Source organism: Echeneis naucrates, chromosome 16 (assembly GCF_900963305.1).
Source record: "Echeneis naucrates chromosome 16, fEcheNa1.1, whole genome shotgun sequence".
NCBI lineage: Eukaryota > Metazoa > Chordata > Actinopteri > Carangiformes > Echeneidae > Echeneis > Echeneis naucrates.
The window spans coordinates 20829912-20950864 of NC_042526.1; the positions used below are offsets into that span (position 1 = coordinate 20829912).

The 120953-nt window shown below is 40.9% G+C and overlaps 3 protein-coding genes across 5 annotated transcripts; 2 read left to right on the top strand and 1 right to left on the bottom strand.

Annotated features, from left to right (window-relative positions):
• The first annotated feature begins 16799 nt into the window (after positions 1-16799).
• On the top strand, positions 16800-30843 carry LOC115056269 (carbohydrate sulfotransferase 1-like). The gene is made up of 5 exons (XM_029522582.1): positions 16800-17147; positions 24234-24447; positions 24560-24786; positions 28939-29156; positions 30498-30843. The coding sequence occupies exons 1-5, from the start codon at positions 16800-16802 to the stop codon at positions 30841-30843; spliced, it is 1353 nt and encodes a 450-aa protein (XP_029378442.1).
• A 4727-nt stretch (positions 30844-35570) lies between these two features.
• LOC115056672 (transmembrane protein 263-like) lies at positions 35571-41805 on the bottom strand. The gene is made up of 3 exons (XM_029523316.1): positions 41733-41805; positions 40197-40323; positions 35571-37467 (listed from the first exon to the last, which is right to left on the bottom strand). Exons 1-3 carry the CDS (start codon positions 41736-41738, stop codon positions 37187-37189), a joined length of 414 nt encoding a protein of 137 aa, XP_029379176.1. The 5' UTR covers positions 41739-41805; the 3' UTR covers positions 35571-37186.
• An 8208-nt stretch (positions 41806-50013) lies between these two features.
• On the top strand, positions 50014-110760 carry LOC115056663 (anoctamin-1-like). Of its 3 annotated transcripts, XM_029523290.1 has the most exons (25): positions 50014-50160; positions 54314-54706; positions 58821-58919; positions 61843-61994; positions 63104-63158; positions 63409-63457; positions 68720-68775; positions 69233-69271; positions 71495-71559; positions 77098-77232; positions 78426-78586; positions 80674-80756; positions 83958-83969; positions 86042-86116; positions 90268-90336; positions 90452-90653; positions 96525-96636; positions 96712-96769; positions 96937-97037; positions 97593-97735; positions 102400-102552; positions 104664-104716; positions 105749-105933; positions 108252-108357; positions 108829-110760. In XM_029523290.1, exons 1-25 carry the CDS (start codon positions 50056-50058, stop codon positions 109081-109083), a joined length of 2916 nt encoding a protein of 971 aa, XP_029379150.1. In that variant the 5' UTR covers positions 50014-50055; the 3' UTR covers positions 109084-110760. The 3 variants fall into 3 exon arrangements, with proteins under 3 accessions (XP_029379150.1, XP_029379151.1, XP_029379152.1); XM_029523291.1 differs by lacking the exon at positions 83958-83969; XM_029523292.1 differs by lacking the exon at positions 77098-77232.
• Positions 110761-120953: the final 10193 nt, after the last annotated feature.

Consider the following 120953-nt stretch of genomic DNA (forward strand, 5'->3'; position numbering starts at 1 on the left):
AACTTGGTCCTTTGAGCCGGATCCCAACACACCCGAAGATTCTGATCGGCTTGGCGGACCCCAGGAGAAAACCGTGCACGGCGAGCTCTATAAAATAAGGAGCTCGGAAAAGACCCTTTCCAGGACTGGGGCGTCGGCTCGCCTGTCAGAATCCTGAGGCTTGACGGGATACCGAGAGGAGGAAGACAACAGCGGTGAGTAGGATCTCACTTAAAAAGTGGATGAATGGCCACAACGAATGACTAAGGGGTCATTGTGAAAAGTAAACCCTGAATATCCTAGGCACTGGCAGGTAAATAACCTCGTGGACGGCGGAGTCCGGAAATTCCGTGGTAAATAGGCAGCGAGCGCCTGAATTTGAGACCAAGGGAGTCTCTGCAGAGGACGGCGGAGTCCTGTAGCGCACTTAAATTCCGTGGTATGAATGTGGTGTGAATGTGTGTGTAAAAGGAGACTAACATTCCACTAGGAGTGTTACCTCATATAATCCAGTGAGAGCGTAAGTGGTCGGCTGTCGCGGATGCAAAGGCAAGAATTCTCCACTCGAAAGAGTTGAAATGAGAATTACCTCAACAGAAGTTTAAGAGACCACCTCACTGTAACATCAACCATTAGGACACCCTAGGTGCAAAAAGGTTGATCCAAAATAAATAAAAAATTTTTTTCTTTCAAAATGGGATCTGGGAAAAGTAAAACATTGCCGAGGGAAGGTTTACGAAGTCAAGACTGGAAATTTGTTGAGCAACAGGACAAAAGTAAAAATAAAAAATTGGATAGGTGGATAGTTAAGCATAATTTTGAGGGAAAACTTAACCCACAGAGAAGAATTGCAGAAATCTATAAAAGAGAAAAAAGGGAGAGAGAAAAGACTAAGTGCATTCTATCAAGATGAAGAAGGATAGAAAGAAGAGGTGTTCTATCAAGATAATAGCAGAGGTCAGGGACGCGGAGGATATAGAGGTAGAGGAGGTTTCAGAGGCAGAGGCCGGGGAGGAAAGTTCGGAGGAGGATACCAGCAAAATTCTAGAGAATGCTGGAATTGTGGAAAAGAAGGGCATATCGCTAGGAATTGTCCACAAAAGCCAGAAAATCCAAAGTGACTAGGCCAACCAAGAGAGGAAGAGAGTGAAGAGCCTTTAGAATCAGGGGAGATCTTAAATCTCCAAGACTTGTTGGCATTAAACACAGTAAAACCAGAAGTGACTTTATATGCAAATGGCAAAAGCATTGTTTTCCTATGTGACACAGGAGCGTGTAGGACGACATGCAAAGAAATAATACCAAATGCCAAACTAAGCGATCAGAGTGTGACAGTGAGATCTGCTAGTGGAAAATTAACTGAAGTAGTCGAGTCAGAACCAATCTGGTTAAGAGATCCCAAGGGACAGGCATGTCAGCTGTCAATCCTAATGTTCCCCGAGTGCCCAGTAAATCTCTTAGGGCGAGATGGGTTGTTATTATTAGGGTTAGCACTAATACCCAGTCCTCGTGGACACATTGTAGTAAAGAGGCGAGAAGAAATAGAAAAAGGGGATCTCTATGTAATTCAAGGATCAGGCCAGCCACACTACTACTATTCACTTGACATTCCAAACAAATCCCCACAGGAAACAGCTACAGCATTAATGAAGGAAGGGAAAGGAATTCTATCAAGGCCACAAGATAAAATGACTGAAGACAGTCTACACATAACTCTCTGGTACAAGCAGACACCAGGACCAGATAAAGAATATGAGGGAAAGTTAGCAAAAGCGACACCAGTAAGAATTACAGGAAACTACATATACTCAGACGGAGAGAGCACTGCAGTTCTAAGTGTAACACTAACACAAAATTTAAAGGGACTGATAAGAATGTGGTCACCACCTCATGTTTCTCTGTACAAAAGTAAACATCAGCAGTGGAAAAATTTGGGAGAAATAGTGTACAGAGGTGAGAGAGCATCAGACTGGAGGGAAACCACAACAGGCATATGGACTAGTGCATCAACTGGTCTAACCAGAAAAAACTTGTTCTGGTCATTCTCAGTACAAGAAGGAATACATCTACACTCAGACAATACATGAAACATAATGGTGATCACTGAGGATGAGGAGAAACTATTAAAGAGTGTACCAGAAAGTCTATGGTCTAAAGGGCCCACTGACGTAGGGTTAGTTAAAGGAGTCTTACCTGTACAAATCAGACCAAAAACAGAATACAGACCGTGTGTGAGACAATATCCGTTAAAACAGGACGCACATGAAGGCATAAAGCCCGTCATTAATGATTTAATAACGGCAGGTGTAATTGTCAAATGTGAAGACTCTCCATGTAATACTCCAATATTTCCTGTAAAGAAACAGGCACCGTCAGTAGGATGGCGCATGGTACAAGACTTTCAAGCTGTAAATAAAGCTGTAATACAAAGAGCACCATGTGTTCCTGATCCATATACCCTATTAAACACATTAAGGCCAGATGCTAAAGTATTTACCGTAGTTGACATAAGCAATGCATTCTTCTCAGTGCCAATAGACAAGAATAGCCAATTTTGGTTTGCATTTACCTATAATGGTCAAAGGTATACATATACTAGATTGCCTCAAGGTTACTGTGAAAGTCCCACTATTTATTCTCAGGTAATGAGTGCCAGTATGGCTAGGTTCCAACCCCCATTAGGCAGTCAAATCTTAATTTATGTAGATGATGTTTTGTTAGCATCCCCTAATATGGAAACATGTAAAGCAGACACAGTAGCCTTATTGAAACATTTAGCGGAAGAGGGCCATAAAGTAAGCAAAAATAAGCTGCAGATATGTAAAAAGCAAGTAAAATACTTAGGACACAATTTGAGTGCTGGTGGAAGAACAATAGTAGAGGATAGGAAAACAGCCATCCTCCAGGCTCCTAAGCCATTAACAAAAAGGCAAATGATGTCATTTTTTAGGCTTAACAAGCTATTGCAGGAGCTGGGTGCCGAATTATGCAGACATAACTGCACCCTTAAATAAGCTGATGTATGAAGAAGATTTAAAAATGACCTCACCTTTGCACTGGACCGAAGAAGCGGAAGAAGCATTTTGTAAACTAAAACAAACGTTAGTGTCCAGTACAACGTTGGCTTTACCGGACTATAGTAAGCCGTTTATTCAAATGGTGGACTGTAAAGGTCATTTCATGACCTCCGTACTGGTGCAACAGCATGGCGCTAAGATGAAGCCAATAGCATATTTCTCCTCAAAACTAGACAGTGTGGCTTGTGCGTTACCACATTGTGTTAGAGCAGTAATAGCAGCATCAATGGCAGTGGAAACAAGTGCAGCTATAGTTTTGTTCCATCCTCTTGTATTGAAAGTCCCACATGCAGTCTCAGCATTACTGTTACAAACCAACATGACTTTTCTGTCACCGGCCAGACATTTATCATATATATCTATTCTTTTATCTCAACCTCATCTGACGATAGAGAGATGCACGGCTTTAAACCCTGCAACGTTGTTACCAATACCTGATGATGGAATAAAACATGATTGCCAAGAATTAGCAGAACAAACGGCCAAAAGTAGAGCTGACCTTAAAGACCAACCACTCACAAAAGGGGAGGTGCTCTTTGTAGATGGTTCCTCAAAGAAAAATGAACTGGGAAAAACCCAGACAGGATATGCTGTGGTCACTAGAACAGAAGTGTTAAAAGCTGAACAGTTGCCGCCACATTACTCTGCACAAGCAGCCAAACTTGTGGCGTTAACTGTAGCTTGCAAATTAATGAGGTACAAAGAAGTAACCATTTATACTGACAGTCAATACGCCTTTGCGACTGTACACACTTTTGCACAGTACTGGAAAAATAGACGCATGATCACATCAACAGGAAAGCCAGTGACGCATGCAGAACTATTGAAAGACCTAGTGAAAGCGGTGCAGTTACCAAAAGAAGTCGCAATATGTAAATGTGCGGCTCACACGACTAACACAGATGACGTTTCTCTAGGAAACGCCTAGGCAGACAAGATTGCTAAAGCAGCTGCAGCAGGACACTTTAATATTTTAAACATGGAGACAAGCAGTGTCCTAGATAACGAAATACTTCAAACAATGCAGCAAGAAAGCTTAGATACAGAAAAATCTGGATAAAGAACGGGGCCACATTACAGGCTGGCATATATGTATGACCAAACAACAAACCAATCCTACCAAAGAACTTATACAAATGGGCGGCTATCTTGAGCCATGGTGTATCACATGTCTCAACAGGAGGGATGGTAGGACAGATACACCAATATTACACCACTTATGGATTTAATTCCTATTCAAAAAATTTTTGTAGGTCATGTTTGACATGTGCAAGACACAATCCTCAAGGGAATGTAAGGCCACGTAGAGGGCGGTTCCCCACACCTCAGTATCCGTTCCAGATTATCCATATGGACTTTATAGAGCTAAATCAAAGTGAGGGAAAGAAATACTGCTTAGTAATAATAGATGCCTTTTCAAAATGGATAGAACTTTTTCCAACAAAACATCCAGATGCGATAACAGTAGCTAAAGCATTATGTAAAGACATAATACCAAGATATGGAATTCCTGAAAGAATATATAGTGACAATGGCACACATTTTGTAAACCAAATAGTAAAAAAGATCGGAGCAATGTTCCACATAGATTTAAAGAACCACTGTGCTTATCATCCTCAAAGTGCAGGATGAATGGCACTATAAAAAATAGACTAAAGAAATGCATGGAAGAAACAGGAAGGCCATGGACTCAATGTCTAGACCTAGTAAAATTGTATATTAACATCACAAGTACATCAGGGTTAACATCTTATGAAATGTTGTTTGGAAGACCCTATCGGTTACCACAGTTCAAAAATCAATGGGAAACAGATGAGGAAACAAATTTGGCTGATTATATGAGACAGATGCTGGAAAAACAGAAAACTGGTCCTGATAACGATGACTCTGTATCTCCACAGGAGGTCACCCTGGTGCAGCCAGGATAGTGGGTATTGATTCACAGTGTTAAAAAAAAACACTGGCATTCACCCAGGTGGGAATCAGGTACTACTAACCACACCCACAGCTGTAAAAATAGTGGAAAAATCAACGTGGATACATCTAACACACTGTAAAAAGGTCATCTCAGTTGAAAGCTCTGATAGGGGAGGTGAGCCAAAGACTGATAATAGGGTGGATCCAGACGTTTAGAGACTGGATAGACCTGAAGGTCAGTGAAGTCATTACAAGACACCAAACCAAGTAGAGGAGACAATTTCAACTGAAATGACCCCAAAGTGGCTATCCAGAGCCATCGGTAGATGGTTAGTATATTCCTCATAATAACTTTTCTGTTAGTGTGGTACCTGTGGGAGCCACCCTGAGGGAAAGGGATAGACAAAATAACAAATCAAACAGCCCCACACACTCGGGTCAAACGAAGCACCACCGGGGCAACTGAACAGTGTAGTTCTGCAACCAAAACTACAAATACTCAACTAGTGTTTTGCACCCCTATAAGCACTAAAACCGTTATAATAATACCATATACAGCCTTGAAGAATGAATTTAATCAGAACGGTGGTGACTGGGGAAGCTCACACACCTGGTACGCAACGATTGGTCACAATGGATGGGGAGGTGTAATTGGTGAAACCGATGGAAATGACTGGTCTGATTGGTCTGTGGAAACTGCTATCACATTACGTCAGAAGTTTTCTATCAGAAAAATAGATGATTAACTTATGATAAGTTATAAAACAACAAAAAGAGAATGCCAGACCGTATATATCTGGGCGTATTCCAATGGAAAAGACCCTTGCTGGCAAGTTGTCCTGTGTTTTGGTAACTGGACAAAACCGACAATGCCCACACGCACTGCACAGACTGGGGTAAAAGTCGTTCAACTCAATAGAGAAACCACTGTTGACTCCTGGTTCGCAGTAACAACAGGGGTGTCTGGCCAGAGCAACAACTGGTTGCTTATGGCGGAACAAGCTGCAAACACAACTAAAAGAGATTGTGTAGTCTGTATGGGCCCCAGGCCAGTTCTACAAATAATACCTGCGACAATTGATAGAGAATGTGCTGTGGAAGTGATGAATAAAACAAATCCTAGGCAAAGTTGTAGTAAATGGGATGACGTGTACCCAGTCACCTCACCAGAAAAAAGGAAGCCCATATTCTCAAGAAAAGTGGCCTTTGGTAACTTCACCTGTATACACAAACATGATAAGGGAACATTTTTGGGCAACCTCTCTGAGGAGTGGTGCTCTGTCAAGTTCAGTGTGTCAGAAAATTTCAGATCGATACCAAGGGGAGACATCTGGTGGTGGTGTGGGGGTGACAAACTCTTTGATTCATTTCCTGTGGGGGGAAAGGGAGTCTGCGCTTTAGTCACGCTGTTGCTGCCAGTCACAGTATACCCTATTTCCTCCAAAGATCTCACGACCAGCTTATCCGTCGTTTTACAAGAACAGTGGCATCGTAAGAAAAGATCTGCCGCTTGGCTAGCAGACAGTGATTCTACATACATAGACGCCATTGGGGTACCACGAGGCGTTCCAGACGAATACAAACTAGCAGACCAAGTAGCAGCAGGTTTTGAATCATTCTTATGTTGGTGGTGTACAATTAACAAGAACACAGACAGAATCAACTACATCCACTACAACGTTCAAAAATTAGGTAACTGGACACAGAGCGGTTTCAAGGCAGTACACGGACAGTTATCTGCAACTTCTCTTATGGCGTTCCAGAATAGAATAGCTCTGGACATGCTGTTGGCCGAAAGAGGAGGAGTGTGTGCTATGTTTGGAGTGTTGCACATTCATTCTTAACAATACAGCTGCTGACGGCAGCCTCACCAAGGCCATAGAAGGACTCCGAGCTCTCAATGGGAAAATGAAGGAGCATTCAGGGGTTGACACCTCGATGTGGGATTCCTGGATGGACGTGTTTGGCAAGTACAAAGCTCTGGTGTCCTCTGTTTTGGTCTCCATAGCAGTGTTTACTGCAATCTTAACCTTGTGTGGATGTTGTTGTGTGCCTTGTTTGCGTTCTCTGCTTAACCGTCTCATTACTACAGCAATGTCTCCCATGGAAGATAAAGCTCAAATGTACCCCCTGCTGGAAGGAGATTCCCACTCTGGTGAGGACGACCTCGAAGAAGAACTCTATGCACCAGACCTGTTCCCCGATCCAGGGGATTATGAGTAACAACTGACAAATCTCGGAGTGTAACCGTGTTTAGACTTATGAAAATGATCTCACAACTGAAAATCGCTAACGAAGAGGCTGCTGAGTGATATGAGAATGTAAGTAAACATGTGATAAACAGGAGGGAAATGTCAGAATAATGTATATAAGTTATCCCACGTTTGCTTAAAGTTACATGTATTAAAGTGTGGAAAATTACTGGCGTGCTGTAGTGTGAAGAAGAAGAAGATACACAACTCATTCTGCACAGATAAGATTAACCAGGTCACGCAGACCTTGAGACAGAATGTGTCGCCCTCTGTGTATTCAAAATAAGAGGTAACCACTCCTATGTAACAAGGATAACCTAAAGAAATAAAAAGAGAGGAAACGGAAGGACGAACTCAGAGCGTGTTGGAGATTGTAACTGAGTACTTCTCTGACCGTTCTCCTCGCGAATAAAATAACATAAGTTCCAGTTGTCTTTCTTTCCTAATGCAATTGAGAACGTTCTAGGTTGTTTGAACCTGACACATACATTACTGGGGAACTCAACAAAACTGGCGCCCAAAGCATTGTGCATCACATACATCCTGTTGGCGCCTCTATTAACATGATGATGTTGGAACAGTATGTGCAGTCTTACAATAAACATCAATTATGATTCAGCCTACTGGCGTGATCAGGGTTAGGGTTAGGGTTACATCACTTCTTTTTTTCTTTTTTTTTTTTTTACATGAGCTTAAATTAGCTGTTACTTTCACTTCTGGTTACTTTGAATAATCAATAACATTCTCTTGGTCTGTAAGCAATACTAAACACTGGGATACATGAAAACACATTCCTTACTGAAAAAGTGCTTAATTTTTCAAATGCATTTTCAAGTAAAGAACATAGATTTGCATTCATAGACATTCTCAAACTCTGAACAGATAAAACTTGTCTGAAAAATAAAGTCTAATTTTTTCACTGAACTTTTCCACTTGTCACACAGTCCATGGTCACACACATTACACTCTCAATGTTAAAAATAATGGCCTTAAAAGATTTTACTTGTTAAAAATGTGGCAATTGAAATCACCTTGCGGAGACTCAGCTGTCCAGCAGTGATCTGGTCCTTCTGTACTCTCCTCTCTTTTTTTCTGCTCCATTAGACTTGATAATTTAGTTTATACTAATCGGATGCAAATATATCTTTTGATTAATGTAATTATTTTTCATTGCATTTACTAACTTTTTCTTCTAGCCAGCATCCATAGTCCCTACTTCATCCAGGACCAGAAGAAATATTGGCAGCTGGATCAGTATGAATACATTTGTTTGTTGGGTGTGTGTTTTGTGTGGTTTTTTTTTTTTTTTTTTTTTTTTTTTTTTTTTACATATTATCCAATTTACTACCACCCACAAAAAAATACAGTTTTTGCTGACAGCTGTTGTCCATTTCATGCTCGTATTCATTCGTTAATTTTCTGTTTTTTGTCAGCCTTTTGGAAAACAATGTTCAACTGTAAATTTAGTACATGTGTTTGGGACTGTTAGTCAGTTTATTAAGCACACAAAGCTGCACAGTAACACTCCAAATTATCATTATCAGTGTGGCGTGCCTGACTGTACTTGGATGTACCGCAAAGCCACTGTTCTGCATGTGTACAGAGACCACAAAGGACTAGGATCTTGTCCACAGCATTGCAAGCCTCGGAGTGTGTGGCTCAGTCTTGTGCATTCAAGTATTACACTTTAACCTTTCTTATAAAGCATTTGAAGTCTCACTTGAAAGACATATTGAAAATCAAATGTCCTTTCAGATATTGAGACTGCCGCTTTATAATTGAATCCACTTCTGCCTCACATGTTTCCAGGAGACATACAAGTAGTCGAGTAGAGAATCTAGACGACTCAGTTTTGTGTGCTCCCACAGAGCCTTTGAGTCAGTTTGAGTCTAATCCCTCATGTTCATATATTACTGATGAACAGCATGAACCAGAAGGGCCATGTGCTGTAGATGAAACCCTCATGTTACAAAACCTTACACTTCTCTACTTGAAATTACAAGAGAAGCTATTGTTACCAGCAAGTACCATACAAACAATCATTGTGGACTTTCAAAATGCTCATGAAATGGGCCTTTCCCATTCCCTTAACATTCTGAGTGAGAAATTTAAGGTACTTGGAATTCCTGAGGTCACATTAAGCAACATTGTAGATGAACTAAACATAGGGAATCCACTCAAGATCTATAACACAGGAGTTCTGAACACAGATGTGAAGAGGAAGGATGCTTTTAAAAAGAGAACTATGTAGAGCCTGTGCCTTTGTTCTTGGGAAAGTATGAAAATGGCAAAGAGCACTTTGCCCAATATGTATCTGTACAGGAGACATTGACCGCATTGTTCAAAAATGAGACAAGTTTGCAACCCTCCACAGCTGACGTCCATCAAGATGTTAGAAAAAGTAATCTGCTGTTAAAGCTGAGCTTTCATCAGTTGGTTTGATGATGTAAGAAGACACATTTGAGGTTGTTAATCCACTAGCTTCAGGAAAAAAAAACAAAAAACACAAAGTGCTGGCTGTGTACTCAACTTTGATTGACATTTTGCCACACAACAGATCTACTACAAATGCAACTTGTCCTCCTATGTAGGGATCAAGACTTTAAGTAGTTTGGGATGAACAAAGTTTTTGAACCACTTATCAAGGACCTTAAAGTCCTAGAGGAGAAAGGTATTGCAATAAGTGATGTTAGTGTTGTAAAAGGCACATTGGTTGCCATTTCAAGAGATAGGTAGGGGTTCCATTCTGTTGGGGGCTTTTTCGAAAGCTCCAGTTGGGCTGAGCATTTCTGTCGCTACTGTGAGATAGACAGAGATACATTTATGAAAGAACCACAGTTGTGTGTTACCACCAGAACAGCATGATCTTACCAAAGTCATTTGAAAGATCTAAAAACCAGCGATGCTGACTGTATGTAGCATTAAGTGTGACTCTTCTTTTAACTGGCTTGCACATTTCCATGTCTGTCAGCCTGGCCTCCCACCATGCTTCGACCATGTGAGGGTATTGTCTCTTATGACCTTGCATTGCCATTTAGTCAAAGAGAAGCATTACCTGCAATTACCAGCAGATCTCATCATTGGAAGTGAGAGATTAAGTGGGCATGCAGTTCAAAAATGGTGCCTGCTTAGATTGCTACCTCTCTAGGTTTAGGATTAGAATTAAAAATCCTTGTAACAATGAGGTTTGGCAATTTACTGTAGCATTAGGACACGAGGACCAAGCAGAGGCTGGAAACAGGAACTGGAGGAGAGGTTGATTGGCATCAGATGTGACTGCAGCAGTCACTCATAAAATCCTTTGTGTGTCCACTACGACTGCGTGATTCCCTATGGCTCGGGTAGGATGTTGTTTTTTTGTTTTGCTTTTACATTGTTTTGTAATCATGTTAGCTTTTTAATTGTCAGGGTATTGTAGGAGTGCATGCACCCCAAGGTATCTGTATTTTAATGATTTTAATTGTGTGTCTTCCAAACTTGTTTTTAGGTCCGAATACATAACTGTTATACAAGCGGAGGTATATAAAACATACAGAATTATTTAAACCTCTTAATGTGTCCTATAAAGTAAGCTAAAGGCACTTTGTTTGTTTTTAGGCATAGTGCTGACTGCCGTTTATTTTAGTTTAGTAGTTTACATTTTAGCCTCCTTGCTTTGTTGTTTTTAAATTTTCGAGTTTTGACGCTCTTCTTGTCTCTAGTGCTGCGGCTGGCGGGGTCCTTCTAGTGAATACTAGTGTGGTTGGGATACTGGGAGTCACTTTAGCTGGTGGCATGGTTTGTGGTTGCACATTGTTATTGTGTTTTCTTTGAAGTATGTCAGGTTTATTGTTATTTTGAATATTAGTGTACTCCCAGTGCCCTAGCAGTGAGTGGTTGGCTTTCCAGCCGTGGTATGACTGTCTGTCCTCTTGTCTTTTCTCGCTGTGTGTTCTTAAAGTTTTAGTTCCTTTATAAAATACACAAGACAGAAAGATTTGCTGATGGCGGAAGAAAAGGAGACATTGTTTGAGATGGCAGTTACTCTCTTCAACAAATTAAAACGAGTAGAATAAAAAAATATAAATAATACTCTTGCACAGTGATGCAAAGAGAAGCTCTCGTACTGCAGTGGCAGAGAGGGACAGAGTAATGGCAAGAGGCCCTGTGGATCAGTATGGATGTATAAGGTGGAGTCCTGCAGAACTTCCAGCTGGAGAAACTGAGGAAACCTTGGATGAAATCAAAAGACAACTGCAAAAAATCTACTCCCAGGAAACTCTAATGGAGAGGACATATATCCCTCCAACGCCAGTACCTAAACGGTGTGTGCCTCCACCAGCCACTGAAGAGATTAAGGAGGAGTGGCCTTTCCTGTCGTTGCTCCTACAGATTTATGTGAGAGTTAATTTCTTATTTTACAGCCATGTGATGCTGATGCTGATGTTGGAAGGACAGTGGAGCTGCTAAGCGCCCCTTGCTTGATTGTCCAAGGTACTGTTAATATGTGGATTTTATTTTCTAGTTGTAAGAAATATAATGTGGATATGTATAAGTGAACAAAAAAGTTATCTAATTTAACATTCTGTAACTTGCCGATTGCTGTTTTGAGCATTTTTTTTTTCCTTTCTTTTTTTCAATTTCGTAGCTCGTCACCATCATTTCTGGTTCTGATCTTGCTTTGTGAGCATTCTATGTTGCTGAACATTGAAATAAAAAAATTCAGCATTCCATGTCCCACATGATGGGTTTCCGTTCATTGCAGGTGATATGATGAAGCCAAGGTTCTGGATGCTGTCCAGTGAGGAACAAGTTGTGGTGGGTCCTAGCAGCAACTTCGTCAGCGGGATAGCTGTGTTTGTTGCCAGCTTCTATAATTTTAATCTATAGTACCCTCTGGAGTGTACTCTGTGCACTCTGGAGTTCATACAAAGGTATTGTAATTTCAAATTAGCATTTTACTGGATTTTTTGCTTGACTTTCTTGTTTCAAGTGATATTTCACCCAAAAATTAAAATTCTGAAGATCTTCCTTTTGCAAATAACTGAAGTGGATGGTGTATCTCAATTTGTACACAGATGTGCTGCTTTCTTGTATCACTCTCGATTTTCAGTTGTAATTAAGGTTTACTTAAACAATGCAATACACAAATTCATGTCAAACTAAAATTTGTTGTGTTGGCTTGTTGTTTACAGGTGCTTCAACCCAGAGTATGGATCTAAATCTAAACGTAAGCGTGAAGGTATCAACCTACATGTCAGCATGCTGATGAAGAAACTGGTGGACTTTGAGTGGAAGTCAATGTAGATGGAATGTTGACAGTTTTTACGGGATAGTACATTTTTTGGAAGTGAGGAGGTTGCTGCTGCTCTTGCACATTATATACTAAATAAAAAAAATGTTTAAAACATAAATGCCAAAGCAAACTGTTAATGTTAAAAGTAATTGCAGTGGCACTAAAAATTTAAAAAATGTATTTGCTCTCGGTTTGTATTTTTTACAAAGCAAATCAAAGCATGTTTGTATGGGTGTAGTAAAATGGCAATTAACCAGTTAACGTTACAGTATTTTACAGGATCATTTAAATTGTAAATTTATATCAAATTTCTGGCTAATAAATTGAATTACTTTTACATTAAAAAAGTGAAATTACAGTTCAAAGCTGTAACTTATACACAGCAAGGTGCTGTAGTTCCACAGCTATATACTGATATATCACAATAATTCCATGGGCATGGCAACTGTGGTCTTACAGTAAACTGTGAAATATTTACAGTAAACTGTGAAATTACATACTTTAAATTGCTGTGAAAGTAATGCAATTATTAGCCAGTAATTTACTGTAAATGTACATTAAAATATTTTACAGTGCATTGTTGAACATTTTTGTTATGTCTGTACTGAAATTATGGCACTCTTAGGTTAATATTGACCAGCAGCCCAAATGCACATTACATTTTAACTGTTCAGAAAGGGGTAATACATGTTGTTGCCTGACTAATACTACAGTGTTATGTCCTGCATACACATGAAATCGTACCTGTTGTTCCTGTGACACTGCTGTCAATCCTCATTAGAACATGGCGTCTCTTCTCCAATTATCTATCGTATTACAACCACAAAGTAGGGTTCTTCCGTAGGGTTTTTGTCAAAGAGCACACTTATAATGTTTTAAGTGGTCTTTTCAATGTAAGGTTTTTTAGCCACATCCTTCTGGGCTCCTCATCTGTGGGTAGGAGGAGGAAAAAGTACAGATTCTCACACCAGTCAGGGGTGCATGTTCAAAACATTGCTCTTGTTAGCCACAGATTCAACTTTGTCTGGTTGTTCGTACAACCGTGAACAGTGTAACATGTTCCCAAGCTGCGCAAGGTCATTTTTAAATGCTACAGAGCTGATCATAGAAAAGAGAACAGTAAACTTTATAATGAACTGCTAGCAAACAAATGGCTCACTTCTACCTCTGGTGTCTTTTACAGGAATTTGCACCCATAATTGTTTCTACATCAGTGCCCCCAGGAATAAGGTGGATAGGAAGCACGACATTTCAGTTCAGAACAGAAAAACCAAGGTGCACAAATCAACAAGCAGCATGCTATCTACATTGGATAAGACTGGACTACTTACAGGTGACACAGTGGAATGGTGGATAGTGCTGTTCCGACAAGAAGGTTGATGGTTTGATTCCTTATGTTTTTATATTTTGTATGTTTTTGTTCTTCTCAGTCTGTTTTGGTAGGCTAAAGCACCACACCTGAGGGGCAGCTCAGCAACCCAATGCAAAACTAGATTGGGTACCATGAAAGTTATTGGTGTGTACTGGACAAAATAACCTTTAAAGAACATTCACTAAATTCCTCTTATCTTCAGTTTTTCATCAGCTTACGACAGAAACTCAAAATACCTACATTTTAGAACAGAGACTGTAAAGACGCTATACTAGATATATTACTCTTTGCACAGAGGACACAGAAATAGCTCTTACCTCAACTACAATGTCAATGAGCACAATGGAAATGTGCGTGTGTTTAGGGGTGGGGGTGGGGCAGAGAGAGGGAGGGAGACAGACAGCATCGCAAAGACTGGTGATGTGAATGTGACTGTCGCTATAGTCGCTAAAAAATCTATCTGGATCAGAATCGTCTCCCAACCGCAGCACCATGCCCCCCCCCCCCCCCCCCCTCCTTTGTGGACGACAGTCAATCGCAGGTTGGTGTTTGCAGTCGCAGTAGAGACATCACAGCATCATCATTTTCATCATCATCATTATCATCATGTCTCCGACACAGCCCGCCCACTAAGTCCTGCTGAGGGCGACAACACAGAGGAGAAGTAATTGTGTCTGATCTGGGTGGAGCGTTCAGTATCTGCGATGTTTGCACAGCGAGCAGGGGGATGTGGAACGGGCTGAGGATGAAGGCTCAATGAGAGGCAAAGTCAGCGGGATGAATATCAGACTGAGTATCAGACTGTTACACGCGACATTGTTGTTCTGATATGTAGATGTAACTGGATTATCAGGCAGACAGGTAGGTAGGTAGATTGATTGATGGCTTGATTGATGCCTAGATACTTAGATAGATAAAATGTATTAATATGTCATATGACCAGTGACAGACGTTGTTTCGTTTCAGCGAAGTGACGATGGTGGTGATGTGCTTGTGTGCATTTGTGTGTTTGTTTGTGTGTGGGAGGGGGGTGGGTTGCAGGGGTTCATGGGAGGACGAGTAATTTCAGTGGCAACTAATGGAAACTTGGCACATTCATTTTACTGACATACAGTTTTAGGTCCCTGTATACTGCTGTACTGTAAGACCTAAACAGGAAAATTCCCAAATCAGAAATTCAGTTGAATCTGAAAAGCCGTACTGATAAAATACAGCTTTCTTGGTAGCAAGTGCTAAAATGCTGTGACCATCGGATGTGCATTAATTCTCTTGCTAGGAATTCAGAGATATGGAGATCATGAGCACAAAAACATTACAAAAGCAAACCACTGTGATCCAGCTTTGCACATCTGCCCCTTTCTGTCCACACAGCAGGCCCTCTTCTTTACTGCATCAAATGGACAGGCAGTAAGCAGTGTTTGATGGTTGCCCATAGCTAATGCTAAAAGGAGGGGTATTCTTGACTGTAAGCTATATGGTTGATTATTTCATGTTTTTGGCCACGGTAATGGTGCGGTTTTGACATCTTAATACTTAACTACTCACGAGAAAAGGCAATATATTGCACGCAAAAATAATTAAAACCAAGCACAGATATAGTCAAACCACTTTATTATAAAAATGTAATACCCTTCCATAAAAAACAGAGCAGTATCCAATGAAAAATAAACACCAAACATTATTGTAGCCACCATAATTAGAAACTACTCAACTGTTACAAATAGAATATCAGAGAATAGCACAGATGTAGTCAAACCACAAAATGTATCATAACAGGTGAAACAACAGGGACTTACTAGCTCTTCATCAAAAATATCAATATCAATAGTAAGTGTAGTATAATAAAAATAAACATTTTAACCCACTCATAGAGACTACTTAACTGCTACAAATACAGTCAACAGAAGTGCAGCATCAATTCAAAATACTGCAAAGCAATGCTGGGCAAGCAATGCACACTGTGCTTTGTTTGTTGACCACCATTTTTCCGTTGCCATCGTGGTCGACGCTAAATCCAAAATTATCCCACTCCATGGACTTGTAAGAGGACAGCTACTCTTCCAATATTCTTTTTTCTGAGTCCTGTTCACTCGCCATGTATGCTGAAGGTTTTCTCTCCACTCTCTTTTCTCTGATTGGCTCCTGGGAAATTCAGGGACTTCTGATGGCTCTGGCTCTGAAGGCAGCATGAACAGAGCATGGCACTTGGCCTGAACAGTGCAGTACAGCTCTCTCTACTGTTTCTCTAAGTTTATCTAATTACACAGAATCCGCTGTACCAAGTTTTGATGAAGTTTTGTGATGGGCCGAAACGTACTGAAATACCTTTTTTTGCCTCTGTGTATTGAACCAAAGAGGACGTATTGAACAGTTAAAATAAAATACTGAATATTGTTGCAGCCACACTATTCATAAGAGTGGTCTCTAAATGTGTATGTCTGCTCTTGGTGCTTTGCAGGTAGTGTACAATGGGCTTAGAGTAACCATCTAACATTTGCTAGAAACAAGAGTGATGAGAGCACAAAGACTGAAACTCAAGCAGGAGCAACTGACAGCAGTATATAATTTTTCTGTCAGTATTACTCTCCCAACCAAAACAGTAACTAAAGAGTTTAGTGATGCTTTGAAGCAAAGTTCACATCACACGTGGCCTCGTCTCTGAAACAAATTAATTACAAACAACAAACTGAAACAAGTAAAAACAGAAAGCTGCTGCTAAGATTTGTTCAATTTGTTTGTCTGATAACTTTACATCCAGACAATAACGTTCAACTCAAAAAATATACTCGATAGGTCATATTGAGGCATTTTAATGTCAAAAAAGTACATAAAACTTTACTATGTTTGTTTTCTTTTCTGTCTTCCTATCTTTGTCCAGTTATCTGGCAGACTGTGTTGTGGCTCACTGATCCTTCTGTTTAGCCACCATGCAGTGTTCGTGGAAATCCATGGTCCTTCTAGCATTAGCCTCCATAGCCATCCAGTATACAGCCATCCGTACTTTCTCCTCCAAACCCTTAAGCCTGCTGTGCCCTGTGGGCTTGGCAACCACAGGCCATGCTGTCAACTGCAGCCTCAGAGATCTGACACGTTTGGGACAGGTGAGACCAGAGGAATCAGTCAGAGGATGTGATGAGGTCTTCTCCCACATCCCAACGCCCCCCTCCATCTCTCTCCATTCAAACAATGCCACCAAGAGAACCCACATCCTCATTCTGGCCACCACACGCAGCGGATCCTCCTTTGTGGGCCAGCTATTCAACCAGCATCCTGAGGTTAGAAAGCAAAGAGGCTACTATGACATATTTTGTACTTAATTATTATCAACGATAAAAAAAGGCTTTTGCAACTAAACATTTAACATTAAACATTTAACTTTTTTTTTTTTTTGTATCTTAACCTTGCTTTTCTAATCTAACTCATCATGCTTCATTTGATCATCTCTGGGAGGCATCTTAAATTTGATTGTATCATTGCTGACTCAACATTATTAAGGTCACCAAAAATGCTTCCAGAAAACTGCTAAGGTTTGGTTTGGCCCCTGATTGCAGGAGAACCGAGACTCAATCGAGGTGGGCGCAAGCAAATGGTTAGCAGGACCGTTAACCTGGATTGGGGTCCTGAAGCTGTGCATCTCGTATGATTTTCTCAATCCCCAGGTCATGGCAGCCACAATGCAAGGATTACCTCAGGGGCATGGTTGGACTCATGGACAGAATACTGACGAGAGAGGGCATCAGGCATAGTATTTCTGGAGCAAGGACTATAAGTAAGGGTGAAATTTAAACAAATTAAAAAAAAAAAAAAAAAGAAAAGTGCCCATCAAGCCCGTCTGCATGAACCTCAGGTAGAAATTAATTCTAGAAATAATTAGGAATGGCTGACGCTCAGTCCGATTCTAGGGTGTAGGTCACTCCCTCACTGCCCTGAGCTTTTCTGGATCAGCATTGACACTCCCCTCCTGGATGACATACTCAAGGAATGAGACAGTTGAAGCATGAAATCTGCACTTCTCCACCTTTAAACAGTCTGGACAGAACCTGGCATAAATGTGAGACATGCTCTTTGAGGGTACATGAAAAAAATCACGATCATCTAAATAGACCAAAACAAACCTAAAGGAAATCTCAGTACACCATTGATGAGACCCTCAAGAATAGCAAGAGATAGGTCGAAAGGCATGCCCAATATTCAAGTTGTCCTATTGTGGTGTTGAAAGCGATTTTCTATTCCTCCCCTTCAATATGCACAAATGGTAAGTATTTCTAAGGTCCAGTTTTATGAAAATGGTGGCATCCTGCAGAGGTTCAAAGGATGAGCTGATCAGGGGTAGAGGGTATTTATTTCTAAACAATTATTTCCAAACAGCAGTTCGGAGTATCCAGAGTTCTTGGAGACCCTGAATCGGGTGTGGGGTGTTATATGGGGTTCCGGTAGCAGACACCATATGTCACGGTGACATCCACTTGATCACTCTGTCTCGCTCTCTCTCTCCTGTCTTTGCAGTTCCTGACACAACCACCTGCCTGGCAATCACCTTCATTACCTGCACCTGTTTTGCTCCAGCCATCCACCTGAGGCCCATTCCCCCATCAGTCTCCTATTCTTATAACACTCCACTTTCACCTGCTGTCTGCCAGATTGTCTAGTGTGTTTTCCTGCCTAGCATTCCAGCATTCTTCACCTACTTGCCTGTCTGATCCCTGAACTCTGCCTGTCTACCTGGTTTTAGAGTTTTTGCCTAGCCCCTGGATTATTCTGCCTGGTCTGCCTGCCTGGTTTCCTGACTCCTGCCTGTCTCTCTGGTTGAAGCCGCTGCCTAGCCCTCAGGATTCTGTCTGCCTGGTTTTTGACCCCCTGCCTGTTTGATTCTGATTAAAGCCTGTCGGACTTACTTCTATCTGTTCGTGCTTTTCTGCACCTTAGCCACAGAGAGTAAATGGAACTCTGCCTCTCTTTACAATGCCTTTTACCATGGCCTCTCAGACAGGCTTAAGGATGAGTTGGTCGCTCGAGACACCCCCAAGGACCTGGACGAGCTGATTGTGCTGGCCATTCAAGTGGACGGACGGCTCAGAGAACGGAGGAAGGAGAGATTCCGGTTGGCACTTCTCTGGGGGTCGCCGCGTGCATCTACAGTGGATCCGCTCACAGCCCCGCCCTCTACTTTGAGCACCTTTGGCAAGTCTGCTGAGCCAATGCAGCTGGGAAGGACCCGGCTCTACCTGGCTGAGCACATGCACCGAATGCGGGAGAATAGATGCATGTACTGTGGCCAGGTTGGCCATTTTGTGGCATCATGTCCAGTAAAAGAACAGGCTCACCAGTAGTTCAGGGGCCACTGGTTAGCCGAACTATCCAAGCAGAAATGCCCTCTTGACCCCTTTTTCATGGACAGTTCTTCTCGGCTGGCCAAGTCCACACCCTGGCTGTGTTTATTGGCTCTGGAGCTGATGCCAGTTTCATGGACAATGCCTTGGCAGCCCAGCTAAGGGTTGGTCGGGTTCCCCTAGCCAAGCCCACTCCGGTCAGTGCCCTGGATGGCCGTCTGATCTGCTCCGTCACTCATCACACTGTTCCTGTTCAGATGGGCATGTCAGGTACCCACCTTGAGACCGTCTCATTCCATTTGATTAATGCACCCAGTTTGCCTGTAGTTTTGGGATATTCTTGGCTCAAACTTCACAACCCTCACATAGACTGGTCTTCTGGTGTCATCTCTCAGTGGAGCGCTTTTTGTCAAATCTGTCACTCCCTTTAACCCCTCCTGATCTGAGTTCCCAGACCTGTCAGGGGTTCCTCCTGAATACACGGACCATAAGGTCAACAAGGCTCGTGGCAACACCTTACCACCTCATTGCCCTTACAACTGTGCGATAGATCTCCTGCTCGGCACATCTCCACCCAGGGGTCGTGTCTTTTCCTTGTCCGTCACTGAAAACAAGGCTATGGCGAAGTAGGTCAATGAATCTCTGGCTGCCGGTCTGATCCGTCCCTCTGCAAGCTTAATAGCTTGTTTACCTTGGCTCCTATACTCACCTTCAATGACCCCTCGCTTCAGTTTCTTGTAGAGGTTGACATCCGTTCGGCTAAGAGGCTCAACTCCCGACAGGCCAGATGGGCCCCGTTCTTCAAGCGCTTCAACCTCCTTGCCCCACGTTATACCCCTGGTCAGAAGGTTTGGCTGTCCACCAGAGACCTGCCACTAAGAGTGGAATCCAGAAAACTGGCACCCCAGTTCGTGGGCCCTTCCCTGTGTCCAGGATCATCAACCCTGCAGCAGTCTGCCTCCGCCTGCCCGCTTCCATGAGGGTCCACCCCACGTTTCATGTTTCTCGCCTCAAACAGTCCAATTTCACCTGCTCTCTGCCAGATTGTCTGCCTGGTTTTTGACCCCTGCCTGTTTGATTCTGAGTAAAGCCTGTCGGACTTAGTACTGTCTCTGTGTTCGTGCTTTTGGGTTCCTCTGTTCTGAGTCCTGTTACCACAGTCCAATTGGGGACTTCAACATGCACGTGGGCAATGATGGAGACACCTGGAGGGGCGTGACTAGGAGGAACGGCCCTCCTGATCTGAACCTAAGCGGTGGTTTGTTGTTGGACTTCTGTGCTAGCCATGGACTGTCTTTAATGAACACCATGTTCAAGCATAAGCATGCTCATAAGTGTACTTGGTACCAGAGCAACCAAGGCTGAAGGTCAATTATTGATTTTGTGATTGGGTCATCTAATCTGAGGCCCCATATTTTGGACACTCAGGTGAAGGGAGGGGTGGAGCTGTCAAATGATCACCACCTGGTGGTGAGTTTGGTTAGGTGGCGGGGGAAGACTCAGGACAGACCTGGTAAGGCCAAACATGTAGTGCGGGTGAACTGGGAAAGTCTAGAGGAGGCCTCTGTCCAATAACTTTCAAGGTGGGTCACTGTTGACCTTGAATTAGGAGGTAGTCAGACGGTGGAAAGAGCATTTTGAGGAACTCCTGAACCCAACTTGCACTTTGGTGGGGTGGAAGCAGAGCTGGAGGATGATGGAGGATCAGTGTCAATCTCCTGGGAGGAAGTCACTGAGGTAGTTGAACAACTCCATAGTGGCAAAGCCCCGGGGATTGATGAGATCCATCCAGAAATGCTGAAGGCTCTAGGTGTTGAAGGGCTGTCATGGTTGACACGCCTCTTCAACATTGCGTGGAAGTCTGGAACAGTGCCAAAGGAGTGGCAGGAGTAGTGGTTGTTCCCTTGTTTAAAAACGGGGACCAGAGAATGTGTGCCAATAAGCAAGAGCTGTGTCCGAGTCCTTGGAAATAAGTTGGACTTGTTTCTGGTGGGGGTTGGCCTTCGCCAGGGCTGCGCTTTGTCACCAATCCTGTTTGTGATTTTCATGAATAGGATATCAAGGCATAGTCGGCGAGGAGGAGGGCTGCAGTTCAGGGAGCTGAGGGTTACATCCCTGCTTTTTACAGATGATGTGGTCCTATTGGCTCTATCAGCACCTTCAGTGATCACTGGATTAGTTCGAAGCTGATTGTGAAGTGGCTGGGATGAGGATCAGCACCTCTAAATCGGAGGCCATGGTTCTTAGCAGGAAACTGGTAGACTGCGTACTAAGGGTAGGGTCTTATGAGGGTAAAATTGACATGAGATTGCCCCGAGAATTGGAGCAGCAGGGCCGGTGTTGCGTTGCGTTGTTCTACTGCACTGTTGTGAGGAAGAGGGGGCGCTGAGCCAGAAGGCAAAGCTCTCTATCGTTAGTCTTTGTTCCTACCCTCACCTATGGCCATGAGCGGTGGGCCATGACTGAAAGAACGGGATCGCTGGTACAAGCGGCTGAAATGGGTTTCCTCAGGAGGGTGGCTGGCTTCACCCTTAGAGATAGGGTGAGAAGCTGAGTAGAGCCGCTGCTCCTTCGTGTGGAAAGGTGCCAGTTGAGATGATTCAGGCATCTGATAAGGATGCCACTGGGATGCCTCCCAAAGGAGGTGTTCCTGGCATGTCCATCTGGGAAGAGGCCATGGGGCAGGCCGATGACCAGATTATATCTCCACACTGGCCTGGGAGCGCCTTGGGATCCTCCAGTCAGAACTGGCTGATGTGGCTGGGGAAAAGGAAGTTTGGGGTCATCTGTTGGAGCTGCTGCCTCCGTGACCCGGCGGCGGATAAGCAGATGAAGATGAAGTTGAAGCATCCATCCAGGGCATGAGCCTTTATGGGAGTCTCCAAGGGCACCAACTCAAAGCTGATCTGCACCACCAGCTTCTTGTCAATTAGGTTGTCTTCAGAACCAGTATTGATAAGGGCTATAAGAGGAACCCCAACACTGTCCTCAAACAGATTGGATGCACAGCTGACTCTTTTAAGGTTTTGCCACAGTCTCAGAGGTTTGGCACATCAGCAGCCCCAAACTTACTGGTGAGCGTGCCCTTTTGGTCACACTGGGAAGTGAGAAATATAGTGACCAAGCTTCCCATAATATATGCCCTCACCCACCCAGATCTTGTGAAGCCTTCTTGTGGAAAGTTGACCAATGTTGGAATTTTTCTCAGTGGTTGGAACTATGTTTCGGGGCTGGTAACTGTCTGGGGATGATGAAAGGAGGAAGTGTGCAGCCCATTCCTGAAAGCGTTCACAGAGACAGTTATCAATGGCGATGGCAAAGGAAACCTGGACATTCAAATCAGAAGGCTCATCTCGGGAAACAAGTTCATCCTTTAGCTGTTTCTTTAACCCATTCCTAAATACTACCTGAAGACACTAGTCATTCCACTTAGTCAGTTGCCAGCTTCTGAAACTGCCCTAGGTACTCTGTTACTGACCAGTTCCCTTGGCAGACGTTCGGGAGACAGATGGATGCATCGCCACTGTAGTCAAAGACTGCTTGGATTCTAGACTCGAACTCCTGATAACTTAATGAACTCATGGGAGAACTGGAGTTAGCTGCCTTCACGTAGGCTAGCACTTTGCTATGCAACAGTCCAATCACATAATGAATTTTGGCTGAATCTACAGGAAAGGCTCAGAGCCAATGTTGGAAAATCCATTGGAAGGAAACCTCAGCATTTATATAACTCACCTGAAAAGCTCAGAAACTTGGCAGGTTTTTTGGCTATACATACAGGCTGATTAGCTGATAACCAAGCTGATCTTGGCAAGCCGAAGGTCAATTAACCTTGTTTGCAAACTCCATGTAATGACCAGACCATTCTGTTATGTTGAGAACAGAGTGGACTCAAAGATAGACAGTTAGCAGATCACTTCAAAGGTTTATTCCACACTATTGAACAGACTAAGACTGAGTTGGATTTGAACCTGAGTCCTAGTTGTGGTGGAGTGGGGAAGGCCACTTGAGATTTAACCAAGGCAGAGATGAGGTAAGCAGGTAAGGCAAGAGAGCAGCAGCTAGACTGGAAATAATCGACTGGAGGCAAAATGAGACTGGAGACAACAGATAAATACAATAAACTCTTTTCCAAGCTAAGAGCCAAGAGGTTTACCACATTGATAAAGTTGGCCTAACTCCAGCTGGGGGAAATTGATGATGGACTGCAGGTGTGTCGAATTGAATGCTGTGCTCTGCTGCACCTGCTCACTCTCACAGATATATCCACATTCACATAAGAAAAAAAAAAAAAAAAAAAAAAAAAACTGGTGGAGTCTTAACACAGTGGGGAGCAACAGGAAGGCACACGTAAGGGCTCATAAGCTGCTTTCAAAGACATGACTTGGCAGTCATGGGATATTTGTCTTAGACCATTGGGAAAATGACAATCATTGACTGAAATCCATGTACAGTGAAACAATCGATTGTCACTGACTTTGTTTGTCATACTGAGTATGGAAAGGGTGAGTTTTTGGTGCTTTTGCTGATCAAGTCACAGTTGAGAACCAACAGGAGGTCACAGAAGAGTGAGATGGGGAGTGACTTGGATTCGGTCCATGAACCTGGTGGCTCATTGTCAACAACTTTGACCTCCAGGGCACTTCTATAAGTGCTTTGTTTGAGATGAAGGAGATGAGGAAGCTATCTTTGACTATACATCACAGGTTGGTTACTAACAAATGAGTTCAGTTTTCATGTATTTTAGATCTAAATCACTCCCATCTTAAAAGTTCTTCATTAATATTCGGCTGGGAAGATCTAGATTAAGGGGCTTTAATGGTTGAAGCATTCCCAGGATTAACATAGAGCTGGAGCCGCATCGCATCTTTAGCCACTCCATGAACCATTGACGCATTCTGGCATTAATCAGTGAGACATAGACAATATCCATTATGTGATAGTTCTATATCAAGAGAAGCATAACAAGTTAATTGACATTCAGTTTGGAATATGGAAGTGCAGAGTAACTGTCATATCTTGTCTATCCAGGTCTTCTACCTGTTTGAACCCCTGTATCATGTCCAGTTGGCGCTGCTTCCTCGGTTGGCACAGAGTCGAAACCTGGCTGAGAGGAGGGTAATGCTGGGAGCAGCCAGAGACCTGCTGAGGTCTTTGTTCCATTGTCACCTCAGTAGTCTTGAGAGTTACATACGACCCCGTCCATCAAACCACTCCACTGACAAGCTGTTCAGGCGAGGAGCAAGTAAGTGATTGTATTTGTGTGCATATGTGTGTGTGTGTGTGTGTATGTCTTTGCAACCTACTAGGAGAACATTTTCTCCTAGTAGGTTATATTGTATGTGTTTTGTCTTTAGGTCGGTCTCTGTGTTCTCCTCCTGTCTGTGAGGTTCCTCTTGGCCTGGAAGAACAAAGCTTGGTGCTGTCTGATGAGGGGGAGTGTGTGAAAAGATGTGGGCCCCTCAATGTGTCATTGGCTGCTGATGCCTGCAGAGCAAAGCACCATGCAGCCATCAAGACGGTCCGGATTCCCCAAATCAGTGACCTTAGAGCACTGATTGAGGACCCAAGACTCAACTTGAAGGTAGCAGAAGAATTACAACTACTTAATTTTAGTTTTTACCAGATTTCTTTCAGTTTTGCAGGTCACAACTTCAGAGGTGAGACTTGACAGTTCAAAAAACTTCACTGTTGCAAATTTGAGTATCTGTCACTAGTCTCATGTAAGCACAAAATCCACACAGAGCTTTCAGAATCTCAAACTCCAATTTAAATCATTTGCCTTTTGATGTCATTGTTGCCCCTTATTCTACTTCTCCATTTTGTACGAAAAGAACACAGACTGCAGGAGTGTAGTTGTTCAGTCTTTATGCCAATATAAATGTAAAATGTACAAAAGTAGGGGTCATACATAAGGCAGCAATATTGATTATAGTGAACAAGCAAAAGTAAAGAAACAGACTGATGTTTCAGATACGAAGACAAATTGAGTTTTTTGGTAGGTTTGTTGGCGTTGCAACAGTTTGACACAAAGGCAGGCTTAGTGGTTAGTGCTGTCGCCCCACAGCAAGAAGGTTACAGGTTCGGTTCCCGGCCTGGGGCGTTTCTGTGCAGAGTTTACATGTTCTCCCCGTACTCACTTGGGTTTCCTCCAGGTTCTCTGGTTTCCTTCCACCCTCCAAAGATATGCATGTTTAGGTTAATAGTGACTCTACAGGTTGGAGGTAGGTAGGTTGAAGTGTGGTTGTGAAAGGTTGATCATCTCTGTCTGTCTCTATGTGTTGGCCTTGCAATGGGCTTCCAATCATTTTGTGTATTTTTTGCAAATAGATCACTCTAAATTCTGACTTAATCTGTAATGTAGATAATGGGTTTTCCCATGTAAAAGTTACGATCAAGGCCCACAATCAATGGCAAAGGGAGCTACTCTTTCAGAGAAAACACTGAAGAGCCTTGGGTGTTTTGTCAGGCATCTTTTCTCTAACTTACCTACATCATCATATTCTCATAATGCATCCTCATACAGCCCACCTACTGGCTTTCTTGGCACAGTATTAATCCATGTTAGTTCGAGCAGTGGCATTGGATTTTCACAGGCAAAGACACACTCCTCCAACACCGGTGAACATCCAGGGACATTGAGATGGTGACATCTTACAAGTACCTAGGTGTTCCCCTGAACAATAACCTGGACTGGACAAACAACACTGCTGCACTTTATAAGAAGGGCCAGAGCAGACTACCTGGTCAGGAGACTGAGGTCTTTTGGAGTGCAGGGGTCACTCCTGAAGACCTTCTATGACACTGTGGTGACATCAGCCACATCCCACTCTGTCCTGGGATGCCCCCTTGACCCGGTGGAGCTGGTGGGAGAGAGGAGAATGATGGCCAAGCTGTCTTCTCTGATGATCGACGCCTCCCACCCCATGAAGGACACCCTGACTGTACTCGAGAGCTCCTTCAGTGACAGACTCTTTCAACAAGTGTGTGAAGGAGTGATATATAACCAGCACTTTAACATCCAACACTACCTTGTGTTTTTATATTGTGCATATTCTTCTTTTTATTCTGCTTTTCTATTCACTTGCTTGTCCATTTGTCCACTTGCTGCTAGAACAATGCAAATTTCCCCCATTGTGGGACAAATAAAGGAATATCTTATCTTCCTGTTGTATACAGAAGTTAAGTGTGCGGTCCTTTGTCCTTGGTCACTTAATATAGACTAATTATTATAGATTATTCATAGATCATTTTTGATTTATCATATAGTACACTTCCTGGACTGAATACAAATTTCGTTTTATGTGCAAACATGTATGTGAAAATGAATCAACCCTGAAATTTACACCTTTAACTCCACCAATGAAAGTTTATTTGTTTAGTATTTGGAACAGCTGACAAATACAACCATAAAATGAAGATGTAGTGATCAGCTGAGCGCTTCAGCGTGTTTACTATTGAGTCAGAGGGTTACCTTTAAAGCTCTCCAGCATCTGGGATCATGGATTAGATGATGTAAGATTACATGATTAATCAATGCTGCTCTGAACTGGTATTGAACAAACATTTGGTGACGACAACTGCACTCCCTTGGACTCACACGTACAATCCGGACTTATAAATCAGTGTTTCTTTTTTCACACCTGCTCTGGTGTGGTAGACAGCATTATGTAATAGGTTTAATTTTATTGGCCTGGCCTGCTGAGCATCACACACATGCTGTTATGAATGCAGGGGTAGCAGTCACTCCAAAGTTGGAATAACAGTAGAACTTATTTTCTTTTCTAGAATGGGGATGAGATTGGATAAGAAAATGAGCATCACCTAAGGTTGTGGACAAGGTGGAAAAAAGATTCAGAATGACGGACAAGTTCCACAGTGAATGCAAAGTGTAGCGAGCCTGGACTTAAAAGAGGGAAATTGAAATTGAATAGATTCTCTGAGGCTGAGGAGAAAGGACAAATTTATTGGTTAGGGTTACTTTTTTTTCTCTCCATTTGTGGTACTATTTGTCCACAAATAAAGTAAAGAAAATCATGTGAACATACCTGTGTGAGTAATAACTGGTTTGTCAATTGAACATTTAATATTCCTTAGTATAATCTCCCAATTATCAAATCATTAGTTATTTACCAAAAAATTTTACATCTGAAACAGATGAATAAACAATAGCTCTAGTTTGAGTTATATGTAAAATGTGGCAACTATTACATTATCAGAAGGCCAAATAGCAGTAAAACACAGGGCACAGAGAGGAATGTAGGAGCACAGAAGGTTTACTGAAGGATTAGGCAGAGCAAGGTACAATCCGTTCCTGAGACAAAAACTCAAAATTCCAAAACAACCAGGCAGAGGCACAAAAATGTTTGGCACAGCTCAATAATCTAGAGAGCCATATAAGCAAGACTGGTGGAATACGTGCATGCAGGAGCAGTAACGACCTGGCATTGTACAAAGGCAGCATGGCAGGTATAAATACCAGGGAGAATGAGGAAAGCAGCAACAGTTGTGTTGCAGAATAAGTCAGCTGGAAACAATCTGTTTCATTCATCTTCTACTGCTTATCTGTTTCTGGGTCGCAGGGCGTACTGGAGCCAATCCCAGCTCACATTGGATGAGGGCGGGGTCACCTTTGACAGGTGGCCAGTCTATCACTGGGCCATCATGCACAGACAGATAGAAACAAACAACCACGCATATTCACACTCAGACCTATAGACAATTTAGAGTCACCTATTAACCTGAACATGGTTGTTTTAGGACTGTGGTAGGAAGCCCATGCGTTATGGTCTCTAGGGTGAGAGTTCTTTTCTTTCTTTTTTTTGTTTGTTTTATTGTGGTGCAATCACTTATTTGTGCAGTTCTGTCAATTAAGGCTGATTGACCTGTAATCCACCCCTCTGGGGGTAGTCTCCTCCCTGGGACACACCTCTGGAATGCCCACCTGTGTTGGTGCTCAGTGATTCCCGTCTGTGGCTGACCTTCCCCTTCTGTTGCCAGAGGTCCCACCTGTCAATCACAAGCCTGCCAGGTCCTTCTCCCCAGCTGATAAAAAGCCTCCCTGTGAAAGTGTCAGGGGCAGCTGTGACTTAACCTGAGAAGTCTGCCTTGGTGTGTGTCTTTTACTTAGTTTCGGTACGTAAGCAAATTGATTTATGTTGTTTGAATTTGTATGAGGCACTAGTTCTGGGGTTTCAGGGGATGTGGGCATTAGGTTTAGTTTATGGTTGATTTTCAAACTCCCATCTTCTCACCACACGCAGATAACTTGCCTGACTAGATCACAATAGGATTCATGGGTGTCTGTGCTTGCCTGAACTCACTGGCTTTATGTTGCTTCCCTTTTCCCTAGACATCTACGGGTTGTAACACCATGCAACATGCAAACTCTGTACAGAAAGGGCACTAACTGGAGGTAGAGCAGAGGGGTGTGTGTGTGTAAGTGCAGCATAAAGCAGGGTTTAAGACCAGCGAGCCCCAGCAATGTCCATGGCAGCAGCCTATATTTTAGACTTACATATGATCCATCTTCATTGTGTTTGTTGGCTTTCTTGAACCAGCTAAGCTGCAAATAGCAAATATATCAAAAGTTCACTGCTCTTGTTGTCACGAACCGTAAAGTACTGTTGCTATTGAGCAACTTCAGAGATCTTTGAATACAAGCTGGTTCTCAGACACATTCAGAGACATTAACACTGTTGCTGGCAAGTGTTTGATTATTATTCATCATCATCAGGTGGTACAGCTTGTTCGAGATCCACGTGGCATCCTGGCTTCTCGTATTGAGACATTTAGAGACACTTATCGGCTGTGGCGTCTTTGGCGAGCTACTGGACATCGACCCCACAACCTGGATCTGGGACAGATCAACACAGTGTGTGAGGACTTTCTCAGGTCTGTGTCGCTGGGCCTGGCCAGACCCCCCTGGCTAAGAGGGAGGTACATGCTCCTCAGGTGAGAAGGATGTGGATGAATGCTTTTTTGAGTAGCCTGTGCTGATCAAGTTGTATCCACCAATAGGTTATTTTTTTCCCAAGTTTACAAAGTTAAACGTGGTCAGAAGTTTTTGGTACACCTCTTTCTCTCTCCACAAATCTTGTTACTATTTTCTGAACCACACCTCCTATTTTCATCCAATCATCCATCAAGCTGATACAGTAGATTATCGGTTTTATTTTTGGGATCCAACATTTAGTTTAGTTTAGTATATTTGACATAGGCTTCTGCAATCAGTAAGCAGTAAGCAATTTTTCAGGGTCATTTAACATGTCTTTGAAATAATATTCAGAAAAAATTACAGTGACCTTGGAATATTAGTTCATGGCTTTCCACAGTAACAGTGCAGTAAGTTATTTGAAATGCTGTAAATTTTGTAAAGAAGCAGATAGCGCAGATATTCTCCAAGCTGTCCAAGCTCTCACTATTGATCATTCCCGATAAGAAATATGCATTCAAAGACTGCAATATAATATATAATATATTATATAATATATTTATAATAATATATAAGTAGACCCAAATCTGTGCTATATTTCCTAATACATGGTGAGTAACAACATATATTTAAGTTTACTTATACAATACAAATATCACAACAACCGATCACCCTTTAACTTAGCCCTACAGGCAGTTTAGAACCACCCATTCCCTAAACATGATGTCTTTGGGTTGAATCCCACGCAAGCATGGGGAGAACATGCAAACTCCACAAAGAAAGGCCTCAGCCCCAGGAATCAAACCCACAATGTTCTTGCTGTGAGGCAGTAGCTTTAACCTAAACATATCTATATAAAGAAATTCACTCTCTGATTCATTTTAAAATTGGTACCCCTGACTTAGAATGGCATTAACATCCCTTCCCAATTAACATGAACCTTTGTGTCCTTACTTGTGTCCTTAGTTTTTTTTTAAGTGTGTATGTATGTATATATATATATATATATATATATATATATATATATATATATATATATATATATATATATATATATATATATATAAAGTGGACATACCACTTCTTGTTCAAATGTAAATAAAAGTAGAAAATTTTTTGCGAATATTTTCCAGTCATTACCAATAAAAAAAAAATAAAAAAAATAACTTGTTGGCTGAATTAACTGTAGGTCAAAATTTGCCAGGGGCTTAGCTGATATAACAGTATATATATCTCTCCGTGCTTACGTAGGTTTCCTTCCCATGCTAGTTTCCTCCCCAGTTGGAGAGTGCTGACTAAAAAGCATCTTTTGTGTTACCTCTGACTGAATGGTCCTGCATCTCTTCCTGATCCTTGGTCAGGTATGAAGACTTGGCCAGGTTTCCTCTTCAGAAGACAAGAGAGCTCTACAGTTTCCTTGGTCTGCCTCTGGATCGTAGTGTGGAGGACTGGATAATCAACAACACTCGCGGCAGCAGCGATTTGTCATCTCGACAAAAGTTTACCACAGTTCGCGACTCTGCTGCTAATGCAGAAAACTGGAGGGTGAAGCTCTCCTTCGACATGGTGGTTTACACTCAGACTGCCTGCCAACCTCTTCTGGAGCTCCTGGGATACAAGACAGTCTTCCAAGCAAGAGAATTGAGGAATCTTTCATACTCTTTGGTGGAGGACAGGACAGCCCCCCCCTTTTTTTTGAACAACTGATAACAACACAGATCCTACGCTGGCTTCTAATTTGACGGAACTCCGTGATGGTGGCGTGTTCTCTGAGGTAACGGCGTAACAATCCCTCCTAATAAAGCAGGGATAGTGAGTTATTGGCTGATCTAGATTTCCTCACTACATGTTTATTCATTCATTTGCCCCTTGAGTACCCAACTACCTCAGTTTTTATCCTTAACATATTCAAGCCACTTCATAGTAAATCGAACATTTATGATGAATTATATTTGAACTGCTGTATGAAGATTTGCTGAACAGCCAAACTATAATCACTCAAAGACTGATATAGTCAGTCATGTCCATTAACTTGTATAAATGGCAGATGTCAAGGTCTGGGATAAATTAGTTTGTACGTTTTCTTAGGCAGTGATTGGATGTGGGAGGCAGGGGCTGGTGTAAAGACCTGAGCTACAGTGACAAATATTTGCACCTAAAAATCCAAACACATTGAGAAAGCATGTATCAGTTTGACAACATACGTATTGCAAATATTCACAACGCAAAAGATATGTTTTCACTGGACACAAAACGGGAACAAAAAGCTTTTCACTGCAGGTCATCCACTTCCTCTGTCTGACTTTCCCACTGTCAGAATAAGTGACTCTCAAAAAAAGAGATGAACCCCTTGTGTCTCCTGGAAGCTCTTTGTTGTGTTGTGAATATTTGTTGCACGTGCATTGACTGTTTTGCTGATTGTATGTGTTTTTCTGAAGTTACATTGCGTGGACCTCTCAAAGCCACTGAAGCATTTCTCTCCACTGTATATCCATGATGGTCATGATGTTTTGACCTAGTTTGAGCATTTATGTTATAAGCAACATTCTTAATATAAAAAAAAGCATAGCAACAAAATATTTCTCTAATGATTACCACATGACATATGATTATTATAACAAGCAGCATTTGTCAAACAACAACATATCATTTTTCAAATTTTATCAAGTGGCTTTCTCTTTATGGAATTTATTAAAATGAAATAATTTTTGTTGTAATCTCAATTACATAGTGCAAATTTGATATCTTACTCTTCCTGTCACTTGTCTTACTGTCACCACTGACTACAACACTTTTTCGCTATTCTGCATTATAGATTAATAAATTGTTTAATTCAATTTTGAATTTATTTAACATGCCATGAATTGTTGTGTGGCTTTACAACAATATTCCTTTGTTCTTAGTTTTCAGCCCCTGCTTTTATTTTTCATTAAAAGCATGTCAACCTTATGAATAGACATTAACATAGAATATAACATTGGCTGTTCATATTTTGTGAAACTACATGTGGGTTGTCAAGGGTATCTAACATCCTTAGTATTGGCATCTTATATGACTTTGTTGAGATACTTAAAATTTAGACATCTCATAAGCAGGAAATAAAATTTTAAATCCAGTGAAACCATTTAAACAGGTCATTGTTTTCTCTTTAGGTGTTGGCTGCATACTTGGGTGCTAGGTGAGGAGCAACATGTTGTCGATTAAGTATAGTTGGTTTTTAACAACAAAACAAATGAATATGGTATAAGGAGACTAGGATAAGATTTTGTGAACAAGCTCAAGTGTTTCTTTAGAAAGCAAAATTTTTTTATGAAAAATGTATAATTATTGAGTAAAACCATAACCCACCAGTATACAATTATAAAAATATTTTATTATAATGTGGAACACTTCCATTGTAAAATAATAAGATAAAAATAATAAGTATATAGTTTATGATATATTATAAAAATATATAACTGTTAATAACCTAATTTTAGCTGGTGAGGTAGGTTTTACACAGACAGTTTTCAGTCTGTGTGATTCACAGGAAAAATAGGGTCTATAAATAAAATATAACATGAAATAATGTTGGTTGAATTAAACTGTGGGCCTGGTACCTTTCCGTGTGGAGCATGTTCTCCCCGTGTCTGAGTAGGTTTCCTCCCCTCATCCAAAGACATGTAAATTGTCCGTAGGTCTGAATGCGAGTGTGAGTGGTTGTTTGTCTTTGTCTGTCTCAGTGTATTGGCCCTGTGATAGACTGTCAACCTGTCCAGGGTGTACCCCTGCCCTCCAGCAACCCCGCCTTCCACCAGACCTGGAAATGGATAAGCAGTAGAAGATGAATGAATGAATGAAAGAAATTAATTTTCTTATTTCATAAATCTTCAATTAAAAGCTACAAATTTCAGCCAGATTGCAACAGTTGCCTCTCTGTCCATGTTAAGGTCAGACTCTAAATGTTCACACTTCTTTATAGCCATCTGATTTCCTTCATCCTTTCATTCCATCCCATGCTTATCTCCCTCAAGATCCAGGACTCCTTTCTAGACTATTATTCTTCTAACAGGTTAGTCTGAATTTGTCAAATATCTGTTCTCAGCAGGCCAGATGTTGACTGACAAACTACCCAAAAACCAGTGAAACTTAAAAAGCTCAGTGTATTTCTCCTTTTTTCCCTCTTTTCTTTCCCTCTCTGAACTGGACCATTGGTTATCCTCAGACCTTTGTCTAGCCTCTGTCAAGCTTTTATTGATAGAAATGTGTAATTTGTAATAATGGTCAAAATAATATAAATGAGTTTGACATTACTTTAGAGATTTTTTTGTTTATTTTATAGTTTCAAATTTCCATTCTGTCTGTAAAAATAATTATATAACAATAAATTAGCCTATTTTTAAAAAGTGGCAATCACAAAGTTCTGACAGAAACAGAATTCTGACTTCATAGTGCCCTTAACAACATAATCTTCCTCATGTTCCAAATTGTTCTGTAGCTCTTTAATGTCTTTTTCACATCGGCTTTACTGATATTGGGTCGTTAATGTTTGCTTTTTGACCACAGACTCCCAGACATAGTTATGACATTGTGTCACCAAATAGACCACAAAAAGCAACACTCAAATTTGTTAACTGATAAGTGACAAATACTAGTTCCATTTTCACTCATCTTTTACTTGAATCTTTATTTCTTTTTACAGATCTGTCATTTCCAAGTAAGAACCACTCCAAACAAAAATAATCATTATTTACAATACAAATTCTTTCTCTTCATTCATATAGAACTGCCTATTACATATTTTCATTTTGTGTGTTCAAATGGGATACATTAAACTTAACTGGAAACGATTGGAGATGAATGAAATGAATGCTTTCCCTGTCGGGAATCACATAGCTCTTTACAGGAAATTATTCGAGACAACTATGAGCTGATTATCAAAGTTATACTGTTAAGTCAGAGAGTCAAGGTCTCAGTCTGAGTCCAACACTGACCTGTTCCCAAAGCAGAGTATAAAAATCACTGGCGCCAATTGTTTTTCGGCAACAAACACAAACAGGTTACAAGTGTAATGTGGAACAACAATAAAGACTCCAGGTTCACAGTTACAGAAAACTACTTAATGTGTAAACAAACCAAATACATTCACTATGTTAATTGCAGCATTTATGAAATGTGATTCTACAGAAATGTATACTCTATTTGAGTACAGGAAATATCATACACATACAGCAGCAGAAATTATTATATGTAAAGGTTCATAGTCTTAAACCTAAATATAACCTTCAAATTTAAAGGCAGGTATATAGAAATTGATATGAGCATTGGCTGCTGCAAATAATGTAGGTTGGGTTCACTCTCCTGAAACTAGTGGCTGATATCTAGTTTTAAATTTGGTAAGCAGATTTTTATTTGACTTTGTGTTTGCAAACGTCCTCACATGCGCATACATATTTAAGCTTTATTTCAGCAAACAAACATTTGCCTATATAACTTGTCCAAAAAAGGATTTGTACAGGGGAGATTTTTTTCATTTAAAACGATGCATCACATTTCTCATCATTTGGTTGTAAGACTATTACCAACCCATGTGATAAGACTGGCTGCCCAGCATGTTTTAGGTGTTTACTGCTCCAACACACCTGATTCAAAGGAGTGGCTCCTTATCAGACTTCAGCAGAGCTTGATGATGAGCTGATCATTTGAATCAGGTGTGTCGGAGCAGGAAACATCTAAAGCATCCAGGACAGTGGCCCTCCAGGACCAGAGGTGGTGCCCCCAACTGACCCTAACACACTCCCACAGGAAGACTACCTTATCTGCTCCTACTATCCACTACATTATTGCAGCTCATCACTTATTATTGCTTACGGCCTTTCCCTATGACATTTTTATATTTAAACATGTGCTTTCCTTGTCATCTTTAAACTTTTGTAGGTTTTTACTTACTGACCTGTTTCACTGATGAAAAGCTATTCAAAATGTCAGTTGTTGAAGTTTGTTGTTGAAGTTTGGATGCAATTTCTCAAGTTTAAGTTACCGGGCTGTCATAACAGGCTACATTCACACTGATACATTTTCTTTTTAAAACATTTCAAACAATTTACATCAAACATGACCATAGTGTAAACAGAAAATCCAGTCTGCCAGTGCTTTGATGCTGCACAAATATGAATGAGCAACAGCAGAGACAATAGTAGCAAAGACTCCAAAACTTCAGCATAGTTCATTTAGCGAAAGCAATTTGACCTAAGAAATATTATTATGAACGGTGCCCAAATTGTCCACTCTCAACTTTAGTTGTATGTATCTGGGAAAAGTTTATTTGCAACAGTGAAGGAAGTGTGCTTTTGACTTTGTGAGATTTGGGACACTGAGAGCAAAAGTGAAAACAAAGTTATTAGACTACTTAGATATTTCCAGTGGGAATCAAGAATAAGTGATAAACCTCTACATGTATGTTTCTGAGTTTTTTTTTTTTTTTTTGTTTTTTTTGTTTGCCTAACTTGGCTAATCTTAACTGATCACTGTTGAGAAATATATTTTCTTTGAACTGGGGAAGTTGATTTCAGAGAAAATGGTGCTGTGACAGAGATCAACTGTCTGGGGCCTCTCATTCACTAAGCTTTTCAAAATGCTTGCCTAATTCATACCTGATTACAAAACTGTGTTTTGTCTGTATAATTGAATACTTCGCTAGGTAGAATCAGATGCTGCACCAGCAGATATATGCATTACTTCTGCAGTCACCCACCTATTGAAAAGCAATATAACTACATGAGTGAATACACAGCTGAATTTATACAGAAGATATACAGAAAAAGTAGCTCCAACCACTTGGATTAATTTTATGTACAAATGTCTTGAAATATGGTCAGATCTTCATAAAAGTGAAACATGAACGAGTAATCAATTTTAACTAATAACAGGAAAAATTGTATTGTTCTTGTCCACATTGAAAAACATTAACCAACATTTACAATGTAGCTAGAAATGTTTGTGATGCCAGCAGAAGCTGACTGGACTGTGGTCAGTGCAAACAATTTTTGTAGGAGTTTGTTATGAAAAGTGGCTTATAGCATGGTTTGTGAAAAGCAGAAGATACCGGGTTTGTGATTCACAAGAAACATCAGTTCACATGAATCAGATGAAAAGAGTTTGAAATGAGCTCAGGAAATTTTTAATTCCAGAACCACAATCTGTCCATAAAATTGGAATGAAATGTAAACCTAAACCTGACTACTGGTTTCAAAAAGAAGTCAGATTATATTGAAGTCTATGGGAAAAAGTCCTTACTTCTCATTCATTAATTAGCTCAGAAAAAGTATTCCTAAAGATTTTTATAGCAATGGCCAGTCTCTAGTTTCAAGTCTTCAATATAATATGATGTTCACTTTCAAATTTTGGTCCTGTTTGGGGGAAAGTAGTCCAAAGTCTGAACGGTGAACTCATTCCACTCACTCATCCAGAAACAGTTTCTTAAAAAAACAAAACAAACAAACAAACAAAAAAAAAACAAGATTGCTTACAAATTACAAAGTGGAGGCTTTAAAACATTGGATCATAAACCAATTGACATTTGGTCTAAGCTGAAGCTGAAGCAGCTTTGCAGTGATAGTGGCTCAAATGTCCTTCTGTACCAAATGCAGGTCTGATGAGCAGCTATAGTTAGCTATAGCTATAGCAATACTTGGTTTCAGGTTATTGCTATCAAAATCAAGCAAAATCAAGCATCAAATATATATATATATATATATATAGTTAATTTACTTTTGAATCCAGTAATACAAATAAAGTGGCAAATTGCTTGTGTTATCACACAGTTAGTTTCACAACACTGTGTTAGCTTTATGGCACATTGTTTGCCTACAGTGATGAGACAGATGAAGGTCAGGTCAGGTTTAATGATAAGTTAGCATGGAGAATCTGATGATTGAGTCCACTGCCCATTTCTTAACTACTGTATGATGAAAATCCATTGAGTGCTTTTGAGGTATTCTGCTCATGATTCATTACTGGCTTACTCGCGGGCGCGCGCACACACACACACACACACACAGTTCGCAGTCCATCAGTCAGCTTTATCCTTCTTCCTTGGCGTGACTTTACTTGCCACTACTGATCCCACAGCTCCAACACCTCCTGTAACCATGGAGATACTCCCTTTGACCAGACCAACACTGGCTGCAGGCACACTGGTCACAGCTGTCTTGGTCAGTTCAAAACTTTTAGTTCCTACCCATGCAACACTGCCTAGGGTTGCACCAACAACATTTCGTGTTATGCTGAACAGGCCCCCGCCCATTCTCCACATGACTCCACCTTCTGGGTGGGAATGATCCTTATCTGTTTCTGGAACAGAGATACGGATACAAGAAATTGTTAAAAACAGATATAGATAGATAATTTGAAAGATCTCTTTTATTCTCTCACAAGCTACAGTTATCAAAGCAGCTTTATTTATACATATTTATTTATACACATTTCACACCCAAAACCACTCACTGTACTTTACATAAAAACACACATTTGACAGTTAGAATTGGAGAAGCTGGGCAGCACAACAGCATAGCCCACAAGAAGAAGGTTGTGGGTTTGGTTTCTTGGCCTGGGGTCTTTCTGTGTGGAGTTTGCATGTTCTCCCAGTGCCTGCGCGGGTTTCCTACCACCATCCAAAGACATATTTTTGGGTTAACTGGTGACTCTAAATTGTCCATAGGTCTGAGTCTGAGTATGAGTGGTTGTTTGTCTTTGTGTGTTAGCCCTGCAATGGACTGGCAACCTGTCCAGGGTGTACCCTGCCCTCCAGCACACCCCACGACTCGGAAACGGATAAGCGGTGTACCCTGCCCTCACCTAGTGTGAGCTGGGATTGGCTACAACTTGTAAGTTTATCAGCACACCAAGGTTTCAGACTCTGTTTTTAGAGACAGCGGCTGGACAGCAGCGGTGGTTCCCTGGCCTCCTTAAGATTGCTGATGCTTCTATACCAGTATAGAATCAAAAAAAAAAAACAAAAACAAAACAACAAAAAAAAAACAACAATTACTTCTCCAGTCTGACTACTAAACATGGTCACAATTCCAAAAATCTTTTTAAAACCATAAATTCAGTCATACTTCTTTCTCCGAGTGAGGTCTGATTCCTCCATAGAAAGTTGTGAAGGATTCCAAAATAATTTTTCCAGTTTAATAGTGGAAATCTGGCAGCCCTTTGACAATGTAGCCAAAAAATTTATCGGGATGCTGGCTCATATCCACATCCCGATAAATTTTACGTATTGTAATACAGATAAGATCAACCACCTGCCCTTTACATTGCTTGCCTACTTGAATTTATAAGAGTTTTTCAGTTGGCCCTGATATTTTAACTATTACAAACTGCTCCCTTTCTACTGGTATTTTCCCATCCTCTTTGAAATATCTCCCTGTGTATCCTCTTTTAAAAAAGTCATTGCTGAAACACTGTGATTTTGATTTTAGTTTTTGAGGAAGTTTGTTTTTAAGCAAAAATGTTAAGTTAAAAATGACCTTCTGCTGGCAGCTGATTCTGGCATGTACTCCACCCAGTGTGTGGCATAGTGGAAACACACCATGCTGTTAAACCGGGTGAAAAACATAATTGATGTTAGTGATGCCCCGGACAGGTTTAACTCATATTTTAAAAGGCATATGATTTGTATCGCATTAAATCCTGGTTCCTCAAATGCTTTATGCATCTTGTCTTGCCTGGATGAAATTAAAACTTGGATGTCCTGGATTTCTTAAATATGAGTGACTTCAAGACAAAGGTCATTAATTACTCCTCTTGGCCAAAACCCTTACAACACCAGTGACCTCATCTCCAGTTTGGTCATGCTATCCAATCACACCAAGAAAGAACGTTGAAACTTTGATGTTATTCTTGACTCTGAGCTGTCATTTGATTTTCAGGTGACTGGTTTGCACAACTGATAGAGACCTCTGGGATTAAATCTTTTTTTCCATTGGTTTGATTGCTGTAATGCACTCTATTCTGGTATCAGACAGCACAACTGATACAACAAGATTCTAAGTGATATAAAATGCAGTTGCCAGGATTTAAACAGGTTCCAAAAAGATGAGTCTGTAACACTAGTCTTTGTAGCCCTTCACTGGCTACCAATGAGTTTTAGAAAGGCTTTCACATTTTACGACTTAAAAAAAAAAAAGAAAAAAAAAAAAAGCTTTAAATAGTCAGGTTCCAGGGGGTATTTAAGAACTTTAAGATTCTTTTTATAAACCTGATCACTACCTGAGAAGGAAGACCCTTGTGATGTGATGTGAGATTTAATCTCAACATCACATCTTGTCTCAAAAAGTGATTAAACCTTTGCTGTCCATGCTCCCCAGCTGTGGGTCTCAGGCCACCACCGCTCTGTCAGACCATTTAAACAGAATGTTACAACACCATCAATTCATTTTAACAAAATTACCATGATCACCAGGTTTGCTCATGAAGTCAAAATAAAGTTGCCTTTAACCCTAATTTGGTGAAAATGCTGAATGCATAACACACAAACTGAAAGGAGATATCTTCACAACAGAGGAAGCTATCATATACTTTGAACTGCGCTCCACGGGCAATACTAGCTTAATCTCTCACTGATGAAGAATAAACTACTCCACCAAAAAAACATCAGTTTCAGTCAGTGGTCAAAAAGGAGTTAAAGGTGTTCTATTACTTTATGGTAGTGACCACATTAGCAATCTCATTTACTGAGGCATCGCATAGGAGCCAGCAGAGCCAATTCAACTAACCTTTGCCTTCATAAAACATCACTTTTGTGAGTACATAATTTTTACTTTAAAATGTGTCACTTTTGCTGCTTCACTACTCCAAGTTTCTGAAGCTCTGAAAACAGAAGAGGTTTGGAAACTGAACCCTAATTTGAAAAGACTGACAACTAATCAACTACATATCAGACAGTCTGTTTCCTGTTTGAAGCAGTTCACACATGCTCAATGTATAAGAATGATCATATGGCATATTGTCACACTAACTGTACTTTCAATGACAGGAACCATGAGTGTTCATAGACACATAAACATGTGATTCCTCACCATATGTTTCTTCCTCTTGCAGGTAGAGAATGTCCTCCTGCTCTCTGTCCTCACAGCAGTGATGGTTGTAGGTATCAACGGCTAATGAGCAGATTTCCTCCTCCACCTCCTGCTGTGAAGTCAGTACCTGAAATACAGCATGAAGTGTTGATATTGCAAATCCTTTAGAGAGAAGCAGCTGTTGGAATTTAATTATTGCCTCATTATTTTCCTTTTATCAATTAAAAGGGTTACCCCACTCTCAGCCCAACCCTTTCATTCACTTCTTTTATTTTGGCATGTTATAATGTCAACACACTTTGATGTGGAAACTAAATTCAGTCTGTCAAATGTTCAGCAGAGGCAGCACGGCAGCATATTGGTTCCCATCGGTTCCCAGGCTGGGTCCCTTCTGTGCAGCGTTGACATGTTCTCCCTGTGTCTGCGTGGATTTCCTCTCACCATCCAAAGACATGCATGTTTAGCTTAACTGGTGACTCTAAATTGACCTGGTCTGAATGCGAGCGTGAGTGGTTGTTTGTCTTTGTGTGTTGGCCCTGTGATGGACTGGCAACCTGTCCAGGGTGGACCCTGCCCCTGTCCCTGTTAGCTGGAATTGGCTGCAGCAACTTCATGACCCAGAAACAGAAAAAAGTGGTAGAAGATGGATGGATGGAAATGTTCAGCAGGCAGAACTCACACAGTGTGATCTGGGATTGGCTCCAGCACCCCCTGTGACCCGGAAATGGATAACGGTTGAAGAAGAATGAATGAAAATGTTCAGCAATCAGTACTTTCAATCAAAACTTCCTTATAAAATCAATGAGACAGCTCACAAATATATTCTCAGTTTTTATTTCCAATTCCATTCAGACCTTAAAACCCAGAGGGTATGTCAACACAAAGGGAGGGGTTAAAAAGGAGCCTCAAGATAGGACCTTAAACCCTTCCATTCCCAACTCACAACCTCCACATTTCATCAAACAAGTAAAGCTAAAAGTCGTCAAGGTTGTCCTCTTGAGACCTAAGTAGCTATAAATGCACGCAAATGTGTGTGATGAGCCTCAAACCATCCTTGAGGAAAGAGCTTAGCTCTGCCTCTACACCAAAAGACACCTATCAAAAACACTGAGGTAAAATCGGCCACGGCTCGCTGCATGTCAAAATGTGTGAAATTGTGATCAGTTTCTGCATTCCGCTAAATTTCTTATTCGGCACAAAACGTAGTTATGATTTTTAAGTCAGAGGAAAATAATGAATATTGATACATATCAGTTATCTTACTGTTAGGGTTCAAGCAAATAAACAGTTGACATGACAGTGTTTCCCGCGGGGATTGGGAATTTGGTACATTGTGTTAAAATGAGCAGAAATCAGGGAGTCTGGGACCGAGGTTCCATATGTCTAAACACAAATACATTTAGACTCATTTGCAACTAAAACAAAAAACGATACAACAGGCATCCGTGACTTTGTTATTGTGACACTGTAGCGCTGGTGAATATCAGCGGATCATTGACATAGCGTCTTTCCTTCAGAAATGCAGCTCCCTCTTACCTTCATCTCGTTGCGGTGGCTGTTTTGGAGAAATCTTGCTTGCTGTGTTGCTTTTCGCTCTTTCTTCTGTTGGTTTGCTGTCAACATAAAATCGGAAATGACATCAGCTTGTTTAATGTGCGATGGCAAGTGTAATGACTGCGTTCGGCCGCAGATTGTCAGCAGAGCCATAGTCAGAGAGAGAAACCGAGCCAGTGAGAGAGACACAGTGAGAGCAGCCGGGGGGGAGAGAGAACAGGATGGACAGCACATATACTCCAGGAAGAAACAAAGTTAGAGACATGTAAGGCTGTAATGTACATGCATGGGGGGGGCACAGAGAGACAGAGGGAGGGGGAGAGAGGGAGGTGCTCAGTGCAATTCCCAGCAGTCTAGGTCTATAGAGGCACAACTAAAAGAAAAAGAGTAATTATATCTTAAGGCCAATTTTCCCGTACAGGGATTAAGCCTAGTTCTAGATTAATTCACATTTTAATCCAGGATTTATTGATATAGCTCTCTTAGATATGGATTAAAATAGTCTCAGACTAGTCCTAGTCTTGAGTCAAATAATCGCCTGTCTTGAAGAAAGACTAGAGCTAATCCAGGTCTAAATTAAGATTTAAATTGGCCAGGGGCAGGTTTAATTTCAGAGTAAAAGCTGAATGCTTCACTGTGCAGGGTGGAATTGGTTTACCTTGACTACATGTATGTACAAAGATGCATTACACATACAATGCAGCTGAAATCATTTGTAAGGGGAACTCCTATACCTCCTCCCTTACAAGTACATATCACCTTGAGGTTTTTGGCATGTGGAAATGTCCACTGTGAAACAGCAGATTTGTGTGATGTGGGTGAATCAACTGTCTGCAAAATTGTGCACAAAATCTGCAAAGTAATATGTGAACTGAGGAAGGATTACATCAAGTTCCTAGATGCTGTTGATTAGACCACCTACAAGATACAGTTCTATGAATATGGGAATTTCCCTGGAGTAACTGGCTGTATTGATAGATGTCATGTTCCTGTTAAGTGTCCTTCAACAGAAGTTGCTGAACTGTGCAGGAATCTAAAAACTGGTTTTCTGTAAATGTACAAGGTGTCTTTACTCCTGATATGCAGTTCTTCAACATCGTTGCACGTTGGAGTAGTTCAACACACGACTCAAAGATTTTCCAAAACTCCTCTTTGTGTGCTCAGTTGAAAGCAAGAGAACACAGTGGTTATGGACAGACACACTTCTTGTTTACTCTTCATCTGCATCCAGTCAGACCTGACCAGCAACGCTACAACAAAGCCCATATCCGCAGCAGAGGGCTAGTGGAGTGCATGTTTGGCATCTGGAAGAATCGTTTCCAGTGCCTCAGGAATACGTTATGTTTTGAACCAAGAAGATGCTGTATTGTCATTGTGGCAACAGCAGTGCTTTATAATTACCTCAGACAGCATGATTGCATAGACCCACCAAATGAATATTACAATCACCCACATGTTCCCATGGCAGAGGTAGCCAATGGCAGAACTGGACACGCTTACAGAAACAGCTTTGCTTTGCAGCACTTTTCATAGAAAAAGAAACAGCAAAATGCATGTTGAGTGATCCACAAGTGATCCGTTTTTCATTTTTCGTTACGCATTACATTTTTTGTTTTCTACATGTGTATCTATGCATCATATTTTGAAAATAGTGAAAATGAAGGAAATAGATGAAGATGGTTAATTTCTGAATAAATTTTGGTTGAATGTGATTGCATTGTAACATTTTTAATTACAAAAGGCACAAGGTCAACAAGGGCATTGTTGCACAAAACACTGTCTTGTTGCTGTTGCTGCTTCATGGCCTTCTCCATCTTGAGCTCATGTTCTTCTTTTAAATATTTAGCTTACACTCACAGAACTCTAGTGCAAGTTTCTCATGCATAGTCAGTCTTTTCACTCTCGGTCTGCTGTCTTGAATGGAGTTACTGGCTGCAGCTGCCACAGATGCAGAGGGCTGATTTTCTCCACTCTGTTCGAGCTCCTCCGACACCTGATTAAAACTTGTCTGATCTTTTTCGAGAAAAATATTCAAATATTAGACATAAGATTTCAATAGTAGAGGCAATGACAGTATTTTTTTTTATCAGATTGTACTAGTACTATTAGTACTATTAAGATTACCTGCTTAAGAAAATTATATACATTATATCAAATGAACATTCAAGTGTTTCCCCACCTGAACTGTCCAAATGATCATCATCTGGGATACCTCCCAAGGGTTGTTGGCTTTTCAATATTCATTCGCAGTCCATGCATTTCGTTTTTCATTTCTGCTGCTGAATCATGATGTTTAGCTTCAATTGCAGGGTACTTTGAAAGAATTTCCTTCAAAAGCATCTTCTCACTTTCACTAAAGTTTTTGAAACACTTACTTTTCCCTTTCTCAATGCTTGATCATTGGTCAAACTCCTGTTCCACACACACACAGCTAAAATTTACAATAGAAATATTCCACCCCAGGTTTTGAGAGCACTCTCAACTTTGTACCATGTCCACATAGTTAATCTGTTTCGGCTTCCAACACATGACTGGTCCTTGATTACCTTAGTCTAAGACTGTAGCCTGGAACGAGTAAAACTGATGTTAAATAGCATCTAAGAAAGCATTTTGATTAGGTTGGATTAAGTTAAACCAGATTAGTCTAGTCCTAAATATTAGTCTAGTTTTATTTAAGCCCTGTATGGGAAACTGGGCATAAAAGTTTAACTGTATGCTTGATAGCCTGATAGCTCAAAGATCTACCTCCCAATTTACTCTTGGAGACTTTAGGAACCATAAGTAAACCTCCATCCAGAGAGTGACGTCCTGGGACAGTAAGGAACTATGAGCTGAGATATGATGGAGTGGATCATTAAGAGCTTTTGCTTGTTAAGTGAAGGATTTTAAATCAATTATGAATTTTACTGGGAGCCAATGAAGAGAAGCTAGCACAGGAGAAATATAATTTTTTTGTTTCTGTTAAAATTCATGCAGCAGCATTCTGAATCAACTGAAGGCCTTTCAGAAATTTGTTTGGACATCCAGATAGTAATGAGTTACAGTGGTCCAGCCTATGCACGAATGCATAGACTAGTTTTGATGCTCTTGATGAGGAGAGGTAGACAGGCAGGTCGAGCAGGGTGGGTGAGGAGAAAACCAGGAGCAGATTATGACATTGTGGAAACAACACAGCAGCCTGTAGACAAGTAATTTTCTGCTTAAGAATTGTAAAGCCAGTACTCTAGTAATTAAACTCGGAAAAAAAAATAGACTGAGCAACTTTTACGTGCACCAGAGTGACATTTATCCAAAACAATCTGTTCTTTGACTCAAGTAGTAGCGTAAAGTACTTTGTCTAATACTATGAAGAAAAGAATGAAAAAAAAAAAAGAATGATCACATAAATCACACTGCCTCACCTGTTTCTGAAAAGGACTAGGTTTTCATTTTAATTGGAGATACATACCATATGACCTGTGAAGAACTGGCCACCTCGAACATTGGCTGGGATTGGCTCCAGTACCCCCTGTGACCCCGATAAGGGTTATAAAATAAGAAAGATACATCACACATGGATGCTGATTAATTTGGAAATGTGATCAGGTGAAGATTACTGATTCAGCTTTTTGGCAGCCTTTTGTGGTTACTGGTTGATAATTCATTAAAAGTCATGTTTAAAACAGACAATAACAGTCCTTCAGAAGAGGAAAATGATGACCATTCTCTTTGCACCTCGTCTTACTATACAATATCATCATCAATTAAGTCAAAAACATGGACTTGTTGGTTATACTGTTATAATTTTTTATTCTAGGCACCAGATTGCAGGATAATTTATAGTTGCTTGTACAGTTCTGCATCGGTAGAAATATATACTTAAATGGAGACAGAAGTCTGTGTTTCCCCCCGATTCCGTTGTTAGCTAAAGTTACAGTCCAGTGTTTATATTAAATTCATAAATATATAGACTTCATTTGTCATTCAAATGCACACCAAAAATTCACATAAGAATGAAAATTCCATGAGAATATCTCTTGATTACAGGAAATATACGGTTAATCCTGCATGGACAGACTCCCGGTTCAAGGGTCTGGAAGTCATCCAAAAAACAGGATGTCACATCTGCAATTATATTAGTACCCTCCCTCTGGCCAGAGTACAGCCCAAAAAGTCACCACCTCCATCATGCACTCTGTTCTCTTGCAGCTCATCATTATTGGCTGTACACCTCAAATCAGTATCCATGGAGTCCTTTAACACCCCTCTGACACTGAAGAGGTGTCAAAAGGTTGTGCTTTGTCAAAACATTATTTGATTGATGAACACAAAGTCTGGGCCTGAGCAGTGAAGAGCTGAGTTACAGCACAGTATGTGAATTCAAACATCACTTCCTTCTGTTTCCTGTGAGAACTGACGATTGACCCCAACATCTTGCTCCCAACATCTTGCTCCCAGCATCGAGTCAGACACATGATATTCCCTGGGAGACTGTGCTCTACAAGGTCCCTGCTTTCCTTTGCTTGATTCTCTGTATATTTTTTGACTCTTAAAATCTAAAAATACACTTGAGTGCGGATGTTGCTGCTGTGTTACATAAGCTTGTGGGATTGAAGTGTCAGGAATGAGGGGTTGTGCAGAAAGTTTCTGGATCTTAGTTCACACAAAGTAAACAACCATGGAAGAAAGAACAGTTTCCTGGAAGATCTTCACAGAAGAAGTCTACACACAATTAACTTCAAGCTTCATGTCACTTTTTAGTATGCTTGAGTAAAATGTCACAGGTTTCCTGTGCTCCACTTTAAAAGCCAAAACTAACTAGTCAATTACTCAAACTGTATTTAGTCTATTTCCCAGAGTTTTATGCAGCAAAGTAGTCAACATTCCAGCCCCTCATCCATGGAAATAAATCCTGATAATGTTGTTGTTGTTTTATCCTTTTTTCATGCAGCTCCTGAGTGAAGGAAATTTGTTCATATTATGTTGTGTGATCAAGTTTGTAGAGATTCATTATACCAGATTATTTGTCTGGTAATAGGTTGTTGATTAATTCAACATCATAGTAGATTACATTTAAGATAAACATTATCCATATAGTGACAGAAATACACGTTCTATACACGTTCCATAAACCTATACACAGTGCACACATGGACAAGATTCAGATCAGATTTATCAGATTTATTTGTATAGCACCAAATCCTAACAAAGTTACATCAAGGCACTTTAGAGCATGTCTAGACCAAACTCTTTATAAAATAATTTTAAAGAGACCCAACGGATTCCCCCCATGAGCAAGCACTTGGCGACAGTGGCAAGGAAAAACTTCCTTTAAGAGGCAGAAACGTCAGACAGAACCAGGCTCACAGGGCGCAGCCATCTCCCTCAACTGGCTGGGTTGACCCATGGGTTGAGTTGACTAGCCCCATATTCTTCCCACTCCACTCCCACATTTGGCCAATTTAACCCTTTTATGTTCTCCTCAACCGTTTAGTCGAGGCCTATATCTTAAAAACTTTTTTAAAAAATTATTTTGTTATTATTGCCCCAAGGAAATAAAAAAATGCATAGCATTTTTCTTAGTGAGGACATTAAAGGGTTAAAGCCATCCATGATTTTTTTTACATATATTGGTCCTGGGGGAAAATGACACTGTTATATATTATTGCAAAAAAAGAGTTTGATCTAGGCCTGCTCTGTTTGTAGAAGAAACTTTGTTATTATTTGATTTGATAAACAAAGGGAGACATGACAAGGTGCAGTGGCTTGATAAGACAACCCATAGGAAGCTGCTGGACCAGATAATGTATTTGCCTTCTGGAGGACATTTTAATTGACATTTTTGACATCTGTGCAATTGATTCGTCAACCTGGTAGACAAGCTGAATCAAGCTAACCAATTTGGGGATGAACAATGTGTCACGGTGTTGTTGAAGGTGGTGGTGATTATAGGACCCAAATGCAGAAGCCAGACTGGGTGTAGAGGTGAAGAAAGTACTTTAATAGCAAAAGAACCAAAAACTACAAAATAACGGAGAGGCAGGCAGGCAGACCAAACAGAACTACATATGCTGAGGGACCATGAACATAGCCAGGAGACAAAATGTGAACTAGGGGCACAGAGAGACACTGGCCAAAGGACAGGCAGAGAGGCAGGCAGCAAGACAGAAAGACAGCCTCACCAGCGACAAGAGACAAGGATCTAACATGGACTAACCAGGAGACAGGACTTAAATACAGTGACCTGACAAGCCACAGGTGGACCACATTAGGGCAGGGAACACAATCAACAGGAGAGAACAACCAGGAAGTAATGGGCGACACAACAGAACCCAGACTTCAAAATAAAACAGGAAGTGAGACCGAACACACTATATAGAACTCAAAACATGACAAAAGCATGAAACTCAAACCTTAAACAGTGAAACTAAAACCAGACCGAAACTCAAACCCCGACAGTCAAACACAAACCAGACCAAACTCAAAACCTGACCACAAAGAAACTCAAAACATGACAATTTGCTTTGTGACTGGATCCCGAATAGACCCCAGTCTGTCAATATAGGAAAAAAAAAGATCTCCTTGGTCCTTAGATGGGCTTTGTATCATGCACTCATGGCCAAAGAAATTGGCACCCATACCCTCTGATAATGCACCACTTCTCAAGGAAAATTGTTGCAATGGCAAATATTTTGTTATTCTCAACTTTATTTCTTTGGTTTGCTGTAGAAGCAGATAAAAAAAAAGACGCCACTGCTGACAAAGAGACATAAAAAAGCCAGACTGAAGTTTACCAAGACTTCCATGAAGAAACCAAAATCCTTCTGGGAGAATGTCTTGGGGACAGATGAAATGTATATAGAACTTTTTTGTAAGTCATGGCAATGTTTTCCGGAAAACTAAATGAGGCCTTCGAAGAAATTAATATGGTTCCTATGTTATAATTGGGAAGTTCTAACAGTGGTGATTGTAAATAGTACCTTTTCAATGGTTGACGCTCAAGGTGACATTATCAGGCAGCACCTGTTTAGTTCAGTTGAGTGGCACATATGCTTTTGGATGGGTGTATCTTTGCTAGTACCTGCTAACTTTGTCTCTCAACTCAAGAGTAACAATTTTGGACACATGACTTCTGTTCATAAGGTTGATCTGCAGTTCGAAAAATAAGCATTGTGAAATCCCAGCACTCATGTAGTTTTAGTCTATTTGACCTCATTTTAATCACCAAACTAATCAACACAGAAACATAGAACAAAATAGTTTCAGGGTTCAGAAATATTTGAGACTGTGTTGCTACTTCTGGCACTGGATGCTTTGACTCTTTGAACGGCATCATGAAATCCGAATCAAGGAATTTTCGGATGCAGTGTTGTCCCCAGAGTTATAAAGCGAGTTTCCCTCAGAGGTTATGAGTATTCCAGGTAGACAATGACCCCAAATATACTTCAGAAAGCTAGCAGTGGTTTTGCTTGCAGCCATGTCATTTTGTCCTGGAGAGATCCAAAAGAGATGTTTCTTTTTTTTTCTTTTTTTCTTTTTTTTTTGTTGTTGTTGTGGTTGTTTTGATGTTATTTCTATCAAGTAAGAAGAAGAAAATTTTACCATCTCTTTTGTTTTCAAGCATGGCTTTGAGTCAGGTGACTGTCCAGTAGACTCATTGTTTCTTACTTTGTTTTAGTTTTTTAGTGGTACAGTGGTTCTGATGACCCTCTCAGCTGCCTTCACAACCCACTGGAAGTCCTTCAAGTGTTCTGAAATACAGCTGTATTACCAGTGCTGCTGAGTCCTCACAGCTGACCATTAATTCAGTTTGTACTTTTTAGTGTATGTACACACCCCAAAGGTTTTTGTTGACTTATGAGCGTTGTTTGTTTGTGAGCCATGTTGTTATTTCTAATGTATGGAATGCATGGAGTGGCAGAGTTTGGATGAGAGCAAGAGAGAGAGAGATGTTTGGTGTGTGTTGGAGTGGTTGATCTTGTAGTGACTATAGTTGAACAGAGACAGGGAGTAAGGGAGGGCACCTTGTGTTCATTAGAGTTTTATCGTTGTCTAAGTTTAGATCTTGGCTCTGAAACAGCTTCTCAAGTAACACGGCAGCAGGCTCATTTCAGCCACTCCACACAGAGACAGAAACAGAGCCCTCCTCAGAACTTTAAAGGGAGTGACAGAAGAGGGGACAGTTAAAGGAAAATGGGTGGAGAGGGAGGGGAGGAGTCCTTAATACCACACACTGTAATATAAGGAGGCAGAAGACGCACACATAAAATCGAAGCGACACAAACTGGACTATTTCAAACAGCTCCTCATCGCATCAGGCTGGGCAATGACAGAGGAAGCAGAAGTGGAAGTGAACCTGTGTCCGGCCTGGGAGTCTGAAAAACGAACCCCACATTTTCTACAAGATGTTATCTTCCATGGCAAGTTACAGGTGAGAGCCTCCATCTCCATCTGCACTGAAACAAGGGTGCTCAGGCAGAGATGTCCTGGTGTGGATGGTTCAGAGAAATTAATGTATGTTGTGATTTGGGAGAGCTTTGCTGTAAAAAAACAAGCCAAACTATGCAATTTTTAAGTTTCTTTACCCTTATGACCTTTTCTTGTGTAAGTGAAAACTACGTACTTCATGGCAACACAAAACACACAACACACAACTTGAATTGAACATAACAAATGAGATCAAGATGACACACAAGATATGAATGTATTTTTTCATTTAGATTTAGCAACCGATAAAAGAACAATAAAAAACAAAAGAGCCATGATGTTATGTACCTAATATAACAGAGTACAATAAAATCAACCAGAACAATGAACATCAGCAAGAATGAAAAGCACCATAAACAGAGATGTAGAAAGAAATATTTCTCAAGGCAGCAGCTGATTTTTATAGCATGATGATGACCCCACAGTGCAGCAGCATCACTTCAGAGCTCATTCTGCTAGTTGACAGGACAACTGACACTGCACCCCCAACTCGTTAATGGAGTCTCTGGATTCCTTCTGGATTAAAGGAGGAGACATGTGGGCTCCTTCATGAAACATCCAGATTTTGTGCACAGTGTGACTCAAAGTTAAATCTTGAATTCAAAAACTGTGCTGCAGCTTCATAAACATGTTTAAAGGCGTTCAGAATCATCCATCTTGTAGTCAGTGTGATGTTCTCATTATATTTCCATTTCCATTTGTTGCTCTGATACAAAAACTTTCTCACTGACTTACTTGACATTAGATGAGGGTGCTCTGCATAAAATAAGTCTATTTTTGGCATGCTTGAATATCAGTAGAGTTGCAAAATATCTTACTGTGGTGCTTGGTGTCTACTAAACAACATTCTCCAGTACTGTAGATGTCTCCATGATCATTGCCCTGTACTTGAGACCTTAGAGCTGACAGATGTGTAGTTTGTTGTATAAAAAAACAAAACAAAACCTGCAACGATAATGTCCAAACACTTTATCTACCTGTGGGATGGATTCAACTACAAATGGGCCAGTAGCGCACTGGTTGGCAACAGCTGGTGCCCGTTGCCTTAGGTTAGGTAACTGAATAAGTTATCTAACCAGAGTCATTGTTGTCCAAAAACCTGGCAATTAATATTTCTTTTAGAACCATGATTCAACAACAATCACTGCAGACTTTTTTGTCCAGACTCTCACAACATTCACCTGAGTTGCAAGAAAATATTTTCCCATTAAACAGTATGAAAACAGAAAAATTCAGTAACTTTCAATCCCACTTCTGGTGACCAAGGCATTGCAGCTACTCTCTTATTCTAATTTTATCTTTGGAGAAAAAGTGTCATATGCACTACCATGAATAATTATCATAATATCATAAATATTTCATCATGTGCTGAGCTGTAGTAGCAGGACTGTTGTCCATTTGGTGATAAACCTAATTAGATGCTCAGTATACTTTTTCTTTTGCTTGATGCTTCTTGCTGTAATCATTGTGAAATCATGACTCACAGGCTGTGAACTCACTTTGTAATGTTTTTAACATGATTAAATATAGGCTTCCTTCCCTTCTCACCTCTCCTTTCACCTACTCTCATTTGTCCCCTTTCCTCTCTCCATGTAAAAATTAAAAACAAATTCAACATCAGCTGATGTCACCTTATCTTTAGTCCTCCTCTTCAACATAAATACCCAAATTAACATCAGGCTTATTCATCTCCACCATCTGTAGAAGAATGTATGCAATCAAAAGCCTGTAACATTGCTTAACTCGATACTGTATTTAATGAACATAATGCACATACTAGGTGTAGGTATTTTCTGGTGCAGTATAAATGCATGCAAGCAGAAGAGGAAGATATTAATACGCATGTGAGAGGGACTTAATGATTTTTACTTCGACCTGCAGTCAAATATTTAACAGGCACGCCAGAAGAAGAAGAAACGTAATGTGCTGAGGTCATGGCACAGCTCATAATTCACACACTATTTATGTCTCTAAAGAATTTACGAAGAAGCACTGCAGTGGGCATAACAGCTGCCACCCCTGTCCACACCCCATTCCCAACTGCTCCTGATACTCTTATTTTCAGTCACCACATCACCATGCATATCTAAATGAATAAATATTTAGAAAATTCTGAGGTCATATCGAAATCCACCAGGACCCTCAAAATAGGGCATTGTGCCAAACATGAATTGGCTTCCATAATACAAAACAAGGCAGCCAACAACTGATGGCCTGCCACACAGCTACATCTGGAGCTCCAGATGTAAGTCAGAGCTCTATTTGTTTGAAATTGAACCTAAACAAATCAGTGATCAATGTAATTTACTTGTATGCTTAACTGGATTACAGAGTGATACTATAGTTACTAAAGTAACATAAAAGATACAAGAACAGTCTGCCCACAGAGTCAAGTTAAGGATGTTATTTAAAATACTGATGACAAAATAAAAGTGAAATAAAAGCACAAAGAGCTACAGCAGTACTACTGCACTTGTGACAGCAGGCAACAATGTTAACAGCAAAATGGAGTCCAGTTGAGATGTGAACTTTTCAATACATTATAGCTGTAACACCCAAATTATTATTATTACTATGCCATATATATAATTTAAAAAGCATAGAGTATAATCAACATCTCAAATATAATTACAACACAATCAAAGACAGGGGCTAAAACATGAGCCAAAGGAAGTCCACTTACTCTTACTTTCTGTTTTTTCTGTTTTATGACCTGCCCACCACTGCTGTTTGCGCCCCTTTGACAGGTGAAAAATATTATCAGGATGATAAGATTAAACTTTTGAGAGACAGACGTTTTAGAAGTTATTTGTGACCAGATTGACAACTAGATGATGCACTGCATTAATGAAAACTTTTGCTCTCTGTGCTGACAAGGTTTTATTATCAAAATGGTTAAGGTTGGAGGAAACATGAGAGACTCTGCAAAATATTTGCACCTCAGTCATACTCTGGGGATGAGTCTGTTGAGACTAAAATGATGGACGAGCATTATCAGTACAATGTGTGCATCTTTAAAATTTTGTGGGGTTTTTTCCTTGTTGGGCAGAGTGGTTATCGCTATTGCCCCATGACAAGAAGGTCGTGGGTTCGGTTCACGCTTCTGGGGCCTTTCTGTGCAGAGTTTGCTTGTTCTCCCTGCATGCATGGTTTTCCTCTGGGTACTTAAGTTTCCTTCCACCGTCCAAAGACATGCATGTTTGTGTTAATTGGTGACTACAAATTGTCTGTAGGTCTGAGTGTGAGTGTGAATGGTTGTTTGTCTCTGTCTCTGTGCGTTGGCCCTGTGATGGACTGGCAACCTGTCCAGGGTGTACTCCACCCTCGTCCATTGTGAGTTGGGACTAGCTCCAGCACCCTCCACGACCCTGAAACGGATAAGCGGTAGAAGATGAGTGAGTGAGTCATGTCGCTTGTTTGTGTGTAAATGGCAGTGCCTGACACAATGGTAATCGGTGTGCTTATACAAACTCTGCCCTGACATGTTTTCAGGTTCATTTTCCCCTTGACCCCATAAACTGGCCAGTCAGACTGTTCATCTGTTTTTGTGAGACTGCAATTGGTACACTGCAGTTTAAGGTGAAAATGCTCAGTCATGGCAATTGCAGTTTATTGGGCTCATGATAAGCCTCGTATTGTACAAAACAACACATGTACAAGATTTTACATTTAGAAACAGCTCTTACTTGAGCAAATGTATTGTTGGTGTGTCTGGCAGCAATGGATGCACGAGAAAATAACTGTCCAGTTGGAGCACAGTTTGTAAATTATACACTCAGCACAACACAGAGGGCAGACAGACAGACAGGACTAGTGCTGCCATTTACTATGTACTTGTATGAGTGAGTGTCCCATTTGTCCAACTGAACCCTATTATGTTACCAGCATGATAGGGTTCAGGTAGCCATCTAATCATCAAGTAGAAAGCTTTAGTTTTAAAGCATAAATTATTTTTATTATTATTTTTTTTTTTCATAAAACAGGAGAGAAACATAACTGGTCAAATAAACAAATACCTATAACTCTACATGCTATGAACTGTGTCCTAAATCCTCATCCCTCAACCCTCCTATCTTCTCCTATGTGCACACTGCCAGCTGTTGAAGGCTCTAACTCCAGGGGAGAATACCCGTTGCCACCACGGCCTCTATTTCCAGGATGGTCAGCGCCGGGTAGACTACATCCTCACCTACCCTGTGAAGAAGCCTGGTGGGGGCCGCTCCTGTCGACAGCCAGCACATCTGCTGACTGAAAATGCTTTTGCCCGCAGCCTTCGCCGTGGCCCCAACAGCCGTCACCAACATATTCAACATCACCAATCACAAGGGACAAGAGCTTCATCGGCCATGCCGTCATCATCGGTGGTTGACATGGAGCTGGGTTGTCCCGGAGAAATGCTTAATGGCCATGAGCATCACAAAGCATTAAGGAGGGAGGAGTTTGAGGGAAAACTGAGAGAAATGGGACTGGAGATAGAGAAGGAGGAAGATGTAAGTTTAAATCTCTTTACATTTATTTTTTATGAAAACATCCAGCACTGCCCACATTCTATTTCTGCAATTGTCTACTTTAACCTCATACTTAATGATTTAATGCAGTTGGCAAGGTTAGGTCTCCCATCATTTATACCATTTCACACATTTCTGTCCATCATTCCTACTTCAGGAGGTCCCTTTTTTCCAATGTAGTCTTTACCGCTGATGTTGACCCGCGTTCAGTGTGTCAGTGATCATAACTGGTTAAAGCAAAGGAATGACCACAACAAATCAGTAAGATAGAAAATGATGGGCCACAGGCCCGAAGTCAGCCAGAAACTACTGATCAAATTATGTCTTCTAGAAAATTAATATGGGATCAATGTTGGAACAATATCTTGCCTGCATATTCTATTTCAAGCCAATTCAATAGATCTTGTCTTCCATGGATTTGCTTTAGTGTTTAGCAGTGAAGCCAGACTAGGTCTAGTTTTAAGATTGTGTTTTTTAAAGCTCAATTAGTTCATATTTGGGTGCTTGTAATTTAATGAATAACATGCTATGTGATTATTCCATTAAAATTAAACCACACTTATCATATTTGCAGTGAAAGAAAAGATAAATAGTTCTATAAATAATAGATTTACAAACATTAGCATCAGCTATGCAGTACTACACTTCCCATGAGTGCATCTGTTCCCACATAGCCTTGGCCTCTTTCTGTGGTGGCTCTGATGGGTCAACCCACTGCCACCTCAGAAAGCACATGCAAACAGAAAAGCTTTTTTGACTGTGGGTACATTTGCTTCCTCTAGTGTTTTGTTTTGTTTTCCAGTTAGCACACAATTTCCCTGTATAGGGACATTGTATACGGTAAGGTGTACATTGGGTGTATAGGGACAATGTCCCTGTATAGGGACTGCTGGGGGATGCACTGAGAACCGCTCTCTTTCTCTCCTCCCCCAATGTAGGTATATCACACCATTACATCAAACTAGCTTTGTTTTTTCCTTTACTTTGTGTTTCTAGTTCCTGTCCTTTCTCTCTCTGTTCTAATCCTACAGATGGTGAATCATACATAAACACATTTGATTTGTCCCTGTATAGGGACATTGTGTGTAAATATATACAATATGTAAATACAACTTTGCTACTGATTTCTACTTCTGCTTCAGTTCATTCAGCATCTTACATCTGGAAAATATAATTTGTATCAAATCAAATGTGTTTATGTACTGATACTTACCAAAACGGATTTACTTCGAGGACTTTCCACAGAAAGTATGCCCAGGCCAGACTTTCTATAGAATTGTTTAAAAAGGCCCAAAAACATCTCAACGTAGGAAAAAAATTTTGGTCACAGTGGAGCAGCACCAGGTGCTGAGCAAACATGATTCACCATCTGCAGGATTAGAACAGAGAGAGAAAGGATAGGAACTAGAAACACAAAGTGAAGGAAAAAACAAAGCTAGTTTGATGTAATGGTGTGATATACCTACATTGGGGGAGGAGAGAAAGAGAGAGGTACTCAGTGCATCCCCCAGCAGTCCCTATACAGGGACATTGTCCCTATACACCCAATGTACACCTTACCGTATACAATGAACTAGCATAGCATAGCTGAAGAGTAATTAAACTTTAATATTCAGCTACGGGTTTCTCTCAAAGAAAGACTTTAAGCTTTAGGTTGAGAGAATAGAGAGAGTGTTTCCATCCAAACTGACAGTTGGCTTCATGGTAGAGGAACCTTATAGCTGAAAGATTTGCCTCGTGATTTACTCTTGGAGACTTGAGGAAGAACAAGTAAACCAACCTCCAGAGAGCAAAGTGACCTACTGGGTCAGTAAGCAACTATGAGTAACTATGAGCTCTCATAGATATGATGGAGCTTGGTCCTTAAGACCTTTGTATGTTAGAAGAAGGATATTAAATTCTAATCTGAATTTCACCATGAGCCAATGAAGAGAAGCTAACACAGGAGAAATGTAGTCTTTTTTTCAGGTTCCTGTTAATATTTGTGCAGCAGTACCCTCTGAACCCTAACCCTGACCTTCTGAATGAACTGAATGGTTTTGAGCAGAGGAACGGCAGTCAGATGGGCAGTGGCAGGAACCCGAGAAGGGGTGTCTGGAGATCACTGGAGTGGAGAGGGGTGACAAGGAAGGAAGCAAGGGGCAAATCCAGGAAAAGCAGTCGGGCTGAAGCAGGAAGCATAGCCAACGCAGGGAATTAGATGAGCACAATATTCCCATGTCAGCGTTGAAAATGCGGGAGCCAGAACTCTACTGTACCACATAGTTAACTGAACAGTCTGATGATTTGTGATTGGAGCGAATGGGCAGAAATACTGCAGCTGATGAGATGAGGTTCAGGTGTGTCCCCTGTACACTGAATCCGCCCCAGGATAGAGAAGGAGATACATATATGGAGAGACCGCAGACGGGTGGAAAAAAAAAAAAAAAGCCGAGGATGGGGGTCCATCATAACAATTAGCTACAATATTTCTAATTCTTAAGGTTGAAAAAATGGCAGGTGCTGCAGTTTTTACTATTATTATTTAAATGTGAATCCCTGGTTTATATACTCAAATTAAGAGTATTTGATCCTTCTAAAAGATCATAATCAACAGTCCGTAATCTGAATCCCCTGAATTCCTGCACTGGGAATGAATGCCATGGCTGTCCTGACTCTGAATGTTTGTCTGGTACTGCTATTCTTCACCCACAATGCTGTGTACTTTTTATAACTCAACCAATGAGACATTTATTTTAGTTTATATGGTGCTGTCATTAGACAACACGGTTAATGATTTATATATGCATTTTAAACTTCAGTACAGCAAGCCTTGAGGTAGGGTCTTCTGCAGTGCATAGGAAATAAATTTTAAATGAATTATTCACCCCTTGAATGCTCTCTAATCCTCTGTCTCATTCAGCTTCTACTACTTATCCGTTTTTGGATCATGGGGGCTGCTGGGGTCTATCCTAGCCAATGCTCTGGGTGAGGATCGGGTACACCCTGGCCAGGTCATCAGTCCATCCCAGGGCAAACACACAGAGACAGACAGAGACAAACAACCACTCACACTCAGACCTACGGGCAATTTTGAGCCACCAATTAACCCAAACATGTACATCTTTGGATGGAGGGAGGAAACCCACGGAGACACGGGTTAAACATGCAAACTCCACACAGAAAGGCCCCAGGCCAGGAACCCAACCTTCTTGTGAGCCAGCAGCGTAAACAACTATGCCCCTGTTCTGCCCAATGCAATGTATATTTGCATATACTTTGGTGCTATCAATAAGCCAATTTCTTCAGAGTTCATGTCTCCCTGTCTGTAGGCAGGTGTCTGGTCCAGTAGGCAGACTCTTCCCAGCTGCAAATAAGATAAATTCAGAAAGATACACTGAGATAAAATAGGACTTTGTCGGTTAAAAAACGAAATTTGGAGAAAAACACAAAAAAACTACATTAAATTCTTGCACACACACACACACAAAGGAAATTACACAAAATGACAAAATGCAAATGACACCTCCAATAACTGCACAAAACACATCAGTCAGCAACAATACGCACACAGCAGCATATTTTCCTTTGGATTATGATCTCAGTTAGCAGTGCGCTGATTTTGGTTTAGCAAATGGATGGTCTAATGTGCGAAAGAGTTCTTTTGCTTGTTGCATCAGAATTGAGGGACTCAATAATCCAGCCGTTTAGCAGTTAACATGGTATATAAATGCTATCTAAACTCTCCATCCAAACAGCACCTTTTAATAAAACTATATATTTAATTCAATACAATTTGAAAAGTAGATCATACCAAAATGAACAAAGTGTGATTTTGATCATGTATTCATTTACTAGTTACTGGGACTGGTCACTATGTCCCATAGTGCTATAAGAAACAGGTTACATTGATATTCATAAGTCCATTTAAATATGTTTTTCTACAATAGGCATTGATTCACAATCTGTTTCAAAATATTTCCCTAATATGCTGCACCTCTTTCTTTTGTAAAGATTATTGTGTACTCAATGACACCTATTTTAAAGAGTTCTGTTTCATGTGTATATATCAAAATATATTCTACATCTGTGTCTGTTTGTATGTTGTGGCTCTTAGACGAAGATTCAAGGGGTGGGCTTTGTGAAAATTCATGCTCCCTGGAATGTCCTCTGTCGAGAGGCCGAGTTCATGAAGCTGAAGATGCCCACAAGGAAGGTGAGACTTCATGTCCCTGTCTGTCCATCTGAGTTAGTACTATGAGTAGTTATGCAGTTTGATTATCAAATTGAAATCTCTGTGTATGTGTGCTATGTTGTCCCAAAAACAATGTGTTAATTTCCATAAAGTTTTTAGGATGTGCATTATTCAGCAACACTACTATTTTCCTATAGTTTTATAATACACAAATCTCAAACAAAAACACTGAATTCAGCCCAAACTGAAAAACCTCAGCAGAGAGAAGCAAACTTGCCCATGCACTGGAATTTCCTGGTTTTGAATTCTGCCAGTTCTTTCTTGTCTCTGTTCTCCCGCTTTCTAAGCCAAAACCGTGAAACAAAAATTTGTGGCAGGGTAACAATAACAAAAACCACATAAAGAAGAAAAGATATTACAAAAACAAACACATTAAAAACTAATCATGATTGTAAGAATTGCAGTTTTAGTGCCGGTACAATATTTCAAGGTTCAGATATTGTATTGCTTTCAGCGTGAGATACATCAATTAAAGATTTGCCAAAATTTCCTATCACTTTTTAAGCCTAATTCTGATCTCTGAACAAACAACAAAACAAGGCATTTTACAAACACATTACACATTACAAACGATTACCTGACTAATCAGAAATGGCGAGCTTTACTGGCTGCACCCTCAATTTTCCTTGGTCATCAAAAAAGTACTAACCCCCCGAGCAGGGACTTTGTTGTGGGTAAGTCAAAGGCCCAGGAACCTCTATTTTATCCCAGTTCCTTGGGCTGAAACACACCGTCTATTAATTGAATTAACTTAAATCAGAATGAATGACAACTGTGCTAGTATAACTATGAGAGACAGTATCACAGCACATCTTGCCAGTGCAAAAGACAAAAGTTATTCAGCTTTTGAATCTCTGGCTTGAGGATTAACAAGAATTTTAGAGAGATAAACATGATAAACAGGTGGTGGACTTTCCAGCTGCAGTTAGGATTAAGTGTTGAACAATCACAATCCTACAGATAATCTTGCGATTGCGATTATTAATGCTATTTCAAGCAAACTTTCTTATATTTTCCATGGCTTGCAATTTTTTTAAATTCTTGACATTTTTCGCAAAACGTTCAAATGCACCTTAGGAATGCAAAAACAGGGTGTGTTGGAAATTGAATCAAGTCACCTTGGGCATTCTTCTTCTTCTTTTTTTAATTGCAATTTTCCAAACAAGGAATTGATGTGTGACTGCAACAAGCGGTGGAGTACTGATCAGAATCTCCAATACAAAATCTCCAATACATAGTCTTTAGTCTTGTGTATAGTACCTGTTTATACTTCTGACAGCATAAAATAACATACTGTATTGTTTTTCTTTCCCACACTATTGTGTTTATTTATTCTGAAAACTGAGTGGTGAGCCAGCAGCACAGCGGCATAGTGGTTTGTGCTGTTGACTCACAAGGTTCGGTTCGGTTCCCAGGCCTGGGATCTTTTTGCGCGGAGTTAGCATGTTCTCCCAGTGTTTGTATGGGTTTCCTCTGGGCATGTTGAGGTTGATTGGTAACGTTGAATTGCTCATAGTTCTGAGTGTGAGTGTGAGTGGTTGTTCATCTTTGTCTCTTTATGTTAGCCTGTGACGGACTGGCAACCTATCCAGGGTATACCCCCCGTAAGTGGTAGAAGATGAATGAATGAATGAATGGGTGGTGAGCCAAATTGTGATATCAAGTTCTCATTTCCTCTGATCCTTCTTGCACATGTAATTTCTTCCACTTTCCCTTGAATTCTATAGAACCATGGTCCTTTGTGTTTCTCCTGAAACTGCTTCTGGCATTGTTCCTTTTTTGGCAAAAAATGTTCTTGGTTTCTGTTTTGCTAATGGTAAGTGCTTGCCTATCACATGCAGATGAAAACAGGACAATGAAGAAAGTAACCATTTCTAATTTACCAACAAAAATAAGTGTCAAACTAAATGATAGCTGTATTTGACACAGAATCTCTGACCTATTTGGCTAGACTGTTTTGCAAAGCTATAGTCTTGCATGCAACACAGGCATACAGGGACATACGCTGACCTGTTATTACCATGTTATTACTTTTCCGGGATGGATTAGACGCACTTCAGGTATTTATGCTCATTCTTATGAACTACAACATGTAAAACAATGACAAACATTCAAAGCTAATGAATGCAGTAACATAGAAGTCCTAGTAAATTTAACGACATGGTAGTATTCGTAACAGGATTTACGACTGTGGTATAGGCTTCAAAGCCATGTCCAGATTGACACTTGGCAAAGATCTAAATTGATGTCCATCAGATTCAACTCCTGGAATTCATCAGGTCAGGCCACTTATTTCAAATCTGACCTGTCCTGATTTGTTGCCTCTGTCCGCTGCAGCCTCAGTTTTCCGTTCCTGGCTGACAGGAGTGGTAGCTCATCCATCTCAAGGTTGGACATGTTGTGCATTCTTAGATGTTTTTGCTCTAACTGCAAAAAGTGGTTATCTGCGTGACCCTAGTCTTTGCCAGCTCAAACCTGCTTTTCCATTCTCCTTTGACCTCCTCTGTTCAACAGGGCATTTATCCCATAGAGCTGCTCCTCTCTGGGTGTCTTTTTTGTGTTTGTGTGTTTTTAGCTCCATTCTGATTGAAAACTGTTGTGATTGTTGCGAGTAAACGTCCAGGAGATCCGAAACACCTTCAGTAAATCAAACAATACCAACAATCATGTAACAGCCAAAGTCACTGAATCACATTTTTCTTCCTCCTGAAGCTGGAACTGCATGGTTTTATACACTGCACTGCTGCCACATGTTTGGCTGATTGAATAGTTGCATGAGTTGGCAGGTGTACAGGCGCTCTATAAAAAAAAAGCGCTCTATGCATATGTGACATAACCTTGATTTAAGCATTTGTGTGTGTGTGTGTTTTGTTGGGCTCTCTAGATGTATGAAGTCAAGAAGTCAAGTGGTGTTGTGGGGAAGATCAACACTCTGGTCAATAAAGTTCTGGAGCCACTCCACCCGCATGTTGAGGAACATCAACCAAAGAACATCAAACATCTGTCTCATACTTTCTCCAGGGAAAAGCAGCACCTGTGAGCACATGATTTCCCCTTTATATTGATGGGGAGTGGTTGAAGAAAGTATTTAAAACATAATTACGAGGAGTCTAAATTAAATCTTATTCATACCTTGTGTTCTGGCACTTCAGCATTGTGAACAGTACTCTCTGTTTAGTTATCCTTGAGTTTATAGTCTACACCCTGACTGGAGTGATACTTTAGAAAATTTAATTGATACTGGCTCAGACCATTAAAAATTTTGATTCCTCTATTATCTCTGTAAATGGAAGATAGGAATTTTGAATATGCAAGGGAAAACAGTTGGCATAATCCCACTGTTTTGGTCACCGTTTGTCCTTTGTGTTTCGATTGGATGCAAAAGTGTGTTCTCTACCAAATAATGGTGAGAAAACTGATTAAATATGGAGGGCATTTGATTCAAGATTTGGAGTTAAAATTAAGTGTGACAGGAATCATGACACAATTTAGCTTCAATTTACCATTCCACCAACTGCATCACCAGTATCACTGTCTCTACTATTAATGCACGCATAGCTCCGTTTCCACGGGGTAAGTTCATTTTTATAAATCACAATTTTGGTGTGGGAAGTGACATATGCCACTTTTAGACCATTGCGCATACACAATTATTATTGGATAATAATAATAATAATAATAATAATAATAATTACTATTACATTAGAATTAATTGTCATTGTGCAGAGTGCAGGTACAAAGCCAATACAATGCAATGAACATTTAAGAATTTCAAAATTATCGATATCATTATTGTTATAAAAAATTTAGACCCCTGCTCTGCACTCTTCCTTGATTGTCAAGCCGGTTGCTGTCTGTGGTTTAACAGTTACACAGAAGGTATACCCTAATGCATGCTCTGCTATATGGCCTAAATAGAAGTTTATTTTAAATAAAATGAACATTGTGTTACATTGAAGAACACTTTAAACAAGAGACTCAGGCCATAAACTTTAATTGAGCTAATGAATTAAGTAAATGATCACTAGACAGAATGCAGAATTCCCCTTTTGCTTCAGCCTTGGTGTCATTTTGCAGGTTAGGGATCTGAACAGTGACAGAAAATAGTAACAATTGTGCTTTTGTGTGTGTATGTTAATTCACAGGTTCGACCTCTCAGACAAACATTGCTTCTTTGACAGCAAAACCAGGAGTTCAATAGTAAGTTCACTGACGCTTAAACCTCAACATACCAAATAGGGGAAAGGAGTTTTGCCCATTCTATACTAACATCCCTCTGCGATGTAAAGCACTGCTGCCATTCATTACAGCCACAAATGCTGAAACACACTCTAACATTAGACAGTGAAGTATCTGGGACTTTGGTTGCTTTCTCACAGTAATATAAATTTTGAAATGTAAAAATGTATGCTTTTCTGAAATCAAATCAAAGTTTTTCATTTCCATTCAGGTGTTCGAAGTGCTTAAAAGAACGAAGTGCAAAGCTAAGTACAGCATGGGTGAGTCTGGTCTGAGCTTGTGATTTAAACAATATACTGAGATTTAGGTCTGGGAAGTGTTATTTAAATTTTAGATTTTTCAGGACTGTTCCAAAAAGGTTTTATAATCATTCTGCAGTTGTGCAGGACTTGGTGCCAATGTTCTTTTAGTCTTACAGTGTTAATAGCACTGTTGCCCCACAACAAGAAGGTTGCGGGTTCAATTCCTGGCCTGGGGAGTTTGCAGGTTCTCCTCATGCCTGCATGGGTTTCTCTGGGTACTCTGGTTTCCCACCATCCAAAAACATGCATATTTGGGTTAATTGGTGAATCTAAATTGTCTGTAGGTCTGAGTGTGAGTGTGAGTGGTTGTCTCTCTCTGTCTCTGTATGTTGGCCCTGTGATGGACTGGCGACCTGGGGTGTACTCCATGCTTGCCAAATGTGAGCTGAGGTTGGCGCCAGTGCCCCCTGCAACCTTAAAGTGTTGTTGAAATTATTGAGCGACTATCCGAAGGGTCCAAAAAAAATATAGTCGCAGAGAGGCTAAGAAAGGGAAAGGCGATTACCTGCCAGACACGCTGGTGGTGAGGAATCACGGCCTTACCTTTTGCACATTTATTGCTGCTCAAACACAAACATTGGGACGATCACTTCCAAAGCATCTTGTATGAGCACCAAAATGTCGAAGCAAGTAAAAGGCGATATGAAGCAAAGAAAAGTGATGTGATGGCGCTGTGACAGCGGTCAGCAAAAGTAGAACTTCCCCCCTCACCCTCTCATTCCAAAAAACCCGCCAGGAGAAGACCAGCTGATAATAGTATTGCTGACGTAACATCTACACGATGTGACAAATCCCCGTATGTGACAAGTCATTCAGAAACCCATGCATCCTCAATAAACACCACAAGCCCGTGACATTGCTGGCACCTACAGAAATATTTTACAAATATTTGGCAAATGATGGTATATGTGTAAGAATTCTGTTTGTGGTGTGTTTATCTGGTGACCATTGAAGGGGCGATAATGTGTTTTTCTTCTATATGTGAGGGATTGCTTGTTCAATGAGATGAGCTGTGCAATTGCGGATCTCAGGTAAAATAGCTATTTCTCCAGTAACAGGGAGCTTACTTAAGAAAGAGGAAAGAAAGCTGGCTCAAGCTGCTGGCTTTTTATGGTTTTGGTGCTTTTGTGGTTTAGCTATTTGCATTGAAAGGCATTTTATGTTAGGTTTTTGTACTCTAATGATTTCCAGATTGATGATTTTTATTTGGATGTTGTGGTTTTAAAGATGTCTGTAATGTGATTCAGCCGTATTCAATTATGATTACCATCCTTGTGTATTTAAATTTCTGTCTTCTCTTTCACACTTTAACATTTCTTTCCTTTTTGCCCCCTTCTTTTGGTTCAACAATCTTTTGGATTTTCAGATTTATTTTATTCCAGACTCTCTGAATTTCGCATGTAAATTTGTAATTCACGTAAGTTATTTTTGAAAGTCTTACTTTGGTATTAATTGTTCTTTTCCAACAACTCATTTTTGTTCTCTGCCCTTGGGTTCTCTTAACGCATCATGAATGAATGAATCATGAATCAGAATGAACTGACCATAAGATGGACCCAGGTGAGGATCTTAATGAGGTCCTCTGCCATTCCCAAGGACTTAATATGTACTCCTTCCAAGCTTTATATACCTGGCACCTGGAATAATCATTTCCTTTGACCGTCCAGTTGTCTCTCCTGCTCCTTACACAGTAAGCAAGTAAGCAAGCCAGGGCAGGACATGAAGGACCTGGAACGAGACAAGAGGTGAGTCTCAAAATAAAACAGGAAGTACAAAACAAGGAACACTCGGAGAAACAAATAGATAACTCAGCTTTCCAGCCGGGGCATGACAGTAACCCCCCCCCCCCCCCACGGCCAGCTCCAGATGGCCCAGGTTCACCAGGGTGGGCCCGATGGAAGTACTGGATGAGGGATGGGTCCACAATGTTGCGAGCTGAGACCCAGAAATGCTCCTCCAGGCCATACCCCTCCCAGTCGACCAGGTACTGGAACCCCCGGCTCCTACACCGGGCTGCCAGGAGCTTGCAGACAGTGGAAACAGGTCCACCATCGATGAACCGGCGGGGAGAAGGTTGCCTGGAGGCAGGGACCAGAGGACTCTCTACGCTTGTTTTGATCCGACTTAGAGTGACTACCACAGTGAGAATGGTGGTGTTACCTTCGGAAGGAGGAAGACCAGTCACAAAAGTCCACGAAGATGTCTGACCAGGGTCGATGTACCACCAGGAGTGGGAGGAGCTGACCAGAAGCTGGGCGTCGGGAGACCTTACAGCGACCACACACAGGACAGGCTGGCATATACTTGGTCACCTCCTTTTTCATGACCAGCCACCAGAACCGCTGTCGGATGACAAACAGGGTACTGGGTACTGCATACTCCAGGGTGGCAGGACAACCGGGAAGAGTGGGCCCAGTGGATGACTTTTGAATGCAGGATAGGAAGCAAAAACAGCCGGTTCGGCAGGCAGGCGGGCAGGCTGGAGGTTGACAGTTCCAATTGACCTTGATAACCCTGCTCTCAATATCCCAAGTGACAGAGCCCGTAACACACAAGGGGGGAAGAATGGGAGTACTATCTTTACCAGAGTTTTCAGAGGTAAACAAACGAGAGAGAGAGAGATAGAGAGCATCAGGCTTGCCATTCTTAGAGCGCAGGAAATAGGACAGGGAGAATTGGAACCGGTTGAAAAAGAGAGCCCACCTTGCCTGTCGAGAGTTGAGCCTCTTAGCTGTCCTCAAGCACTCGAGGTTCTTATGATCCATCCAGATGAGAAAAGGCTGTTCAGCCCCTTCTAGCCACTGTCTCCACTCCTCCAATGCCACCTTAATGGCATTGGTTGCCAAAATCATAGTTCCTCTCAGAGGCTGACAGCTTGCTGGAAAGAAAGGCACAGGGGTGTAACTTATTGTCCTTAGTCATCCTCTGAGAAAGAACCTACCCCTACATCGGAGGCATCCACCTCCACCACAAACTGCAGGTTGGGATCAGGCAATGTGAGGACAGGGGCTGAGGTGAAGCCGGTCTTCAGCTTCTGGAAAGTGAGCTCAGTCTGGAGGTTCCACTGGAAGTTAGACTTTGAAGATGTCAGAGCATGAAGGTGGGAAGCAACAGAACTAAAATTTCTGATGAACTTTCTGTAAAAATTTGTACCCTAGGAACCCTAGGAATTGTTTAACCTCGTGGTAGTGGGCCAATCAACAACTGCACTGATCTTTATGGGGTCCATCCTGATCTCCCCCTCAGACACAATGAACCCCAGGGAAGACACAGAGGGCACATGAAACTCACACTTCTAAGCTTTGACAAAGAATTGGTGGTGGAGGAGGCACTGGAGGAACCACCTAACGTGCTGAATATGAGTTTGCTCATAGGGGGAAAAGATTAAGATGTCATCCAGGTAGACAAAAACAAACTCATTGAGCATGTCCCAGAGGATGTCGTTCACCAGGGCCTGGAAAACAGCTGGGGCATTGGTAAGTCCAAAAGTCATGACCAGGTACTCGTAATGACCGCTGGGAGTGTTGAATGCTGTCTTCCATTCATCCTTCTCCCTTATTCTAACTAGGTGATAGGCATTTCTTAAGTCCATTTTAGTGGAAACCTTAGCACCCTTAAGTTGCTCAAAAGCAGTGGAGATTAAAGGGAGGGGGCACCTGTTGTGAATGGTGATCCCTTTGAGTCCTCAGTAGTCAGTGCTGGGCCGCAAGGTTTTATCCTTCTTGTCCAAAAAGAAGAAACCAGTGCCAGCGGGAGAGGAAGGCCAAATAATCCCCACAGCCAGGGATTCCTCAATGTACTTTTTCACAGCCTGGGTTTCAGGAGCTGACAGGGAATACAGCCAACCCTTGGGTGGAAAAGTACCGGGGAGTAGGTCAATGGCGCAGTCATAGGCCTGGCAAAGAGGCAAGGACGTGGCCCTGGCCTTGCTGAAAACTTTCTTAAGGTCATGGTAGCAGATGGGAACCCAGGAAAGGTCAGGAAATTCCAGCTCCAGGATGTGAGAGGTTGAGAGGGTGAGAAACAGTTCTTTTCACAAGTCTTCCCCCATGAAATTATCTGACCACTCTTCCAGTCAATATGGGGGCTGTGGAGTGTTAGCCCAGGGTATCCCAGGATGAGTGGATGCTGAGGAGCTCTGAAGACATGAAAACTAATTCTTTCGGTATGAGAGTCAGGAAAGGGAAGGAGCAGTGGCTGAGTGCGATCGTGACCTTGCATAATAGCCTGCTAACCAGGGCACTGGCATCCAAAGGGTGGTTGAGGCAGAGGGTTTTGAGACCCAGCTTCCCCACGAGACTAAAATCCATAAGAGTAGCATCTGAGCCAGAATCAACTATTGTCGTATTGTCAAAAACTGAACACGGCTTGGACTCAAAATGCAGATTTACACAGTAAGCAAGATTCAAAAATAGTCCTTTAGTTGCAGCAGAGTCGTTAGACAGGTGATCAGTCAGTACAACAATATAATCCAAAGCCGAATGCAAAAGGCGAGGTCAAAACACGAAACAGGTCAGGAACTATAAGGCTTACTAGAGGAAAAAAGGCTAGAACACTGACACTAAGGAACAAGACATACTGAGACTATATACACTGGGGGAGGGAAGACAATGAGACACAGGTGCAACACATTAGGGCAGGACAGGTAATCACATGGGAGGGAGACACATGAGGGCAGGATGTGAAGGACCTGGAACAAGACAAGAGGTGACTATCAAAATAAAACAGGAAGTACAAGACAAGGAGCACTGTGAGAAACAAAAAGATCACCAAGCTTTCCAGCTGGGGCATGACAGAGTTGTCCACTCTAGTTAACAGATGAGCTTTTCAGCCACCCCAGCTATGCGTCAGGGATCAATGTTGCACCTCACATTCTCTTGGTGGTCTCGGTTGACAGTCTGGCCAAAATCTGTTACAAAGAAGTCCAGTCTCCACCTTCAGAGTCCTGCTCGACCTCAAAGCCCTGATGCGGCCCATTCTGTCTGTCAGGTTTTTGGGCCATTCTGCCTTTTTCCTGGGGTGTAACTCAGTGTAATAGTTTTTTCTTTATATCCGCATTGGAATTTATGAGTAGCTGTTGTTACAGCTATTGTTTAGTGACTTCTGTTTCATCTGTAATTTTTATGAGAAAAACATTGCTCCCATACAAAACAACACTGACCCTAACTCTAACCCTATGGAAACCATATTGACATCTGCAGCTCCATTTCCTCTTGGCAGGTATCACCAGTCTCCTTGGTAGTGGTGTCTACTCAGCAGCCTACCCTCTTCATGATGTGAGTAAAACAATTACAATAGGTGATACTGAGTCCTCCTCTTCATATTAGAGTGATGGGACATATATATATATATAATAAACATCTGTCTTTATAACAAGTCAATTTCTTTGGTAGATATAGGATGGCTCGATTGATGAAACTTCAATCTTTTTTGGGGCCTCATTAGGAATGTAAGGCAGTCATCATCAATGGATCTTGATTGGAATCAAAGAAAGTGACTTTATGAACTTGCCTTTTCGATTTATTTTGAATCAAGTGTAATTGGCCTGAGAGATTATAAAGTCTACTTCAGAAATATAGATTGCCTTAAATATGAAATATTTTTTTTTTTATCTTCATTGCATTCTTAGATGGGATGATGAGATGCCAGCAATAAATTAACTGGGCTGCAAATCTTACAGTGAGTAAGCTCTCAGTCTCCAGTCAGTGTGATTGTTTCATTTTCCTCTTCCAGGGGGATATTAATGAAAGAGCAGAGCCCAATGACAGAAAGGTAAGACAGTCATTTTGTAACCTATGCAAACTGGTGTCAAAATCCAAACAGGGTGGCATTCAGGGTTCTAAATTAACACCCGCCAACCCGCCAAATATGGGTTAAAATTCATTTTGGCGGGTGTTGATAAAAACTTACTAGCCCAGGGGTCTGGAACCTTTAGCACTAAAAGAGCCATTTGGCCCCATTCCCACCAAATTAAAACCTATTTGACTACTAAATTTAAGCTATTACATATAGTTTCTTTTAATTTGTGCTTTATAAGAGTGTGTTACCTTTATGAAATAAAGTATGAACAGAAAATGACTGACTTATTTTCCATTTATTAACACCAACATCAAATTATTTTGAATTCTGAAAGAAACAAAAGACAAGGGCCTGTTTGATTCATTGTAAAACCATAATATAATATTAATAAGGGCAAACAAAAAAGCCAGTTTAAGTCATATGCCCTAATTCTTTCCTCAGGTGATGTGCAGAAGCCAACCGCCAACCTGAATATGAAACACAAATACAGTACATCAGTTCAGGGTACAATATAGAAATGTAAATTTTCAAAATAATAGCTCATTAAATTATTTCTCTCACCTGATTAATGAGATTTGTGTCCCTGCACTTCACTGGACAGTGTATCAATATCTGGGTTGTAAGATATCACTTTTAGCTTCATGCAGGATTGCAGGCTCTCATCTGTGAGCTGTGAGCGATGTTTGCTTTTTATAAAGTTCATTGTGATAAAAATCTGCTGGCACAGGTATGTGGATCCAATGGTCGACAGGACTCCAAATGCATACTTTTTCATGTTTTTCATGTAAGTGTCGTCTATGGCGTTCCATGTGTCGAAGAGAAGTTTTTCACATTTGGGGAGGCTTTCAATGTCGCTCCATTTGTGCTTCTGAGCAAGCTATTAGCTATTAAAACTACATTTATTTTAAAATCACAAGAGCATTTGAATCTCCAAAGAAATAACTATACAACGAAAAAAAAAAAAATAAATAAATAAGATAAAATAAGCAAATTGGCCATTATTTGTTCATTTATTATTATGATTATTATTATATATTATATAGCCACAGCAGGGGGCTGAAAGAGCCGCATGTGACTCCAAAGCCGCGGGTTGCCAACCCCTGTGCTAGCCAGTTTGGCTGGTGATGCATGAGGCAATCGTGTCGGTCAGATCTACTCTACACTATGTTTTGTTCTCAGTCATTTGTACTGGCAGTACAGCACTGATTCCTTTCCGATAAATACTGTGCCGTAATGCTACGTGATGACATTTAATACGCCCATTGGCTGCACAAATGCCGGTATTTCACGCTACAGTCTTGAGTGCAACGAACACAGTGTGAGAAACGAACACATAGTGTGAGGGGGGTAGATCAAAACAGCGGCGCCTAAGTTTAACATCTAAAGTAAAACTAAACTAAACACGAAAGAATGGAGAGGATACGGATATTGGCAACAGAGTGTGCAAAACTAAAAAAAGAAAGTTTCACGTCAAATGGCTAGCGGAAATTCTAATTGGCTGGTAACTTTACTGAGTCAGTAGCCATATTGGCTGGTGATCAAAAAAGATCATTTAGAACCCTGGTGGGATTCATGTTTTGCATTTGCACAGCTTTATTGTTATGTTCAAAGAGACCCCACACTCGGACCACCAATTCAATTTTAATCTTGGGACAGAAAGAAATTGAGCCTTCTTGAATATGACAATCATGTCAGATCATTTCTATGTTTGTTTAGCTGTGCAGATAATAAGTTTACAATTTTGGTGCAGTGTTATGACTTTCATAATATAATTTTCATCTGAAGCAGGCAGCTATACATTACCATTCCATCACTCAATGCCATAGCTAGCAATTATCCGAACCTGAAACATTCGGCAGGAAAAGAGCAGCGGGAACTGGTGGAGAAAAAAAACTGGGGTAAAAGGAGGGTGACTTTTCGAGTTCTGGTAGTGAAGAGACCAGGATTGATTCAAACTAGCAAATGCTGTTGTTGAATTTTCCTAACCCTAACCCTAACCCATGTTAGGGTAAATGTTAAGTTCAAAACCATTTCCCCATTTCCACCCCATTTTGCCCCAAAGTGGCCTAAAATATTAGTCATGAAAGATTTAAGTCACAGTTCACTGTCAATAAAACAAAGAATGGAGTGCCAATAGGCAAAGGAGATGATAAAAGTGGACAAGTGAAGCAACTAAATGTCTGATGTCTTCTCTAGCTTTTGTATGAAGAATGGGCAAACTATAGCGTCTTCTACAAGTACCAGCCCATTGGACTTGTGCGGTAAGTACATACTTTTGGTATACATTATTTATTGCCAATCATTCTTGTCTGGTTCTAACGAGACAGCACTCCTAATAATAATATAATATAATATAATGCTAATAGTGGAATATTTTTCCCCACTAGGTTTTTGTTTTAAAAACTAAAATGGACAAAGTTATTTATATAATATATATATATATATATATATATATATATATATATATATATAAACTAAACTCACATATTAAAACTGTGCTTTTAAAAGGTACTGTGGCATACATTAAAATTTCAGATGTTTCTGAGCTGTTTGGTAATTTGTTCGTCATAATTTGAATATCTAAACAGTGCTCTTTATCTTGTGTTGTTAGAATCGCACAGCATATTCACTAAAGACAGGATGGGATGATATCAAATCAGCTTTATTTATATAGTGCCAAATTATAACAAAGTTACATCAAGGCACTTACAGAGCACATACACATACAGTACAGGCCAAAAGTTTGGACTCACTTTCCTATTAATTTGAAGGAGAAGGTGTGTCCAAACTTTTGGCCTGTACTCTACATACAGAGCAGGTCAAGGTCTAGACCAAACTCTTTATAAAATGATTTAAAGAGAGACCCAACTTATCCCCCGATGAGCAAGCACTTGGCGACAGTGGCAACTTCCTTTAAGAGGCAGAAACCCCAGAAGAACCAGGGTCAGGGAGTGCAGCCATCTGCCTAGACTGGTTGGGTTGAGAGTGGGAGAGAGAGAGAGAGTGAGAGGCACGAGAGCACACTAGACTAGATACTGGGAGCTGAAGTATGCCTTTCCCATATAGTGCCACAGTACTTAAACATCTCAGAATACCTCGCCACTTCCTAATGTAAAAGCTTTCTAGTCTTTCCATTTTCTCTGCAGCAGATATTGGAATCTCATATACCAACAGTGGCCATATCAACCTGGGAAAAAAACCTGAAAACTGAAAATACCACAGCTTCAACTTTCCTAGAAGCCCTGATTTGTCTCTATTCTATCCAGTCCCTCAGCAAAATCCCTCCGAAACTGCACTACCTGTTCTCTGTCATGCAAATCTGCCTTGTACCACCTACCTAGACTCTTTACTGGGCTTTCCCTAATTAGGGTTAGGGTTAGGCTTCTTCATCTATTACAAACTTTCCATCACTTAATCTCCCTCTACTTATTGAGATACTTCTAGACTTACTAGGTTTGGTTTTCATAGTAGCCCGCTTTAAATTTAAAGTCTCTCAAGCACTCCATTTATACATGACACCATTGTAGTTACCAACGTCATATCATCCATGTATGCCCAAATTGGTGTAAGGCGCGTCCCATCCTGCCACCTCCCTCCACCTACAACCCACCTAGAAGCTCTAATAATTACCTCCATTGCCATTGTGAAAGCTAATGGAGAAATTGTACACCCTGTCATAATAACTATTTCTAGCCTCTGCCAACCTGTTGTAAAGCCTGCTGTACTTAGTCTGATATCCTGGAAATATGCTCTTACGAAATTTACAACTACTCCAGACACTCTAAAATAATCAAACGCCTCCAAAATAAAGCTATGTGGCAATGATCCAAATGCATTTGCTAAGTTCAAGAAGATCACATGCAAGTCTCTTTTCTCACTCTTGGTTGCCTGAATCTGTGGCCAAATAATGCTTGTGTGCTTTAAACACCCTGCAAAACCTGGTATTCCTGCCTTCTGTCCTGAAGTATCTAGTAAGCCATTCCTTTCTAAATAACTATTAAGTCTCCGTGTGACTACACTAAAGAAAATCTTCCCCTCTACATTCAGGAGAGAGATCATACAGAATTGATTCAGTTCTGAAGACGCCTTCTCCTTTGGAATAAGAACACCTTCTGCCCTACGCCATGCTCTGGCAATAGACTGTTTCTCCCAAACTAGTCTTAATTGCCTCAACAAAAACCTTAGGATATCAGGTGCGCTTTTATAAACCCCGTAGGGAACTCCATTTGGCCCTGGGGCCAAAGAAACCTTTGCATGCCTGACTACTTCCTCAGCCTCCTTCCACCTAGGTGGTCTAACATCCATTTCCTGATTTATCTCCCCTAATGGTGGCATGTCAGGTGGAAGCCCTACTACTCTATCCTGCTCAGAATCTGAATATGTATTTCTCAGGTACTCTTATACTTTTATCTTTGTTGCTTTAAGCTGCTCTCCCTTTTCCTGACCTATAGTCAGATTTTGGTCTCGGGTTGATTAATAAGCTTGATTGAAATATTGCAGCCACTCCCCCTCCTCAACCTGTGGTACCAGGGATATGAAAATTAACATAAGTGGGGGGCGTAGCTTCATTAAGACTAACATACACATCCTGCTGCAGCCAGGTTTCCGCTATGCAAAATAAATCAATATGATGATCAGCAATGAGATCATTAACTAGTAGGGATTTGGATGATAGTGATCGGATAGTCAACAGTCCACATTTAATTTCAGTGTTATTTGAGACTGACTTTGTGGCTGTTTTGATTTCAGTCAAGTTTTTGTTTTTGTTTTTAGCTCCTCTTCTGTTTAATTTGGCTTTAGTAACTTTTCTAAATGTAGGTAGTTGGGAGACAGACACAGTTTCTATAGACCTAAACACAGACAGAGACTCTATTCTGTTCTCGGCAGGTAACCACTCTGATTGAGGCGCAGAGGAGTGTGTTAAACTACGCTCTGCCTCCTGGTCTCGACTGTCAGGTTTTTTGTTTTCTAATAAAATAAACCACGTTCCTAGATATGAGAACAACACCACCCACGGTCAGAGGGACACCATCACTCCTAATCAGACCAGGTCTCCCCCAGCAAGTATTCCAGTTATCTATGTAACCCACTGATAGATACTGTGTGTAGATTACACATTGAATTTAAATGGAATGTAAAAAAATAAGTTTACCTTTAGAGATGTTTTATTTGGGCCCGCATCCACAGTAAAGCTTGGTTATGTTACAATATAATCAGAGGTTATATTTGGCCTGAGCCCACTGGAGCCTCATCACATCCATATAACATTCAGCAAGAGCTGAGTTCACCTTTGCTCAAAATCATGTTAACCAGTCTTAAGTGTACTGTGATTAATGATCAAATGTGCATCGCAAAAAGTCTATGATGCTGCCAACAGCACCATCTGACATTGTTTTTGAAGGGATTAAGATTAGAAGCACATCAGCACATTGCTTTTGCCTCACAGCAAATGGAATCACAGATTCAATTCATGGGTCTGGGGCCTTTCTGTGTGGATATAGCATGTTCTCCCCCTGCCTGTACTGTTTTCCTCCGGGTACTCTGGTGTCCTCCCACAATCCAAAGACATGCGTGTCTAGGTTGAATTTAACTCTAAATTGCCCATGAGTCTGACTGTGAGTGGTTGTTTGTCTCTGTATGTCTTTATGTTTTGGCCCAGTAATAGGCTGCCAACCTGTCCAGGATGTATCCTGCTCTCACATTGGCTGGGAGTGTCTCCAGTACCCCCTGTGAGCCTTTTGTATAAGAGGGAGAAAATGAGTGAGCGAGTGAGAGTTAGAGGTTGGAAGGTGCAAGGGGAACTTTGTCGGGGTAGGCTGCAGGACAGAGGTGTGCTGCAGTCCTCTGACTTCCCCCCACCTTCCCCTCCTTTCCCCCAATCTTAATGCACCACACCATTTTCAGGTGAACAGGATCACAGTGCAGGGCAATGCTACCTCAAGGGGGATTGAAGAAGCACAGCAAAAGGGGACATCATGGCATGACTTGGGGGGCCTGCTTGTGTGGTGCTTGTGTTTGGTGACCTGGTGACCCTCAGGCGGCCAGTTTGGTCGGGTGCTTCCGCGTCCTCAGGCTCTACCTCCTGGCGCGGTGTGGGGCTGGGTCCATGGCAGCTCCTTGATGGCCCCTTGTCAGTCCGGCACTGGCCAGTATGTGGTGACTCGCCCCTTCCTCTCTCCCATGTGTGGGGTATTGGGGGCTCCTCCCAGTGCTTGTGGGGTTTCCTCCTCCTGAGGTCTCCTTGGTCCGTATGCTTCGGGGGCGTTGGTGTGGCACCATGGCTCTCCACCCCTGCAGCCCTTCCCCCTTCAGATGCTTCGCCCGGGTCTGCCTGTAGGGGCTGCTCGGTGGGTCTCTTCAGTCGGTGGGGTGCCTCTGGCTTGTCTGGGGGGTGGGGTTCACGGTGTGTGAGGTCAGTGGCAGATGCAGACAGCGGGCTGGTGTGTGGGGGGGGTGCTGGGGGGACCTCTGATGTGACTCTGGGCCCTGATGATGGTCTCACTCATATTTAGGGAATGTCCATCTGCCTGTGTGGTGTCACTTGCTAGCTTGTGTTGGGTCACATCATAAAGAATTAATTACCGGAAATTACCGACCCGGAAACAGGAAAAAAGCGTTTGATCATCAGCTGATCCTTACCGGTGGTTTTCCTCCACTCCTTACACTCACTCATTCATTCACTTACTCCCTCTCAAGGATGATGTGTCACTGGGCTTCAGGCAGGTGAGCAGTTAACCCTGAAAATCCCTCCTACCATTCACAAACAAATATATATATATATATATATATATATATATATATATATATATATATATATATATATATTATATATATAAGAAATATAAGTGTGGAAAAAAAGGAAAAAATGGTGTTGGTTGATTCGCTTGTATTTAAGGCTGTATATTTGTGTATATTTGCGCATCCTTTGCGTTTTCCTGGAGTTGACTAACTGTAAAATTTTCAAGTTACTCCTGACTGGCACCCCAGAAAAAAGAACAGAATAAGAAAAGAATTATAAAAATTAAATTACTTGCTCCACAAACCGTCACAACACACTTCGGCAAGAAATTAACTCTACCTGAACGTGTTTTAGACCCAAGCAGAAACATACGATCATACAATACGAACATATAATTTTTGCCATCCCTTCTACTCAAATTTATACCTGATATGAAATCAACTATATGTAATCTTGGCATCATTCCATTCAATTTCTCAAAGATGTTACACATGCAGTTGGAATATTTTATGGTTTTTTTACTAGTTTATTGCCAGATTTTTATGAAATTCTTAACATATTGTAGTCCAGCCTCAAACAATAGCCCCTCTATTTTTGAATTTGAAAAAAGAAAGTGGAAATTAAGGAGGAAGCAAACAATTCCTAAAATCACAGCACGGGCCAGATTTTTGGCTTCATAGACAAATATTTTTATATAAGCTTCAGACATTTCTCAGCAGGCACAGTAAAAACTTCAATAGCATCCCACTACAATTTCTCCTGACATGTCATCATCGTAATATATTTTATCATTGTAGCTAATGCTTCAAGGTATCCATTGTTTATCTAAAAGTACAAAACTTAATTTAAAGAGTACAGTGAATTCAATGGACTTTAATTGCATTCATGTAAAATTATTTAAAACACCAATTTTCCTTTAGTTATTTTATTTCAGTCAGTTCTGAAATTATTTAATTTGTCCTCAAAACCTGGACAAGCATATCAGTAAAAGTCAAAATTCCTGATATCACGGCATTTGAAAATTGTTCACACTTTTTTTGATTTGTGGTGTGATGTTTAGGAAGTATTTTGGTGAGAAGATTGGACTGTACTTTGCCTGGTTGGGCCTTTACACCCAGATGTTAATTCCTGCCTCACTAGTCGGGGTCTTTGTCTTTTTGTATGGATGCGCAACAGTGGACGACAACATACCAAGGTAAAGAAGCATGTGGATGCACATTTGATGTCAGCATGCTACATTATCACAGCAGACTGAACCTGTGAATTGCTTTTCTGTGCATCAGTCTTATTGGTTATTGGAATATTGCATACAACAATCCCAGAGATCTGAGGGTCTGCAGAGGAATGTGACGTAAATATAAAATGTTTGGAAAGGACGGCATGAGGGAAGGTGGGAGCGTGAGATTGGTGAGAGTTAAATCCAGGAAGCCATGCCTAACCGAAGACATACAAACACACAAAGACAAGCACAAAGAACAAACTCACGGCTGAATACACAAGAAGGAGGAAAAAAGCAAGAGCAAGGAGAAACTAAATAATTGCGATCAGAGTGTGTATGATTTAATGAAATAGGTGCATATTTAATTTATCACTGATTATTTTAAAATTGATGCTACTTTTCTGTACATTTAAAATACTTAAGTATTATGTTTTATGTATTAAGTGGTTACTCAGGAGACATTGTGTTACAATTAACTTGATTTATATTGTGATTAATTTACAGCTTAAAGTACAATAACACTACTTGTTTTGTTGACAATTTCCCCTCATACAACAAGAATAAATGGACAGAATGTTTAAACACTGAAATGGCTGACATCACACTGCATGGGAGAAGCGGTTAAACTGACAAAGGAAAAGGTTTGATGAATGAGTTGAGAAACTAGGGCCTCCACTTCTTCCTCTACCTGCTTTTCATCTTCCACAGGATATTATGACACATGCTGCCGGCGTATATTTGTGTAAAGACTTACAAAGAGGTTAATACTAAAATATCACCATGGCAAACAACCATACAGTAAGACAAACCAGACAATCTGCCCGTCAGCACAATGGCTGATATAAATCCTTCAATATGTTGCGATCAAGGAAACGGCAATGTAAAAATAGGAGTGTGAGAGACAAGCCAGTTTTGGGGGAAAAAAAGGCTATGAGTTGTATGCATTCAGCCCTAATGGTCCATGGTCCTCATTGTGAGAATTTCATAGCTCTTGCTACAAAGAAATTCCTAAGGATGGCATTCTTAGTTATATTATTACTTAAGCTGAATCCAACACCATATGTAGAACAGTGTGTTGCCGTTCAGATTTAATTTCTGAATCAAATATTCGGCTGCGTGTGTGTGTGTGTGTGTGTGTGTCTGTGTGTGTGTGTGCATTGTTTTTACAGCATGGAGATCTGCCACCCAAAGAACAACATCACCATGTGTCCTCTGTGTGACAGAGTGTGCAGCTACTGGAAACTTAGTACAGCCTGTGCGACTGCTCGGGCCAGTCACTTGTTTGACAATCCTGCCACAGTGTTCTTCTCCATATTTATGGCTCTGTGGGGTGAGTTTTTCCATTATATTTGACTGGTTAAGTGGTAAAATTTATATTCTTTGCTTCATTCTTTTCTGATATCCTTGTGTATGAAGATGTACTTTTTATCAGTTTGTAGCTATTTTCTAATTGTGTAAATGGAATGAACAAAAAAAAAATACTTCTTATGTCTCATGCTAAATAGAAGTGTAAGCATAAAAACATTTTCAAAAATATCTGCCCATTAGTCTGTTTGTCAAACCGTCCATCTGCCTTTTTTACAAATATGAGATGATGGTGATCTATGAGAAACAGTAATTGGCTAAGTTAACTTTGGTATTGAGCCTAACTACAGTATCAAGGTGGATTTCTTCCACTTGATACCTCCAATCCACTTGTCTGTCATCTCTGGATGAGTTGTCATCAATTCATGAAAATATAAGTTCATTTAATTAAAAAAAAAAAAAAATATATATATCTAATTATTTAATGGTCCTGTGTTGCAACGCTTCATGAATTAATTTTATCTGTCCAACTTACCAATCAAAGTCAGTGGGTGGGGCTAACGCGAATCGAGTCTAATTGATTGCTTTGGTGAAGCCAGGAAGTCTTTCAAAACATTGAGATTACGTAGGATGTGGTCTCATTAAGATTTTACACGTAGTCGAACGTTACTCGTTGTCAAGGTTTTTCTTTTTATTTGCAAGAGGTGTGCGTGTTCCAGGTAAGAATATGACAATAATGTTGGACAACGCGTAGTATCTGGACGAGAACAGAAATTCATAAACTGAAAACAGTGTTGCTGTGTCTGAGCCCTGCTGCCAGTGAAGCGGTGGAGTACTTCTAAATTTGCAGTCATTATCTTGGTCGGAAAGTGCAGAAATAACGCCAACAACTTTAATAAATTCCTCTGCTTTAGATGCTACATGCTCTGGGTCAGCAGGTCCTGCTTCCGCATACCCTGCAAGGTCTAAAATGTCTTTCACCAACTCCAGGGAAAGTTAAGACATGTTTTGAAAGACTTACAGCCTTCACCAAAGAAATCGATTAGACTCGATTTGCGTTAGCCCCGCCCACTGACTTTGATGGGTGAGTTTGTCAGATAAAATATATTCATGAAGCGCTGCAACAGGACCATGAAATAATTAATTAAATAGTGAAATATTCTATATATATTTTGCATTAAATGAACCGGTATTTTAATGAATTGATGAAACATTTGAGTCTTTATTTAAAGATTTATTTATATTTAAAGGTTTATTTAAAACACCCTTCAATCGACACACCCACAAGTTGCAATATTACTTTGTCAAAATATTAGAACTATCGCTTTTATTGAATGAAAACCTGTAATGGAAATACAACTCTTGTTTATCTGAAGAGATTTCATAAACACCAAACCCTGAGTCATAGTAGAAGCTTCAATACCAGCATGAATTTCATGATCAACATCTGTGCTTTTCTGACTGTAGCATGTCACAATGTCTTCTGTGTAAAATAATAAATATCTAATTCTGTGTCCCCTCTTTTTTCCTCTGTAGCTGCTGATGTGCTATCTGGTGGATCAGATTACAAAATTAGCTTATGCAACCCCTACTGAGCAGTAGCTAAAATATTTTCATTACTTTAAATGTATAGTTATTACTCAATTCTAGTTTTAAAACAGTTTTGGCTATTTCCCAAAGGCTGACCACAATAAATATGCCTGGCCAAAGACATATTTCAAGCACTGCTACTCTTGAATTCTGTTGTCTTTCAAAAGCACAAAAAACATAACTAGTTTGTACTAGTGTACTGCTAACACACTAGTCATGTCACTTTGCAATCTGCATTTTCGATCAGTTTTCCCAGTTTAGATAGCAGCAGATAGCTAGCACCAAGGTGCCTCTGTATTTCATTAGTCAGTATGTCCTTATTCAAACCTTAGTCATTGTGTTACCAAACATCGTATTGTCACTTATCTAACCACCCATATTACCCGCTCATGCACTTATTGTAGTTACTGCTATCAGTCTTCAATGCTCCAGACCACGTCTTTATTCCTAGTTGAATCATAAATTTATATTTCAGCATCTGAGTACCTCTACAGTTGACTAATTTTTCTGTTTGTTTCAAAGCGGCCATGTTCATGGAGAATTGGAAGAGAAGGCAGATGAGACTGAACTATGAATGGGACCTGACAGGGTTTGAAGATGAGGAGGTGAGTGGAGCTGCTGAAACTACGGAAAACAATTAAGTGAAAATGTAAGAAAAAGAAGTTAACTACAATTTAACGATCAGCTCTCGTGAACACAATTTAAGTAGGTATTTTTTTTTCAGAGACAGAGATGTAAAGTTCAATCACATGACAATCAATGTGTACTAAATGATATATTATTCCTTATAAATTTGTGCAGAGTTTAAATAAAAATTTAAGTAAAGTTGGTGGTAATTATCCTAGACTAGAGGGATGCATTTAAGCTTCAAGTGAACTACAGTAGGGAGGCCCCTGCGGCCAAAACACAAAAGTTCTTCAAATCTCAATATGCTATAATTTGTAAATATGGAGATAAGCAAGAGAAATGTAAAAATTACCTTGTGCAAACAGAGTTGTGCTGTGTTTTCACCTGGCAGTGGCATCAACAAAATATTCTGTTTCATTGGTGGATTACACCATGAAGGTTTATTTTGTTGATCAACTATAAATGCTGGCTGCTTTACACATTTGATATTTTGGTACCAGCTTGAGATGTGTGGCAATCATCTTTCAAATATATTTTCAAGCAATCATTTGAGAGGGTTCATTTTAGATGCAACGTCATTCAACTTTTAGTCACTTTATGTAGGTCTTATCCTATATTCAGTCTGTTAGTACCTGTATATGAACATATGAGTCACAACTTTTCCCATTTGGGTTAGGCTTAGGAAAATAAAAAAGCTGTTATCTCATTATCCTACAATTATGGTAAGATTAAAAAGGTTTCTGGAAAATTTCATTAATAGCTAATTTCCTGGCCACAATATAAGTTCCAATTATAAAATACTATTTGTTTTGTGTAATACTCCATTTTGGTTCTGGTTAAAATAGAAACATTTAGCACTTTATCCAAGTAAAACTGCTGGAATTAAAACCACTGAATAAATCAATTACAGTAGTCCTCCAAAAAATAGAAATACCTTGCTGAAGAAGTCTATAATATGTATGATGTGTGTATTTTAGCAATTTTTATGCTAAATACACAAAGGCTAAAATTAACACTACAACTGAGGGTTAGGGTTAGGGTTAGGGTCAGCCCAGCTGATGGACACAAGTCTTTTGCAGCTGAATGCCAGAACACTTCACTGGACACAAAGTATTATACTCCAGCTGACATACACAATCCTTCTCTGCTGCACAATTTTTACACATCTTCACCTGAATTTTGGAGAAATTGCTTCACTACAGATTGTGATTAAACCCATAAAGAGTGGTTATTGGTGTGAAGGCAGATGGCTCTTCCCACCCTGAGCCTTGCTCTGGTTGAGGTTGCCCGACAATAAGAAGGTCGTGGGTTTGGTTTCCAGGCTGGGGGTCTTTCTGTGTGGAGTTTAGATGTTTAGGTTAATTGGTAATTCTAAATTTCCTGTAGGTCTCAGTGTGTGCATTGGAGTGTGAGTGGTTATTCATCTCTGTCGTTTCTATTTGTTCACCCTGGGATGGATTGGCAACCTGTCCAAAGAGTACTCCGTCCTTGCCCAGAAACGGAAAAGCAGTAGAAGATCAATTCATCATCTACTGCTTATCCAGAATTTAACCCAAAACCTTCTTGCTGTGAGGAAACAGTGCTAACTACTATGCCGTAGTGCTGCACCAAGCGTAGTCAGAGTCCCCTTAACCTTAGCAAAGGATCAAACCAGGGATAGCTACAAAAACTATGCACACTCAGAATTGTGGAATTGTGTTGGGCCCAATGCAGAAGGAGCGCACTAGAAACAGAATCCTGGACTGCTGACAATAACTAGAAGATGAGGAAGCACAGGAGGGGCGAGGAGCAAAGATTATATACAAGGAAGAGAATAATACAAGTGGGGCACATTAGGGCAAGGATACAATTGCACAGGCAGGAACATAGAAAACAAGTAAAACATGAAGTGACAAACTGAAGAAAAACAGATAGCACCTCTGACAGTGACTCTGACCGACTCTGTACTGCACAGAGAGACAGTACTGCACCAGCACAATAAAACTTAATATGCTGTTAGTTTTTCTGCCAATAGCTAGTACTTCAGTGCCTCAGATAAAAATTCATCAAGAGTTGCAGTGCAGTTGAGACAACTTCTAATTTTCAATGTGGGTTACTGTATGACACAGCTGTGTCTTAAGTCATGTCATGTCTTCAGTTAATGGTAAAGTGGTGATTTTTTTACTACGTCCATCAAACTCTGGTCATCTGAAACAAGGAAGGTGAGGCAGCCATCTTTCCTTCCCCTTAGATTTCAAGGGATGAAAGTTTTCCACTGAAAGGCTGTGTTCCATCTGGGTGCCACCTATAGACACGTCGCACACGGATTATCACGGAAGTGTATAGCCCTCTTAAGTACTGCCACTATAAAGTGTAAAATGGACAGCCTGGTGGACGCTTGTCAGAGGGATGTGTTGCTCCTCTTTCTTGTTGCATAGTGGCAGAAAAAACAGCGTTATCTACAAAGGAGCTAACTGTACGTTTGATACTGCTAGATAACCAATGTTAGCATTAAAAGTAATTAATATTGTTCACAATCCAAAAGAAATTCCACATTAACCATGAAACTTCATTTTTCAAAAGGTGACTTGCAACCAAGTAACTAGCCCCTTCTTGGTTGGACTAACACTACTGGTATATGAACACGCATCAATGCTAATGATGGCTACATAGCAAAATATCTTACAAAAGCACTCCTTTGAATGTAAAATTACTTACTACTTACAGAGGTTACACTGCTTGAAGCAGTGCTTCTCAAATAGTGGGGCGTGTGTGACCCCGCATAACATGCTTTTTTTTGCCGTAAGGTGTAATTCCACTACACCACTACAGTAGATGGCAGCTCTCATTGTCAGAGCATACACAGGGAGTATTAGTAGGGTTTTTATAACAATTTTATAGACAAATGATACTATTTATAGTCATGGCAGAGAGTGGGGGGGTGCGCAAAATATTTTTTTCTTCCTGGGGGATCGTAAGAGAAAATTATTGAGAAGCACTGGCTTAAAGTAAGCAGTGTAATCTGTAATTTGCACCTCAGCAGTCGTGAAAAATAAAAATAAAAGTAAAAATGTTAGATTGCCCTTCATAACATTAAAATATGAGAAAATAATGCAATAGTCTGACTAAAGATCATGCTTGTTTACTAACACTGACCCCCCCCCCTCCCCTTTTTCTGTCTCTGGATTTATTTTTCACAGGAAGCCCTGAAGGTTTGGACACATTCCTATTCCTTTGTAACCTGTCACCTCCTGCTGCCAACCTTGCCGACCTCTTATCTTAACACCAAATGCAGACACACAACAACCAAGACCAGGGATCATTTGTAGCTGGTTACAGAAGGTCAAAGCTATCAAAGTCTGAATATGAAAAACCTGAATCACAATCTGCCCAACTAATGGCTGGGATAGTCAAGCTAAAAACCTAAACCTAAATTTTTTTTAAATCAACGTCACAAGGCTGGAATTGATGCCAGAAAACACCAAGGACAGAAATAAATTGCTTTCCTAAATGGTAGAAAAAAATTACCTTTATAAATATGATGGCATTGCATATTTGCATATTAACATTAACATTACATTTGTTTAAACCTTAAGCAATAAATGAATGGCTATCATCTCAAGTTTCATAAACCTACAAAATAGAACAAACAAACAGAATGCGTAAAATTTGCTGCCTTTTCATCTGGAATTTCCTGTTAAAAGGACTGAACGACTGAACGACTGTCATTGGAAAAGTGTTGCCATACCTTACAAATGAGATTTTGAGTCTTGACATTACAGACACCCCCAACACAATTGTCAATACTCGATACTTCTAGGTAATGACATACAAAACTATTTACTTTGATTTAATTTTAAAAGTCTCAAAAATATTTTTTTTCACAAAGTGGTCACAAAGCTTTTGGTACTCTGTTGTAGATTGAACTTGGCAGGTCAAATAAAATGTGTGTATTTGTCCAATCAGAAATGTTCAGCACTTCAGGCTGTTGCCCCAAAGTTCCTGAGTCATAAGAAAATGCTATAACCTGAGTACAGACTTTTTGGGGGGTAAATCAATGCAACTTAATTTTTATTCAAAACACAAATCAGTGCTGAAAGGTTCCTGTTCTCTGAGAAAAAGTTTCTGTGGTCGGAAACTAAAACATAACTAACTTTATGTTGAACCAGTGCTACTCAGCAGTATTAAAGACAAATATTTTTTTTACCTCTTAATGTCAAAACTAAGTTTTATTACATCCAAGGCCCAGTCCGCATAAACTGCAATCACTGTAACTATTATCAGCCTCTACTGTATAATACGATCACGTGACCACTCTTGTGCTGCGATGATTTCCTGACTTATCACCTCGGGCATTTTTTTCCTCTCTTTACTTGACTCCAGCTCAGTGTTCCCTTCATTTTCTGACATAGTATTTCCTCAATAGACCTATTTCATATTTAAAAAATTGCAGTGGCTCATGTGGTGAGTATAACTAGACTCTCCTGTGGTTATCTGTTTGTGTGAACCTGTTTTGCATCCCAGAAGCAGATAGGTGGGTGGATGTGAGTTGCCAGACTGTGGAGGTAGGTGAGTTCAGAGCTTCAGTCTTTAGGTTCAGCAGTCTCCACTCCTATACACTAAATTTTATTAGTGTATAGGAGAATATTATAGGAGAAAATTTACTAAATTTTATCCTCACTGTGACTAACCTTATTCTGCAGGTATACCCAGCTTTTACCAGGGATGACCACCAGCTCCTTGCTCTCTTTTTTCCCTCACTTGAAGAAACCCTCCCTCTTCTCACTCTTCTGTTACAGTTTGACACACTCTTCTTTTCAGAATTCAAAATGCTGGCTCTTTCGAACTGTGTCCACCTGAAAACAAAAGATGTTATTATGACAGCAGTTTCAGGGTACTAAATGTTGAATCAAGGTTTTGCATGGCAATAGATCAATAAAAAAATGTGACATGAGCAAAATAACATTCATTGCTTTTCTTCTTTGATTAGGATCCAGAGAGTAACATTTATGTGCTGTAACATTTGAACATTTGTTCTCTTGTATATGTTCCTTGGATTTTTTCATTTATTTATTTATTTTTTTTGCATTAAATTGTGACTGGCATTGTGACTGGTAATCGCATCATAAAGATGCAGGGTAGATTTTATGTCACTTGTTTCTGATTTGTTCTGATGTCATACCATACAAACCTTGCATTTTCGTTCAATTGTAAAAACAAAAAGAAATCCACTTTACCTGTACAGCTTCGTCGTTTCATGGTCATGTTTGTGTGATCACCACAGGACCACCCCAGAGCCGAATATGAATTCAGGGTCATGCAAAAGTCTTTGTGCAAAGATCAGAAGTCACAGCAGAAGGTAATTATGCCAGTTCATTCTGACAACATTATGCATTGTTTTGTCATGTGTATCAAGTCTTTGTTTTGTGAACAAGGTCAAACTAGTGTGTCTTATGTTTATATGCATTGGCCACTGTTGTCTATCGTTACCTAACTGATACATCTGACTAACTTTAATGCAATTTATAGGTACTGTCGCAGTTGTTTTTAGTTAATGCTCAGCTCTGATCATTGAAACACAGGGACCATTTAAAGTACGGCAGGACAGAGATGTGACAATTATTGAGGTTTACAGTCCTGTTATTAGCTCTGCTTTTCATGCCAGGTAGGCCCAGTGACCATTAACCAGTTCTTGGACAAGCAAATGTCCTTCCTTATGCTTTATCCATGTCCCCTGACCAGAACCCAGACCTGCAGGTCTGAATAGTTGAATTCTTTCTTTGTTCTTTGAGTTCGTTGCGTTTCTTGATGTTGCTGGTAAGTTTAGCAGTTGATGCCATCTAGAGGCTTGTTGCTTGCAGGAAACAGCAGGAAGATGTGTCAAGTCTGGCATTTAGCTTGTCCACTCTCAGGGAGAGTGAAGAGTTGCAAAGGAGGTCAGGGCCAACCTCCAAGCCAGGAGAACTAATCCAAGGGAGGCCTCAGAGGATCCAAGCCAAGAGAGGATCCAGGGCCATGAGGGAAGAGGCCCCAAGAGAGAATAGCAAGGGAAGAGAGTGTGGGAAGGATCAAACAGAGGTTTTTGTAGACCTGGGTCACATGTCAAGCAGTGACCAATAGCAGTTAGACTTATAGTTTGTGGCTGGCTTCTAACATAGGTGTGATACTGTTAGCATTGTGGGGGGGGGGGGGGGCTGGTTTAAAGGACCCTCCTTTGTCTGTGGAACAAAGGAGCATGTTGTCTTGCCCCATTCTTGAAATGGCCAAGGCCCAGCAATACTGAACTTTGGTGTGGGAACAATAAGCTTTCAGAGTTTCCAACAGGCCTTTGCGTTGATGTGTATACAATATTTCACTGTCCTTATTCTATTCAACACTACACAAAAGATGATAGGCAGTTATTGTCTCTGAAACCTCAGGGTTTATAACATATAAAATATAAAAAAACAAAGCAACAACAAAGTCTCTTTTTTGACACACACACACACAAAACTTTCCCTTTAGCAACCAAATGCTGCATGTTGCCATATAGTTTTTTTTGAATAGCTGATGAGGTGAAATTTCCACCAATAGAAAAGGAGGTGTCGTGTTTCTATGAAGATTCTCATTCATCCAGGTCATTGTTCTCTGTCTCAAATTGATTCGTAGGTAACTGGACTCGTATTTGTCTAAGAAGATGTTGAAGACTTTTCTCCTCTTATCCAAGGGACTTGATCAGTTCATGTTAGTTGGTCTACTGGTTCGAACTAGTCTGACCAAGGCAGTGGAGAAAGACCCAGATATTTAACCTCTGAGGGTGTGTTGACCAAAAAGTACCTGTGAAAGTACTGGTTTCAATTGACCATTGTTGTGGTCACATGTGAATGACAGTCGTTGGGGTCAGGTGTACCCCCTGGTGAGCGACAATCATTGAGAGCCGTCTGAGGTTAAGTTGTTAATTCTCCTGGGTACAGACGTAAATGGGAGCTAGGTGGTGTTGCAGACCCCCTCCCCTGTTAAGGGATGGTTTTTCCACTTTTACATAGATGGCTTATTTCAAACCATCTGTCCTTTCTGACGAAGATCCTGACATTGCTGTCTTCAAAGGAGTGTGCCTTTTCCTTTAGGTGGGAATAGACAGCTGAGACTGGACCTGAGGAGTGTGCCCTTCTGTGTTGGGCCATGCATTTGTTTAAAGGTTGTTTAGTCTCCGCAATATATAAGTCCTTGCATTCTTCACTTTATTGGACAGCATATACCAGGTTACTTTTTTGGTTGTGTGGTATCTTGTCCTTGGGATGTACCAGCTTTTGCCTGGGTAACTGGATTTGAAGCTTACAGGGATTTGATGTTTGTTAAAAATCCTCCTGAGTTTCTCTGAGACCCCAGACACGTATGGGATGACAATGTTCTTGAGTTTGTCTTTTGTTTTCTCAGCATCATCCATGTTGGTATTCTTTCTGGACCATGTTGCTGTCTTTCCAAATGTCCAACTCGGATAGCCACAAATTTTCAGGGCTCCCTTCAGATGTTTATGTTCCTCTGCTTGGGCCCGAGTAGAGGTTGGTGCATTTTCTGCCCTGTGTTGTAAGGTTCTGATAATTCCCAGTTTGTGCTCCAGTGGATGGTGTGAGTCAAAAAGTAGGTATCGGTCTGTGTGTGGAGGTTTCCTGTATACCCCAATGTGGAGGCTTCTGTCCTCATCAAAGTGAACATCACAGTCCAAAAACGGTAAGTTGTCTTTGACATCTTCTCTAGTGAACGTGATGTTTTTGTCTACTGTGTTGATGTGTTCAGTAAAGGGTTGTAAATCTTGGGTTTTGATCTTGACCCAAGTGTCATCCACATATTTAAGCCAATGGCTTGGAGGTGTTCCTTTATATGAGTTTAGGGCTTTGTGCTCGACCATTTCCATGTATAAATTGGCAACAATGGGGGACACTGGTGAGCCCATAGCACAGCCATGCTTTTGTCCGTAGAATCTGCTGTTAAACTGGAAATATGTGGTATTGAGGCATATATCCAATAACAGACACACACACACCACATGAACTGAGCCCATTGTATAAGAGGCGAAACGTCTTCGTCTTCTTAGACTAATACAAGTCCAGTTGCCTACGAATCAAAAAGGAATAAATTCATGATCATCAAGCCTCACTGAGTGTGCATTTGGAAGTTTGGATTTCAAACTATACCCAGTTCTTAAATAGTGTTGATAGGCCATAGAAACACAATTTAAAAACTGGTATATTACGGAGACCCAGTGTGGCTTGCTGCTAATCATCTAAAATCAGTATTGTGATTCAGACAGGCCAGTGCATCCATTGATTCCAAAGGGTTACTGTCACTAAAATGTCATTCATTCTTTTAGTAACTTCTGCTATTAAATCTTAAGTCAATGGTTGCAAGTTCATAAGCACAATTTGTCAAATTTTATAGTGCATTGTCATTAAATAAATAATTAGGTTGATAATGTTGTAATATGTAAGGTTAACATTTTAACATTTTGAGGGGAAACTAAAGTTCTTTGTCAGTAAGAGGCAGAACTAAAGATTGCGGAGTATTGATTGATTGCTACCTGTTGTCACTTGCGTGAAAGATTGAGAAGAAGTGTTTTGTTCACTAAAATTTAAGCGCACTCTCCAACATGTTAATGCACTACCAGCGGTTATTAAAACGTCTAAAGCCAATGTGTGCTGTAAAAAGGACATTATAAGGATGCAACCTGTTATCCACAACAAGCAGCCAACAATGTGTGTTCTATTTTTGGACTTCTATTCACATTGCAGTGGTATTTGATTGACTCGTTAAAATTACACACTTCATGGTATTTTCATTTCAGTTATTTGTTGTGGTATGGATTACAGTATGTTAGCTTTTTGTTTATTATTTTCATTGTAAACTTTACTTTTCATGGCATGACTGAGGGTTCAATGGAATGAAGCAGCCTGAGGCAATAAATGCCCATTTATAAAGAACTGACCTCTGTCATCAATGTTGTGAGAAGAATTACACATTGATTCATCTTCTACCACTTATTAGTTTCTGGGTCAAAGGGGGTGCTTGTCCCAATACCAACTCACACTGGGCAAGGGCGGAGTACACCCTGGACAGGTTGCCATCACAGGGCCAACATACAGAGACAAACAGAGACAAAAAACTACTCACACTCAGACCTACAGATAATTTAGAGTCGCCCATTAACCCAAACATGTATGTCTTTGGATGGTGGGAGGAAACTGGAGTACCTGGAGGAAACTCACACTGGTGCAGGGGGAGCATGTAAACTCCAGACAGAAAGGCCGCAGGCCTGAGAGCTGAACCCACAACCTTCTTATTGTGGGGTAACAGTGCTAAACACTATGCTGCCATTGCATTATTTTTTTTTTTTTAAACTTTCAAACTCTGGCTATATTTTTGCTTTGTTGTCACCTCAGATGTAGACAACAGCTCTAACTACTATTCTGCCTTGCTTAATTGATTACTAAACTTAAATGAAACATTTGGAGTCACTATGTCTATTTATTTCAGGTGGAAAAGCTCACATATCGGGACCGCCTCCCTGCTTACATGACTAACATTGTCATGATGCTGCTAATGGTAAGAAAGACATGTATGCATCATAGATGATGTATGAAAAGTCTGTGATGTTGTTATATCTTCTTCATTGTGCACAACCCTCTTTTTGTAATCCTCCAAACTTCCTCATTGCCAGATTGGTGTGACATTTGCCATTGTGTTTGGTGTTATACTCTACCGAATATCCACCAAGGCTGCTCTTCATATGAGCTCCAATCCTATCACAAGGAACCATGTGCAGCTGACAGTTAAAACCACTGCCGCAATCATCAACCTCGTTGTCATCCTCATACTGGATGAGGTGTATGGAGCTGTGGCGCGGTGGCTGACTGTTTTAGGTAAGTTAGGTTCAGTGTAAAACAAGAGTTATGTATGTGACTCATTCTATTAATCCTTGAAGACCGCCTGCTTTGAGCACTGAATATTACCATCTCACATTGAGGATAGGTTCCTAGTCATTTTCTAGTGAGATCACAGAGATTCAGAGTGACAGAACACTTTAGCGGTCATCCAGGAGTGACAGTGTTGGTGTCCAATATTCAGTGGTATAGGCACTCTGCAGACAAAACAAAACCACTTTTAGGCCCGTTGTAACAGAAAAAGAGTTGTTCTGACCACCTTTTACACACTGGACAAAGCAGGCCTGACTTACCCTGGTTGTTACCCAAAAGCAGTACACTGGACAATGGTAGACAGTAATGACCTTTGTCAGGGAGAGATAAAAACCACCCTGGTCTGCAGAACCAGTCAGGACAGAGGTCAGAGACAGGCGGGGGGTCGAAGCCGAGAGAGCAGTCCAAGAAAATGGAGGTGCCGAGAGGGAGCAGGCAGAGGATGAGCTGGGGACAGGTGGATGGGTCGGAGGCAGAAGAGCAGACAGAAGCCAAGGATGCTGAGGCAGAACTTCTGGTCAGGGACAAAAAGGGGTGGGTATACTGAGGACCAGATGTTAAGAGCAGGTCGGGAACAGACAGGGCAACAGGAGATCAGACAGAAAAACGCTGGAAAGTCTTGCATGGCAAAGAACAATCTGGCAAGGAGTGACTATGGAGCTGGTGAATATATATACTGGGTTGATTGCAGGGGATGGGCTGATGGCTGAGTGAGAGCAGGTGTGGTGTGAGCAGTGGAAAAGTATGAGTCCAGGGTGAAAGATGGACAGACTGTGACAGAACCCCACCCCCAAAGGACGGCTCCCGACATCGCAAAACCAAGTCCAGGGAGCAAGGGTGGGAGGAGGGGGAACAGGAAGGCAGGCTAGAATTCTTACAAAGCCTCCATCTCAGCCTCCTCATTCTCCTCCTCAACATTAGATGTCTCAGACACAGGGGAGGACTGGGGTTTGGCCATAGTGCCCCCTCCAGTGGAGGGGACCTTGGACAGTTGAGTAGGATGTCGGCAGCGGAACTCCCATATGAGCCTTGAGTCAAGGATCAGGCGTGCCGCGACCTATGACATTTCCTCTGGGCCATATCCTTCCCAGTCGACAAGGTATTGAAGGCCCCTACAACAATGACGAGAGCACAGCAGGTGGTGAGCTGAATAGGCAGGTGCTCCATCAATGATTCAGGGAGGAGGTGGTGGCTGGGAGGCAGTCATCAGTGGGCTCTCTCGAAATGGCTTGACCTTGGAGACTTGGAAAGTAGGGTGGATCCGCACGGTATGAGGCAGCTTGAGCCGGACAGCCACGGGGTTGATGATCCTCTCAACAGAGAATGATCCAATGAATTTGGGAGCAAGCTTTAGCTGACGGGAGTTTGGGGAGAGGAACGAAGTGAACCATTTTGCTGAATCAGTCCACCACAGTCAGGATGGTGGTGTGATCCCCAGACCGTGGCAGCCCGGTGACAAAGTCCAAAGAGATGCGAGACTATGGACAAATCGGTGCAGGTAACTGGTAGCAGCCCAGCGGGGCACCTTGTGCTGGTTGCAGACCAGGCATACTTAATGAAGTATGTGGTGTTCTCCTCTGGAGTGGCCCACCAGAACCGTCGTTGCAGGAACTCTATGGTGCGTTGGATCCGAGGGTGGCAGCTGAACTGGGAGCTGAGAGCCCACTGCAGGATGTCCGACCTCAGGTCCTGAGGGACAAACAGCTGATCTTGGGGACAGGAACTGGGTCCTGGCTGTTCCTCCATGGCAGCACTCACCCGTTCCTCCACCTGCCAGGTGAGTGAGGCCATCAGGCGGGAACTGGGAAAGATAGTGTCCAGTCTGCCAGTGTTCTCCTCCCTGACCAAGAAATGGCATGACAGAGCCTCAGGCTTGATGTTACGGAAGCCTGGACAGTAGGAGAGGGAGAAGTTAAACCTGGCGAAGAACAGAGCCCACCTGGCCCACAAAGAATTGGGTCTCTTTGCTGAGTGAATGTATTCCACGTTTTTATGATCTGTCCAAATGAGGAAAGGGTCCCCTCCAACCAGTGGCGCCACTCCGAAAGTCAATGGTGTAGTCAGCTACTGGCCGGTCCTGCTGCTGACTTGAAATAGCCAAGTAGACCTGCAGTGTTGATTGTAATCAGGCTATATCAAGGAGGGATTGCAAAAACTCTGAAATAGCGTTGACAGAGCAGTGAACAGGGTCGGCATTCCTGTTCACACACCAACTGGAAAACAGCTTCTACTTGCTGTCTTATTATAAAATGATAGATGGCACTCTGGTATACATGATAGTAGTTCTCATAGTTTCAGGGCAGAACATCAAGTAGGAGTCAAGCACTGCAAAGTTCCAAATCCACCCCACCAGCAAAAAGAGATACCACCTATCTGGGAGCACCAATGGCAAGCCACACAAGAGGAAACCAGGTCCTCCTTGACCAAAGAGACTGCACTAGAAGGAGTTTATGGTCTAACTTTATGGTCTAACTGTGTTTGAAGTATCAAATGGAAGTGGAAGAAAGGCACAAATTACACTGCTTGGCCAATCATGCACTGGAGCATCCTCTGCAAGAGGGCTGTTCTGCTCCGTCCAAGAGGGGCATTGGGTTGAGTTCTCTAAAAGGTGAAGAAGGTGGAGAGGCTCTAATCAGCTGGAGCTAATTTTTTTGACATAGCTGCAGTTTCTGCAGCTATGTCAGCTTGTCTGGCTCCACTTGGAAGGTAGAGATGATCCTCCTATATACCCTCTGTCAGGGGAGCTCCCTTGATGTGAGTGCAAAAAGCTGCAGTGAAGCATCTATGAGACTTTGAATAGAAGTCTCCACTGGTGCCTACTGCAGGCAGGCTGAGAGGGCAAGCATAAGGTGAGAAAGTGGGTTACCAATATGGCCTATACACATTACAGCATTAGAAAACTTTGTGAGCAGGTCATCAGTGGCGGCTGGTCAATGGAGGCCACCACTCCCATCGAATCAAGAGATGCAAATCAAAAGAAAAACATGTGTAACGTGTAACATTACATGTATGCAAAAGTAAATTGCACCCCCCAAAAAATTTGTAGCAACAGCCGCCACTGCTGTAAGCTTACATTGAGACAAAGTGTATCCTCAGAGCCTCAATACCTGCCAAATGGCCTAGACCATACTTTGCGGCATTCTGCATGGCTGTCAGTGTCCAAGCATCAGAGGTGGAATGAGAGAAAGCTTTGATGATGAATGATGAAAGAAATAATACAATAAATAGGACTAAAGAAGCACCATGGCCATGGGATGCCCACAAGATGCCACAAGGAGCAAACCAATGTTATTTCCCACAAGTTCATACAAAAATAAGATTCTATAAAGAATGTGGCAGATATTAAGCTTTTGAACTCCCAGTGAGGACAGAATAAGGATTTCATCATCCAAACCTAAATAGACATTCTTCTCGGCTAATATGGTTGGTTCCATGGGTTATCATGGAGCATTGATAAAGAATTTATTCAATTAAGTTTATTAAAAATAAAGTAATTTCTGTGATTTGATCACTTTAATGTGGTATTTGGAAATTCTAAAAAATATATATTAAAAATATGTTTTTATTGTTTTATCAATGTGCCGCATATTTCAGCCAAGAGGCCAAGAGGGCCAGATCACAATAACGGAGAACTATGTAGAGTTCAAACCAATAATAGCATCTAAAAGCAACACTGTTTCTACAAACAAGGCAAGAGAGGAAGCCTGACAAAGAATTTCACATCATGAGTTAATATAGTACGTAATATAGCCGATATATCATTATATAACTTTAATTCCCTCCCTGACATTGTCTCACAATGAAGAATACATGGAAATCACTTAGATTAGGGCCAAATCAAAGTGAAATTTGTCTTATTTGTGATAAAGTCTAAGCAATTTTCTAACTGGTGTTCTATTAGTCTATTAGTTCTATTAGTTCTATTAGTAAAATGGTCTTGGCAGTAAATCTGGACCAAGCACAAAAATATAATCCAAAGTGGTATGTATTAGCTGTGGTGGTGGATGGTGACTCATCGCCATCCCATGTTCCTGCAACACCTGCTGGTCCCATATTTCATGAATTCTGTATTACAGCTCAACTCCATGAACTTCATGCAGCAACATGTTCCTGCCTACACCCCCCCTCCCCCGCCCCCCTCCAATGCCTGTCTCACTCTCTCTCTCTCTCTCTCTCCCACTCTCAACCCAACCGGTCGAGGCAGATGGCCGCCCCCCCTGAGCCTGGTTCTGCTTGAGGTTTCTGCCTCTTAAAGGAAGTTTTTCCTTGCCACTGTTGCCAAGTGCTTGCTCATCGGGGGATCTGTTGGGTCTCTTTAAATAAATTTATAAAGAGTTTGGTCTAGACCTGCTCTATATGTAAAGTGCCTTGATGTAACTTTGTTATGATTTGGCGCTATACAAATAAATCTGATTTGATTTGATTTGATTTAAAGCCAGGCGACCGGTTGGGTTGAGAGTAGGAGAGAGAGAGTGAGATAGGCATTTGAAGGGGGTGTAGGCAGGAACATGTTGCTGCATGAAGTTCATGGAGTTGAGCTGTAGTACAGAATTCATGAAATATGGGACCAGCAGGTGTTGCAGGAACATGGGATGGAGATGAGTCACCACCTGCAGGATGAGGACAGGGAGAGAGTGGAGAGGAACTGGGAGAGACAGAGACGTTGGCAGAACATGGTTAGTCAATGTACTATAAATGCTTAGAACTGGGTGAAACTGTGTTTTTTAAGAAGGATGGTTCTCATCAGTGCATGCAAGGGCGGAGGAAAGGAGAGCGAGCAAGAGGGAGGGAGAGAGAAAGAGGGAGAGAGGGTGACAGGGAGAGACAGAGAGAGAGAGAGAAGCTCAGTCCTTCCCCCAGCAGCCTGGGCCTACAGCAGCATAGCTAAAGAGTAGAGTAGTAGACTTTAACTTTTTAACTATAAGCTCTGTCATACGGGAAAGTTTTAAGCCTGGTCTTGAAATTTACTAAAGAGTCTGCCCCCCGGACCGATACTGGAAGTTGGTTCCATAGAAGAGAAGCTTGATAAATGAACGATCTGCCTCCAGATTTACTCTTGGAGATTCTAGGAACCACAAGTAAACTTCCATCTAGAGAGTGGAGTGGCCGAGTAGGACCGTAAGGAACTATGAGCTCTCTGAGATATGATGGAGCATGGCCATTAAGAGCTTTATATGTTAAAAGAAGGATTTTGAATTCTACTCTATATTTTACTGGCAGCCAATGAAGAGCAGCTAACACAGGAGAGATATGATCTCTTTTCATAGTTCCTGTTAATATTTGTGCAGCAGCGTTCTGAATTAACTGAAGGCCTTTTAGAGATTTGTTTGGACATCCAGATAGTAATGAGTTACAGTAGTCCAGCCTAGAAGTTACAAATGCATGGACTTTTTCATGGAGTTTTTCTGCATCATCCTGAGAAAGGATGTTTCTGATTTTCCTAATGTTTCTCAGGTGGAAGAAAGCTGACCTACTAACTTGTTTTATGTGCTTTAGGCTCAACATAGTTCACTAAGGCACTAATCTCACGTCATAGTACACCCCTCTGGTAAAATCATGATGGTAATATTTTGTTAATGTTTTACCGCTTGTGTGTGTGCTACACTTTGTGAGCTGGTGTGCCACACCGTTTATGTTATTCCACGTGTTGTTTGCACCCAATGTGAATGTATAGAAATGCCATTCATTTAACTGATAAAAGTGGAGCCAGTTGATTAGTGGCTTTGTAAGATTTGTTATTCAGATTCATCAAGGCTCACAGACAGTTTGACTGTCCAATTCTGTGAGCAAAATCTAAAAGAGCCTGTTCACTTTCAGAGGTTCCTAAAACAGACAAGAGTTTTGAGGAGCGACTCATCTTCAAAACCTTCATTCTGAAGTTCTTCAATGCATTTACACCCATCATATATATTGCTTTCTTCAGGGGAAGGTTGGTAACCTCAGTTATTTAATATGCCACCACATTACATCTACTTGGAATCCTCTCATTCATTTTTCCCTGTAGATTAGTAGGCAGACCTGGCAGCTACCTGTATGTGTTTGAATCCTACAGAATGGAGGAGGTAAGGATTTTACTAATTATATGTAAACTCACTCACTCAGGGCTGCTCACTATAACAGAAGATGTTACTCTTCTATTCTTCTTGCTATTCTTCATTTTAAAACTTACACAAATATTGTCATTTCAATAAAAACTGGTTGTTTGAAGTAGTTGTGAACTGTTTTGCAGTGTGCTCATGGAGGTTGTCTGATGGAGCTGTGCATTCAGCTGAGTATCACCATGTTGGGAAAACAGCTAATTCAGAACAACCTATTTGAGATTGGAATACCGTAAGTACTTAGTACTTGCTTAGAATACTTAGAATAGATTGAACCATGCATTCATTCATGAACAAACTACTTGTCAGATAATCTTGCCATGGATACATGGAGCCCTGTACAGACACCTTTATATCATCATAATTTAGTAATGATCATTCTTTATTGCCATGTTGACATTATTGATTAGAATTTGTTTTGGTGGGCTACACACACCAACGAGAAAACATGGGATAATGAAGCATGGCCTAAGCATAAAACTAATCAGATTATCCCTTTATTTTTTAGCTTGTGGAAGACCAACCACTGTTTACATTTTTTTTTTGTGAAATGACAATGGTTCCTGTGTCATTTGAAATATATGATGTTGGTCAAATGGTAATTGGTGGCGAGAGCTCTTTCATAATAGCACTTTGTCTCTTATATCAAATGGAATTAAAATGGAAATTACACAATACTTTGGTTCTTGTTTAATGGAGCAGATAAACATTTATTTCAATTTGATAGGTTACCATATCTATAAAAAAAAAATATATAATTTTGTGTGTGTGTGTACATGTTTCACAGCAAACTAAAGAAGCTGATTCGTTATATTCGGTCGAAACAAGGTGCTTTCCAAGAAGAAGAAAGACAGAAGAAGCTACAGAGATATGAAACTGACCACTTTCTGGAGCCATTTGCAGGATTAACACCTGAATATATGGAAATGAGTCAGTACCACACACACACACACACACACACACACACACACCTTAACTGCAGGTCCTCAACACAGACTTTGTGCATTTCTCACTGTTATTGTGCAATGAAATAGGCTGCTGATCTTGAACAGCACAAATAAGAAGGCAATAAAACACAGAGCTTCCCAGTATTACTTATTAGTAAATTAAACAATTTTGTTACAATCAGTGGGAACAATATACAGTGCCAAGTGTAAATGAGTACACACCCTTCAAAAAGTAATGTTTTAAACAATATCAACCCAAAAACAATTTTCAAAATGTTGACAAAAATAAGTTTAATATAACATCTGTTTAACTTATAGCATGAAAGTAAGGTTAATAATTTAACTTAGATTACACATTTCAGTTTTACCCAAATTAGGGTGATGAAAAAACGAGTACACCCCACAACAAAAACTGGACATCTACTACTTTGTATGGCCTCCATGATTTTTAATGACAGCACCAAGTCTTCTAGGCATGGAACGAACAAGTCCACGACATTTAGCAACAGCAATCTTTTTCCATTCTTCAAGAATTACCTCTTTTAGAGACTGGATACTGGAGGTGATGCTCAACTGTCTCTTCAGAGACAGTTGAGCAGAAACTGTTGGCCCGCACCCTCCAACCAGTGCCTCCACCCCTCCAGGGCCACCTTAATAGGCAACAGGGAGCTGCTGGCCACATCATAGTTCCTCTCAGATGGAGACAACTTCCGGGCGAGGAAGGCACATGGATGGAGCTTATTGTCCACTGGAGACTGTTGGGACAGGACCCCTCCTACTCCCACATCAGAGGCATCTACTTCCATCACAAACTGAAGTTGTGGGTCAGGAAGTGTGAGGATGGGAGCTGTGGTGAAACTGTCCTGAAGCCTCTGAAATGAGAGTTCAGCTTGCGGTGTCCAATGAAAGTTGACATTGGAAGACATTAGTGCATGTAAGGGGGCGGCAATGGAACTGAACCCTCTGATAAAGCGCCTATAGAAATTAGCCCCAGGGAATGCTGCAATTGTTTTCTGGAGGTGGGAGTGGGCCACTTGGCCACTGCACTGACCTTGGAGGGATCCTTTTGAAGGTGATCAGGAGAGATGACAAATCCCAGGAATGAGACTGATGTAACATGGAATTCGCACTTGTCGGCCTTCACGTAAAGCTGGTTGTCTAGAAGTCTCTGGAGGACTTGTCGCACATGTTTGACATGGGTCTCAGGGTCAGGGGGGAGAAATAATAAAATAAAAAAAAAAAAAAACTAAAAAAAAAAAAATCAGAATGTCATGTATACAAACAAAGACATTTAGCATGTCCCTCAGGACATCATTCACCAGGCTCTGGAAGACAGCAAGGGCATTGCAGTTGAGTAGAAAGGTACTCACTTGTTGAGACAACGAGGTATGTAGCCCCTCATGACAGGCGTTGAGTTCCTGGAGGCCATGGCAGACGGAGCTCAACTGCTTCTCGTGTTCCACGAGGCGTGCACCTTGAGAGCACAGCTTCTAGGGCAGTCATGTCAGCTAGGTCCATGGTGTGGCCAGTTCGTTTTGACAGGGGGGGGCAGGAAATTAGGGTGGACCCAAGAGCACAACTCCAACAGAGGGATTTCCAAAATTCAGGTTTAATAAACAGGTTTGGTACACAGGAAGGCAAAGGTGCAAAAGGAGGGCAGCAGGGCCAAAGTCCAAGGGTAAGTGACACTAGAGGGTAATCACAAGTTAAAAATGCTGGAACACTTGCAAGAGAGATACAAAGACGAACTGGCAGAGAGGGTAGGGATCACAGAGACTAAATACACAAAGGGAGTATGGGTAATGAGGCACAGGTGGGGGAAATCAGGGGATGACGAAGACAGGGCAGGGCAACACATAAGGACAGGAAGTTGATCTGAAACGAGAGGAGAGTTAGACATGAAATAAAACAGGATATAAACTGAATGAGGGAAACAAAAATAAAACATGACCAAAATCCAGCATACTTCATGACACCTTTGCTCTTAAAGGGCATATTGCAGGTTAGAGACCCCATTGAATCAATGTTTAGAAAAATAATGTATTTACCAACATATTTTGAAGAAAAATAGTTCCTATATTACTTAGGTTTCTAGAATCGTTTTTGTGAGATAATTTTACTTCTGCATCTGAAAAAGCTAAAGCGGAAGTGACATAGGCAGAGGGAGAGCAGTGAACTTGAACAACAAAAAAACAATTGATCCCAATCTCAGTTCTGACACAGAAGAAACATAAATGTGTACCATTACACATATGACGGACCACAGCCCAATAACTACGAGCCTCTTATGTGCTCCAAAGAGCAGGGTGAGAGCGGGAGCATTCTAGACAGGTCGCCAGTCCATTGCAGAGTCAGACAGAGACGAACAATCACTCACACTCATAGTTATACCTAGGCCCAATTTAGAGTCACTAATCAACCTAGACACGCATGTCTTTGGATTGTGGTAGGAAATCGAAGTACCTGGAGGAAACCCATGCAGACACAGAGACAACATGCAAATTCCACACAGACAGTAGAGCTAGTCGGTTCCTGAATCACACAAGTTAATGATTCGATTTTTCGTACCAAGTCCGAGGTCTCTATTAACCCAGATCCTCTGAGTCCTCTGGTTGGCTGCTGATGCAAGGCAAGTCGGCAGACTCACTGAAAACACTACTGAATCAGATGATTCATTTTATTTGCTTCACTGACCCAGGTCAGCAGACTCACCAGAAACGCAGCGCACTCATATTATTTGGTTTACTGACTTCACTTCAGTCAGTGAATCTAACTGTTCTTCTTCTTTTTTCACCTTTTCCCTACTTGGGTAACAGCAAGTCAGCTCTCTGACTGCATGATTTTATTTGGCTAAAGTTTTGCGTCAGGAAGTGCCACTCCTGACATAAACTTCCATTTATCTGTGCTTGGAACCAGCACAAGCATACCACTGGTTTGTGGGCGCCTTGTGGCTGGGTTCCACATCGGGGAATGGTCTTCCATGTGGCAAGCGGAACAGTCAGGGAATCTAAGTAATCTAAGTGAATTTAAGTAATAAGTTAAAATAAATTTTGTTGTATAACAAGTGATTAAACGCACCATTGTTTGTTATGTGACTGATATATTTTATGTACATGCTACAATGCTGATGATGAAAATGATGTAGGTAATGATGATTATTATAATTATTATCAGTAGGAGTGGTATAGAAGCAGCATATATTTTATTGGAAGCAAAACTACAAACTATATTACTAAGTTGTGAGTGGGGTGCCAACACTGACTTTAGAGAAAAGCCTTTTCATAAATCTAAATGGATCCTTGTAGAAGTGTGTTCTCCTGTACTTCTTCTTGTGTCAGGTTCTGTAGTTTTCAGCTCTTCATAGGTTGGTTCTTGTATACTAAACCATCTGCCCAAGATATTGCTCAGGTCTGGGTTAGGGTTAGGATTTGATTGTTGACCATTTTTCCTTGTCACTGAATTTTGGCCTCTTGGGATAACAATCATAATAATCTTCATTCATGCAACATGAACACACAATTTTTTAGTTATAAAAAATAAAAGTAATATGAACATCATGTTGGCAACACAGTGGCCGTAAGATAAAAATAATAAGTATATAGTTTATGATATATTGTAAAATATAATGTAAAAATATAATATAATATATAACTGTTATAACCTCATTTTAGCTGGTGAGGTAGGTTTTACACAGACTGTTTTCAGTGTGTGTGACTCACAGGAAATATCAGGTATATAAATAAAACATAACATTAATCATTGTTGGTTGAATTAAACTGTGGGCATGGTACCTTTCTGCATGGAGCAAATGTTCAGCCAAGTTATTCCAAGGCCAAGGGGCAGAGTGATAATAGGATATAGTGGAATTGAGGAATAATGCTGAGGTCTATGGAGTGGGGAGTTCTCCAAAGTATGGGAGGCTATGAGTGCATTAGTATGTGAGGAGGGAGAGTTTATACTCAGTTGGGGCATTGTGCTTGAGCTTCTCTCAACCTCTGGAGTGTTGTTACTCATTGGACTGAGGGATCATACTTGCTAAAGAGCTGTGCTCGTGTTGCTTAACCATTTTCTAAACAGATACTGGTCCATGAGACCCGAGCCCTGCCTCCTTCAAGCGCTTTATCTACCTTGAATTTTTAGGCCTAATATGGAGGTTACTTTGGACGAGCCATAGCTTCAAACTTGTAGCTCTTGCTCCATAGCAGATTTTCTAGATTTTTTTTCTTCATTTGTATCATATCTTTGCTTAAATCTCTTACTGTGTGCTTTCTACCCCCACTCTAGCAGACTCAGAGAACGTTCTACTTTGGGCTTTTCGCAGCTGCGTGGGGTGTCTCTAAACTGCATTTGCAAGCTACAGCATGTCATCCTGGATTCATTTAACTACAAGATGTAAAGAAGCAACCCCCCTTTTAAATTTCATTAATGATTTAATTAATCTTCGCCCTAATTCTAGGAACTGACACCACTTTATTTCAACTTCAAATTGTAGGTTTTAGTTTTGTGAATGTCATGTATAGCTAGCCTTCTCTCTAAACTGAGAAAGATGGCTTTCCATAATATGAGGCTATCATATAAATAATGCTAAATAAATCATGTCCCAGTGATAATTGTCTAATATATTCCTCTGTCCTCCTCTGTGTCTAGTTATCCAGTTTGGTTTTGTTACGTTGTTTGTGGCATCCTTCCCTCTGGCGCCGCTATTTGCACTACTCAACAATATCATTGAAATACGACTTGATGCCAAGAAATTTGTGACTGAGCTGCGAAGACCAGTGGCAGCTAGAGCCAAGGATATTGGTGGGTTGCAATGGAAATGCAGCGTATCATTATTCTAAATACAATTGCAATTCCAAAAAAGTTGGGAGGCTGTGTAAAATGTAAATAACAACAGAATGCAATGATTTGCAAATCTCATAAACCCATAAACAACATATCAGATGCTGACTCTGAGACATTTTACCATTTCAAGAAAAATAAAAATAAAAGCACATTCAGAATTTGATGGCCGCAACACATCTAAAAAAAAAAGTTGGAACAAGGGCAATAAAATGCTGAAAAAGTAATTGGCATAGATCAAAAATAACTGGACAAGTATTTGACCATTAATTAGGTTCATTGTTAACAGGTCAGTAAGATGACTGGTTATTAAAGTAGCATTTCAGAGAGGCAGAGCCTCTGAGATGTAAAGATGGGCAGAGGTTTACTTATCTTGGATACATTTCTTGAACAATTTTCGAAAAATGTTCCTCAACGTAAAATTGTGAAGGCTGAAGATTCCACCATCTAAAGTGCATAATATTATCAAAAGATTCAGAGAATCAGAAGGAATATTGGTACACAAGGGACAAAGCCGGAGGTCAAAACTGGATGCATGTGATCTTCAGGACCTGAGGCGGCACTGCAATAAAAAGAGGCATGACTCTCTCTACGTGACATCAGTGCATGGGCTCAGGAACACTTCCAGAAATCGCTGTCTGTGAACACAGTTTGCTGCGCAATCTACAAATGCAAATTAATGCTGTATCATGCAAAGAAGTAGTCATATGCGAACACAATCAAGAAACACCATCTTCTCTGGGCCAAACCTCATTTAAAATGGTCTGAGGCAAAGTGTAAAACTGTTCTGATTAATCAAAATTTTAAGTCTCATTGGAAACTATGCACATTGTGTCATGTGGACTGAAGAGGACCAGGACCTTCCAGCTTGTTATCAGCAAACAGTTAAAAACCTGCATCTCTGATGATATGGGATTGCATTAGTACCTATCGCGTGGGAAGTTTACACATCTGGAAAGTACATAGAGGTTTTAGAGCAACATGTGCTCCCATCTACACAATGTCTCTTCAGGGAAGGCCTTGCATATTTCAGCAAAACAATGCTAAATTGCATACTGCGTCATTCACAACAGCATGGCTTCACATGAGAAGAGTCTGGGTGCTGAGCAGTCCAAACCTTTCACCAATAGAAAACTATCGACACATCATGAAACAAAAAAATCCAGCAGCAAAGGCCCAGGACTGTTAAGCAGCTACAATCTTGCATCAGACAAGAATGGGACCACATTCCTCTGCTAAAACTCCAGCAACTGGTCTCTTCCCAGATGGGGATCCAACACAATGGTAAACATCACCCTGATCCAACTTTTTTGAGATGTGTTGCTGCCATCAAATTCAAAAATAGCCTCCAAATATTTTCAATGAAATAGTAAAATGTCTTAGTTTCATTATCTAATGTGTTGTTTATGTTCTATTGGGAATAAAATGTGGGTTTTTTGACAGTTGCAAATCAATGTATCCTGTTTTTATTTACATTTTACACAGCGTCCTAACGTACTTGGAATTTAGGTTGTAATACGTACAGGGCCATTTCTAGCTTTGTATGGGCCTTATGCAAGATGCTGTCCGGGAGCCCCTAGTTTGCCAAACTACAATGGAGAGATTCCTAATCCCTTAAATGATCCACAGTGAAGCCAAAGCTTGTCGTTGTGGTTTATTTTATACTTATATCTATATTTATTTTTAAACTTAAAAGGGATAAACAAAGTTAAACACATGCCCAAAGATGACTGCAAATTTGCAACGTTCAGGTCGAGAGTCAGCCACATTCACCGCACAAAGAGACGATTCCTTTCCCAGCGGAACACTGAGCAATGTCTAAGGAGAGTGAGTTACATCTTCCGTCTTGCTTGGTTAAGCAGGTAATGATAATTTTCCTCAGATGAGCCTGGCCATGCATCAGAGGGTGCTCCCTAGTGGCTTGAGAGGCCATATGTATTTGCATAGCCTGCACATAGCAGGAAATGGCCCTGAATATGTAACATGAACTTGTGGTGAAATGTAAAGAAGTTCAAAAAGAAATTACTGTAATTTTGAAATCCAGTAGTTCTTATGTATTTTTACATCTATAGGTATATGGTACAACATACTAAGAGGGGTAGCAAAGGTGGCTGTCATCATCAATGTAAGTAACACATGAGTATTGATTAGTTTATATGCGTATGTATACACGTAGTATGGACTTTAAGCAGGTGGTTGAAGGGATGGCTACAGCATGATATGATGACATAGATTCCATGTTGACACTTCCTAACATTGCAACCCAGTGACCCCATTACAGTAATCCATCTTAAAAGGCATATTTTGTCATTATGGCACATCTGGCCTGCTGATGTCACAGAATAATGTAAACTGCTCACTTGACATTGAGTGGTTCTCTAGCTGAAATAAAGTGCTCTTTGGTTAGTTTAAGAGATATTAAAAGTTTCTAGCAATGTTTGTTTCCACTCCTGTGGCAACACATTGAAATGGATACAGATGAAATAACACCATCCCTTCTACCGTTGCTGCTTAAAGTCTGCTTTAAGTGTCACTATCTCACATACATTTTGGTCATTCTATGTGCATTAGAATAATACACAAACCTACAAGTGGCACTTGTTAAGGTTGTATCAACGAGCCCCAAGCCTCACTATTCCTGCTATGAAGTCTTTCATTTGCACTATCTAGCTGCATTTGATTTATACCACACAATTTCTGCCCCCAAGCAGCCCTGGATACAGTGGGCTGATGTCAGGTATTGGACACACATACCACACACAATACCTGGTCATTTTGATGATATTATAAATGGCTGTAATACAGTCTCTGCCTCAAGAGCAGCATGTATGCAGAAAAAGTAGCAAGTCGTGTAATCTGCTGTAACTCAAGACCAAGGTCAAGATATTCCTGGTTTAGGAAAGAGCAGAAGTTTTCAAGTTTCTTTACAGCTTTACAGCTTTAAGTGTACACTAGGAAACATTCGTCAGTCTTGAACAATTCAGCACCATAACTTCTAATGACTCCAATGAAAGTCCTGTGGAAAACTTTACGTTTCAACTAATGCATATCCAGTTTCATCCAGTGAAATGTCCACTCCATTTTATATTTCACAAAGTTTTGTTCCCAGTAGTCTAACTTTACCATTTTTGCCACTTTTCCCAACCGCAATTCCTAGGCATTTGTCATCTCCTTCACTTCAGACTTCATACCTCGGATGGTCTACCAGTACATGTACAGCCCAGATGGTTCCATGCACGGATTTGTCAACCATACACTGTCTTATTTTAATGTCAGCCACTTCCAGGATGGTAAAGAAACCATGGATCCATTACATCTTGGCTACTCCATCGAGATTTGCAGGTGGGAAATCAGCCTCAGATCAGTTTCATGATAAAGCCCAGTTGAAGTGCAAGTGTCAAGTATACTTAGACTAATGCAATAAAAGTATGTTCAAATAGAACATAACATACATAATAGAATATGATTTAACATTATACAATAACTAAACATAGCATTGTAGGCATGTCTAAATATTAGCAGCAAGTGAAATAACATACGGGATAATAGTGATTAATAATGGTAATTAATAGTAACCACTGCAACAACAGGTGTTGAGCAAAAACATGGAACAGAGATGATTCAACAATGGCAGGATGTTTATAGCCGCCATCAGAGGTCTCCAACTCTGGTCCTGGAGAGCTAATGCCCTGCATGATTTGGATGTTTCCTGCTCCAACACACCTGATTCAAATGATCAGCTCATCATCAAGCTCTGCTGAATCAGGAGTCACTCATTTGAACCAGGTGTGTTGGAGCAGGAAACATGCAGCATGCAGGGCAATTGACCTCCAGGACTGGATTTTGAGCTCTCTGGCATACATGTAAGTAGTGGCCAGAAATTCTTTCACATTTTTTAAATTTCACAATGTTCAATCATGACTTTCATATCAAAATGGTTTCTGGGTCCTAAAATTTTCTCAAGTATTCTTTTGGTGTGTTATACCAGGGTACTTTCAGCACTTTCCAGAGTTCTTCTGTTTGGCAGATTTCTTATGTATTTCTCTCCAATATGATTTCAATGTTTACGCTATTTACTTGGGACCATGAAAAATAAAAAAATTCACAGCAAAAATATTTTCAGAAGGATTGCTATGGTGAGATATAAATTGGCTGTACTTTTTGGCAATCATCAATATTCGACAATATCACCAAACCCACCCAAATATAGCCCCAACCCGGGACAGACCCTCTGCCGTGTATTTACTGAAAGCCACAAGCATTCTTTCTTTCATCTCTCTCTCAAACTTTATTTTTCACATGTTGTTGATAATTGGACCCAAAAATTTCAAAATTCATATTTTAAACCAATGTCTGTCAAATTTTGTGATCTTTGGCATTTTGAATGGAATGATGGGATTGAAAGTTGACCTTTCCATATTGGCAAGTTTCTATTGAGTTAAACTTATACAGCATATGTATGTAATGGTTAAGAATTCATAAAGGGTTGATCTAATAAACCCTTTTCCTCGGCAGTTATGTTGACATGAAATAGCAAGAATAATGCAGATGTTAGCAATGATGTTAATTAAGCTATTCCATTTAGGCTGAAGAGAACCAAGTTCCTGCTATTACTCAAGTGTAAGGGGAGGCCACACTAAATATTTGCCACTTTAACCTATACCAGTTTTTTTCTTATTTTTTTCATTTGTTTAACACTGCAAAGACATTTCCTTTATTTTTTCTTGTATTCTAATGAAGAGACAGAATGATGATTGTATGTACATTGATACAAGAGCAAATCCAATGGTGACCCAAGACTTTTGCACAGTACTGTTCATATAAACATACATACACACACAGATATACTATATGAGCCCTGGTGTTGGCAGCCTGAGCTGGGTATAGTGCAACTTGGAGTTAGACAGTTCTTACATCTAGAACAGGGGTCTCAAACCAGTCGGCTTCAAATTGATTGATCACTTGCTCCTCAGACACTGAACACCTGACATGGCAAACAGGGAGTTAAAGGCTGTTCAGCTGTTTCTTTAATTGAGGGGGAAAAGGCCTACTAAGCATCTCTATCTGATAACAGCACTGTGAGCAGATATAGTTTATTTCTCTTCCATAAACAATTCACGAACAATCCATATTAACCCTGCCCCTGACTCGAGGCTACATAAAGTTTAAGAAAAATATGTGCATGTGGCACCAAGGACTAATATGGAAGATAAAAGCCTTAGTTTTTATGTTAAGTAATTTCCAGGTGTTGTTGAGAATAAGGGAAATAATAACTTCCCCATTTGTATAGACAAAACAATCATCACTGAACTAAACTATAATTTGTTTTTTAAGATATTGATTAATCATAAATCATTGCCGGTCTGTGTGCCTAGCAAGAGACAATGTTAATCGTATCAAAAAAAAGTTGCTCTAGATTTAAGCATCTAAGTCTCAAGAAAGTCTGAGAAGAAAGTACAAATGTACAAAATGACTACATTTTCAGAAATATTTGTTCTTTTTGTCCTACCTGAATACTGAAGTGGCCCTGCAGTGAGATGACAGTGGCAGCAGTGAACCCCAGTTCACTTGAGTTTGAGACCCCAGGTCTAGAGGTGAACAGTCAGTTGCCAAATTATCAGTGAATTATTATGAGTATTGAAAGACACTTGTCTCTGAAGGTACAAAGACTACAGGGAACCACCTTGGTCAGCCACTCCATATGAAATCTCGAAGGAATTCTGGGCGGTTCTGGCTGTCCGGCTGGCCTTTGTCATTGTTTTCCAGGTAAGGTGAAACACGAAGAGCACCAGTGTAGCTGTGATGGATTAAACATGACTGATCTGCCTTATTGGCTTCTTTTGTGCAAGATCTGATTTGTTCTACAAGTTACAGGTTATTTTGTTAGTAGAACTGTGGTGTTAACCATAAAATAACATTTTTTTTTCCTTGCCTATTGCAGATTTATGAAATATTTATTCTGAGGATTAAAAATTTAAGTTTTTCTCTCGAAGAGGAAGAAAAGAAAGACACAGGCACTGAATATTCAGTATAGCTATTAAATATTAAGATGGCCACTCACTTCTCAAGGATTTTTCGATCTTGATTTAGTTTTGACAACTATCTTGAACAGGCAACACAAGCTTTAGCATATGAATGTTATTGTGAAGCATGCAACTTAGATGTGAACTGTGTGTGAAACTGATTACAGCAAACAAATAAAAATTAAGCTACCTATCTTTCATTTGTCTCTACCAGAACGTTGTGATGCTGATGAGCGACATTGTGGACTGGATAATTCCAGACATCCCTAAAGATATCAGCCTTCAGATTCACAAGGAGAAGATATTGTTGGTGGATCTCTTCATGAAAGAAGAGCAAGGCAAGGTCTATATCCTTGAGAGCAGGCCCTCTGCAGGGGGCACGGAGAAATGCAGCAGGAGCAACAACAGTAACAGCACAGTGGCTCACCCTCACTCTGGACTGCACACGAACAACAACAAGAACCTCTAATGCTTGTCACAGTGATGTCTTGGGCCCTGTTCAGACTTGCATCAGTGTATGTCTTAAGTGGTCAGCTCTTAGTGTATCTCCACACTTGTCTGTAGTGATCACATCTCACTTCCTGCTTTATATGCAAATAAATAAGTGTATGTTATTTTTTTTTTTTTAGCTAATCAGACAGATGGATATGTTGTCAAAGTGTTATCATATGTGTGTCAAGGTGAGAGAGATAGTGATTATGGAGATGCTGGGTGAATCAATCCTCTGCTTGTAGCTCAACAATCACACCAATTTTTATCAGTTTTAAACAGCAAGATATTTTCAGCTCATGATGAAATTGTGTTGGGATGAATCATACTGTGCAAGAGGACCTCAGTGACTGTTTCATAAATGCATCCAGAATGCATCTTGGGTGCCTTCACACTTGAACTGTGCAGAGCTGTCCACTTCGGTTCACTTGAGATGGATGTTGATACCAGGTCTAAAGATATCTACACATTGCCTTAGTCAGCAAGTCAAACAAAACTGTGATTTTGTTCTTGTTCCGAACATTCCAACAAACAAGAGTGCAACTGGAGACATGAGGCAGGAGAAAGTGTATGGGCTGTCAGTTGTGCAAAAACGTGCACATGCACTCTGTCGACATAATATGGATCAAAGCATGTGTGCCCAACCTTGAACTAAAACTTAAGTTGTGGTAAAATTATGCTGACTATGTTGTCTGTCTTCCCATCTGCCAAAATATCAATTTGACTTCAACCTCTGTTTAATCTCTATGCCCTGTGCCTATACAATTCTCATTCTCTCTCACTGTTCTTGTAATTAACTGACTCCAGATTCGCAAATCGTCACTAAAATCTATTAAAATATTAAAATTGTAAAGGTGCGCAGTTTAAATCTGAATTGACACAAATACGTGTTTTGCCAGCTGACCGATTTAACATACAATCTATATTAGTTTTTTCACCCCTGAAAGTCAGTTCGGTTGACTTAGTCTGCATGCAGGCACATTGACACATTTTTGTGAAAGTGTACAATAATCTCTATCCGTGCACTCAACATTGTGAATCTGTATACGGGCCCTTGAATCTGTGTTTAGCTTTGTGTAATTAAATTTGCAAATATGTACTTTTGACATTTTAGATTCACATACAGATTTTCTAATAGCTCTAAAGGATGTATAAATCTGTATTTACATCTTTCTAAGGTATGAAATAAAAAATTAGTAAATGGCTTTTATTGACTGAAGTTACAAAGAGCCAAAAAAATTTGATTACCCCAGTTTCACAATTTAAACAACACCTTTGAAATTGCAAGTGCCTATAGTAAGAATGGCATGAGTTATTTTTCATTAAAAACCTGTACAACTTGCTTTGTTAGTGACAGCTGTGCAAGAACAGGGTACTGTGTGAATCTTTTAGTTACTCCTGTTGGATATACTTGTTTGTTACAACATTAGCCCCATTTTCTAATCGGTAATTATTGGTCCTAGTGCATTGTAGTTATTTCTGAGCACAAAATACTAACATCATGAATATACTGTTGAGCATGGAACAATTTGTAGCTTATATGTTACCCTGAGTTTGACATGTTGGAACTTTCTGACATTAGATAACGGATGTAGATGTATGATAAGATATATTTAAAATTGTGTACCTTGTCATGAATTTTAATAAAACATTTTACCACGTCATTCGGCTAGAGATGGACTGCAGCACTGAACAGTTATAATAAAGTTATAAGGGCTTTACTTACTTTTTATATAGTGAGGTATATGGTTGTTTGTTTGTTTTTGTTTTTTTTGCGGGGGGGGGGGGGGGGGGGGGGGGAGTGCAGTGTTATGCATAATTACTAACAACTTGTTCGTAAAATGTCCATTTTCCATTGTTCTCTACAGCGTACATTCAGGATTGGTACTATAAGGTGTCATTCTGTGGTCTTATTAATTTGTATCAACACTGACCATCAGTGTTTTCTCTGTCAGCCTAGAAAGCACAAGAGTTCTGAACAGAAGAGGGACACTCAAATGATGGCTTCAGGCCTAGAAAGAAGGGCTACATTTGCCACGTGGACGTGGTTTGGGTATGAAGAAGTTTGACTAGGACCATAAAAGCTTATTTTGCAAACTGTGTTGCATACCCCATGACAGACTCTATTAACTACAGGAAAATTGACAAACATTACGAAGAAAGAAGGGCTTTCGACTACCATTCAATTATTTAATCGACACTGACAATAATCTGTACCAAGTAAATATCAACATAAACAGCAAACAAATGTTTTTCCTGGTCTTTGTTTTTTTTTTGTTTGTTTTTTTTTTTTTATTATCATGTAGGTTTTTCAGTTCCCAATTTTAACACATTACACTGAGGAAAATTGTGATCCTTGAATCTCTTATTGCCATTTAAAGAAGATAAATAATAGATAAGAATATAAAACTATCATTGATTATCGTGCACTACAAGTTGTCACAACTTAGGTAGGGCACCATTTGATGGAACCTGGTAGTTTGTTGGTGATTGACTATCAAAAATTGACTAAACCATTAATATGAAAGATATTGATGTTAAAATATTAATTTGTTTATCAAAATTAACCTCAGGGCACCACCTTAAAAAGTTAAACAATAGCCAAATCCCCAATTCAGTCTAAAATACTATTAATATGGATCTCTGACTATAATCAACTTTAAATCCTTCTACTTTAATATGATCATTGGGCTGTAGTTGCAGAGCTCTGCAGAAAAGAAGTTGACAATATTCCTTCTTGTGCGGCATTTAAAAGGTCAGTGTTTAAGATCAAGAACATTTATTATGCCATGCATGTCCTTATAATCAGGTGTGGAGCTGCACCCAATCCGTTCTCTTGACCCTCACTCCCATGGTGGCTGTACGTTTGATGGCAGTTTGCTTGCCTGTATTCGGCTCCCGGCTGATTTGTGCTCCTGGGTAGGAGAGAACGGGGTTAGTTGTCACAATTTTTACTCTGGCGTGAATATCCTCTGATCAACACATCTTAGAATAGTCATTCCTACATTACAGGGAAGCTTAAAGTCTTGGGTTGTAATGGGTATCCCTTGCCCCCCCATTGTGGGGTTGGTTGTCCCATGTTATTTCAATGGGAAAAAAATTATGGCTATTTTCAGAATAAAATTTCAACTGTGGCAGGATGAGGAAAAACAAAGGAGACTAAGACAAGTTTAAACTTTATTCCTCAGATCCAAAACAAAGCAGTCCTATACTGGCTGAGAAGCAGAATGCTGAACCTGTTAAGATGGCTGCCACCATGTGCACTGGTTTAAGCTTATCAAGCGTGACACGCTCCCTACACCCATCCATTTCCAGCACAAAACTCTTAGGACCCGTCTCAAGAACCCGAAAAGGGTCATTGTATGGGGGTTGGAGGGACGAGCAGTGAGCGGTGAGCATCATGTCTTGACAAAAACAAAACAAGCAGACATGATCGCCACGTCATAAACTCCCTAAAGTACAGAAGAGGTGGACACAAATGCACAACACGCATTGGGTCCAGTCTGGGTTCGGTACACAGCACTGAAACAGGCAGAGGTATCCAAAAAGAAGAGAAGAAAAAGGCGAGGTCGAATCAATAAGCAAGGTCGTACACATAACAGGCAATGACTATGACTATGAATGCTGGGATGAGGACCATGAAGTACAATGAACTGGCGATGAGACTGTGAGACACACTAGGTAAAATATGAGAGGTAATGAGAGAAGATGGGAAACAGGTGGGGAGAACGATCAGGGAGCCGGTGTGACGGAACAGGCAAAGGGTGTGCAGGAAGGTGAATCTAGAACAAAGACAAAGGATGAGTGATTTCAAGTGCTGACCAGAGCTCTGACAAGTGTTGCAGTAAGTTTGTTTTTCCTGCATGGACGTGGTTGAAACGTCTGGCTGGGATTGGGAATGGTTCAAGGGGCAACATAGTGTGCTGGTTGACAGCATGCTGGCACTCCACACATGCAGCCGCACACCCCTCGACATCCTTACGGAGGCCAGGCCAGACGAACTTGGAACTGATCAACTTCACTGATGCCCAAACTCCAGGATGTGAGAGGGAGTGCATCAACCCAAAACTTGACAGCGCCAGGCTACTGAAACAACTGGGCAGGGAAGGCCAATGGAGACATCGCCGAGGAAGGCAGGACCACCGTCTTGCATTACGGAAACCTCTAGCTTGAGGCTGGTGAGCGTTGATCTAAGGCCGAGGACATCTGGGTTGCTGGGTTGGTTGGCAGCCATAGTCGAGAAATCCACCCCCAAAGTGCACAGGATACATGGGTACACAATCACTGCCCCCACGGCTACGTCAGTTGCATCAGTTGTTAAAGTTATGGGCGCAGCAGGTTTGGGGTTGGTGAGGACGGCAGCGTAAGCAAGGGCACCCTTAGCTCATTCAAAGGTCTGGACATGTTCGGGAGTCCACTCGACAGGGTCGTTTGCCTTCTTAAGCCAGAGGGCTCTGTACAGTGGCTGAAGGACGTGGGCAGCATGAGGATAGAAACGGTTATAAAAATTCAATATCCCCAAGAGTTCCTGCAAAGTCCTGAGAGAGACTGGGAAGGGAAATTCTGCCACCACTTGCCGCCTGATGATAGCCATGCACCAGGTCCCCCTTGGAGAAAACAGTGGTGCCTGCGTGTGGAGAAGTCCTGTATGTGGAGGATGGGATAGCAATCATTCGGCGTGCTGTTGTTCAAGTGGTGAAATTCACCGCAAGGCCACCACGACCCATGCACTTTGGGCACCATGTGTGAAGCCCACAGGCCCACCTTGCTATACCCAGATGCCGTCCTTGTTCCGTGAGACTGACTACGCAAGTCTCTCAGCAGGGCAGCAATGAAACACCAGGTAGAAGGGGCGTAGAAGTTATCTCTGTGAAGAAATTATTTTTTCCTTCTGCAAACAGCTGACTCTAACAGATGTGGAAAAGTGTCCAGGCGAACACAGGTCAGGTCTTGTCTCGTCCAGTGAGGGTGAAACTCCAAAAAGGGGGAATAAGCATACATGTAGAGGTCACTTTTGTCAGTGAGCTAGCTGGCCAAAAAGGCAAACCTTCTCCTGAGCAAGAATATCAGAAAGAGAGCGAGAGAAGTTCAAAAGAGAGAAGAGCCTGCCACCTCCTGGAAATTTCAAACACATTAACAATGTGTAGTTTGTCTCTCTCTCTTCCTCCTTGTCCTTCCCTTCTCCTCTCCTGTACTGTGTGCCTCATGTCTAGCTATTCTTCTGCCTCCTTTTGAGATAGCACCTCTTGTCATAGATGCAGGAAGATGGTAGAAATGGAGGCGAAAATTAGCGAATTAGAGTCGCAGCTCCGCACTAGCTAGCATTAGCTAGCCCAGCCTATGCTAGTGTAGCTGGCCGCCCCCCTTTAGACCAGCTCCAATGGCAGCCGAGAGAGTTTGGCAGCCAGGATCTAGTCAGGGCAGCTGGGTGACTGTCCGAGACAAGAGGCATTGTCATAGGCAGCAGCTCCTGGTTCACCACCAACATTTCCAAAAGGTCCTCCCCACTCAGCGACACACCCGCTGAAAAGCCAACACTAGTGATTGGTGATTCTATTCTGAGGAACGTGAAGTTAGTGACACCGGTGGCCATAGGTAAGTGTATCCCGGGGGCCAGAGCAGGCGACATCTAGTCTTATCTGAAACTGCTGGCTAGGGGTAAACGTAAATATGGTAATATTGTTATTCACATCGACTTCCGACTTTGCCAGTCAGAAGTCACAAAAATTAATGTGGAATCAGCGGGCAAGTTTGCCAAAACGATGTAGGACACTGTAGTTTTCTCTGGCCCCCTCCCAATCGGACCAGTGATGACATGTACAGCCGCATGTCGTCATTTAACCACTGGCTGTCAAGGTGGTGTCCCGAAAACAATGTGGGCTACATAGATAACTGGAAGTTTTTCTGGGGGAGAACTGGTCTGATTAGGAGAGATGGTGTCCATCCCACCGTGGATGAGACCATTCTTATATCTAGGAATATGGCCGATTTTATTAGAAAACCAAAACCCTGACAACCCCAAGTTGAGACCAGGAGGCAGAGCTGCAGTTGAACATGCTCCTCTGAGCCTCAGTCAGAGCGGTCACCTGCCGAGAATAGAATAAAGTTTCTGTCTATGTTTAGGTCTATAGATACTGTGTCTGTCCCCCGACCGACTAAATTTTGAAAAGTTACAAAAGCCAAATTAAACAGAAGAGGAGCTAAAAACAAAAACTTAACTGAAATCAAAACAGCCACAAATTTGGTTTCAAATAACACTTCCATTAAATGACTGTTGAATATTCGATCACTAACATCATTGAGATCATTATCTCATAACAGATCATTGTATTGAATTATTTTGTATAACTGAAACCTGGGTCCAGCAGGATGAGTATGTTAATCTTAATCTTAATGAAGCTACACCCCCCATTTTCATATCCCTTATACTACAGGCCGGGGTGGCTGCGATATTTCAATCAAGCTTATTAATCAACCCTATACCAAAATGTGGCTGTATGTTTTGAAAGCCTCACTCAGTCTTTCCCACTCAAACTGGAAAGGTGAAAAACCAGTTCTGTTAGTTACAGTATACCATCCACCTGTTCCGTACTCCTATCAGAGTTTTCTGAGTTTTTATCTGAGTTAGTACTCAGTAATGATAGGATCATTATACTAACTATAAAAGATGTTTATCTGAAGCTGCTGTGGCTAAATTTAAAGAGAACATTCAGTCATCATTGCCAACAATGCCACTTCTGAATTCAAATGAGGATATCTCCCATACACAGATTGATGACCTTGTGATTAGCACTATGGCCACACTGTGTTCAAATATTGATGATGCCGCCCTTCTCAAAAAGAAAGTAATCAAATAGAGGAGGCTTGCTCCCTGGTATAGTTACCAAATTTGTGTCTTAAAGCAGACGTCAAAGAAATTAGAAAGAAATTAGCGTTCCAGTAAGTCTCACCTAGCCTGGAAAGATATCTTAAAAACATACAAAAGAGCTATCTGCAATGCTAGAAGCTCATATTACTCTGCACTAATAGAAGAAAACAAGAATAACTCCAGTTTTCTTTTCAGCACTGTAGCCAAGCTGACAGAGAGTCACAGCTCAATTGAACCAGTGATCCCCTTAGCTCTCAGCAGTGATGATTTTATGGACTTTTTAACAGATAAAATTCTCACAATCAGAGAAAGAATTCATCAGCTTTTACCTTTATTTAAGATTATTAGACAATAATTTTCTACTGAATACAGCAACTCCTGAATCAATTGCAACACCTGTTGTACATCTGGAATCATTCTCTACTCTGAATCTCTCAGAGATAGCTTCTATAGTCTCATCATCCAGATCCCTGTCTATTCGACCCAGTACCACTAGCCTCTTTAAAGAGATATTTTACTCAAATGAGCGGTTCATTCTAGATCTGATTAATTTGACCTGATCATTGGGTTATGTACCTCAGACTCTTCAGATCCAATAGCAAACCAATTGCACGACCACCTGGATGGGAACGGTTTACTTGAAGAGTTTCAGTCAGGATTTAGAGCCCATCATAGCACAGAAACAGCGCTGGCTAAAGTCTCCAATGATATTATAATGGCTTCAGACAATGGATCAGCCTCCATACTTCTTCTCTTAGCTCTTAGTGCTGCATTCAGCACCATAGATCATAATATTTTACAACAGAGACTGGAACATGAAATTGGCATTAAAGGAACTGCACTAAGGTGATTCAAATCCTATTTATCAGATAGATATCAGTTTGTTCATGTTAAAAACAGCTCCTCCTCATGCACTGGAGTCAGTTATGGAGTCCCACAGGGTTCGGTATTTGGACCAATCCTTTTTACACTTTATCTGCTTCCTCTATGTAGCAGTAGGTCACTGGGCCAAGCAGGAGAGACAGGAAGTGAAGGCACCTGATTAGCAGCAGGTGAGGCCTTCACCCTCCTCAAAACCCTTTGTGTGGACGCCATGTGGCTGTGACTGTTTGGTTCCTGTGGCTCAGATAAGCTTGACTTTGTGGAGTTTTTTTTTTTTTAACATTGTTTTATTAGTATTTTCACTGTTAGGGTAATGTAGGCTTGCATGCACCCTGAGGGACTTTAACTTTTATGATTTTAATATTGGGTCTGCCATGGTTGTAGGGAGAAAAGACAGATAATAGCAAAATACAAAAACATTTAAACATTGTAATGTCCCTTACAATTCAGTAACGGTGCTTTGTTTGTTTTTAGTTTTAGTGTAATTGTTTTATTGTTTTTTCTATTTTTAGGGGTTGAATGTGTTTAGTTTTTGAGTTTTAACACTCCTTTTATTCTAGTGCTGTGACTGGTGGGGACCTCCACTCATGAGTGTGGTTGGGGTGCTGGGAGTTCACTCTAGATGGTGATTTGGTTTGCATGTGCACATCTTCATTAGTGTGGTGTTTTACTTTAAGTGTGTGGATTTATATGCGTTTTGATTGCATAGTATACTCCCAGTACCCTGGCAGTGAGTGGTTGAATTCCTAGTCGTAGTATGACTGTCTGTCCTCTTGTTCTTTCGTTTCTGTATTTTTAAGGTTTTTAGTCGATTATAAATAAATGGCACATGGTTGACCCACACTGAATGTTGTGGACTCTTTATTGAAGTCCCTGTGTGCTCCCGGCCCCCCTTATAAGGTTACATCTAGTTAACATTATGAGGAAACACAGCATCAACTTTCACTGCTATTCAGCTGTGCTTATCAATGAAGCCAAATTAAGTTAGTCAGATAGTCAAACTGCAGACATGTCTTGAAGATATGAAATCAGGAACATATAAATCTCTTAATGGCCAAGCTCCATCATATCTCAGAGAGCTCATAGTTCCTTACTGTCCTAGTAGAACATTCCGGTCTCTTGTTGGAGGTTTACTTGTGGTTCCTAGAGTCTCCAAGAGTAAATCTGGAGGCAGATCTTTCAGTTATCAGGCTCCTCTTCTATAAAACCTACTTCCAGTATCGGTCCAGGTGCAGAGTCTGTAGCCATTTTCAAGACCAAGCTTAAAACTTTTCTGTATGACAGAGCTTATAGTTAAAAAGTCCATCTACTCTTTAGCTATGCTGCTATTAGCCTAGGCGAATGGGGGAAGGACAGAGCATCTCTCTCTCTCCCAACGTCTCTGTCTCTCCCAGCTCCTCTCCTCTCTCTCCCTGTCCTCATCCTGCAGCTGGTGACCCATTGCCCTCCAATGCTCCTGCAATGCCTGCTGCTCCCTTATCCTCATGAATTCCATACTACAGCATCATCTCCATGAACTTCATGCAGCATCATGTTCCTGCCCACCCCCTGTGCCTCTCTATTGCTTGCTCTCTCGCTCTCTCTCTCTCCAACTCTCAACCCAATCGGTCGAGGCAGATGGCTACCCCCCTGAGCCTGGTTCTGTCTGAGGTTTCTGCCTCTTAAAGGAAGTTTTTCCTTGCCACTGTCACCAAGCACTTGCTAATTGGGGGATAAGATGGGTCTCTTTAAATAATTTTATAAAGAGTTTGGTCTAGACCTGCTCTATATGTAAAATGCCTTGATGCAACTTTGTTATGATTTGGCGCTATACAAATAAATCTGATTTGATTTGATTTGACTTTTTGTCTGACCTCATGGTGGAGACCAAAAACAGTAATGGAGTCAACTAAAAAGTCCCACTCGAAATGGCACAAGTGGAAATAAACAGTGACAAACCTTGTGCCAAATGTTGCAAAAGGTGAACCATTAGCTGCACTCAGTGGCAGGCCACTGCCTTCAGCAGACACATCTGTGCTAGCTGGAGGGAGGAAAGTCTTTTGCAGAGTCCATCAGAAATTGTCTTCCTGATGTTGAGTACTTAATGAAGCTCGTTACATCCACTACGCCCACGGCTGCTAGTGAGCTCTGGCCCTGGAGTTTCCCGGCACCTAAAACGAGCACGGAGTGACACAGTGCCTAGCCTTGCCGCCAAACCGCTGGTGGAAAACACAGAGGCTATTCCCGTGCCATCTCCAGGTAGTCACTCTAGCTACCACGGCCAGATCTACGTCCCTGACAACGTCTGCTGAGGCTCCAATGTCACTCTCTGAAGAGCGAACTGTCTGGTAGCCAGCAGGACCTGATCGGCCTCCTCAGCCAAACCTTGGCAGTCAGACATGGGGAGTTGGCCAGAGCCCTGCGCACCATTGACAGTAGCTGGAAAAGGAAACCACCCTTGTCTGGGCCCAGCAGTGACAGCATGTTGTCTATGAGATCCATGGCCATCCCGTCCCCCCAAACCAGATAGGGAAAGGATTTCGATCTGCCTTCTCTGTGGCAAATAGTCTGTACCTCCAGAGCAAGAGCTACATGACCCACCATGTGCACTGCTGGTCCAGTGCAGTGATGACCAAAAAGTATGTAAACTAAATTATGATTTGTTCCAAACATCTTGGTAGTCTTCTGCTTTAACTTTAACTTGATCTCCCGGACTGCTATCATCATTATATATGGCAGTCTGGCCCTTCTCTGTCTTATTGCTATAGTTTCTCACCATGCCCTTTTATATAAACACAGAATTTCATATAAATTGGGGTTCCCATCACCCAAAATGTGACAACCAACTCCAAATGGAATTTTTGGGTAGCAACAAAGTTAACAACTATCCAGCAAGTAGCTAGCTAGGAAATGAAAATCAAAACTATAGCCTTCCATTCATACCTTTTAATGGTAACAATGTCTTTGTCAGAAACCCATTGTGTAAAAGCGCAGAAGAAAAACACTGAAGAGCTTAATATTTACAAATTGACAATAAAAAAGTCATATCCTCTGACCTCACCTCATCATTTTACTCCACCAAGGGCTATGTAGGTGAACTCTGGACCCAATTCTGGTCTCCACTACATTTCAGGCTGCTGTGTACTACATAATATTAATGAGGGAAAAACTGTACCAGCAGTGTTGATATCTCTGAACTCTCAGAGGGCGTCTCATTATCAACGACCTCTACTTGAGTACACAAGAAGTTTCTCCCCATCCCCCCAGTGTATGATCAGCAGCAACAGATTGTATTCTGAAGTGTATGATAGTTTACTGTTTGGAGGACAGCATTTTTGTGGGTGGAGGTAGCAGAGTCACTGTGAGGATCTCAGAATTCAGAATTTCTAAGAGAAGGTGATCAGTCAGACGTCATCGTGACAAAAGGGATAGTTGTGTTTTTGCATCCCAGTGTTTTAACATTGGCTCATTGAAACATATCATGTACAAATGAGGTGATTTTTCTGCGGCTTCTTGCAGCTGCAAATGTGTTGCCCCTTGGGAGAATAGAACAGTGGTTCTCAACCTTTTTTGAACAGTAGCACCCCTGAGCTACCATGATGCTCTTAACGCCCCCCCGCCGCCAAAAAAAAAAAAAATAAATGCGCATGTGTGTGAGCATGGATTTTGATTTGAACATCGTCTCCAAAATATGTTTTTGACACATAGAGTATGTTGAGTTTCCAAAGTGAACTCGCGCATTTGTTTGATGAAGGATATTCAGAGACGTCCAAATCAATTTTATATATTTTATTTGAACACAAACAGTAAAATATACTATAAAAAAGAAATTGTTTACAGAGCTCTGGACCAGACTATGTATCCCTGACCAACAGACAACTCCAGCATCAATTCACGAAGTCTGATGCTCTATCTATCCCTGTTCCAGCTTTTGTTATGGTTACCCAAAGAAATTACATATGTGGGTGTGATTTCTTCGGGTTGCACATTTCCTCTTCATATTATCTGGCTCCCTTCCCGCGATCAGTCCCTAGTGGCTGTTGTAGGTCCCTGTTTTCTGTGCAAGAAAAAGGAGAACAGACACAAACCACAAAGTTCACAACCCCAATAATAAAAAGGCC

Excerpts from the sequence above, each read along its gene's own strand:
- LOC115056663 (XM_029523290.1), top strand. The coding sequence starts at position 50,056 with ATGACAGAGGAAGCAGAAGTGGAAGTGAACCTGTGTCCGGCCTGGGAG. Across the intron at positions 63,458-68,719 it reads CAAAGCTAAGTACAGCATGG|GTATCACCAGTCTCCTTGGT; the intron begins GTGAGTCTGGTC and ends TCCTCTTGGCAG. Across the intron at positions 77,233-78,425 it reads GTGGACGACAACATACCAAG|CATGGAGATCTGCCACCCAA; the intron begins GTAAAGAAGCAT and ends TTGTTTTTACAG.
- LOC115056672 (XM_029523316.1), bottom strand. Across the intron at positions 37,468-40,196 it reads GCAAGAGGAAGAAACATATG|AAACAGATAAGGATCATTCC; the intron begins GTGAGGAATCAC and ends TCTCTGTTCCAG.
- LOC115056269 (XM_029522582.1), top strand. The coding sequence starts at position 16,800 with ATGCAGTGTTCGTGGAAATCCATGGTCCTTCTAGCATTAGCCTCCATA. Across the intron at positions 17,148-24,233 it reads TATTCAACCAGCATCCTGAG|GTCTTCTACCTGTTTGAACC; the intron begins GTTAGAAAGCAA and ends TTGTCTATCCAG. Across the intron at positions 24,448-24,559 it reads GCTGTTCAGGCGAGGAGCAA|GTCGGTCTCTGTGTTCTCCT; the intron begins GTAAGTGATTGT and ends TTTTGTCTTTAG.